This window comes from Schistocerca piceifrons, chromosome 11 (genome assembly GCF_021461385.2).
Source record: "Schistocerca piceifrons isolate TAMUIC-IGC-003096 chromosome 11, iqSchPice1.1, whole genome shotgun sequence".
Lineage (NCBI taxonomy): Eukaryota > Metazoa > Arthropoda > Insecta > Orthoptera > Acrididae > Schistocerca > Schistocerca piceifrons.
In genome coordinates, this window is record NC_060148.1 from 54,990,883 (window position 1) to 55,135,061 (window position 144,179).

Genomic DNA, 144,179 nt, shown 5'->3' on the forward strand with positions numbered 1-144,179 from the left:
CACGAGATAGAATAAACTGATCCTACTTTATTAAGCAATATCTTGTCAAAAGCCGAGAAGCGATTCTTCTTAGTGTTGTAGCTCCCTTCAGTAGCTGATAAGTGTTTTTTGGCTTTTAAAAAAAAATCTCACGAGATAGAATAAAGTGATCCTACTTTATTAAGCAATCAGTATAAAAACGAAACTGAAACATAACAGCAAAAGCTGTTATTTTTTAGTTTAGTTTTTTTATTGATTGCTTAATAAAGTAGGACCACTTTATTGTATCTCGTGAGATTTTTTTTAAAGCCAAAAAACACTTATCAGCTACTCTGCCTTGGACGCTAATAGTATCCCATTCGTCACTTGAGCTGTATAGCTATACGCAACATTTTTATCTTGCTCGCGAATTGACATATATAGTGTCAGTGTGAAGGTGAAGTGAAGTACGGGATACAAATTATAGTTGTGTCGTCAGTGTAAAGGCGAAGTGAAGGATGTTGTTGTGATGGGGGTTTCGAAAGTACACATTCGAAAATGTCATGCTGATACTAGAGCTGGAAAACGAAAAATGATCGCCAGCTCCCACCCACCTCCCCAGGAGTCGGAACTCCCGCACCCATTAGAAGATACAGATGCTTCAGTAGCTGATAAGTGTTTTTTGGCTTTTTAAAAAAAAATCTCACGAGATAGAGTAAACTGATCCTAAGATACAGATGCTTCAGTAGCTGATAAGTGTTTTTTGGCTTTTTAAAAAAAAATCTCACGAGATAGAGTAAACTGATCCTAAGATACAGATGCTTCAGTAGCTGATAATTGTTTTTTGGCTTTTAAAAAAAAAATCTCATGAGATAGAATGAACTGATCCTACTTACGAATAGGTGGAAATACACGTACGTTACATTTGCAACCTGTTTCATTTTATATGTTTTGATTCTTTATTTAACCTTTGTCTTTCACTTGTCTTTTGCTGTTATGTTTTAGTTTTTTTATTGATTGCTTAATAAAGTAGGATCAGTTTATTCTATCTCGTGAGATTTTTTTTTAAAAAAAGCCAAAAAACATTTATCAGCTACTGAATCATCTGTATCTAATATCAAGCGATCGCTTTTAGATTCACATTCAATTATTTTAATGATAGCGCTTATTAGAACACAGAACTGCTTTATTATCTATGCCTCGAAGTGAAGACATTACTATCTATGACTAAGGAATGACGTCATTGTTCAATGCTGACGGGTTGTATCCCCTGCTGCACTAGACCCAGAGAAATAGGCTACCGGAACTTATAACAAAAATAAAATCTTTTTTTCCAATCACGTGACTCTTCAAATACAAATTTGATTATTTTCGTTTCGATTCACTGAAAGTGTCTTGTAATAACAAACTATGTTGCTATACACCAAATGGATATTACTTACGTCTTACGATATATTAACACTTGATGAAATACCTAACGAGTGATTATCAGTCACATAAATACTAGTGTAATCAGTTGTGGTGGATGTGATATATTAATAGTATTACCTGCATAAAAATTTCGTATCTCTCATACTGAATCTTAAATACATAAGGAAAATCGAGTGAACATATGAAACGTGGGCAAATTTCACAAATCGGGTGGTATTCATTTCACGCTAGGTGAGGGGAGTGACGTAGGTTCGCGTCATCGTGACGTAAATAACCTAAATCGACTACATGGGTACGTGTATCGATCTTTGCAATTGTATCGATAACGTCAAAGGTAAATCGAAATACATGTGTGAAGTTACAGGAGTTGTGTGATATGCTCTTCGACCATAGATATTGGCGAAGGATATGCTTATTCTAGTTGAATGAATGTCTGAACGAAGGAACCTAAACGAAAGTATAAAAATCGTGTGTACAGAAACTTGTGTGTTTCATGAAAATAACGAATGTTTGAAGGAAGGAACCATAACGTACAATTTTTTTTTTTAAATCCGATGAATCGTGCATAAATCGTGTGGTCAGAAACGTGTAATAATTAATTATTAAGCTGAAATCCAAAGAAACTGGAATTTTATTGTGTTTCATGAACACAACGAATACCTGAATGAAGGAATCATAACCGTAACGAAAGTTAGGAAAAGTGTCTAGTCATTTTTAAAAATCCGGTTAATCGTGCGTAAATCATGTGGATAATAACGTGAAATAGGGAGACATTAAAGTGTTTCGTATTTTTAGAAAAGCCAATGAATTGTACACAATTCATGTGGGCAGAACCGTTAAACTGAAAAATTGTGGTGGTTCCGATGTTGGTGGAAATATTATACCATCTAGTTCCATTTAATTTTGCCTTCATGTTGTAAATCAACTAAAAAAATTTTGCTCTCCAGAAACAAATGTTTGCTGCTGATCATAATGTACTGACCTTTTACAACATGCATCATTATTTTTCTTTATAAGCTGTATATTGTGAAAAAACGACAAATAAGTCACATTTACCAGCATTTTAAGCATCTGAAAGCAGTGAGTACTGTGTCATTTTAGCTACTTTTTGTATGACTTTCACTCAGTATGGAAATAACTTCAGTAATCATGCCATACACCCACAAAATGTAAGCCATGTGTATTGAGAGAATAAACACAATATGCCACCATCACATATGAAACATCACATAGTACAAGAATCATTCACAAGTACTCTTTCTTTAAAAGGAACGTCATCCTTTGTGTACTGATAAACAAAATGTGCAGTTACTCATAAATTTTCCTTTTAGGTGTGTGGCTGACATTCATATGCTTCTAAGAAAATTCTTAATGCCTCGGAACATTATCACATTCGTCCATATTACAAACAATCGTAAATTTTTTAATGGGAAAAGTGTGACTGAAGCTGAGAAGGTTCAAGGAAACTTTGGGCGTCGTGCCAGTTACTTGGTTAAAGATGCAGTGGGTATCTGGTGCTTAAAGGTGACAGACATCTCAGTATTTGGATCTAGCAAGTGGATCTATCCTCTAGGTGATTCTCAGGCAAATCAACAATGGTACTTTGATACTTTTGTTTTTGGCTTGCAGATACTTTGATAAAAATGGCATTTCAACAGAAACTTAACCTTATCTCTGATTTCCTGGGGGAGTTTGTAATAAAATGATAATATATGTGCTTGCTCTGAGTACTTGAGGAAATGCCATATACCTGTACATCGAACAAACTTCCATAACAAGAATTGTAAGTGGTGTAGAGCCAAATCTGCCATGATATAGATATCACAACGGCATTACACCGTGGGAATTGCTTTAAACTTTAGTCTGGATTTTATACTTCGGGGAAATATACCGAAAACAATGAAAAATTTAACAGTGATAAGAAAAGTGTGAGTGGCACACTCATGAATGTAAATTCAGAGCCTCGCTTCCCAAAATGCTATCTCAATAAATTTTATCCTATGATATACCTTTTCAAGAGCACATACAGATCACCATTCATAAAACCTATCAAAATTAGGCACTAGAATACAGGGAAACTTGTGTGGCAAAATCTGTTATGTCAAACATACAAACTGTGACCTCAGCCAATTGGGAAATATGAAAGTAACATGACACAAAAACAGCCCATTTGTTGCAGGAAATACGGAACTACCAAGACACCTAAGTGAAATTTTCATACTTTCTGCGTTATGATTGGCGCTCTCGCACCTCATTTGTGTTTATGAGACAATATTTATACAATAGACACCCAATATGATATAACGTGTAGGCCTATACAATTACGAAACACAAACTGTTTCACAGTTTCGAAACAGCTTTTCGAAACATTATATCGTACTGTCTCATTTGTTTCGAAACAGTTGTGTGTTTCAGTTTGCCCATGTCTAACACAAACAAATAGCAATGCATATCGAAGAGGCACAAAGCAGTCGATGAATACAGCATACACACAACAGTCGATTGGACATGTGAAACATCATGACGCATGCCTACGTCACTATGACATGGGGCTCTCCTCAGCGTGAAATGAATGCTACCCATATAAACCGCACAAAGATGACATTTGACGTGCTGGTTGATGGGGAATAAGAAATGCCTTTGCGGTACCTCCCATCAGCCACCCCACGGAGTGGTTGCGCATACAATATCTCTCACTATAGTGATCAGTGGTCTTCTGCAATTCTATCTCATGAAAAGAAGCTAAGTAATGTTATGGAATTATGGATATTTCCCGAAGTGATATTCATATTTCCCAATTAGCTCAATATTGAAGACTGAACCCATTCGACTTTCCCCCGATGAGCTTGATTATTTCATATTTTTACCTGTTTTATGGTTTATTAATTTCCCTTATTTTCGTGCGAATACAAGAACGCTATGCAGAAACTAGTCCTTGTCATTATAGGCATACATATTTCAAAACAATATTTCTACTCAGAAAACAAATAACAAGAATAAAGGAGCAGTTCATGCGCAATTAAATCTGGGTGCACATAACTGTGCATGTAATAAATAGCGACAACATCGTGCGGGCATGACACGTTTCCAAACTATTTCTGGCCCACATTTTTCGATCTAGACAATAAATTTTAGTGAGAATCTTCTACGCTTTCACAGACATTTCAGTTCATAATATCAGCTCTTAATTAAGGAAATTCCTCCCTTATCAATGTCCTCAATTTCTATTGCAAAGGAATTGCAAATAAAGCGTTAGAGATGGAAACAACAATTTGAAAGGTATATTTAGTGAACCCGTAGGCGATGGCAGGATTCACATTCTTTAATTTAGTTCACCAGTGACAGAACGAACCCGATGACTGGCGTCATTACTTGCGTACCGATACGATGCTCGCCCAGCACTAAGGTTTCCTTACTTTTAAACAAAAAACGTAGTTACATCATCAATTTTATTCCTGCCATCGCCTAAGGGGCCACTATATTTACCATTCAGGTCGTTCTTTCCACCTCGGACACTTTATTTGTGGCACCTTTGCAAGACATGTCGCGAAGACAGATCAGAAAGAAATATCCTTCATTAAGAGTTGATACTGTGAAATGAAATATCGTTTGCGAAAGCATAACCGCCTGTCATGAAAATTTTTCATGTCATGGGAACGACTTTTGTGTGCTGTATCGCAGAAGTCTGCCAACAAGGAACAGAACCAGCATGACACTGTTCTCTTCAGCTCTTCATCATTGCCAAAATACTGCCTGGAGGACAGAGATTTCTTGAGGTACAAGAAAAGATGGAAATCCTTAAGAGCAAGATCAGAACTGTACAGTGGGTGATCAAACAGCTCCCGGCCAAAGCCCTTCAGAATAGCTGTTGGGCGCCAAAACATATGTGGGCGAGCATTGTCATGAACAAGCACAACGCCTGCATCGAACATTCAATGCCTTTAGTTTTGTAGAACCCATCGTGTTTTACAATGGGTTTACACTAATGGTCAGCGTTCTCTGTTCCACCTCTGGTCAGGAAGGCAATGAGTAGAACATTCTTCCTGTTCCATAACACTGTGCACATCACTTTCCACACTGACTGGTGAACTGTTGAACTACAGTGCAACTGAAGATCCACTGTGATGCCAATGAATTGACTGTTGCTCAATTACTGAGGTAAAGTGGGCATTCTGTGCCTCATGGCTTGTGATGACCCTGTGAGAAAGTCATTCCATCATCATGGTACCACCGCAGAAATGTCAGTGATGCCCCAACTGATTCAGTCTGTGTCCAGACATCAGATCTTATGGCACCCACCTGGCACATACTTTCTTGAAAAACTGATGTTTCGCGACTATTTCATGCAGCAGGGATCACAATATCTGTGGAAGCTGACTGTTGACATCTATGATCATGGAGTGACATTTCTCCATAGTGCACTGCTCTATCAGTTTCACAATGTTGTCATTGATTTAAGAAAACTAGGTACATTAGCTACTGTTTCTTAATATATTTAATCCTTACTGAGACTTATCATTAAAAGTTGTTTAGAGTAATATGGACACAAACAACTGCTTTTAGATGTATCTGTTCCTTAATTAAAATTGTCATTAAAAATATATTTCTTTTTCAAATGAACAGCTCAGTTCATGATATCAGTACTAGAAATAAGAATAATCTTCACAGAGATTTAAATTAACTTACTCTTTTGTACCAGAAAGGAGTCCATTATTCAGGAAAACACATTTTCAATAACTTGCCAGCAGCCATAAAATGTTGAACTACTAATAAAAGTCGGTTTAAGAGGAGGCTAAAGAATTTATTGGTGACCAACCCCTTCAACTCTATTGATAAATTTCTTGGTAGATGCAGCTGATGTGCTCACATTACTAATAATATCAAATAACGCAAATATAACCTATAATGTGACTGCTGTGCAATTTCAGTGCAGTAGTGTGATCATTATAAGTACATATTGTAAAATGGTTTTTTCTCACTGCAGATAGTATAAGGTATTTGTTGCATGTCTGGTATATAGGATGATGTACAGCCCTATTAATAAAAGTGGCTCATGTATTGTTGTAGAATGACCCGCATACATCTGCTTTCATGCTAGCAGTAGATTTCACTGAAATATTGTAGTTTACCTGTCATCCTGCAGTCGAATTATCCAAGCTTTGGCATGCGATTTGAACCACCAAGTAACACAGTTTGAAGTATAATAATAATAACAGTACTAAATTTGTGGATTTCAAAAAGGCATATGACTCGATTGATCGTAAAACCCTGATCAAAATTCTAGAAGAACTTGCCCTAGACAAGAAGATCAAAGCGACAATCCAGCAAGAACTAACCAACACAACCTCAAAAGTGAAATTTAGGGGAGAAACATCAGAAGCTTTTGAAATAAAGACTGGAGTGAGGCAAGGAGATGGGCTCTCAACTCTGCTCTTCAACTGTACCCTCAAGAATGTGATTCGTGAGTGGTGCACAAACTGGAAAACCAAGGAATTAAAAATGGTCTCAGGCTGGGTTACAAGAAACAAAATCTTGAAATCGATTGTCTCGCTTTTGCAGATGATCTTACAATTTTTTCCGATTCTATGGAAACAGCTGAGAGACAGATTAATGAGCTTAGCATACAAGCACAGAAGACTGGCCTCCAAATTTCATTTGAGAAAACCGAGTTTATAATGAACATAAATTCACCACCAAGGGAGCTTGTAGTGGGTCAAGGCAAAATTAAGCAAGTTGAAAAGTTTAAATATCTCAGAGAATGGATAACAGCCACCTTATCAGAGAAAGAAGCCTTCATATCACACGTGAACAAACTGGAAATGGTTTGCCATTTAACCAAGAACATCTACAATGAAAGATCAGTATCGTTCAATTCAAAGTTAAGGCGTTACTGCAGTGTTATCCATCCGGAGGTCTTTTACGCTTCTGAATGCCTAGTAATGAACAAAAAAGGCCTAACTGAAAACTGGAGGCCAGGAAAAGGAAGATTTTGAGAAAGATCTTAGGTCCCATCAAAGAGAATGGGTAATACAGAAGACATCATAATCATGAACTGTATTCCCACATAGAGAAGGTAAGCAGAAAAGAAGGATTATGTTTTATGGACATATGACCCAAATGAGCCCTGGAAGACTCACCAATCATATGATCACCTACTTTCAAGAGAAGAAAACAAAATGGGCCTGGTTCACAGAGGTGGAGAAAGATCTTAAAGATGTGGGGATCACCCATCATGACATCTTGTAGCGTGTCCCACTCAAGGAGAAACTTATGGCATTGTGGGTTTTCCAAGAAAAGCCAGAACTAAAAACTGGAAAGGCTTGGACCCAGGAGAGGAAGCAGCAACACCGAGAACGAATGCGGGAGCACTGGGTAAATATCAAAACATGTAAAGCACGACAGTTGAAATAACGTGGTCCAAAGATGGTCTATATGAAATGAATGAATGAATGAATAGTAACAGCAATAAATGAAAATAAGTTGAATCAGAATGAACATTTTATGCAGGCAATGACAAAATATATAAGCTGTATGTATTGATTTATTTAATCAAACAACACACCGAAACTGATATGAATGGTGGTACTACAGGGTTTCGTTTAAATATACAACAAAACTAATAATGTTTATCGATTGCAGTAAAGTTGCGATAAATGTGTAAACTGAGTCTCTGAGACTAAGTCCCACATTACTTGGAAAATTCATAAGTATGTGCAAATTATCTGGCCAGTCATCACAGAATATCATCAAACTGCTTCACGAATCCATCCTAGCTCCCCAGAATCTATCAGAATGCTTGAGTATCAAACCACTCATTCCACTGACAACATGCATACCTCCTCTGTAACTAAACAATTTTACTTAAAATCTAAGAAATGGGCTACCACTTGATCATTAACAAACATGCAAAATAGACATATGTTTTAAGTGACAACTCATTGCCCTACAATTCTGTATGTGCCAGACACTACATACATTTATAATAACTTACACATAGGTAATTTGTCAGGTAACTAGCACATACTGGCTTAGAACAAATGATATTGATCAAACATTTAGACAATATGAAATAAATGATCTTGGCCAGCTCTATAGAAACATAATCGTACACTCAGTCTACTAATAGCATCACACTGTATGGACAATTAGCAGTTTATTAATTACAATTGTTTTTAATGCTGGCCAAACTGGCTAGTCATTAAATAAATTAGTTGTTAATTATCAGTATTGTGGTGGATTTCATTATATGACATATTTACATAATAAAGATATGAAATGGTAATAGGTCAAATATAGAAATAGTTATAAGTGTGAGGCATCGAGGAATGATAGCTGTAGAGCTAGACAGTCATCCTATATCTTGTTTATTAAGATATCGTGTGGCATTCAGCAGTTATTAGTTTTTATTGCATAGTGTGATAATTCACTCAATCAAAAATAAAAAAAAAGATGCACCACTAAGGAATTATCCAAATGGGATGGAAACCAGCAGATGTGATGTACATGGACAGACAATTTCAGAAAAATTGGATGATTTATTCAAAAGGAGGCTTCATAAATTGAGCAAGTCAATAACGTGTTGGTCCACCTCTGGTCCTTATGCAAGCCGTTATTTGGCTTGGCTTGGCACTGATAAGAGTTGTTGGATGTCCTCCAGAGGAATGCCATGCCAAATACTGTCAAATTGACTTGTTAGATCGTCAAGAATCCGAGTTGGTGGAAGAGCCCTGCCCATAATTTTCTAAAGGTTCTCAGCTGGAGAGATCTGGCGATTTCGCTGGCCAAGGTAGGGTTTGGCAAGTACGAAGACAAGCAGCAGAAACTCGCCCCATGTGTGGGTGAGCACTATTGTGCAGAAATGCAAGCCCAGGATTGTTTGCCATGAAGGGCAACAAAATAGCGTATATAGTATTGTCGATGTACCGCTGTACTACAGATGACAACCAAAAGGTTCTGCTATAAAATGAAAAGGCACCCCATACCATCCCTCATGGAGGAAGACAGTCGAGTTGGTACCCCACCTCTTGCCTGGGCATCTCCAGACACATCTTTGCTGGTCACTGGGGCTTAATTCGAGTCTGGCCTCATCACTCCAGCCATTTCCACTCCAGTTAATGGGATTCCACACCGAAGATGTATCTGGAGACATCCTGGACAGTCATTCGCCATATGGCCCAATAACCAGAAGCGATGATATGGGGTACCATTTCTTTTCACAGTAGGTTGTCATCTCTGGCATCCGTACAGCACAGAAGTATGTTGAGAATATTCTATGCCGCGTTTTGTTGCCCTTCGTAGTAAGCCATCCTTGGCTTACATTTCAGCAAAATAATTCCCACCTGCACATGGCGAGAGTTTCTACTGCGTGTGTTTGCCCTTTCCAAACGCTACACTGCCTAGCACTGGACTCTCCCCAAATGAGAAAGTTTGGAGCATTATGGACAGGACCTTTCAACTGTCTCACAATATTGATGATCTCATGCACCAATTGAAAAGAATTTGGCACGATATCCCTCAGGACAGCCGACAAGGGTATCAATCAAAGCCAAGCTGAAGAACTGCTTCCTTAAGGGTAAAAAAATGGTCGAATGTGTTACTGATTTTCTCAATTTGTGAAGCTCTTTCTCTTTGATAAATCATCAATTTTTTTCTGAAACACTAATCATTTGTCTATACATGCATATAACATCTACAAATTCCCATCTTATTCGGATAACTCCTTCATTGTTCACCTTTCTTTTTCTAATCTTAAAGTTTATTCGTTTGCTGTTGACATGAAACTCCAACAATTTTCGAGATGTACATATTACATTAATATTCGAATAGCTGTATCTCAGTGCTGTGAGTATGTTAGTATGTTTGTGTTTGTGCTACAATGAACCATTGAATTATTACTGATTTGTTTGTAGACATCTTTGATTCTGTAGCTGTTAAGACGTAAAGTCAGCGTCGGCACACCAGTCAGGAACAACAGAGAAGGGATGGCTGTAAAAGAGGTCAGCCAATCACACACTGACTGACCTCCTTCCAACATGACAACGTGACAGCAGTGGCCCCTAAGTGAAGGGAACATAAGCGCCGCGCCCGACTGGTAGCAACCGACTTTGATAGCAGCGTCAACATCAGCCACTTCATTAGGAATCCCTATGTAGCACAGACTTGCGTTTGTGTATTCTGAAGAAGACTGATTATTTTGTGTGTTGCCCTTTGCTTGCGACACATCTATAAAACTCGAGTAGTTGTACCTTGTCTTCCTGTAATAAAACTCATTAATACGAGTTGTTAGATTGTTTATCTGGTGAACCCAGTATGCAGGATTCCTAGACACAACATTCATGACAAGATGAACAAAAACCATAGCGACAACCTGCTAACAGAGCAACCAGCTGTTTTATCGTGCGCTTTTGTGTTTTGCTGGCGCCTTAATTCTACCTTGTCTTTTCTTTGCAGCGGTGTGTTTACGTATTTTAATAGCGTCTCTTACAGTGTTTTTTCTATTGAGTGTCTACAGGTGAGCGCTGTAGAAATTTTCTTCGCTTGTGTGCTGATTTTTATTGCTTGTCTTGTCTATTTATTGCATTTCCCTATTCCAAAATGAGCAACCCACCTCTCCCATTCCCTGCTCAGGCGCCTCAGCTGCAAACAATAGATGAAATGCAGCCAACACAGACGTGTCAGTTTCAGATGCAGCAGATTGCAACCCTTCTAAACATGGTACAGCAGTTACTGGCAAACAATGCAACAAACACAGTACAACATCCCGCAACTGTAGCTCCAAACGCCATACCGCTTTTTCGCGTGTTTAATTAAAAAGAAGAGTAATGGATCAAGTGTTTGCAACTGTATGAAGCCCACATCATTGCTCCCAAAGTATCAGGTACAATGAAACTACACTAATTTTTGTCAACAGTAGGAAGAGCAGTCTTTCCCCTCATTCAGAAATTGTTTCCTGACGCCACTCCTAGTGAACTTTCCTATGATCAGGTTGCAGATTCTATAACTATTGTGACTGACAAGTGAGTGTGGTGGCAGGCAGCTAGGTTAGGGTGTCCATTTCATTTTCATTGAAAAAGGGGACATTTAAAGTAAATTAGAGAAACACCTGGGACAATGAAGAAAAAAAAGGGACATAAATATTATATTGACTAAATTTAATACACATACAAGCGTGCACTCAGATGATCCCAAATCACTTGTTACAATTATTCTGCCACACTATCACCGTACTTTTCACTTTTATGTACTTTATCAAGAAGTGCATCTTCGTTTGAAATTGTACCATAAAAGTCAGTACACGATACACCCTTAAAGTGTGTTTTGACAATGAACAAGGCCCTCATTGTTTCAACTTTCATTCTGTTTTTTTCATCTGACCACAAAGAGTTCACTAACGAAAACACACGTTCCACAGCAGCATTTGACCCAGGAATTGCCAGACAAAACTCCACCAAATGAGTCATGTTTTTCATGTTAATGTTTTTACTTTTGAAATAAGCAAATATTTTACACCACTTTGTACTAACACTTTCTTTGTCTCCTTCTTCACTTTTTATGAAGTTCTGTGCACATGAAAATTCATCGAACAGTTTGTCTTCCTCAACAGGAAAATTTGGTACTATACTTTTAACAAAAACACAACAGTCCTGAATATCCTTCCACTGTAGCTGCTCCTTTTCAGTATTAACCCAGCCAAATGCTTTAAAAGGTGTGGGAAATGGTTAACACTATTCTATAATATACTCAATGCAAGAGTCATAGAAGATGTCAGCATAAATATGAAATTGTTCTATAGCAATTTTACCCTCTTCTTCCAGCTTTCTTAGAGTCTCATGTACAAAGGATGTGAGAAATCATTCAGATTTTCTACATTGTAATTTGCCCAATAATTTATTTCTTGATAAACTTCCACTATTGTGATATCTTGTATCTCAATTCATTTAATTGTTGTGGAGAAAGGTTTTAGCAGGCTAACAAGAAAATGTAGAAGAACAATAGACACAGGATTATCAAAGAATTGTTTAAGGATAACAGGACACTTATCAAGGGAAATGAAATATGGATTTCAAAGCAGAAAATATCTCTACAATTCTTTCCAATGCTGGTAGCAGAGATGGCCACATTGTCTTGTACAGTTTTGTATTCAGTTTCAGTAAACTTACAGAATGACTTCAGAGATTCAACCCTTACTGTCTATATGTGGAAATGCTGGAAGATTTTGTTTACAATTACTTGGTAGTCGGTGGGTAGGCAATCTGAGCCAATTTGTAAGGAATTGTGCACCACATGTGCTGGACAGCCAACACCTACTATATTATCACTGTGTTCTGTTGCAGTTTATAGAACAAATTGTTTTTTCCTTTCCTCTGCTTACCACCAAAATTGGTGTTAGTGTTGTCTGCAGAAACTGCAATCACCTTTCCCTCAAGATCATATTTCTTTAAAACCTCCAGCACGTAATTATGAAGTAAATCTGAAGTTTCTCCAGCTAAATTAACCAATTCGAGCACTTTCACCGTGATGCCATTTTCAGGGTGAAAATACCTGATAAGGAGAGGAACCAACTTCAAATCCAGATGATTCGATGTATCAATCATTGCAAAAATGCATACAGCGCAATAACATTTGAAATGATTGCTTTACATTTTGTGTGTCAACATGTGAATTTAGGATTGAAAAGTTTTTTAACAACTGCTGTAGTACAGTCCATTGCCTTAAAGCTATGGTTATGCATTGGACTGTGGAATGCAAACGTAGCTTCTTGTGCTGCAAACTGCCTATCCATTTCTGTTACTGATTTTAAGTTTACATAGTAGTCACTCATGCATTTATTTGCTCTTTTCGTTTGATCACTCATGTGATGTTTCTTCATCTTAATGTGATTCACAATGTCAGATCTTCCACCATGACCAATAGCAAATTTTGATCTGCACAACGTACATTCTACAGTTTCTCCACTACCAGTGTTAAAAAGAAACTCGTTTTTTATATTGCTGTTAAAAGTACACTTTCGTTTTGGCATAATGAAACAGTGATTGCACAGTGCAAAACATCAGTAGTGTGGTGACGAAAGCCAGAGAGCAAGTATCAGTGGTGTAGAGTGTCTCTGGACCAAAAGGACAGATTCAGTGGATCGATTTAGAAGAGAAGAATCTTTGTTGTTATTCGTAACCTATAGTGCGTTTAAAATTACTTGCGGTTTTTGACAGTTCAGTGCATGTTTGGGGTATGCTGAAAGTCATCACACGCTTCATAGCGTAAATAATTGCGCAGTTAATAACAAGTCAAACAACCAGTAGCGTAAAATACTCTAGCCAAGCGGAATCATAAAAAAAACGGGACATTTGAGCGTCCCCAAAAAAACTTTCGGGACAGCGGGACATTTTGGTGAAAAACGGCACTGTCCCGGGAAAAACGGGACGAATGGACACCCTAAGCTAGGTAACAATTATTTCATTACAAGAAAAGGTCAGAACAAACTTATCGCGCGTGGGTAACAGATTTGCAGAGTATGACCCCATATCACGTAAGAAACGACGTGATCTGGGGTATGCTGAGGAAATGCAAATTCAAATGTGCTTGTGGTGCTTTATATTCAGCGTGATGTGATCGCATACAGTGTAACTGATGTCAAACTTAGAGAACAGATTTCATTGCATAGTGCAAATCCTAGATCAGTATGACTCAGGTTCTATAGCGGCCGATAAATTTGAGCAGCCACCAATTTTTCCGGTTTAGTCATACCTTGCTCACGACTGGCCCAGAAGGCAGTAACAGCATGCGTGTGCCAAGCCACGTAAACGGCTTATAATGGACAAGACATTCCTGTTCTCGGAAAATGTACTTTGCCCGCCATGTATCGCTCGCATACACAAACTGCGCCTTTCACTGTGCTACAATCTCGCGATTGCCCGCATCTCGTGGTCGTGCGGTAGCGTTCTCGCTTCCCACGCCCGGGTTCCCGGGTTCGATTCCCGGCGGGGTCAGGGATTTTCTCTGCCTCGTGATGGCTGGGTGTTGTGTGCTGTCCTTAGGTTAGTTAGGTTTAAGTAGTTCTAAGTTCTAGGGGACTTATGACCACAGCAGTTGAGTCCCATAGTGCTCAGAGCCATTTGAGCCAATCTCGCGATTGTCAGAACATATTTGGCCTTGATTCGTTTGATTTGTTTTGCTTTCAAATCCAAATGGCTCTGAGCACTATGGGACTTAACTGCTGAGGTCATCAGTCCCCTAGAACTTAGAACTACTTAAACCTAACTAACCTAAGGACATCACACATATCCATGCCCGAGGCAGGAGTCGAACCTGCGACCGTAGCGGTCACGCGGTTCCAAACTGAAGCGCTTAGAACCGCACGGCCACACCGGCCGGCTTTTGCTTTCAAATTCAGGACAATGTGTTGTCAGTGACTGCATTCAACGCCAAAGACAGTGTAGCTAATTTGTTGAAAGAATTTCCTGAACTTTCTGAAGCTTTAGGCAAGGCTTAAAATTTTGTTACACCCATTACTGTAAAAGAAAATGCTCAGCCGAAATTTTGCCAGGCCAGAACTGTTCCTATTGCATTATGGGACACAGTGACTGCTAAACTTAAAGAACTGCAATGTAGCGGAGCTATTGAGTCCATACAAGTTACTCAGTGGGCAAATCCACTGGTTTTGCTTTCCAAACCTTCAAGCTGTATTCGCCTCTGTGTTGACTATAACTCTGCAATCAATCCAAAAACTGTGATTGATACTTATCCATTGTCTGTGGATCTCATGGACAGATTAAGCGCTGGTCGCCACTTTTCAAAAATTGATTTGTGCAATGCATATTGTCAAATGCCACTACATGAAGAATCTCAAACCATGTGTTTTGTGTACACTCATTTGGACTTGTTTAAATATTGCATTTGCCTTTTGACAGTGCTTCTGCACCCGCCATTTTCCAATGGTCCAACAGCTGACTGCTCAAATACCAAGCTGTCCAAGCTATTTGGATGATATTCTTATGGTGTGTCATACATCTGAAGAACACATTGCAAATTTGCTTGTTTTTTTTTTCGTGTGTTATCTCAAGATGTATATCCTCTTCAGTCACATTTGTTAGCCATATGTGACCTGCCAGTTCCTCACAATGTCACAGAATTACTGTCAGTCTTAGGGAAAATCAAGTGTTATATTCGGTTCATACCGAATAATACACAAATCGTAGCTCCATTGCATCGCTTGCGTCGCAGAAACATCATCTTTGTTTGGACAGATGAGTGCCAAGAAGCTTTTTAAAAACTTAAAGATGCATTGCTCAGTGACTGATGCTTGGTTCACTTTGATCCTGTCAAACCAGTTGTGTTGCAAGTTGACTCTTCCTCTTACGCAATCAGTGCAGAGTTTTCGCATGGATTTGGTGATAAAGGCAGGTCTATTGATTTCGCATCAAAACTGTTGTCCAAAGCTCAGTGTAACTATCTACAAATATAGAAAGAGGCATTGGCTATTGTGTATGGTGTCACCAAATTCCACCACTATTTGTAAGGCAGAAAATTCTACTTAGTAACGGATCATAAGCCACTGCAGTCCTTTTTTCATCCGGTGAATCCAGTTCCTGTCCGAACTGCCTAAAAATTCAAAAAATGTGCTTTGTTGTTCTCTCAATACCAGTACAAGATTGTATATCGTCCGACAACTCAACGTGGTAATGCGGACACTCTTTCACGTCTTCTGATTGTTCCTGATACAGACTTTGACGATTCTCCTGCATCTTGTTGTCACATAGATGCTCACAATTCTGATTTGTTTCAGTCCTTTCCTCTGAACTATAGGAAAATTGCATAGACAGCAGAAGCTGATGCAGATTTGAACATTTTCCTAAAATACCTTTGTACATCTTGGCCTCACTCATTGCATAGCACAACGAACCTGAAGTTCACCGATACTTTGCACATTGGCTTAGCCTCGCTATACAGCAAGGTGTGATTCTTCTTCAAAATGACAGTGGACAGTCACATGTGTTGGTCTCTAAAGCTTTGCAAAAAGAAGTGCTGTAATTATTTCACGAAGGACATGAGGGGATCGTTTACATGAAACAGTTAGCACATTGACGCTGTACTTGGCAGAGTGTGAACACCCAAATACACTCATGCTCATAAATGAAGGATAATGCTGATACATTGTGAAACAACGCTCTGGTGCTCGGTTTGCGGGTTTAAATCACCTTGGGGTAAGACCATGCGGTGCATTTCACCTGCGGTCGTCACACAGTGGCGCTGGCAGCAGTCCACATACACAAAGGTGTGTTGGTGTATATCAGAGTACAGTGCAGCGAGTAAGAGTGCAGATGTTTCCAGACGTGCTAATGATGACTGTGTGTTGAAAATGGCTCAAAGAAAACATATTGATGACGTTATGAGGGGTATAATACTAGGGCAACTGGAGGCTGGTGAAGCACAGCAGGTTGTAGCCCTCTGTGTGGTCTCAAGATTATGGCAACGATTACAGCAGACAGTAAACGTATCCAGGCGCTACAGTACAGGACGTCCACAGTGTACAACACCATACGAAGACCAATATCTTACCATCAGTGCCCGCAGACGGCATGGAGTGCTGCAGGTAGCCTTGCTCGGGATCTTACTGCAGCCACTGGAACATTTGTCTCCAGACACACAGTCTACAGACGACTGAAATGACACAGTTTATTCGCCCGGACACCTTCAAGTTGCATTCCACTGACCCCTGAGACTCCGTAAAGCCCGGTGTTAAGAACACAGTACATCGTCATTGGATCATTGGTCCGAGGTTATATTAACGGACGAGTCCAGGTATAGTCTGAACAGTGATTGTCGCCAGGTTTTCATCTGGTGTGAACTAGGAACCAGATACCAACCCCTTAATGTCCTTGAAAGGGCCCTGTATGGAGGTCGTGGTTTGATGGTGTGTGGTGGTATTATGACTGGTGCATGTACACCCCTGTATCTCTTTGCCAAAGGTACCGTAACAGGTCAGCTGTATCTGGGCGTCGTTTTGCACCAGTGTGTGTTCCTTTTCAGAGGTGCAATGAGTCCCACCTTCCTCCTGATGGATGATACTGCATGGCCCCACTGAGCTGCCATTGTGGAGGATAACCTTGAAACAGAAGATATCAGGCAAATAGAGTGTCCTGCTTGTTCTCCAGACCTAAACCCCATCAAGCACGTCTGGAAAGCTCTCGGACGACGTATCGCTGCACGTTCTAACAATACCACCACTTGCAAAGTAGATTAGAAATCAGATTAATAATGTTGCTCACGCAGCATATGTTCACTTTATCAGGCAACAACAAAGTTATTGACTGTGGATGCTATCGTCAGAATGGATATAATGAAGTCACTGTAAAAAGTCATTAATTTTGGCACTTATCTTGAATGGATTCCAACGTAGATTTCGTCGAAGTTGTTATGGCTCATCTTGTTGATTCTAGGGTGATTCCACTTTGACTGCTAGAAGGTCCAGATCTGTATTTTAGCAATATTTGAAGACCTAACAAATGCGTTTTTCAGGAAATTCTTAATGATCAAACAATCCCAGATCAGAACAATGGTATGGTAGAAATAATTTTTGACTTGGTGTTCACGATCCACATTTTTATTAAACTTCTTGTAAATTCACATATACTTCTTCTTAATTGTCATATCATCAAGAAATCAGTTTTGTATCAATCTTCATACATTTAATTTCCATTTTAACTAAACACAGGACTCGACTGTTCTTTTACAAAGCGAAATAACAACTTAACTTCTGCAAAGTGAAACAAAGACTGCTCTGTGCGCATTCGCGCCAAAACGGTTGCAAGTAAGTCCAAGATTATGACAGTCTCACAGAAATGAATACACACAAGAACCATATTACTGTAATATATCGATACATCGGAGTACCTATACATTAATAAAACCAAATGTAAATATTGCTACAGAAATATTACTTTGCAGAAAAGTAGTACGATATTACTGGTATCGAGAAATGGGGTTGGAGTGCCGTAATGGTCACGTAAATAAAGTACCATTACAACGTCTTCAAACCCCTACGACACTTCAGGAACTACTACAGGAACAGGGTATGCCAACACGTTGTACGGCCTGTGTACGTGTGCATGGTGATCATATCCCATATTGATGTCGGGGTACGTGGGCAGGAACAGTGGCGTTTTGTAGCACATGTGTTTTGTTACGGTTTTCTCAACTTATCACCAATAGCGTGGACTTACAGATCTGTTTCGTGTGTGTTCCCTTTGTGCCTATGCTATGAGCACCAATTTTGTGTAGTGCCACGTTGGCACCACAGTCTGCAATTATCCTTAATTAATGAGCATGGGTGTAGAACAGATGACGACACAGTGTCTCACATCTGCGGAAAATCATTCCGCTCCGCCACAAAAATTCTCTGCTTGGACTAAGTCGCAATCACCATGGCAATTCCATGGGGGCTTAATTAAAATAAAAATGCAAATAAATTTTACTGTCTGTGCGGTTACGCTGTCTCGTAAACGGTTGGCCCTGACTAGTAATTGCACGCAATCTGACTGCATGGAACAACAACAAGGAATGAAATGAAATTTCCGTTAACACAATTAATTAATTAAGTCCCCAGCAACTATAAAATCTACAAAGCCAACAAAGCACAAGTGTATCTGTTCTGTATGTGGTAGTATGACTCAACGCACATCTGGCACGGTTATTCTTCAACAAGACAAGAATTTTTAAATACCATTTATAGTGACGTGATAAAAAAAACAGAAATACTATCATTGCGTATGAAAACCAGAATTACACTCTAATACAAGAACACAAGCCAGATGCTTTGTTGACTGAACCTGTAATGATGCATTATTTAAGACACAAAAATAATAAAAAGAAAAAAAACAGGGAATTTGTTACCTTCATATATATTGACGAAATGCACTCTGATCATTACAATATCTCCATTAGAATAACATCTGCTATCTCTCCCATCAAATAGCTGCATAAAACATGGAACAAACACTCACTACTACCAGATCTCAACAACTCTCCACTCATCTGAACAAGAACCGCCTACCACGACTTCACAAGAATCACTGCCTGCCGCTACTTCTCAATAATCACTGCCAGTGGAGGCGGCGGAACAAAACTCTCTGGCGCGATCTCTGGCACTGTGGCTCAGTGTAGCCACCTTTCACAATATGTGGACGTAGACTTTGAGGGAGCTTATTGGAGCATTCGTTGGTTTATTGTGGTCGACTCTTACAGCAAGTTTCGTTTTGCTGTTCCATTGAACTCGACAACTTAACGTACCACATTTCAGGCATTGTCCTCTATTTCTTGCCTCGAAGATTTGCCTGAAATCATAGTGTCGGACAACGGCCCTCAGTTCACGTCAAATGAGTTTGAAACATTCTGTGATTTCAATGCCATACAGCATCTAACTAGTGCACCGTTTCATCCACAGACCGAAAGCGATGCGGAACATTTTGTCAGAACCTTCAACCAGCAAATGGCCAAATTTCCCACCGCGCACACCAGGGATGAAGCATTGCAACTGTTTCTCGCCTCCTATAGTCGCATCCACGAGATGGACCATCGTCACTGCTCCACTGTCGTCAGCATCCAGTGTCGAAGGAAGGTCAGAAGTACTGCTTTGCGCCGCATGATATTGTGTTTTTCAGGATCTTATAATGTTACTTAAAATCCGTCTTGATTGCAAAAAATTTTTTATTATTCATATGACCGGTTTCGGTTCATTCAGAACCATCTTCAGATCTGTAAAAATAATTATACTAATTTACTATTTCACGGAAGCAAATGTTTTTCATCCTATCTAATCAACATCAAATGTACCAGAACGTACCTGATGTTTCAGTTACAAGAGTAACCTGTCCAAATCCAGCAACTTTCACATGCTACGTCACATAAAATTGGTTGGCAGAGTGCACGTCATTTATATTAATTATAACACTATTACCGACAGGTGGCGTCTGGTACATTTGTTACATTCCATTTGTACATACTGTATTCAGTAGATCTTTTTTATATTAAAAATATTTGGTTAAAATATGTAGATGTCAAAGTTAAAATCTGTACTTGTCAGAATTAAAAACAGTAAAATTATCATTTTTATACGATCTAAAAGCATAGGGCGATTTATATACACTCCTGGAAATGGAAAAAAGAACACATTGACACCGGTGTGTCAGACCCACCATACTTGCTCCAGAGACTGCGAGAGGGCTGTACAGGCAATGATCACACGCACGGCACAGCGGACACACCAGGAACTGCGGTGTTCGCCATCGAATGGCGCTAGCTGCGCAGCATTTGTGCACCGCCGCCGTCAGTGTCAGCCAGTTTGCCGTGGCATACGGAGCTCCATCGTAGTCTTTAACAGTGGTAGCATGCCGCGACAGCATGGACGTGAACCGTATGTGCAGTTGACGGATTTTGAGCGAGGGCATATAGTGGGCATGCGGGAGGCCGGGTGGACGTACCGCCGAATTGCTCAACATGTGGGGCGTGAGGTCTCCACAGTACATCGATGTTGTCGCCAGTGGTCGGCGGAAGGTGCACGTGCCCGTCGACCTGGGACCGGACCGCAGCGACGCACGGATGCACGCCAAGACCGTAGGATCCTACGCAGTGCCGTAGGGGACCGCACCGCCACTTCCCAGCAAATTAGGGACACTGTTGCTCCTGGGGTATCGGCGAGGACCATTCGCAACCGTCTCCATGAAGCTGGGCTACGGTCCCGCACACCGTTAGGCCGTCTTCCGCTCACGCCCCAACATCGTGCAGCCCGCCTCCAGTGGTGTCGCGACAGGCGTGAATGGAGGGACGAATGGAGACGTGTCGTCTTCAGCGATGAGAGTCGCTTCTGCCTTGGTGCCAATGATGGTCGTATGCGTGTTTGGCGCCGTGCAGGTGAGCGCCACAATCAGGACTGCATACGACCGAGGCACACAGGGCCAACACCCGGCATCATGGTGTGGGGAGCGATCTCCTACACTGGCCGTACACCACTGGTGATCGTCGAGGGGACACTGAATAGTGCACGGTACATCCAAACCGTCATCGAACCCATCGTTCTACCATTCCTAGACCGGCAAGGGAACTTGCTGTTCCAACAGGACAATGCACGTCCGCATGTATCCCGTGCCACCCAACGTGCTCTAGAAGGTTAAGTCAACTACCCTGGCCAGCAAGATCTCCGGATCTGTCCCCCATTGAGCATGTTTGGGACTGGATGAAGCGTCGTCTCACGCGGTCTGCACGTCCAGCACGAACGCTGGTCCAACTGAGGCGCCAGGTGGAAATGGCATGGCAAGCCGTTCCACAGGACTACATCCAGCATCTCTACGATCGTCTCCATGGGAGAATAGCAGCCTGCATTGCTGCGAAAGGTGGATATACACTGTACTAGTACCGACTTTGTGCATGCTCTGTTGCCTGTGTCTATGTGCCTGTGGTTCTGTCAGTGTGATCATGTGATGTATCTCACCCCAGGAATGTGTCAATAAAGTTTCCCCTTCCTGGGACAATGAATTCACGGTGTTCTTATTTCAATTTCCAGGAGTGTATCTATGGTGCTGGTGTGAACTTGTTTTCCTCTATGGTCTGCTTCCGTGGTTCCCACTATTTTGGTGTTGTGCCGCGGTGTGCTCAGTCGTCTGATGTCCATCGCCGCGGGCAAGAGGGCCGCACAGGAGGGCCCCGTCAACGACGCCAGGCGCTGCACGCGTCTTCCGGCTTCTCCACAGCGCACCATCTCTCATCCCTCGGCCTGGATCTCCACACGCAACAGTTGTCATCTAAGTAGGTCGTTATAAATGCTAAAATAGGCGTTATGATTGAATTCGTTTTGTTCGTTGAGGATTAAATCCGGATCTTAATTTTTGTGGGTGTATATTTCGATCTCTTCCAAGATGTTAAGAAACCGCCCCTTATGAGCTCTATGCAGGATTTCTAAATTGTTTTCAATATTCGTGACTGAGTGCTTTGTCGCAGCCATATGCGCCCCAAAAGCTGTCACGATGTCTAATGAGTGCTGAGGTCGATGATATGGATTACCTGGCAGTAGGTGGCAGCACAATGGTTCTGAATGAACCGAAACCGGTCATATGAATAATAAAAAATTTTTTGCAATCAAGACGGATTTTAAGTAACATTATAAAATCAGTGATTGCTGTTATCCCACAAGACATTATGTCTGTTTTTGCAAAATTTTTCAGGATCCTTAGCAACAGCAGCCGTCGGGCGCGAGGTGATGGATTACAGGGATGTTACTGTCGTGTAACCACTCCGCCATAGGCCGTCCATTATGAACAGGTGGTAGATCGTGCTGAAAGATGCAATAGCCTTCCCCGAATTGCTCTTCAACAGTAGGAAGCAAGAAGGTAGTTAAAACATCAATGTAGGCCTGTACTGTGATAGTGCTACGGAAAACAACAAGGCCTGCAAGTCCCCTCCACGAAAAACACGACCACACCATAACACCACCGCCTCCGGATTCTACTGTTGGAACTTCAAGTCTAGAAGATGACGTTCACCAGATATTCTCCATACCTACACCCTGCGGCGCATGATATTGTGTTTTTCAGGATCCTTAGCAACAGCAGGCGTCGGGCGCGAGGTGTTGGATTACAGGGATGTTACTGTCGTGTAACCACTCCGCCATAGGCCGTCCATTATGAACAGGTGGTAGATCGTGCTGAAAGATGCAATAGCCTTCCCCGAATTGCTCTTCAACAGTAGGAAGCAAGAAGGTAGTTAAAACATCAATGTAGGCCTGTACTGTGATAGTCCTACGGAAAATAACAAGGGCTGCAAGTTCCCTCCACGATAAACACGACCACACCATAACACCACCGCCTCCGGATTCTACTGTTGGAACTTCAAGTCTAGAAGATGACGTTCACCAGATATTCTCCATACCTACACCCTGCGGCGCATGATATTGTGTTTTTCAGGATCCTTAGCAACAGCAGGCGTCGGGCGCGAGGTGATGGATTACAGGGCTGTTACTGTCGTGTAACCACTCCGCCATAGGCCGTCCATTATGAACAGGTGGTAGATCGTGCTGAAAGATGCAATAGCCTTCCCCGAATTGCTCTTCAACAGTAGGAAGCAAGAAGGTAGTTAAAACATCAATGTAGGCCTGTACTGTGATAGTCCTACGGAAAATAACAAGGGCTGCAAGTTCCCTCCACGATAAACACGACCACACCATAACACCACCGCCTCCGGATTCTACTGTTGGAACTTCAAGTGTAGAAGATGACGTTGACCAGATATTCTCGATACCTACACCCTGCGGCGCATGATATTGTGTTTTTCAGGATCCTTAGCAACAGCAGGCGTCGGGCGCGAGGTGATGGATTACAGGGCTGTTACTGTCGTGTAACCACTCCGCCATAGGCCGTCCATTATGAACAGGTGGTAGATCGTGCTGAAAGATGCAATAGCCTTCCCCGAATTGCTCTTCAACAGTAGGAAGCAAGAAGGTAGTTAAAACATCAATGTAGGCCTGTACTGTGATAGTGCTACGGAAAACAACAAGGCCTGCAAGTTCCCTCCACGAAAAACACGACCACACCATAACACCACCGCCTCCGGATTCTACTGTAGGAACTTCAAGTATAGAAGATGACGTTCACCAGATATTCTCCATACCTACACCCTGCCATCGGATCGTCACATTGTGTACCGTGATTCGTCACTCCGTACAACGTTTTTCCACTGTTCAGTCGTCCAATGTTTACGTTCCTCACACCAAGCGAGGCGTCGATTGGTATTTACCAGCATGATGTGTGGCTTACGGGCAGCTGCTCGACCATGAAATCCAAGTTCTCTCATCTCCCGCCTAACTGTCATAGCACTTGCAATGGATCCTGATGCAGTTTGGAATTCCTGTGTGATGGTCTGGATAGATGTCTGCCCATTACACATTACGACCCTCTTCAACTGTCGGCAGTCTCTGTCAATCAACAGACAAGTGCGGCTGTACGCTTTTGTGCTGTATGTGTCCCTTCGTGTTTACACTTCACTATCATATTGGAAACAGTGGACCTAGAGATGTTTATGAGTATGGAAATCTCGCGTACAGTCGTATGACACAAGTGACACCCAATCACCTGACCACATTCGAAGTCCGTGAGTTCTGTAGAGCACCCCATTCTGCTCTGTCACGATGACTAATGAGTACTGAGGTCGGTGATGTGGATTACCTGGCAGTAGGTGACAGCACAATGCACCTAATATGAAAAATGTAAGTTTTGGGGGGTGTCCGGATACTTTTAATTACATAGTGTACATTGGCGCTAGTCTTACCCCTTGAAAGCTCATCCAGTAATACACTGACGCTAAGAGAAAGTAGACACATGGTTAAATTTGAAGTTTAAAATAGGGAGCTAGTACCGTACCTTACGTGTATCCATTATTTAGTTGTAAAGGATATACAAGGAATTACTAAGGCACGTTTACACTGAGTTCAAAACATGTCCTGCAACAAAGTTTGGAACATTGTTCAAGGCTTGTACTGGACTAGTGACATTCACATCGTTCTGGCTGAACACAAAAACGATCGTCCACGGCTGTGTCGGTGGAGATCAAAAGAATACTTTACTGGTCTACTCTCACTGTGCAGAGATAGTGTTTCTTTATGCTCTGTTGTATTTCACAAACTGGATAAACTATTTAAAATATGACTGGCTTTGAAGTTTGGAATAAATGTGCAAGACTTTGATAGGAACCTTGTTTTGGTGGTGGTGGTGGTTAGTGTTTAACGTCCCCTCGACAACGAGGTCATTAGAGACGGAGCTCATGCTCGGGTTAGGGAAGGATTGGGAAGGAAATCGGCCGTGCCCTTTCAAAGGAACCATCCCTGCATTTGCCTGAAGCGATTTAGGGAAACCACGGAAAACCTAAATCAGGATGGCTGGAGACGGGATTGAACCGAAGTCCTCCCGAATGCGAGTCCAGTAACCTCGTTTTGGCAAAAACCAAAGAGTAACAACGTCTTTCCTTCACAGGAACTACTTTTCTGAAATCTGTGTTTTTCTTTGGAACAGCTGACCTTATCATATTGATTAGAATTTTGAAATCAGTTGGCGACATCTTACTCACCTAACAGCCATCAGAACCACTTCCAAATTCAGCTCACACAGCTAAGTCGTTTCCGCCACATCTTCTACAGTACCAGTACTAATTATGTATTCGTATCGTTCAGAACAGTATCGTTATAGCGTTGCCCTATTGCAAATACACAACGCGAAATGTTTGCTGCCAGTTCAGTGCAGACGATACGAATACATAATTAGAAATGTTTATCGCCAGTGTAAAAGGGGGGGGGGGGCAACAATGAACATTTTTGGCAATATGTTACTGACTTTGGTGGAAATGATGTGATCAAAAATATGTTTACAAATGTTTCATGCATTACTATTCTACAACCATAACAAACCTATCATCTCTGTTTTAAGAGATAACACCACTTTGGAAACAAGGGTTGTCTCGACAATTTTTTGTGGAACGAAAGGTGACCGAGGAATAATACACTACTGGCCATTAAAATTGCTACACCACGAAGGTGACGTGCTACAAACGCGAAATTTAACCGACAGGAAGGAGATGCTGTGATATGCAAATGATTAGCTTTCAGAGCGTTCACACAAGGTTGGCGCCGGTGGCGACACCTAAAAGTGCTGACATGAGGAAAGTTTCCAACAGATTTCTCATACACAAACAGCAGTTGACCTGCGTTGCCTGGTGAAACGTTGTTGTGATGCCTCGTGTAAGGAGGAGAAATGCGTAACATCACGTTTCCGACTTTGATAAAGGTCGGTTTGTAGCATATAGCGATTACGGTTTATCGTATCGCGACATTGCTGCTCGCGTTGTCGAGATCCAATGACTGTTAGCAGAATATGGAATCGGTGGGTTCAGGAGGGTAATACGGAACACCGTGCTGGATCCCAACGGCCTGGTATCAATAGCAGTCGAGATGTCAGGCATCTTATCTGCATGGCTGTAACGGATCGTGCAGCCACGTCTCGATCCCTGAGTCAACAGATAGGGACGTATGCAAGACAACAACCATCTGCACGAACAATTTGACGACGTTTGTAGCAGCACGGACTATCAGCTCGGAGACCGTGGCTGCGGTTATCCTTGACGCTGCATGACAGACAAGAGCGCCGTTGACGGTGTACTCGACGACGAACCTGGGTGCACAAATGGCAAAACGTCATTTTTTCGGATCAATCCAGGTTCTATTTACTTGCATACTTGCATACGTGTTTGGCGACATCGCGGTGAACGCACATTGGAAGTGTATATTCATCAACCCCGTACTGGGGTGATGGTATAGGGTGCCATCAGTTACACGTCTTGGTCACCTCTTGTTCCCATTGACGGCACTCCGAACAGTGGACGTTACATTTGAGATGTGTTACGACCCATGGCTCTACCCTTCATTCGATCTCTGGGGATCCCTACATTTCAGCAGGATAATGCACGACCTCATGTTGCAGGTCCTGTACGGGCCTTTCTGGATACAGAAAATGTTCGACTGATGTCCTAGCCAGCATATTCTCCAGATCTCTCACCAATTAAAAACATGTGGTCAATGGTGGCCGAGCAGCTGGCTTGTCACAATATGCCAGTCACGACTCTTAACGAACTGTGGCATCGTGTTGAAGCTGCATGGGCAGCTGTACCTGTACATACCATCCAAGCTCTGTTTGACTCAATGCCCAGGCGTATCAAGGCCGTTATTAAGGCCAGAGGTGGCTGTTCTGGGTACTGATTTCGCAGGATCTATGCACCCAAATTGAGTGAAAATGTAATCACATGTCAGTTCTAGTATAATATATTTGTGCAATGAATACCCGTATATCATCATTTCTTCTTTGTGTAGCAATTTTGATGGCCAGTAGTGTACTTGGGATGGTTATTGGGCACATATTTAAGTACATTACAAAATGGCGACATTGCAGAGGTTCTCCCAAGGCGTGCTGAATGTGAGTTGATCTATGGCATGCAAGCGGTGTCAATTTGAATCTGGAAAAAAGAAAAAAATCTATGTAATTTACACGAGTTTAGCTAGTAAGCCACGTAGGAGATTTTAGAAGTAATGATTTTTGTGTAACTGGCGCGGGTCTGAATAATTTTTACGAGTAACAGAACAGTCATTTTGTTAAACCCACCCTGGTCGCAAATATGGGGTGTCTACAAAACCTGCTTTCACGGATCGCTAGACAACACTCTAACAATTCATTTTAATGAGTTTTATTGTAATTTGAAAAGATTAAAATACTTAGCTTTGGCTATTACACAGAATTGTCACAAGCAAAGGGCGACAGACAAAATAAGAAAGATCTTCAGTATAACAATTCCGAAGTTCGTGTTACATAAACAGTACAAACAAGTGATTAGCGTTGACGCTTCTATCAAAGTGTCTAGTATTGAAGATGCTGTAGAACTGGGCCGCGACTAGTCGGGCTCGGCGGTTATTTCCTCTTCGCAAAGGGGTTGCTACTGTCACATTGTCGTCTTGGAGAGGGGTCGGTCAGTGTAGGATTGGCTGGCGTCTTCTCACAGCCCTCTTCTCTAGTGTTCCTGACAGGCGTGCCGGCGTTTGACTTTACGCCCTAGCACATTTGTTCATAAATTTTATTTAAATTGACTAATCGAAAATCATCTACATTGTTTGCTTTGAAATATAAATTTTCAAATATCAAGACGGAAAATTAAGGAGTTATGCTGTGTGCCGTTTTGCAAAATCATATTCCGAGAAAAACGCATTTGAAGTTTTGAAATACCGTATGCTATAGACGTGACCAAATGAAAAAATCTGCTTTTAGAAAACTCTTACTTCAATCTGCTATCCCATGACTGACCTGTCGTACTGCTGCCGCTGCACCTCATCATAGAACGATTGAAATATCGGTCGTTGCAATTCCATGAAAACAAAAAACTTTGCAATTCCATCTAGCCCTACTGCGAGCAGGCGCTTTGCTAGGACTTTTCGATGGTCGATTTCATATGAGTTCCTTGTATAGTTACTTCTTGGTATAACAATTTCTGGGCAGTGTGGACAAGCAATCATTATGCTTCTAAAATATCTATAGCGACATATCTGCTGAACGTTCTTGCAACGTGATGTCTGTATTGCGCGTTCAAGTGTCGAGAAATAACAGAGAAAAAGATAACAAAATTTATAATACAATAACACATCAGAATTCTGGTCACTGCCTTTCAATTTCTTAGCAGAGACACTGACTCCTGATGAATTTCTCTCAGCGTCATATCTAGTCTTTGCACACTTTGATGACATATTGTTTCCGCGCCGCGTTGGCTACGATGTTTTTGTGCCTTTTCTGCCCGAGTACAGTTTCTTATCACTCATTCTTATTTGAATGATAAAACTGTGTACTATAAGATCATAAGTAGTCTATCAAAAGTCAATGCTGCACTCAAACATCAAGATTCGAAGCGAAGGAATTGTCATTTTAGTACTGACGCCATGCTAACGTATTATTGCTTTGAAATGCTTTTATCTATACCAAAACGCTACAGATGGTATCGAGTTGGCGATGAGAGGCTGTTTCGATTCATAGAGGCACTAGAGGGACAGCTCTGACTTCACTAGAACAGATTTCTCTGGGGTTAAGCCGGGTTCGCACACGCAACGAAAGTATCGCTACAAGTCCAGTCATTCTGGAGTGGCGCTGTGAGCTACCGTTCACAGGACGCCACAAATTCTTCGTAATTGCGCAGTTTGCAAGATGGCGTCACCTGTCTCAGCTGATTAAACGGCTGTACATATTACTAAATAACATGTTTAGGAAACATAATAAATGTAAAATATTACTTAACAAACTGTTTCTCGTCTCTCTTGTCTCGACTACATGTTTTAAGAACCAGATTGCAGCTTCAAACCAAGCAAGGCTGGGTTTATAAATACCATCTGTAGACGCACGACTCTTAAGTGATTTTAGTACTTTTTTTATGTTCATTCATGTAAGCATTTCGAATGTTTCGAATTTTTGATTTTGTTGTAGCTACATCAATTTCAGGTACATATTGACGCATACTGTTTACTATTTCAATTAATGCAGCATCTCTCAAATTTCTGTCTTTGCATGATTTACTTTTGTGGATCCCAAGGCATTCTCGTTCTTGATACACCTCCAAGAATCTCATAATTGTCGCTGTTGACCACTTTTTCGACATATTAATAGCAAACGCACAAACAAAAGCACTATCTGTGAACGAAATGCGCAGTAGAAAGGTTTGAATCCAGCTGCGAGGTAGCAATCGAATGACGTTATTCGATTGTGGACAAGGCAAAATGGCGCAACAAAGTAGAACCAAGTTCAACCTTTTGTGGCGTGACAAAAGTTGCGCTACTTAAATGGCGCCACCGAAAACTAGGAGTTTACTCCCTCTTCCCAGATGTCCGTGATCGAACTGATACCTCCGTCCCGCCGCTCGCACCTGGTTTCCAGTACTTGGACAACATTGCACACACAGAACTCAATGCCCCCTATCACTACACAGGATCTCATTGCTACAGTCCGCACAAAACGCAATACCGCTCCTGGTCACAATCGTGTCCCCTACTGTCACCTTCGTGAAGCTCCTGTCTCTTTCCTCTCCACCCTGACCAGGCTCTACAATGTAGTCCTGTCCACCGGTTACTACCTCGACCTGTGGAAAACTTACCGTATCCTCATGTTCCTTAAACCTGGCAAACCGCCATCCGCTGTCTCCTCCTACCGTCCCATCAGCCTTACCTCAGTCTTCAGCAAGGTCCTGGAATCTATCCTCACCCGACGCATCCACTAGCATCTCCGCCAGCACCGCCTCCTTCCCGTTACCCAGTGTGGCTTTCGTCCGTCCTTCTCTTCCGATGACCTACTCCTCCACCTCACTCATCTCCTTTCCGAACAGCTTAATTCCCGTCGCTCCGCATTCTTCCTCTCCCTGGACCTCGAACATGCTTATGACCGCGTATGGCATTCCGGCTCCAAACCTTCGCCCTTCCCATTAACTACGTCCGTCTGATCGGCTCCTTTCTCTCCCACCGTCCTTCCTATGTCACCATCCATAACACAGATTCCTACACCTTTTTTCCCTTTGCCAGTGTACCCCAAGGCTCCGTCCTCTCCCCCCTTCTATACCTTTTGTATACGGCGGACATGCCGCCGCCGTCACCCCCGTCCACCTTCTCCAATTTGCCGATGACGCTGCGTTCCTTGCCCTTCCCCCACCTTGCAGCACTCCCAACACCTTCTCCAATCCCATCTTGACCAGTTCACCGCTTGATGCAACCAGTGGTTGCTCAAGGTCAATCCCTCCAAAACCCAGGCGATCATTGTAGGCAAAACCACCCCTTCCTTCCTCCTCCTTGATTTCTATCTCACCGTCTATGGCCGTCCTATCGCCCTCACCCCCACCTTCAAGTACCTTGGCGTCACCCTCAACTGTCGCCTCTCCTGCACCCCCCATCTCCGGAAAATCCAAGCCAAGGCACACTCCCGACTCCGTCTCCTCAAGCTCCTTTCCGGCTATACGTGGGGTCTGGACCCCTCCACCATCCTCCACAGCTGTAAATCCCTCATCTGCCCTATCCTTTGTTACGCCCATCCAGCCTGGATCTGCGCTCCCCCCTATCTTTTATAAATCCCTTCAAATCCTTGAACGCCATGCTCTCCGCCTCGCCTATCACATCCGCCTCCCCTCCCCCAAGCGGATCCTGTATGATCTCATTCCATTCCCCCACCTCCTCCTTTTCCTTGAAAGGATACAGATCCTGTATACCTCCCGCAAACTCGATCCTCCTCACCCTCTTGTCTCGCCCATCCTCTCCCACCCCCGCCCACTGCTGCGCCTGTATTCCCACGTGCCACCCGGTCTCCATCTCTCCACCCTCCTTACCTCTGCCAAGGTGGCTTCCACCAGCTCCCCCTCCCTGATGATGTCCTCCTCCCTGCCATCTACCCCTCCTATCAACTTTGATCCTCCCCACCCCCACTTCCTGTGTCCTTTCCTTTAGGCACCCTCCTTCCCTTCTCTTTCCTTTTCCCCCGTCCCTCCCTCCACCCCTCTTCCCCCGGGCCTCCCCTCCCCCTTCCTCCTATCTCCCCTGCCCTTGGCATCTGCTCTCCCCTCTCCCTCTCCCCCCCCCCCTCCTCCTCTCTTGGCAGCTCCCCGGACTCGTACACGGTTAGTGAACATTCGCGCGGCGGAGATCAATGCCTCGTGTTTCTGTGTGCCGTCGTTTTGTGCTTAAGTGGTTCAGTGTTATTTGTTTTGTGACCTACGTTCACGTGTGACAGTTTTCGTCTATGTATGTGTCCAAGTGTCTGAACAAATTTTATCTTGGACTCTACGTCCGTGAACGGCTCCATGTATTTTAAAAAGTGTTTGTCTCCGTTTATATGTCCACCATATTTTTTTTTCTCTAATAGTCTCCATTTGTATCTTTTGTGTTTCTCTGCGGCCAAAGAGCGGCATAATGTGCTACTGCAGGCCTGCCTGTAAACTGGTTTAAAAATAACAATAAAGAAAAAAAAATTAGGAGTTCACACATGCAACTACAAAGCAACTGCAGTTCGCCATTAGCAGTGGCGATACTTTTGTTGCCTGTGTGAACCCGGCCTTAAAGTTTTGGCATTGTATTTTAGAAGGTTCAAAGCATCTTTCAAGCCAATAAAAAACTATTTTTTTGAAAATTCCATAGTGGTGTTACCCCTTAACCAACGAGGCTGAAGATAACTGCCGTAAGAAATTTGGGTCTTCTCAGTGCTTCGCTCTAGCTTTGCCGAGGTTAGGTATCAAATAATTATCTAGCATTTATTCTGTTAACTGTCGAGAAAGGCATCTGTTCGTACATTGAGACTTACAAATCTTATCATTACTATATTAACAAGAATGTATATTGTAAATATTGGATTCGGTGTTAACATTTTCTTTTGCCAGGCCCCAAAACTTCAATATACTGAGTCAACGGCGATAACGTTAGCATCAATCTTTCGTTTGTGACGTGCTAAATGTTCTCTCAAGGTACCAAGACGTTATTAAGACACCTAGGTTTCCTTGGTCTTCCGGTGCACTAGTGTGCAACGCTTGGTGGCTTTTAGTGGTGGAAATGTATTTGGATTTTGTAAAAAAGTGTTTATGTTGGCAGGCTTTTTTATGTTGAAGGCATTGTAGAAATGGTTCATAGGTCACCACTCATGTACAGGGAACGCCAAGGCTAAGTTATCTTTTCACGTTTTCTTGCACAAATAGGTTTAGTATATCTCGTAAACTATTTCTGAAGATCATATCACTAAGTATTAGACATTACACTCAATTTCTGTTTCTGATGCCTATAGCTAAACATTTTACTCTGGTATCAGAACAGACGATTCTTTGAAAAATTTTACTGTTTTTCTAATCGTAGCGTATAGACGCACTTTTATTTCTAATTCCACACGTAATGTTTACGTGTGGGAACATATATCTATCATCACTGAAATAGACTTGTTAAATGCATCCATAAAAGATCTGCGTGATATTTCGTCAAATATCCAGTGGATATAAGGCGCTACCGCTCATGAAAATGAATTTATAAATTCTTAAATTTCAAGGTGTATTACGTATATCTATTTGAAAGATGCACGTCATATTCAACCAGAAAACAGCCGATATGGGATGAATGGATGCCAACTGCCCGGTATAATTTAAAAGAAAAAAACTGAATAGAAACGAGGTTTGTGCTCACACGGAATAAATTTAAGTTTTCCCTCATCAAAATAACTGAATAAGAGAAGTTTTTGGAACCTTTATGCTGTTGAAAATATCATGTAACTTTCAAAAATCTACTTCTTCTTACTTTTGCAGTTTGCTAACTTGTGTTGTTCAATATGGTGGTATGTGAATTCGTGTAGCTCGCGAATATGTTGTTTGGTCGTATTAGTTGCATTTGACTTTGCTAGACGACAACTGTTAATTCAGTTACACTAAGGATCGTATCTTCGGATAATGTAAATTGGACTGTTCTTCGTACTCGTAGCGATTTGCTCTTTGGGAAACCCTTGATTGTATTTGTTTCTTTTTTATTTTCGTGTTCTAAGTCTTCGTGACAGTTTGACGTGTGTATAAAATTTACGGATAATGGATGAGGCAGTTCTAACTACTCTGAAGATACTGATAATAGGCGAGAGTGGTGTTGGAAAATCCAGGTATTTTTCCCGGTGACAGATTGTTTTTATGTTAGTGATACCTGTTGTTCTTGCATAATACAATAAGTGAAAAAGTACCATTTTTTAATGTTTCTCCACAGTTTATTATTGCGTTTTACGGACGATAATTTCGATCCTGATCAACCATTAACAATTGGCGTGGATTTCAGACATAAGAAACTAAAAGTCAACGGAAATTGGGTAAAGTTAGCAATATGGGTGAGTAAATCTGACTGGTATTTCACTCTTTTACATTGCAAATAGTAAACTCTCATACGCGGTTTAATGTGTAATTATGTAGATTTCGTACAGATGGACCCTGATATAATCGGTATGAATATGAAAGTGCAGTGAGTAGTCATTTCGAATAAAATTGCCTTGTCATTTGGCATTTTTTTAATCACAAACAATTTTTTTCTGGGATTAGCCCCACTTCTTTTTATCAAACTTTGTATTAGATTAAAACTGCATGGCAAGTTAGGGAACCTAACCCTTCACTCATTCCAGCATAAGTTTGTGTAGGATTTAGATGATGTTTGTGTGTGCATTCTAAATAGGAATAGATACTACTGAATTAAGAATCTTTAGTGACCATTGTTCATACAACATGAATTAGGCTTCGTCTTTAGGCACATATCATTTTGAAAACTGGATAATGTGTTCAATGAATAGATACATTTAATGTACAAGCAATTTGTAAATACTATACATATTAATATAGTGATTATAATTTTAAACACAAACTAAAGTCACTAAGTTGAAGACTTACCACATAAAGCTACTATATAAGATGTAAATGGAAATATTGAGTACAAAATTATTCCATGTCAAATCAACACACCTATTTTACCTCACCCTGTTAGATTTTGCTGAAAGTTGGTATTCTTATAGTGGGCACTGAGACTAAGAAAAATTCCAAATTTCAATTTTTTATCTCAAACCATTCCTGAAATATGGCTATGTAAACTTTTCAAAAACCAGCCAAAAATGTGTGAACGGACTTTTTTAAAATTGTCCTAGGAGCTGCCCTAATTGAGCTAGAGAACTGGGAAAGGTGCCATTTTGCACGCTCTTTCCAGGGATATAGGCCTACAACAAAACATAGCTTCTAATTAATAACCTTTTCCAAAATACTAATTAATATTTTGATTTAATTTTAATTCTTTTTACAAAAAGTACATAATTGAAAATTTTCAAAATATTTCCATAACTACTTCACACTATTGTAAATCACATGACAAAATATAAATCTGGGATGATGATGGGTTCATTGTTAAAAAAAAATTATTCCTGACTCATGTTTTTTCACTAACGCCCCTAGTTTGACCAAATTGACCTTTAACAAACAGGAATTTCTTTAAAATATACTGTAAGGTAAGTAAAAAAGTATTTGAAATATCAAAACATCACCTTATTAAACCAAAGCTAATCGGCATATTTTATAATTAAGTTGATTGCTTATTTTAATTTCATACAACTTCACTAACAGTATGTTAACAGATATAACAGAAACAAGAAATTGAGCATTTAATAACAATCTGAAATAAAGTATGAATAAATACAAGTATTTACATAATAGTTCTGGTCCATGATGTTTGAAATGGAACTATTAAACAAATTAAATACGTATTGCTTGTTTTTGAGTAACAAGTATCTGTACATAGTTAAATTTAACACAATAGGTACTAACAATAATTTTGAAACAACTTTATATAAAATATACATTAACACTAACCTGAGACAAAAATTAGGTTTAGAGTTCAAAGCAGTTTCCCAATAAATTGTATTGAAACTTCACATATTACATTTTAATAAAGCTGACTGGGTGTGGTTTACATCACTTTCATTTAGAATGTGCATTCTCCTTGTCGGAGTAAATGGATTCACTTTTGTGAGAACATCCACAACTGACACCCACAGGACATCTGCATGTGCAGGATAAAAGAATGACTTAGCTGGTCCACATGGATGAAGAAAAGTTATTTTCACTTCATCAAGTCTTAGTTTTTTCTAAAACGTACCCAAGCCACCAATTTCTGCCATATACAGTGGTGACATAGCCTGATACATCTTGTAACTTCAGTTTGTCTGGTGATGTAGTTACTTCCCTCTCCTAACTCTGCATATCACCTGAGAATTATTTGACTATTAATTTTGATGTAATGTTGGGAATGAAAGCATGAAATTGCTATGTTCCTTTGATTGTCAATGCCTCTGGCTTCTTAAGAATATTTCTGACGTAGTGTAGTCTTCTTGAGTGGAATATGCAAAATCAACATTTGTGATATTATCTACTGCCCACTGAAATAGATCTCATGCGGTTTGGATCTGATTTTGGTATGGCCTTTGCAAACTTGCACGAGCTGCCAGTCTCTTTACAGAGCCCCCTACTCTATCACAAGGCCCTTTCCAATGTGCTGTGGCTGAAAAGTGCCACTCAGCTTTTATGTTGAAGTCTTCCTCATGAAGGCAAAGGTTCAGAAAGTTTTTCTTATTTTTTTACTGAGCGGCAGAACTGTCAGAACAATAGCTTTTTTGGAATCTTTTGAAATTTGTTAGATATGAAATTAGCTGCTTTTGAAAGATGTAAACCGCAGTTGTATTGTGCTCCAGGCAGTCAGAAACAATGACAAAGCTCATATGCTCAATTTTGTCTTCCTATTTGTAATATATAACAAAAGGATGAATGGTGATCTGTTGTCTTGTCCAGTGGAAACTCTGAGCTTCATCCTGTAGAACTATACTATAATTTTCTGAAAAATCTCACATGACAACAAATTCAGATTCCATAAGGTTTTCTCTTGTGGAGTTAAGGAATGTTCGTTGTTGCTTGGCAATGAAGTCATGCCGAATCAAAGTCAACATCTTACTACAAAATAAATCTATGAATTCTTCAGAAGTTTTCCGAACAATTTCCAGATTACATCGGTCAACTGACATCCACTGTCGGAACTGAACTTGTTCAATTAAGTTTTCATGAAGAATATTTCAAAATTTTACGTATGACATTTTCTCCTGGGCAGTATTCAGTTTCCCAAGTTGCAATCAACTGATGATGGGTTGAAAAACATTTTTGCAAGGCCCTGCTTGTAATTGTTTAAGCTGCTGTTTGTTACTGTATTTAGTTTGGCATTTTCTATCATTAATTTTATGTTTTGGGGAGTTGTGCACACGCAGACAGTGTGTGTGCCACTCCGGCCAGCTAATAAACAATGTTTTGGTCTCAACTCGGCAAATTTAGAGAAACCTATTTTTATGTTAGGAAACTTGTCTTTAGAATGCTTGTAAGCTTCTTTAAGGTTACAAAAAATAAGTCTTTTTGATATTTTTGTTTTATTTCCACTTGTTTCTGTAATTGTCACAAATATTTAATACCTGGCATTGCCCTGCTAACTTCATCATTTTCATAAAATGAATGTACAGTTTTGACAGTTCCTGTTGGTAAATACTTCCCTGGTTTTGGGTTTGGGCCTTCCATGAATCCTCTCTCTTTCAAAATTTTTTTGGACTGCTGAACAATGTAATTAGGAGCATTAAATTCCCTCATTTTCCTGACACTCCACTTTTCAGGTAAACTTGTAAGAATCATTAGTTTTTTTTTGCTCTACTTATAGGATTTTTAAAGTTTCTTTTAAGATTTTCAAGAATGGATTCACCAGTATCAGTATCTGAGGAAGAAGTTTCAGGAGCAACAAAAAGTTTGAGATTTTCTTCACTTTTGATTTGGCGTAATGCCTAGATGTTAGTTTTCTCTTGTCAGTTGGGGACTCACATAGTTCTTGAAGTGTTGTGTTAAATGTTTCAACAGCTACGGAAGTTGGAGTGAAGTCAGGGTCGTGGTCTTGGGTGATTATCACTGATCCAGAAGATCCTTCTTTGACACTTTCATCACTGATGGGCTCTGGTGTTTTTTCCAAGTTGGTTACATCTTTCCTACATTTATCACAAATCTTGGCACCACTTGGTATTTGAGGAAATAATTTGGGCATCCATGTTGTGACATTTCTCAGTTTTTTGTCTCTAATAAAATGATTTGACTTCTTCGATGGATTACTACACTGCACTCTTACAGCACTGCACTTTTTACTTGGTTCCATATTTATACAAAAACCACTTATAAACTGTCCTTCAATGTATAGATTTACTTGAAAATAAACTATTAAATATAATAGATGCAGACTGGTCAACACAAGTAACAATTGATTTGCACTAAAACCACAGTGCACAATAATGCTGTAGGCACACAAAGCCTTAGAAGGTAACAATGCAGACTATCTCAACAATGGCTCCAGTCTCTGACTTATTGTATACGGTCCTCTACTGACGTACTACCTTAAAGGTCGGTTTGGTCAAACTAGGGCCGTTAATGAAAAACAAGAGTCCGGAATAATTATTGTTAACAATGAACCCATCATCATCCCACATTTGTTTTACCATGTGATTCACAACAGTATGAAGTAGTTATGGAAATATTTTGAAAATTTTGAATTATGTACTTTTTGTAAAAAAAATAAATCAAAATATTAATTACCAGTTTGAAAAGGGTTATTAATTAGAAGCTGAAAAATGCTGCAAAATGATACCTTTCCCAGTTTTCTAGCTCAATTAGGGCAGCTCCTAGGGCAATTTATAAAAAGTCCGTTCACACATTTTTGGCCACTTTTTGAAAAGTTTACATGACCATATTTCAGGATTGGTTTGAGGTAAAAAACTGAAATTTGGTATTTTTCTTAGTTTCAGCACCCACTGTAAGTATACCAACTTTCAGAAAAATCTAAGAGGGTGAGGTAAAATTTTTATTTAAATTGTGTTGATTTGACATGGAATGACTCTACAGTGATTAAATTCAACTTACAGATTAATATAAGTGGTGCACAAGAAGCATTGTTAAGATAGTGGACAAACATTTTATTTTATATGCCAAAGACAAATTATATATGCATTAGTTGACAGACCTATCTATTAGTGGAATAAACAGTTTTAAGAATTGATCTGAACAGTTTTCAGTAGTGTACTGAACATCTTGAAAGTATTCACTTTGTGTGTGTTACTGGTTTCTGTTAGCTTGTATCTTGGTATGTCATAATCTGCATTCATTCTAGTGCTGTAGCAGTGAATTTCTTCACTGACTACACCTTTCATACCATTATTTTTTTACAAACTGTACACAGGTTTCCTATGGTCAGTTGTCTGATCTTGTTAGAGAGATGGTGCTCCCTAGGACCGATTCTAAACATTATGCATAATGTTATTTCCAGTATTTTCGAAACTTAGGTAGTATGAAACATGGAATGATCCTTCAGTGAGGTGTATGGACAATTGTGAGAATTGATCTGCACAGAGAATGCAGTGATATTCTTTCTGCTCTCCCCCCCCCCCCCCCCCTTCCACCCACCCTCTTCTAATATGCTACAGCCACTCTTTTGAGGATTGCCAGTGTTCTGGTACCCAAAATGAAAATTATTATACTAATACACACAGATATTTAAATTTTTAAATGGCCGAAACCTACTTCCACATGGGCACAACAGGAGAAGATGCAGAGGATAGTGTTTCTTTTTCATAGAAAAATTCACACAATTATAGCTTTTGTCCATTAAGGCCTTTGTCAGCAAAACACCACACACACACCTTTCACTCACACGTAACTTGCACGCACGTCTGCAGTCTCAAACAACTGAGACTGCAGACGTGTGTGCACGTGCATACCTGTGTGTCTATTGCTGACAAAGGCGTTAATGGCCGAAAGCTATAATTGTGTGAATCTTTTTATTGTGCCTGTTGCGACTCAGCTTCTCTGCTATCTGGTGAGTAGCAACTTTCCTTCTCTAATATTGTTACATTCCATAATGGATTTTCTGTTGTTTATTTATCACTGATGTGTTTAAAAAGTGTACCATTAATTTCTTTGTCATAAGGTCAGAGCTTGTGTTCAGCATCTGATAACACTTTTTGACTGAATGTTAAGTATAGTATTTCTTCCTTCTCTCAGCACATAATTCATTGTCTTTATGAATGTTCACATCCCTCTAATTTATCACCACCTGAACCATTATTGCCAGTGTTTTCGTGTTTCTCATTTAGTGCTACTGGAACTTCGTAATGGAAGTCAGTTTCGTTCTGAAATTTGTTTACGGTCTCAATTCATAATGTGTAATAAAGTTGTTAAATTGTGGGACTCGCCAGTATGAAGTGGACATGGATGACTCCTACACTTAACAGGTTAATGTTGTTAAGTGACATAAACATTTCTGTTCATGTATTTATCAGCCCTTTATTTTTTCGTAGGTACAAGAAAACAGACCAAATCTGTTTTTCATGACAAACAGTATGATGGCTGGGAGAGGCACAATTCAGTGAATTTTGTATTATCATTTTTTGCTGCTAAATGTGGTTTTTTCTTTTGTGTAATTGGTACTATAAATATGATTGGATTGACAGAGAACATCAAATTCCAGAGGAGGATAGCTTGGAATAGGGGGAGTGTGCTACACTAATTGGGGCAGCAGTCATTAAAACAAAGGTGTTTTTCGTTGCAGCAGGATCTTCTCATGAAACTTGAATCAGCAAATTTCTCCTCAGTGTGAAAATATTTTGCTGGGACCCGCCTACATTATGAGAAATCAGAGCTCGTAAATTTTGATATTACAATTAACATAAGTTCTTCAGTGTGTGTGTGTGTGTGTGTGTGTGTGTGTGTGTGTGTGTGTGTAATGCTTTCTGAATTAATGTTTATTGTAGAGACTGTGATAATTTAACACCCATTTTGTGCTGGTTCTGAAACTGGATAAGGTGCCTTATGATTGCTAGGGACACTGCCCTGTAAATTGTTTAACTGTCCCTTGTGGAGGCTAGTTTTTTTACCCAGATTGTGTTTTTTAGTTGTAATTGTGCAAAAATCTTTCTTTTTGAGCAACCAAACTTGGCTTTTCAATTGCAAGTTCTGATGTGGGAGGAGAATAATTTGGATCTGGTGAATAATGTGATCAATCTGTATATTTTTAGAATATAATGAGGGAAACATTCCACGTGGGAAAAATATATCATAAAAAGAAAGATTATGAGACTTACCAAACAAAAGCGCTGGCAGGTCGATAGACACACAAACACAAACATACACACAAAATTCAAGCTTTCGCAACCAACGGTTGCCTCATCAGGAAAGAGGGAAGGAGAGGGAAAGACGAAAGGATTTGGGTTTTAAGGGAGAGGGTAAGGAGTCATTCCAATCCCGGGAGCGGAAAGACTTACCTTAGGGGGGAAAAAAGGACAGGTATACACTCTCGCGCTCGCGCGCGCGCGCGCGCACACACACACATCCGCATATACACAGACACAAGCAGACATTTTTCAGAAAAATGTCTGCTTGTGTCTGTGTGTTCTTTTTAGATGTATATTTTTAGAAGTATTTATGTTTGTGTTTGTTGGATTTGTGTGTAGTGGCATCAAAAACTGTCGGTTCTGTTGTGGAGCCTGTTCATAGCACATGTGATTATGATCATTCCATCAAAAAAGTGTGCGTGCGCGTGCGTGTGTGTGCGTGTGCGGGTTGAGTTTTCGGTTATATTGATTACGAGGCGTAGTCTGATGCTTAATGTAGGCTATATGTAAATAACTTGTCGAACTTTGTTCTTCATACAAAACCTGCTATTCCTGTAGAAGCCCTCTTAATTTATTGGTATTTAATTTGGTAATGCATTTGTGTTGTTAATGACATGAATATCCAAGTTGAAGATATTTTCCTCTTTTCACTCACAAATGTGTTATGGTGTCAATTCTAGGGTAAATCTTCACTGAGGAAAGAAGTGTTTGTTGCAGTGAAGCTTGTAATAATGATAATGTGTAGTGTCCACACTGCAACCTCTTCTTGCTTTCTGAGCCATCTGGCTGGAGGCAGCAGTTGCGTTTGAGGTGCTTGCTTGGGTGGATGTGTGCATGTTTTTATTTTCTGAGAGGGAGACAGTGAAATATTTGTGATGGCCACAATTGCAACATTGAGAGATTCTCATTGGCTGTAGAACACCATAAACACACTTCAGCCAGGGCTTGCACACAGAATGATAGCATGTGGCATTTTTTCTTGAGGACTACTAACAGAAAAAATTTCCTTATACAGAATAGGAAAAATAAAAATACCAGTTCAGTCAGCCATCAAACCTATTTTCAAGAAACTTTATATATCAGCTGTCACTTATATTTATATTCTAGAAACAGATTCTATTAGGAAGGAAAAAAATGAAAATTTGTTTACTCTTGAATGGAGAAATTTAGAAACAGGACACACAAACAAAGGCAAATATTCGTCTGTTGAGCCAAATAACAAGCAGAAGATAAGGTGGGATGACAAATATGGGTAGCCCACACTTCAGTAGATTACCCTTTTCGATTAGAAATAACAATACCTATGGGATGAATGTTGCATACTACTTATGATTTTGATGAGTATCTGAACAAAAGTGTGCGTTAATCATAAGGTATCATCCTGTCCCACATATAATTTAGTTTCTAAGAAAACTATTCCCTAAATATATTATATATGTAGTGCACATGATTCTTTTTTAAATCTTGCTCTAGGCATGATATTCTAGTTGTGCTAAATCCTGTTTAGTTACATTACTATATGATGCATAGACCAAACAAAGGTGTGTGACTGGGGTTTATATGTATCGTAGTCCCTGAGCATATTAGCATTTATTGTTCATATTTTTATATATTAACATACACTGTGTGTTTTAAACATCATTGTGCAAAGGATAGATTGTTACTCATCATAAAGATTACATGTTGAACTGTAGACAGGCACACAAAAAGACTTCCATGTAAGCTTTTCAGCAGTCTGGATGGAGTGACTGGAGGTAGCAGTTGTGAGAGAGGTACATGTTAGTGAATGTGTGCGTGTTTCTTTTCTGATGGAAGCTCTGATATGAAGTCTTTTCATCATGCCTATCTGCAGCTCATTGTATAATATTTCCAGCAGAGTTGCAATCTGTCCTATTCATAATATTATTTATATTCTGACTTGGACACTCTGCTGTGTATTTTGTCATATCTAAAGCTCACGGAACCTGATATATTTGATGCAGTTCACGTGCAGAATTTTGATGCTTATTTTTGTTAGCTGTTTGAGGTAAATGGTATTTTGTTCAAAACACTGAACATTTTCTGATGTTGCAAATGTCCTGTCTTTAGTGGAAAAAATTAGTGTGTTCATGTGCTGTCATGATTTCCATATCTTTATGGAAAAACAATTTTGATACTAAGTGAATGAAAATCAACCAATATTGTAGGGAAAGTCATTGAAGGGTACCAGTAAAGAAGTTGCCTTGAGGTACTCGGTGTGAAATTGTTCTGTTATTTTCATTTCACTGTCATTACACTTCTAATTCATCTTACGAATTTCATTTCAGATGATTGTGTCTGTGTGTGCTAGCATTATTCTTAAATATTTTGTACCCTGACACGTTCATTCTGTACTTAAGTCACTGGTAGTCAACCAGTCAACATACTTAACACACTCTTTTCTATCTCTGTTAGTAGTAAAATTTTCCAACAGACAGTTGGTTCCATAGGACTGGTGATGTATAAGGTAGGGAAATAACTTCACTGTATAAAATTTATAAAGCAGAGATACAGCAAGCTAAATCACATATTAATAATTACTTAAACAAATACTTTGTCAAAATTTTATGAAAACCTAATGAAGTTGTTTTTAAACCACTGCTGCCCACCATGAAAGCTGGAAGGCCCGCTAGTGGGCTGTAGGAAGCAGGTTGTCGCTGACCTGCATGATGATGATCCTCAGAAATTACTGTGATGTGCTCCATTTTCAGGATACGGCAGGCCAGGAGCGGTTCCGAACCCTCACGCCGAGTTACTACAGAGACGCACAAGGTGCCATTCTAGTCTATGACATCAGCAACAGGACATCATTTGATCGGTTGGAGACGTGGTTGAATGAGCTGGATTTGTACTCAAACAGACAAAACATTGTTAAAATGGTTGTCGGAAATAAGATAGATGTGGTGAGTGAACTGCTTTAGTGACTTTCTCCCAAGGAATTGGATGTTTTGAAAGAGTGGCACCCAGAAAAATCTGAACATACCTTCCTGATAATTTAGCATAGTATAAGGCACTTGAAATTGTTGACATCTGTTGTTTTTGTAGTAGACTTCAGTAGTAGAAGAAGAAGTAGTAGTAGTAGTAGTAGTAGTAGTAGTAGTAGTAGTAGTAGTAGTTGGCATTATTTGTCCATGGAAAAAATGTTAGCTAAACCATGTTTATACAGGGTGACCTATTTTTTTTGCCCCCCCCCCCCCCCCACAAGTGTTTACACACTCTAGGGATTGATCGATGAGAGTATAAGGAGCAAAAAGGTCTAATGAGCTTTTGCCTGGAAGTGCATAGTTTCCATGCTACAGAACATTTATTCAATAATACATTGTTAGAGAGACTGCAGTGTAATATGTGCTGTACCATGCAGCCAGTTTCAGTATGTGGTGAAAATGGTTTCCATGTGCCTCAATACATACTTGTAGGTGCTGTAGCATGTTCTGTCTCACACGTTCACATCAGCCAGGCTGCATCTGAAGAGTGTCAAAGGCTGTACGAATATGCTGCTCCAGTGTCTCCACATCTGGGATAGGCTCTGCATACACATGCCTTTGTAATGGCCCCATAACCAGAAATTGCATGGGTCCAGATCTGGTGACAAGCAGGCCATGCAACTCTACCCCTTCATCCAGTCCATTGACTAGGAAAGAAAAGGTTGAAACACATCCGGATGTTAACAGTGAAGTGGGCTGGAGCATCATCATGTAGCAGCCATATAGCCCTTCAAATCATCAGTGCCCCTTTTTCCAGCAGGGGAGGCAAAGTCACCAACAAGAAATGTAGATAGCTCTGGCCTGTTAGGAGACATGGAAGGGAGAGTGGTCCCAAAATACAGTCACCAGTTATCCTGACCCACACATTCCCACTGCACTGATGCTGGTGATTTGCTGTCACCATACTGTGGGGTTCTGCATACTATCCCACAAATGACTTACAAAAGTTTAAAATACCACTCCGTGTAAATGTGGCCTCATCTTTGAATAGGATGGGTGACATAAATCCTGGTTGCCTGGTGAAGAAACCAGTGACGAAACTGCTCCCGATGTGGAAAGTCTGTTTCTAGTTAGCCCTGCACAAACTGTAAGTGATAAGGTTAGTAACAAATGTCATGGAGAATGTTCTGCGGGGTCATCTTTGGCTTACCTTGGACTGGCCTGGTACTGACATGGTGGTCGCCTTCCACAGTGATAACCACATTTTCCTCCAAGACTGGTGTCCGAATATTTCAGCCATATTCTTCACGATTTCCTGCTTCCTGAAATGATGCTGTCTCAGACAAATGGCAAAACACTGTTACATCCTGAGGTCATTGTCAGCAGGGATGTGTCTCCTGACACAACCTTGCTACCTGCTGCCCATTGCCATTTGCCTTTCTGTAAGTAAAAACCATGTTACCAAGCTCTCAATTTGAATACAGAACCATTGCATACAATGCTGTATCACAATCACTACAAGGTGAGTCAGCAAGAGAAGTGAATCGGACACATTACCAGTTACTGTGGCAGGAGAGGAAGCTAGGGCATGCCGTATGGGAAACAGTGCCACCCACTAGGAGGAAACCATGCGTACTTTAGTTATGGTTGCATGATATGGCATGTATTAGACTGCAATCTCTGTAACGAATTATTATTGAATAAATGGTCTCTAGCACGGAAGCTGTGCGTTTCCAGACAGAAGTTCATTAGATCTTTCTTGTTCTGTATCCTTTCATTGATCAATCCTTGGAGTTTGTACATGGTGTAAAAAAATTACCCTGTATACTTTCAAAATTAAATGTGCAAATTGTTTATTGTAGATAAACTCGTAAAATATTTTTAAGTAATGCAAAGACTATTTTTACACTGATATACTAAAAACCAGCATCAAAGGCATGATGCTAAAGACTTACTCAGTCCAAAAAGTTTATAGACTGGATTAATAAAAAAATAGAGAATTTAAGGTGGTAGTTTTAATGCTTCAGGTGTTCTACATAGCCTTCCACTTGAGTCGAGCACACAGAACGTTCATACAACCACAAGAAACTGTCAGAAATGTCCTTTTTTGGGATGTTGTTTAACTTGCATGTCACACAGGCTTGGATCTAGTTATCAGAGCATTGATGCTTCATTGAGTTTGTCACTTGTCATTTTGTGGTAGGTTTGAATTGCTAACACAAAATCTGGTTGCTCATGATTATTGTTTTCCCAGAAAATTATTCTTTGTTTCGTATTCCAATTGAGTCATGTGAGGCCTCCATGTTTTGTTGTTTTTTGTTTGGGGGTCGAGGTGTGTAGGCAAAAACTGCGCACACGCTGTTTTTCCTCTTCAAAATATTCTATAAAATGTCATGAGCAATTGATTTAGAAATGTTGCTCCATTGTAACTTGACATGACGACATTGAATCACAATAGCTGTACATCTGTTGTACATCACTATTAAACACTGCTTACTCACAAGGGACTGGGCGAATGTGCATAGTTGTTACTGCAAGCTGCCCCTGTAGTTACTGTGCCGATGTCACTTGCACACTAGTAATTAAGTCATTCTTGGAACTTTTTGGATGGATAGTGTAAGCAAAGTAAACAAAGTTGTACAGATATGTTTGTAATTGAACTAGCTCTAATACACAGCACCAGAAACAGTTCTCCAATCAAACTGTACATTTTTTCCTTGTACCGGGTGTTAAAAATGTATTGCACATTTTGAGATGTAGTGAGGTCCAAATAATAAAAAAATTTCCAGTAAACATTATCTCCAAAATGCATACTTAGAGGCAGTTTCACAACTGCGAAGATGAAAAAATACTCGTAGCTCATAAAGTATGCATTTTAAAGCCCCCGTTAACTGGACGTGATCATTCCCACACACGTATTCGGGGGTGGGTCAGGCAGAAATATCCTCATACAGAAAGAGGATCATTAAATAAACATACTGATAGCTCTGCAATGAAAAATGTATTTTTTATATAATCTCCAACTTCTGTGTTCTTCTTCCAACTTACTAAAGCCTTCTTATACTCTTTGCAAAGAATTCTTAATTGTGGTCTGAAAGCCAGTTTCATAATTTTTTGTTCACATCTTTGTAGCTGTTTATCTTCATGCCACACAAATGTTCTTTCATAAAATAAAAAAGATAAAAATTTCGTGGGTCATGGTCAGGGCTGTAAAAAGGATGATGTAGGGACTCCCAAACCTTTTGTCAGCAGTATACAGCAGCAGTTGTGCTATGCCAAGTAGAGCGTCATCTTGAAGAAACTTGTCACTCCTCTGCCAACCGAGGCATTGCCTCTTCAGTGCAGGTTTGACTTTGTCCAATCATGCCCGAGTAGTGCGTGCTGCTTATGGTGTGGTGGTCCTCCGAAAAGAATTACAGATAATTGGACTACTGGCTCTCCAAAAGATGGTCAATATGATCTGTCCATCCAGTGGCTGTGTTTGCAATTTCTTATGCACATATGATCCAGCCTGCTTTCACTGAACGCATTAACACTTGGCCTCGGGCTCAAAAGGATGTATACAAATTTCATCACAGGTTAAAATATTGTCCAAAAATTATCACCTCACTATTCAAATGATTTTTGAGCTCAGTACAAATGCGAAAGCTATTCTTTGTGATGAACGGTAAGCTCTCTAAGAGCCCACCTTGCACAAGTCTTAGGGTTGGTTTGTTTTGGTTGCTTAAACTAGTGGTGCCAACACTTACTCAACATTCCCGCCAATTTATTTAAACTAAAAGTTTTTTATCTTTTCAGATAAATGAATTATTATGGTCTTTGAATACTGAGGTCTATACTACTAGTGGATGCCAGGAACAGTGATAGTCAGCTACACTTTATTGTAAAATTTTTCCATCTCTGTATAAAAACTTTCAGGGTCTGTGCAACAATCATCACATTGTTGTTGGAGAGAATGTTGTGGATACTTGTCCATTTGACAAAAGTAAGTCAGAATGCTTAACTCTGTTCTTAAAAATTACTTCCTCTGAGCGCACACACATCATTGGATGCTACGTTGATGTAAATATTAATTGAACAAATGACTGATTCTCTTCACAAGTTTGGGTTCAGGTTGGGCTCAGGGCAGGCCAGTCCATATCAGAAATGTGACAATAATGCTGACTTGTATATTTTACTCACCAACCGGTTCGAGTCCAGGACCATGCTCACAGCAGTCGAAATGTTATTACAAATCCAACACTACATGTCGTACATGTTACGAAAATACAGTAAAAGCACCAGAATTAAATTCAAACAGTACAGTGCCAATACACAGTGACTGTGTGCGAAGCAGGCAAAGATCAATTTGACTGAAGATTTACTATACACACATCACTGAACTTGACTTTGGTAGCTTTGGAAGGCAGCTTGTCTCAGATGGAGTTGTTACTCAGGTGACATCAAATGACTACCGTATTTACTCGAATCTAAGCTGCACCTGAAAATATAGACTCGAAATTCATGGGGAGAGAAAAGTTTTAGCCCACACCTCCAAATCGAAACAAATTTGGTCCATTGTAATAAGAGACACAATTTAGGTCGAATGAATGACTATACAGCTACAGTAGTTTGGTTCGAGTCGTAAGCTTAGCAGTTAAGCTTTACCAGGTAGCCATGTTATGCGTCAGGCGCTCTGTCTGTATTTATACGGGTACCCTTCCTTTTTCACGTGCTTCGTCTTGTTTGAATAGATTGCTTATTTTTCTTTGATCTGATAAGTGCCGTTCTCTTTGTTATAAGTGTTTACGTCACTCTAAGCTGAAAATGCATTATTGTACTGGTTCATGCATTATCGCATTCTGATACTGTGTGTTTACGAACTGCCGCCGCTCGCGGCATGACTTGCTTTTGTGTGCACTACCACCGCTTACAATAAAAAAAAGAGGGGAATCATCTCATCAGCGAAACAATGGCAAGAGACTGTTTGTTGTTACTTACACTGCTGCTTTCGTTGATAATGATAAACAAGAACCAAATAATAGACTGCGTATGGTAGGTGTTCTGAACGAGAGTTTAGCTAAAATTTTTCTCCGTTCGAAAATCTTTGCAGACACCTCTTTCATACATTACATTCTGCACAGAAATGAGTCATCTTAGATTTAAAAATCTAGTCAATTGCCGTGCTTAATTTGACTGTATCACTATGAGGCATAAGAATAATACGAATATAAACATGACATTATATGTATATTCCTCCGTGTTTGCTGTTGTCTCACTCTAGTTTCGTAGTTTATTAGGCAGACAGGATTTAACTGAGATAGCAGCAGACATGAAAGAATACATGGCAAAATGTTTGTTCGTATTATTCTCATAGTGAAGAGAATACTGCATGTGATTCAGTTCATAAAAGTTCCTATTAGCAACAATCTCTTGTCACAGGTAGGAAAAATTCAGAACATAGAGTTGGCCATATTGACAAACATCCCAAATGGTCTTTCCACTCGGTTTTTCGTAGTACATTGAAATGCTGCTACATTCGAAGATAAACAATGCGGAATTTGTATTTACTTCATTGGATAATGTATGAAATTGCAGTGGTAGAAAGTCGGGGCGGAGAAAAAAGCCCGTCGTCCACCTTTCTTTTAATTTATTTACTGACACAGAGGTTTTGTCGCCAGTATTTATGTTTGTGCCTGCAAAGCATGCCTGTGTAGCGCTACATATATTCGACCCTTTCGACGGCAGACGTTAGTTGTGGCGGCACCTACCAACATTTTTCAGAACTTCCACTTCCTTCGCACTAGATTCTAAACCGCAGGCGGTGTTTTTGGATTACAAAAACCGGAAGAAGAGTGCGGCTTAGATTCGAGTAAATACGGTAGTCAAATTACAAAATCACTGAACTCTCCTGACTGACCCATTCTACTGTTAGTCCACTTGGTGGGTCCATCTCTAGACACATTGTGTGGGTAATTCCACATTATATCGGGGGTGTCCAGAGACTTTTGATAGGGTATTTTGTGCATTTATTTAACTATTGAATGGCCTCATTGCTGGCTTTGATCTATGTACTTTGTTTTATTTTGAAGATTTGTCTAGCTTCTATACAAACTTCAGTACTGTATCCTAAATAAACTGAAATGTTATTTAATAATATTGATGTTCTCTTCTGTTTGGGAATTCATTGTGCAGAAAGTGTCCAATATTTATAGGAATCTGGAAGCAGTGTTCCTCTTCTGTGATAATTTGTTTAGCTTACTACGGCCAGTGAACAAGTTTGTCGATTCCAGGAGCAAGAGCGGCGTGAAGTGACGAAAGAGGAAGGCCTGAGCTTCGCCCGGAGGCACGCAACACTGTTCATAGAATCCAGTGCCAAGACGCGCGAAGGGGTGCAGATGGCTTTTGAAGACCTTGTGCAGAAGGTACAGATCCTGCCGTATGAAATGACATGTAGGGTCATTCCATCTCAGTTTAATAGAAAAAGGCATTATCTCACCTAGCATCTGAGATTTTGATCAAACATGTCTTATTTGTTCTCCCTGCAGTGATAAGTTAACAGAACAAATTTCAGCATTTCATCTCCTGCTGGTTTTACTTTGTAGCATCAAGTGCGTACAGTTTCAAAGCTGAGAACCCTACTCCTGTGAAAGTTGTATCTAGAGTTGTTGTACCAGGAAATGTGGTTACCAAGATGCATTTTTTTGAACACTACATAACTGTTGTTACCATTACTACCATTGCTTTTAAACAAAATATTAGTATATATAAATATGGTTAGCTGTTCTTTTGGACACTTTTGAAGAACACACCACTTTGATTCAGCAGTCACTGTGAATTAAGACACACAGGAATTAAGACATTGGCTATGAACAGGCATTGATCTAAATCAATGGGGAAATTTGAAAATTTGTGCCGGACTGGGAGTCGAACCCGGGTCTCCTGCTTACTAGGCGGATGTGCTGACTGCTGGGCCACCTGGACACAGAGGTCATCACAACTGCGTGGACTGTAGTAGCTTGCCTCCAGTCACACCAAAAATTCTCAGCTTATTGTATAATTCAGGTGAGGATGACCAATGAATCACTTCATTATGAACACACACCTACTCGAACTCATATGGAAACTGGGCAAATGGAACTACATTCATAGTGTGTGGATAAGTTAGGAATTAAGGTCTGATGGGCACATGCTAAGCTAGTCCATGCAGTTGCAATGACAACTGTGTCCGAATGGCACGGTGGTCAGTGCTTTTGCCTAGTAAGTAGGAGACATGGGTTACTCTTATTCCGGCACAAATTCCCCAGTGATTTAAATCAATGCCCACTCACAGCCAATGTTTGTAATTCCTTTGTGTCAAAATTTTAGTTACTAAAAACATAAAGACAAAATTCCATATAATTATTTGTATATAAGTATTTGAACAATAACAGATCTTGAGACAAACTAATACAAAACCAGACCCAAAATTTCCAACACAGTGGAAAAGAAACCACACAGAAATAATAACTTCAGGAATTTTATTTTGCCCTGCGATAGCCCAGGCTTTTGCCGTTATTTTGAAAATAGATTTTGGAGATTATCCCGTGCCTTTCCTGTGATAATCAGTGTAATGGTGAAAAATAGTTTTTCTACAAAGTGAAACAGAAAAATGGGAGTTAACAATTTCTCCCCATGTTCAGTTCATTTAATGGTATTAGGTAATTTTGTTTGCAATCCTTGTCTTATTGTTAGAATATATAACCACCAAATTTCAATACATATTTGGATAAAATATAAAAAAAAAGTGTGATTTAATTTCAAAATGGTAGCAAGTTAGAAACCTCCAAAATTTGAAATGCTATAAAATGAAAATGAAGGAAGATAAAATTCTTAAATCTGGTATGCTGACTTAACTCTGTAGGGAGGAAGAGTTTAAGTTCCATTATAATATGAGATAGTGTGTAATATGCCCAGGTTGAATTTACACAGAATTATGCTGATCTGTCAGTACATGAGTATTGCTTTTATTACAGTTTATTTATTACCACCATAGATATGTTATTTGTGAGTTGCGACTGGTCATTATTGCAAAGTTAAGATTACACAAACATTTAGTTATGATAAGATTACAGCAAATTAGCAATATTTAACAACACTTTTTTTTACAAGTACGTGTTCACAAAACATTTCTTTTTGTGCAGTAGTGCATTGTTTAGGCAGTCTAGTTTGCTGTTTCGTGTCAAAGAATACATTCAAACCATATAGTGCTTTTGGTTAGTTTGAGAAAACTTTCCTTCTGGTTTCAACAATTCCGTCTACTGCATTACAGTTTGTGAATGACTGAATATTTTAATAGCCACCGATGGAAAATTATCCTGTCATGGAGAGCTTGGCATGTTTGTTTTCCTTATTGTTTGTGTAATAATTTCTTAAAACACTCTTGTTGCTGATTGTTCCATGATTTTCCTTCACTTACATGAAACAGTGGAAGTAGTACTGACTGGAAAGTGTCATTGCTCCTAGACATTGTTTATTTTTATTTTATTTTTTTTTAAATAAAGAAATAGTACATCCTGCAACTTGCAATGGGACCTGGGCAACACCTACTTTAACCCCCCCCTGCAGGTCCGGGGATTAGAATAGGCCCGAGGTATTCCTGCCTGTCGTAAGAGGCGACTAAAAGGAGTCCATCCCCCTCACGGGGGTAGTTAGCGCCTGCGTCCAGAGACGGACGGTACCTCGACCTATTATTGTGGTCTTTTTGGTTTTTCGCTTCTCGTTTCTTCCTTCCTTTTGTTGGTTCCTTTCTTTGCTCTTCTCCACCTCACTGTCTTCCTTACTCTTTCCCTTGACTTCTCCTTGCCTTCTCATTGCCTTCTTCTCCTTGCCTTCTCATTGCCTTCTTCTCCTTGCCTTCTCATTGCCTTCTTCTCCTTGCCTTCTCATTGCCTTCTTCTCCTTGCCTTCTCATTGCCTTCTTCTCCTTGCCTTCTCATTGCCTTCTTCTCCTTGCCTTCTCATTGCCTTCTTCTCCTTGCCTTCTCCGGTCTCCGCCTCGGCGTTTGAGACAGTCTGTCCTCTTTCTCCCTCTCTCTTCTTTTTCCTCTTCTTCCTTCCTCCCTGTGCGTGCCTGAAGGCCGACCCACGTGTTCGCACACGTAGCCGGTGACGGGGTAACGCGTAAGTCCCCGCCCTGGGTAGACATGTAAGGCACGCGCGTACCCCCTGGTAAAGGCCAGGCCCGGGGAGGGGTGATTGCCTGAGCTGATACCTTCTGACCATGCCGATTGGTCCCTCCGTCTGTTTCTCGGGAGGTGTGACCTGAGGTGTAAACATTCACCTAAGGCGGGAGTGCCCTCCGAGAGGGTCCCCACAAGGAAGGAGCGCGCCATAGGAGACGCTGGCAATCATGGGGGATTCCTCCGCAATGGATTCTACTCCATCTCTCTCGACTTCTGCCCAAAAACGGAAACGTGACCAGCCAACAGTGACAAAAGTACTACCGCCTGCCCCACAGTTCCTCGTCGTTTCTCGATCTGAGGACGGAAAGGATTTTTCCTCTGTCAACCCTTTCGTTATCCAGAAGGGCGTAGATGCCATAGCCGGATCTGTCAAATCTTGTACCAGGTTGCGTAACGGTACCTTATTACTAGAAACTGAGAGTGCCTTTCAGGCACAAAAACTGCTTCGGGCCACACTCCTGTACACGTTCCCTGTCCGGGTGGAGGCCCACCGAACTTTGGATTCGTCTCGTGGTGTAGTCTATACTAGCTCCCTCGACGGATTGACTGACGAGGAGCTTCAATCTTTCCTCGCTGAGCAGGGCGTGACGGCTGTCCATAGGGTCATGAAAAAGGTCAACAATGACCTTGTACCGACCCGGACACTTTTCTTGACCTTCGATAGTGTTAAGCTGCCATCGCGCATCAAGGCGGGCTACGAGGTTACCGTATTTACTCGAATCTAAGCCGCACTTTTTTTCCGGTTTTTGTAATCCAAAAAACCGCCTGCGGCTTAGAATCGAGTACAAAGCAAGCGGAAGTTCTGAAAAATGTTGGTAGGTGCCGCCACAACTAACTTCTGCCGTCGAATATATGTAGCGCTAAACAAGCATGCTTTGTGGGCACAAAGATAAATACTGGCGCCAAAACCTTTTTTTTCTCTGCCGCGAGTTTCGACCACTGCATTTTCATACATTGTCCAACGAAAATCCGACTGGCAAGACTGTTAGGGATGTTTGTCAATATGGCCAACTCTACGTTCCGAGTTTTTTCCTACCCGTGAGAAGAGATGGTTGCTAATAGGAACCTGATGAAATGTGAATCACATGCAGTATTCTCTTCACCATAAGAATAATACGAAAATAAACATTTTGCCATGTATTCTTTCATGTTTGCTGCTCTCATTTAAATCCTGTCTGCCTAATAAACTACTAAACTAGAGTGAAACAACAGCAAACGCGGAAGAATATACGTATCGTGTCATGTTTATATTCGTATTATTCTTATGCCTAATAGTGATATAGTCAGAAATGAAGCACGGCAACTGACTAGATTTTAAATGTAAGATGACTAATTTCTGTGCAGAATTTGATGTAATAAAGAAGTGGCCGCAAAGATTTTCAAACGGAGAAAAATTTTCGCCTAACTCTCGTTCAGAACATGTTCTATCATACGCAGTCTATTATTTGGTTCTTGTTGATCATTATCAAAGAAAGCAGCAGTGTAAGTAACAACAAATAGCAGTTTCTTGCCATCGTTTCACTAATGAGGCGATTCCTCTCTTTTTTTATTGTAAGCGGCGGTAGCGCGCACAAAAGCAAGTCATGCCGCGAGCGGCGACAGGCCGTACACACGCACTATCAGAATGCGACAAACAATGCATGACACAGTACAGTAATGCATTTTCAGCTTAGAGTGACGTAAACACCTATAACAAAGAAAACGCACTTATCAGATCAAAGCAAAATAAGCAATCGATTCAAATCAGACGAAGCACGTGAAAAAGGAAGGGTACCCGTATAAATACGGACGGAGCTCCTGACGCATAGCAATGGCTACCTGGTAAAGCTTAACTGCTAAGCTTACGACTCGAACCAAACTACTGTAGCTGTATTGTCTTTCATTCGACCTAAATTGTGTCTCGTATTACAATGGACCAACTTTGTTTCGATTTGGAGGTGCGGCCTAAAACTTTTCTCTCCCCTTGAATTTCGAGTCTCAAATTTCAGGTGCGGCTTAGATTCGGGAAATATTTTTTTCCTTTATTTCGAGTCTCATTTTTCAGGTGCGGCTTAGATTCGAGTGCGGCTTAGATTCGAGTAAATACGGTATTTCTGTTCGCCCCTATGTCCCGACACCTACGCGCTGCTACCAGTGTCAGCGTTTCAATCACACTCGACAGTCTTGTTCCAATGCGGCTAAATGTGTCACTTGTGGCAGGGATGCCCATGAGGGTGACTGTCCACCTCCGTCTCCTCGTTGTGTGAACTGTCAGGGTGACCATGCCGCATCCTCCCGCGACTGTCCTGTCTATAAGGAAGAACGCTGTATCCAAGAAATTCGGGTCAAATAAAAAGTGTCCACCTCAGCTGCTCGCAAGCTATTGGCTAGTAGGAAGCCCACGCTGCTCCCAGCGGGGAAATACAGTACTGTCCTCGCCTCTCCTCGGACTACCAGGGAGGTAGCAACCCAGACATGCGATCTGACCTTCAGCACCACGGTCGTCCGTTCGGCCAGTGCTAAGATCGCGCGGTCGACGTCTTCTCTTCCTCCCATCACCCCACAGACACCAGCCCCTTCATCAGCTTCTGCTAAGACGAAGACCCCGAAGTCAGATGCACGGGCCTTCAAGAAGGAACCATCCCGTGCAGACTTCCTACGTACCTCGACCTCCCAGCCTTCGACCGGTACTTCCACCAAACGTCCTTCCAAAAAGGCTCATAGGAAGCACAGTTCTCCTTCTCCGCCACGGCGCATTTCTTCTCCTGCGCCACCCAGTGGTTGCCGCCCCAGGCCGTCATCCGTTTCGCCTGGCCGCACCGCTGGTAGCCGTACATCTGGCCGTTCACCGGCGGAGGAAGCTCCCCCTCCCGGCCATCCTCCCGAGATGGCCGATGAACCTATAAACCCAATGGACGATGACTGTCCGCCTACTGATAGCGGCGGCAGTGCTCGCTCGAAGCCAGGCCCTAAGCGGCCTTTGAGGTGACCCCTTCTATCATCTTCCTTTTCTTACGATGGCACTTATTCACTGGAATATTCGCAGCATTCGCTCCAACCGAGAGGACTTGAAGTTGCTGCTCCGCTTGCACCGTCCGCTCGTCGTAGCCCTCCAGGAAACGAAGCTATGCCCATGCGATCAAATTGCCTTGGCACACTACACCTCTGTGCGTTTTGACCTACCCCCTGTGGTAGGTATCACAGCTCATGGAGGGGTTATGTTGCTAGTCCGGGATGATATTTACTACGATCCCATCATGTTGCACACCGGCCTGCAGGCAGTTGCCATCCGCATTACTCTCCCCACTTTTACGTTTTCCTTTTGTACCGTTTACACTCCATCGTCATCTGCCGTTACCAGGGCAGACATGATGCAACTTATTGCTCAGCTACCTGCACCAGTTTTTGATAACTGGAGACTTCAATGCCCACCATCCCCTTTGGGGCTCTCCAGCATCCTGCCCGAGGGGCTCCTTGTTAGCAGACCTTTTCAACCAGCTCAATCTTGTCTGCCTCAATACTGGCGCCCCTACTTTTCTTTCGGACACATCTCACACCTATTCCCATTTAGACCTCTCTATATGTACTCCCCAACTTGCACGCCGGTTTGAGTGGTATGCACTTGCTGATACATATTCGAGCGACCACTTCCCGTGTGTTATCCATCTCCTGCAGCATACTCCCTCTCCGTGCTCCTCTAGTTGGACCATCTCCAAGGCAGACTGGGGGCTCTTCTCGTCCAGGGCGACCTTTCAGGATCAAACCTTCACAAGCTGCGATCGTCAGGTCGCACACCTCACGGAAGTCATTCTCGCTGCTGCTGAATATTCCATCCCTCACCCTACTTCTTCTCCACGTCGCATACCGGTCCCCTGGTGGACCGCAGCATGTAGAGACGCTTTACGTGCTCGTTGACGTGCTTTACGCACCTTTAAACGCCACCCTACAATGGCGAATTGTATTAATTATAAAAGATTACGTGCTCAGTGTCGTCGTATTATTAAAGAAAGCAAGAAAGCCAGCTGGGCTGCTTTCACAAGCACCTTCAACAGTTTTACTCCTTCTTCTGTTGTCTGGGGTAGCCTGCGCCGGCTATCTGGCACTAAGGTCCACTCACCAGTTTCTGGCTTGATGGTCGCGAATGACGTCCTTGTGGCCCCTGAGGCTGTCTCCAATGCCTTCGGCCGCTTTTTCGCAGAGGTTTCGAGCTCCGCTCATTACCACCCTGCCTTCCTCCCCCGCAAACAGGCAGAGGAGGCTAGGCCACCTGACTTCCGCTCCTCGAATTGTGAAAGTTATAATGCCCCATTCACCATGCGGGAACTCGAAACCGCACTTGGCCGATCACGGTCCTCCGCTCCAGGGCCTGATTCTATTCATATTCAGATGCTGAAGAACCTTTCTCCTGCGGGTAAAGGTTTTCTTCTTCGTACATACAATCGCATCTGGATTGAGGGACATGTTCCCGCATGCTGGCGCGAGTCTATTGTTGTCCCGATTCCTAAGCCGGGGAAGGACAAGCACTTGCCTTCCAGTTATCGACCTATCTCTTACCAGCTGTGTCTGTAAAGTGATGGAGTGAATGGTTAACTCTGGATTGGTTTGGCTACTCGAGTCTCGACGCCTACTTACCAATGTACAATGTGGATTTCGTAGGCGCCGCTCTGGTGTTGACCATCTGGTTACCTTGTCGACCTTCATTATGAATAACTTCTTGCGGAAGCGCCCAACCGCGGCTGTGTTCTTTGATTTGGAGAAGGCTTACGACACCTGTTGGAGGGCGGGCATTCTCGGCACCATGCATACATGGGGCCTTCGCGGTCGCCTCCCTCTTTTTATTCGTTCCTTTTTAATGGATCGACAGTTCAGGGTACGTGTGGGTTCTGTCCTGTCCGACACCTTTCGCCAGGAGAATGGGGTGCCACAGGGCTCAGTTTTGAGCGTCGCTCTCTTCGCCATCGCGATCAATCCAATAATGGATTGCCTCCCAGCTGATGTATCAGGCTCCCTTTTCGTGGACGATTTTACCATCTATTGCAGCGCGCAGTGTACACGTGTCCTGGAGCGCTGTCTTCAGCGTTCTCTTGACCGTCTTTCCTCCTGGAGTGTCGCCAATGGCTTCCGTTTTTCTGCCGAGAAGACGGTCTGTATTAACTTCTGGCGCTTCAAAGAGTTTCTCCCACCGTCCTTACGACTCGGTCCCGTTGCTCTCCCAATCGTGGAGACAACCAAATTTTTAGGCCTTACCTTTGACAGGAAACTTAGCTGGTCTCCACATGTGTCATATTTGGCCGCCCGTTGTACCCGTTCTTTAAATGTCCTCCGTGTTCTCAGTGGTATGTCGTGGGGAGCGGATCGAACCGTCCTACTTCGTCTATATTGGTCGATCGTCCGCTCCAAGCTGGATTATGGGAGCTTCGTATACTCCTCTGCACGGCCATCCATCTTACGCCGCCTCAACTCCATACAACATCGGGGTTTACGACTTGCGATCGGAGCATTTTATACTAGTCCCGTAGAGAGTCTTCATGCTGACGCTGGCGAATTGCCACTCACCTACCGGCGCGATATACTGCTTTGTCGGTATGCCTGTCGGCTACTGTCAATGCCCGACCATCCGTCTTATCGTTCCTTTTTTGACGACTCTCTTGACCTTCAATACGGGTTGTATGTCTCTGCCCTGCTACCCCCTGGAGTTCGCTTTCGTCGCCTCCTTCAACACCTTAATTTTTCACTCCCTGCAACCTTTCGAGTGGGCGAGAGCCGCACGCCACCTTGGCTCCAGGCTCAGGTCCGCGTTCACCTTGACCTCAGCTCGCTCCCAAGAGAGGTCACCCCCGGTTCGGTCTACCACTCCCGTTTTTTGGAACTTCGTTCGAAGTTCATCAACATGACTTTCATTTATACAGATGGCTCTAAGACCAATGACGGGGTTGGGTGTTCCTTTATTGTCGGGGCACAAAGTTTCAAATACCGGCTCCATGGCCATTGTTCGGTCTTCACAGCTGAGCTCTTTGCCCTCTACCAGGCTGTTCTTTACATCTGCCGCCACCGACATTCTGCTTATGTCATCTGCTCAGATTCCCTGAGCGCCATCCAGAGCCTCAGTGATCCGTACCCGGTTCACCCTTTCGTACACCGGATCCAACGCTCTCTTCAGCAGCTGGTGGACGTCGGTTCTCCGGTTAGCTTTATGTGGGTTCCTGGCCATGTCGGTATCCCTGGGAACGAAGCTGCAGATGCCGCGGCCAAGGCTGCGGTCCTCCAGCCTCGGACAGTTTCTTCTTGTGTCCCTTCGTCCGATTTTAGCAGGGTCATTTGTCGGCGCATCTTATCGCTGTGGCATGCCGATTGGGCTGCACTTACCGACAACAAGCTTCGGGCCTTAAAACCTCTTCCCGTGGCTTGGACGTCCTCCTCACGCCCTTCTCGGCGGGAGGAGGTCGTTTTAGCCTGGTTAAGAATTGGACACTGCCGGTTCAGCCATCGCCATCTGCTGACGGCTGGGCCGGCGCCGTTCTGCCCATGTGGGCACTTGCTGACGGTTAGACACATTTTAATGTCCTGTCCAGATCTTAACACACTGCGCCTCGATCTTAACCTGCCTAATACTTTCGATGCCATTTTAGCAGATGACCCACGAGCAGCTGCTCGTGTTCTTTGTTTTATCAATTTGACAAACCTCGCTAAGGACATTTGATGATGTTGTTTTTTAATCCTATGCCTGTCAGTCTGTCTTTTATCGTGTTTTCCCTTTTAGTTGTTGTTGTCAACTTGTGCCTCGCGGTGCATTCTTAGAGTAGTCAGGGCGCTAATGACCATTGAAGTTGTGCGCCCTAAAACAACAAAAAAAAAAAAAAAAAGCTACCTGGTGAAGCTTTACTGCTAAGCTTAAAACTCGAACCAAAGTACTGTAGCTGTATAGTCAGTCATTTGACCTGAATTGTGTCTCGTATTACAATGGGCAGACTTTGTTTGGAATTGGAGGCGAGGCCTAAAACTTTTCCCTCTCCTTGAATTTAGTCTCTCAAATTACAGGTGCGGCTTAGAATCAGGAAAATTTTTTTTCCTTGATTTCAAGTCTCATTTTTCAGTGCGGCTTAGATTCCAGTAAATATGGTATTCTGTGTGTGGAGCAAAAACACCAGGGCAGTCAGTATGTCATCCCCACTTCCCTGCTGTGTTTGTGTGTGCTTTCAGTCATTGTAATCTATATTGTCAAAGATCCTTTATCTCTACTTTCATGCGGTATACCTCTCCTGAAACACGTTTATAGGTGTATGTCGTTATAATCTTTTCGTGTTCCTTGACCCCATTTAACAAAATCACACTGTTATAGCTCAAGGTTTGTGCCTCATGTAAATAAGTGAAACATGTTTGGTTACTAGCAAAATAAACATGCAGTTGCACAATACCAAATTTTTCTTATCTATGTGATAAATAACAAAAATATGATAAATAATAAAAATATAATACTCTACTTGAAAAGTAGTCACTTTCTATACAAATCTGGTATCAAGTATTTCATTATGCAGCTCTCTCAAGTCATTTATGTCTCCAGTGTGAAAAGCTTTACACAAAAGTTCTTAGGTTGTGATCAAATACTTGCCAGCCGTTGTGACAGAGTGGTTCCAGGCGCTTCAGTCCAGAACCACGCCGCTGCTACGGTCGGAGGTTCGAATCCTGCCTCGGGTGTTGATGTGTGTGCTGTCCTTTGGTAGTTCTATGTCTAAGGGACTGATGACCTCAGATGTTACGTCCCATAGTGCTCAGAGACATTTGAACCATTTGATCAAATACTCAACCTGTCATCTGGATGCAAGAGCTGATCTTGCTGCTGTTGCTGTAGGAAGCAGCAACAAACAGAAGTCCTGGTGTTAAAACATTGACCAAGTGGGAAGTAATTCTCGCATTAATTTATGCCACATGTAGTTAAGAGTTTGTCTTGGTTATTTCAAGATACAACTGTGCAAAGTTGACACTGTGTGCCTCTTACAATCGATTACATGTTTACGAAACTGATCAGCACAGGTGGCGCTTGATACTTAGAGCAAAATTTGGCAAACAGCGGTTCCACATGAGCCTTATGTACATTTTGTTACAATGACAGAAAGTTTAAGAATTGCAGTGAACTTTGACAGTTGACAGGACATTAAATAACATTGAATAAACCATAAAATAAAATGGCATTACATATATATTACTTTCATTACAAAGCAGTCTCATTCAAGGTGAAGATAATCAGATAAATAAATATAACTATAAGGATTACATTTTAGTGGGTTATTTTTAAAATATAGAATATAAATTCTTTTAGTATGTTACCTAGATTTAATAAAAATGTTTCGTTTCACTAAAACAGTCCTTGCAAAATTGAGTGTGGCAGACAGGATAATGCTTTTTATTTGCATATTTTAATTGGATTCTGTTCTTTGTCTTTTATTTATATTAGATATAAACTATATATCATTGATAATGACTATAACTGAATTCTACCAACTTTAAAAATGTGGGGAAAAGATAGATTGCTACTTACCATGTTAAGTTGCATACAAGTATAATTAAGACACTTACATAAAGCTTTTGGCCACGGCCTTAGTCAGCAAAAGAGAACCCAACACTGTTCATACTCACAAGCAAGTATACCTCACAGACACATGACTGCCACCTCTGGTAGCTCGGGCCAGAGTGCAACTATCACTTGGGATGGAAGCAGCAGTCTGTAGGGGAAGGGGAAGGGATAGTAGTGTACAGGTGGGGGGAGGGAGGAGGGGGGAGGAATGCTGTCTGGTGTAGTGTGCAAGGACTAGACTGCTGACAGCTGTGGCACCAGGAGGTTGCGGGGCAGGGAGGTGGGGAAAAGGTAGAGGAGGGGGGAAGGGGAATGATGGGCGAGCTTGTTGGCAAAGGGTGGAAAACAATGAGGGTGGGTGAAGAGAATGTTAATAGCTCAGAGGGGTTGGAAACTGTTTACTGTAGGGTGTGGGGGCAGCTGAACATAATATGCTGAGTGTCACTGTTTGCTTCACAACCCGAGTGTTCTGCTGTTTTCCCCACCTCCCTGACCCACAACCTCCTGACTCTGGTCCTTTTGGCATTGTAATTCCTGCACGTTCAATCAGACTGCACTCCTCTCCCTCTCCGACCTGAAGTCTATCCCTTTTTCTTCCCCCTCCCTTCCATATTGCTGCTTTGCATTCTTGCCCGAGATGGAAAAGTTTGTGATCGTGTTTGCGTGAGGTGTGCTTGCTTGTGTACAAATTGTGTGTGTTTCTCTTTTGCTGCTGAATTTTGTGGCTGAAAGCTTTGTGTAAGTGTCTTTCAATTGCACTTGTCTGTAACTTAATGTCATCTTTTTGGAAAGTAGCAATCTTTGTTTTTCTACATGTCGATAGTCCTACCTGGAGTTTACATTGTTTTTAATGATTTTAATTACTTTCAAATTACTTGTTTTCAATGTGTTATCAACAGTGATAATGGTAATGATAGCAGAATTTTAGCAGCATTAAGAGGCTGGAATGGGTTTAAACATTCCTATTAGTTAGTGTCTACATGAAGCATAAGGAATAAATTGTGAAAATTTATTTCATGATCAGTTTCCAAAGTATAATATTACTAATATTGCCCATATTTGGCTATGTGTAAGATTGTTTTTGGTGTGCTGTTATCTTACCAAAAAATTAGGGAACTGCTGGTAATAAGCTTCAAAGAAGTGATAAGGTCCTAGCTGTTAAGTTTGAAGTATAACCACAAAACTACTCATTCACAGATAATTGAACAGCCTGGCCTGTGGGAGACAGGAGGTCCGGGTTCGATCCACGTGCGAGAAGAGGACAGTGGTGAAGGTGCTCCGGCTTGTGCTGGGTGGAAGTGCCAGCTCGTCTGAGGTCTGCAGCCGGCGCATCCGCCATCTGGGAGGGGTGTGCCAGGACGCACGCGCTTGTGTAAATGGAGGCGTATCTGGAGACTCCTACTGATATGGCGTCACGTCCTATCAGTTCTCATTTTGTTACACTGACTAACAAGTTGTGTTGCAATGGAGTCGTATTGTCATTGGGAAGAGCGGGCAGGAGGGGGCTAAGAGAGATGTAACAACTGTATCATATGGTTGATTTTTAAACTGTCATTTTTATCAGTACTGTCTTGTGCAGTCTTGTTTGCAAATGGATGCTTTTTAGAAGTTTAAATGCATGTTGGATATTAATTTTGTATAATTGTGTAGTCCACAGCACTTGGTAAATTATATGTATATAGCATAATGCATTTTTGTATGTTTCAATATGTAGAAATCTGAAATAAAGTTTGTGAAGCTCGTACCTGTTACACTTTGGCCTAACAGCTGTCTTGTGAATGCAGAGAAAGAGCAATGTTGTAGTGGGCATTCCCCGTATTGGGCCTGTTCGTCATCTTTGTAATGTTGTTGTTAATATTATTATTATTATTATTATTATTATTATTATTATTACTATTATTTCTCCTACTAATATTACTATTAATAATAGTAAAGGATATTTAAAAGCACTGAGTGTGGGACCATGATGAGAAAGAACTGTTTTATGTTGAGAAATGTGATGGTATTTATAACTGTTTATTACAGTCAGGTTGTCATTAGAGGCCAACTTCAAATCTCTGCAGCTCTGTTACAGCATAACGTGTTAGCTTCAGTGCTATTTATGGGTTGGCTCAACATAAGATACTTATTCCACTGCAAAATTAAGAAATTACAACTGTGACTATAACTAAAAGGTTTAAAATTTACATGAATGCTGAGTATTTTAATTTGATTTATCATACACTTTTTATAGTACATAACCACACCTGATGTGTGCTGGGTTTTGGTCTTAAAACATGTGGTTGTGCAGACAATACTAGATCACTCCTGGTGATGTAGTCCCACTGCAAACTTGGAATTGAGGTTTTGGAGTGCAGACAACCACTAGAATTATAGAATTACTTATGTAAGTCTTTTGCACATATCCTTGTTTGCGTACTCATCAACTCTTACACCAGTTCAGTTTTCACACACTTACGCTCGCATCTTAATAAATCGTTAAACTGCTGGGAGTTTGACAGTCCTGATATTATCTTCACACAATAAATCTCAGGGATTTACTGAAAAATCAGATTGACACTCGCAGAAATTATAACTCGGAGCAATCTGTTCTTTCCACCTTTCAACTACTCCAAAAAAAGATGTCATTTTCGTGTGTCCTCAGACATTCGTGTCAATCTTAGTACAGCAGGGTGCATGCCTAATATTCTGTGAAGTGGACTGCATTACATGATAGTGAAACATCTGGAAAACTAGAAATTTTCAGGGAAAAATGAATTTACTGTTGCATGTTATGAATAGGTGTTGTCAGTCAGGTAGAAACATTTTCAAAGTTTACCTCTTCTGCCTGTCTGCTATTATACATTATTAAGTGATCAAAAACATTGGCAGCTGCTTTCTGCCCAACTTTTTGTACTAGACGAGCTTAGTGTGGAATAATGAATGTAAATTTTTGTCATGGTATTGTAGTGATGTACATCATTAATCCTTTTGAACTATAGTATTGTCCAAAATACCACCGCCTTCAAATTTTACTTCATGTGCATCAAAACAGTGGGGCTATATTTCATTACTGATTTTGTTTAAAGTGGAATTAAGTTGTATAGAGCACATTACATCAAGATTAATATTTTGAGTGTGTACCTTGTGCCTTTTTAAAAGGCTTGAAGTCAGTGTATCATTGAAGCTACAAGTTTCTCATGTGTACTAAATTCAGTTCTATGGTTTCAAATGTGAACAATTTTCTCAGTTAATTTTCTTCTACTAGTACAACAGTATTTAGTTAGTTTTTTAATCATAAGTATTCTGTGGGAGCTAAGATTGTCCCCAATGGTGGCTGTCTTCCCATCCTGGTTTTCAGAATCGGGAGAATTGTATTCATAAACCTATCCTCAAATGCACTGTGTTTGGATCCTCCAGACTGTGTGTGGTTGTCTGATATTTGGGTTACATCCTTTCCCCGAGGTATTCCATGTATGTTTGACTTGTAGCTACATGTACTGAAGTAAACTGTCCATCAGCACTGCCACAAAACATGAAATGCACTTGTTTTTGTGGAGTTTTGAGTTCTTTCCAGTTTACTTAAATTATTAAAGTATTAGTTAATTTTGTTCTTGTCAATTGACGACCAGTGGACAGAAAAATTTTGAGCAATTCTTATTAAGATATTGGGTGTCGTGTCAAAAATGACTGAAGCTAGTAGAAACCAGGGAAATTGTTTTTAAAGCAGGAGACTTTTCCACCAAGATAAGAGTTTGCCACCTATCACAGACCAAATCCTGTTACTCAAAATCCATAATTTGATAAAGAAATGCAGTGGGTTATTATGTTCTGTTTTTAGACTTCTGGTGCATCCCCAACATTTTCCTTCATTTCAGCCAGAACGTGTTCCAAAGTATCATATCCCTAAGAAAAGTTAAGTTTTTGGTAAATATAGTTTATTAGTTTTAGTTTTTAAACTTTTACACACACCAAGAAGAAGAAAGACTTAATTTTTCAGCAGCATTTGATGTCAAAATTTTGTCATTTTTATTTCACTCAAGGGCTCAGTTACTTTTATCTATATAGTTTCTATGTGGATATGAGCCAATATATCTCCTTAGTCATTTACAGACATATTTTCTGAAACATTGATTTGTGACAAATGCACAGGATAAATGATGTCTCGAACAGTATTTTCCCAAACTTACTAAAGTACAACTTTCCAATGGCTGGAGAAAATGTTACTCATTTCATTTTTTTTATTTTAGGGAATGATTGGCTCAAACAATTTCTTTATATCAACATCCCTCAGTCAGCTTTCAAAGCTCCATGAGTTAGATGAGTTTTCAGGTGTAGTGTGTGTATTTGTAACATCCACCACTGATATGAGCACAATGCAAGAATGCACACAAGAATAAAAAGCTATGTGCTCATGTTGCAAAGTGAAATAGTCACAAGGTTGCCCATTTTTGTGTATGTTTAGTATTTGCAACAGTAAAGTACCATTTACCTTCAAAGCCAAGAAATGAAACTATTAATCAAAATTCTGCGCAAGTATTGTACCAAAGGGGACTGCTATTAGACCTAGAAATGACAATATGCAGTGGCTGCATAAGTGTACAAAAAGAAACAGTACAGGCAAATACATTCATAGGCTATGATACATATAATACGAACACATTTCTTTGTTTTTTTTCTAGGCATCTTGTAGTGAAACAGCTGTACAGGCTATTGTATTCAGTTCTGCTCAGTCTTTCACTCACCAGAGGGATGTTTACCTTGGTTCGTGTGTCAGGTAGTGAAATTGTTCAGTTGTTTCAAATGGACCAGTCTCTCTCTCTCTCTCTCTCTCTCTCTCTCTCTCTCTCTCTCTCTCTCTCTCTCTCTCTGATAGGGAACACAAACACGGGCAACAGTGACTGGAAATAGCTTTGGTAGTTAGTTGGGCTGGTACTGTCTTCATCATTTTTATTATTCTTTTCTGCATAAAGGTAATGTTTTTAGGAGAGCTCCTTAAAAAGGGATGCCAAATGCCACCTTGCCAAAATGGCCCAGCTTCGCCAACTTTAAATTTATTTTTTCATTTTTTTAAATTCTATTATTTTTTGTTAGGTACTAAAGAAGGGTTAACAGGACTATTTGGGAAGTTGGAACAGACAACTGTGTAAACCATTAAGGGGGGATGTATACCGCAGTACAAAACTGACTGGCAGAAAATTCATGTGTGTACTTTGCTGACATGATTTTGAATTTGTCCAATTGTGTGCATGTGTGTTATTTTTACCTGTGTGAATTCCTCAATACAGAACTTGTTTTGTATTAATGATGTAATAGTAATAATGAGATACCACTAATAAATGGGAAAACCCCATAGATGCAAGGCAACAGGGAGAAGGCAACAAGCTGTTTGTAAATGATAATATATGTTGCAATTTAATACCTAGGTATTTGCTCATATGAAAACTGGAAGTTGTTCTAAAGTTAGCGTGTGAAAATTTGTAACTTTGAGGAACAACTTGTCTTGATTCTTCACCTTGTCTGTTTTGGCGTAGTTGGTGAAAGAACTGTGTGATCTGACACAAATGGAATAAGTCGCTCCAAAACGTTTCACAGTGTGGCATTCGTCACTTGGAACAACTCTGAGCATTGTCGGATGTCAGTGAGGGACCTCTGGAAAAAAAATTAAAAAAAAAATGCTTAGAATTTCTTGCCTGTGGTCTTGCGCGCGCGCACACGCGCGCGCGCACACACACACACACACACACACACACACACACGATATAGTTTTCTACTTTTCTGTCTGAAATAAACTGACATGAAAAAGTACAGTAATAGAGCAGCATATCCTGCTTCCTAAAACCAGTTCGCTATGTTTTTATATATTTTCTGAAGCGCACAAACGTCATTTTGAATTTTAAAATATTTGCGTAGCACATTTTTCATTCTTTCAGTTTTCTACAATATGTAGAATTTACTGTTCCACCTGTAAGAATGTCCATAGTTTTACTCTCTCTTGTACTAAGTTCTGCCATTGCCAGTTCATCGCTGCTGAGAGTGTTTACATTTTGGAGGGGATTCACTGTACAGTACTGGACTTAACAGTGTGCTGTGGTATTTCTGTATATTGCAAAGTGATACAACCACAATTGAATTGGATGCTGCTTTCCATGATGTGATATCCAGTATTAATTGACCTTAAATTGAATATCATGATTGGTTTGTTTTCTACAGCTGTGATAAAGTATTTATCCTCTCTTAAAGTCTGTTAGAGGAGAAACAGGACAATCTCTCGAAACATACTGTATTAATCATAAAAACATGATCTGTATGCAGAAGAAATGTATTCTAAGAGAGAAACAAAATATGAGCACCATATATAGACAGTTAGGTTTTTCAACTTTTTGCAAAGATTGAATGAATGAATGAATGACTGCACTTCAACATGTTTAACACTTTCGCTGCGGCATCGGTGCAGGCGTGCAACTCTCCAGTGGGGCCCGGCAATTGCGAGTGCGGGCCGGTAACACACTGAAACGGCAGGTACTGCTCGGAGCCGACGCTCCTAACCACACCTGAGCTGCAGGCTGATGTCAAGACCTTGTAAGATCTGTAGGATCATGTTCTATACTGACTTAATGATGACACCTTAGATGCATTACTTCAAATAAGCTTCGATTGTATTGTGGTCGTGTTTTAAAGTCTGTTTGCTATCTGACACCTGTAGGGGTCACAGGCGTCATTCAAATGTTTGTGATTTGTTGATAATGTAACAAAAAATACAATTTGGATTCCAAAATGCATATTCTTAAGGAAGAAAAGAAAAAATTAACCTGGATTCATTTGAAATCAAATTTACTTCAAATGCGCATTTTTAAGATTCACTGTGATAGAGGTTGTCAATTTAATAGCATGTGATGTGAGAGAATTAACCGTCTACATTTATCAAAAACGCCCAGGGGATGCCCAGATGTGTAGAAATTAGTAAGCGAAACTCTTTGCCTGCTCGTCATCACATTGGAAGGTCCATTAACCGCATTTGATAACTGACCACACAAAACAAAAGTTTACACGCTTTGATACTAGCTTAGACGCTGCAACTAGACTGAGTAATCCGACAGTGAGCGTTGATGCTTACAAGCGTCAGCTGCACTGGCTCGTGGCTTGTTGTGACACTTATAAGTGTCAGCTGCAGTGAAAGTGTTAATTTGAGACTGAAAATGAGAATATCTGGTTACATGAATACCAAAGCAGTGTACAACTAGAAGACAACACAGAACTGAACCATCTGCAGGATGGCCATAGTAACATTTTGCATTTTTAAGAAAAATTGCTCCCAAATGGTCAAACAATGCACTAGACACAGTGAACCAATGGAAAAACATCTGGTTTAAATGGAAAAAATGTTTGTGAAATATGCATTTGTTATAAAGGTTTAAACCAATCATGCTCCTTACATGTCAGAATATACTACTACTACAATGATAATAATAATAATAATATTTATTGAGCATCAAATGGCTTAGCATTGGCCCAGAAGCAGCAATTTTTAGACATATTGAGAAGCAATTTTTCTGAATGTATTACATATACACTTATGATTTTAACATCATCATATATAAAATGTTTTAATGTAGTAATACTTGGTTCATAATTTCAGCTCAACTACCAAGAAACTGTGATTCAGAGAAAAACAGTACCTTAAAAGAATTTGCACAAAAAGTTAAGAAGTACATGTCGTGCAATTAATTTAAGCACTATAACAACATACTTTGACAGTGTAAGGTGTACTCGCCATTACCAGTGCTTCACCCAGCACTGCACTTGTGAAGACTGTTCTGTGTCTCCAGCTTTACAATTGTAAGAGTATAAATTGGGGAGGAGGAGGAGGAGATGTGATGTTTCTTTCTGCCTACATTTGGGCAGTCAGTCATCCTGTTGTTTGTTTATTTATTTGGTGGACGGTATTTCCTTTTCAGTCTTGTCTTTCTAAACTTCCTGTGGTTTGTGATTCCACCTGTGGAGACTCGCTGACCGGTTCGGGTTTGCTGTTGACAGGTGGCAGGTGGCAGGTGGCAGGGCCAGCCTGTGAATGTGCACCTGTGTACCTGGCTATAATATTTTCTGTGGGCAGTCCTGCACAGGCAAGCAGCTGTATAAAGCATGCTGGGTTACATGCGGCTTGTAATTTTCTTGGATTCCTTGCAGATTTTCTGTGTATTAGTTTCCATGCTACTTTATTCTCCAAAAGTTAACTGAATAGTAGTCTGAAAACTGATATACATGTACATATATAAATATTTTTATTGGTCTTTTTTTCTTCTTTTCGTGGGGTGGCGGGCTGTAATGTGTACCTCCACCATGACAACCCCCCCCCCACCTCCTTTATCCTATGGATTGATATGTATTGTGGATAGCATTGTGCAACTTTAAATGACTTCTGACAGTTTTCTGTGCTTGTGGACTACATCATGAGTAAATATATGTTGCAAATAATCATCATCTATAGTCCCTTAATTTGCGGTACAGGATAAGCTTGCTTAATTCTGCAGATATATCTTTTCCTAGCCATTTAAGTTTTAATTAGGAAAAAGTGTTTAACATTTGAGTAGATCTCTTTGTGGACAATGAAGTGATGTTTGTATTTCCAGTGAGCTTGAATATGTGTAATGCTTGCTGCGGGAGACACGATACAGGGTTCAGTCTGTGAGAACTGTTGCTTGTGTAATAAGTTTATAGACTACACCATGTAGAATAACCCTCTGTGAGCTATGGCAGAGCAGTCAGTTCAGAAGGCAAACTGTTATTGACAGTACAGAACTGTGCATTTCGAGACGCACTCTGATTATCATGGAGGACAACTATTGTTGCCAGGTGGGAATTTTATTATTGTTTTTAGTATAGAATTATGTTTCACTAAGCGTTTTGCCACTTTTAATGCATTACTGTGGCCTATAAAACATGTAATTGTTGTACAACATATCTGTTTTTAATAAATAAGTGCTAAACAGAAAAACAATCTGTATATCTCAATAAATGTTTCAGCTGGTGTGTGCATATTGTCTTTTTCTTGCTCTACTTTGTCTTGCCTTGAAACTGTGAGGGTGTTACAAACGAAGACCTTAAAAGTGGAAAAAGTCCTAAAATGTAAAAATGCTCTTTATTTAAAAAAGAAAACCACTGATATTTGATTGAATGAGAGTTGCTGATTTATAAAAACTTTTGTATTAAAGGAGACCACTCACCAAAAAGCAGACCTGTTGACTTGTTGATAGGCATGCACAACAGAGAGAAAATTTGCTAGCTTTCGGAGTTATCCTTTGACGAACTGGAGTACTGCTTGTTACTGATGGAGTAGATGTGGAAGGTTTATATTCAGGAATAACAGTCACATTGTTCTAGCATGAAGATCAGTTCCCCTGTCCAGACCCACTACTAATGATTTCAGGAAGTTTCCTCCATTTTGGTTGTGTATGGACAATAAATTCAGAAATGTATTCTTTTCTCCAGTTACTATCACTTTTAATTTTTTGAAAATAACCTGTTTGTGAGCCGTATCAGCATGGCAGCAGAAGAGAAAAGACTCACTCTTCAATTTAGGTCATAGAATTTTCTTACCAGAAAGAAATAAGGAGGGTGGTGGGGAGAGAGAGAGAGAGAGAACAATGTAATTATAAACATGGCATATGGATTGGATTGATTAATATATAAATAAAGTGCAAGTAAAAATATATTTACCTTCAAATTACACAGAAGAAATTATGCTCTAGGAAAAGGAAGTTAACTAATTTCTGGCCTAATTTCAATGTTCCCAGTACTAAGAAGAACAAAACCGGAATAAATAGGCTCCCTGTTAACTTATCAGTTGATTGGCACAATTCAGAAAACTTTGTAATTAGTGTGTTGCTCCCAGTTGCTGCCAACCTTAATAGCTGTGGCACCTCTGTGTTTTTGTCTTGCTGTGCTGCATTTCATAGTGATTTGATAACTAATACACAACAAAGTACTAGTATGTATCTTTGCTGAAGCTGGTAGCATATAAGCCATTTCTGCTGTCCGAGAAACTTCCAGTATGCATACTGCACTACCCGATCTTTCAAATCTACAACAAATGGATCAATATTTCATTTGTAGTGTTTCAGTGTATACAATAATTAATAGTTACACAGCTATTGCAACAGTACAAAAGATGTGCGTAATGAATGCAGACTTTGTAATAGCAATGATTGGCTACAATCAAACATTGTGGCTTCGGTTAATTGCTCTTGGGACTGGAACTGGTGCCATCTTCCGCCCACCAAGTACCGATAGTTAAATGCTCGCTACTGTCCAACACGCTCGCTATCGACTGTTCTCTGTTTCAGCTCGCTGCCTCCTTCAGTGACCCCATAGTTGCGACTGCATAGTTGCGACTGCATAGTTGCCTGATGAAGAGTTGTGTTATCTGTGTGAGTGATGATTAACTGATTAAAAACAGTAACTGTACATGTACTTAAATGTGTGGTCAATATGAGATGTGATCACAAATGTTTTGAACATTGCTTTTCGTCTGTTCATTGTGTTGCATTACAGCAACCTTAATTTAATTTCATATTCCTTGCTGCAAATAAGTACTACATTTCGAAGGTGACCATTCTGTAATGTGCATTCCGTGTTACTTCTGTTTGAAATTTATACCGTAGCAGCTGATCGATACAAGTTGCACATGCCCATGAATTGTCAGTACTGGAAGACATCTTCTAACCCCACAACAGGTGGCCAACTTAGTTCATGGCCAGACTCACTGTCAATTAAAATTAAGCACATCTTAAAACTATCACTGTCTGTGTAATTCAGTTTGTTGTGGCACAGAAAAAGCAGATCTTAACATTAGTTATCATTTTTGGATTCATCTGTTAGTTGCTAGGTGCTTTTTGTAAAATACGACCGAGAACCACAGGCCACACGGAATAATTGATTTGCTCCAGTTTGATGATCACTGAACCAGCAAGTTGAAGACAGTTCATAGTTCAGTACTTGTATTGGTTGAAGTGATATGTAGAATAGTCAAGAGATACTGGGTTTCAGATAGAAATATTGATAAGAAATATTATTAGAATTTACATTGATACATTGATCTTATGTATTGTTTCATTAGTGTCTTTTTTATGAATACATTGATGTCTGTACCATTTAAATCCCTGTCTTTGACCAATCCTTACATTTTGAATACTTGTTCCATTTAACCTATTAAGTCCTAAATTAATTTTTTTTTTTAAATTGAAGTTTTTATTCCTGAATTATAATGTACATAGTGTACATTATTATACAATATGTTTTTGGTTTCCCATTCCACTTAGCTCTTACACATCTTCTTTGCATGTTTCTTATGTCAATCAAATGACTAATTCCATCAAACCTGATGACTGGTATCACTCTCAACTGACTTGGTGGGTATTCCATTGGACATCCAACATTTGGTCTTCCAGTGTCCAATTTCAGGTATGTAACTGTAACAGCACGTCTTAAATCCAGTAAATCCAGTGCATTTTTCCCACGTAGAAGAGCCAGACATTTACGAGGGCCATTCTTCGATTTACTTCTGGAAACTTGGGATGTACTTGGCAGTGAAGTTTTACATACAGTTTCTTCGTTATTCTCTGAGGCAACATAATATTATTCAATAGCCCCTGGCACATCTGAGACTTCCCAGTTCCAGTAACATCGTCTGGACCTTCTTCTTTGCTGGTCATATAGTCTACTTCAGGAGGACTTATGGTGATATCAGTATGGTCCTGATCATCTGACACCACTTTATAGAATGCGTCACTGTTTATTATTTCTTCTATTTCTTGGTTAGTGAGGTATCTATCTCATCTGAAGGCCATTATAATCTATATAAAATGAAATGAAATAAAATGTAATAAAATAAAGTGAAATGAAAGAATAATACATTATCACAAACTACAGAAAAGGGTATGTGTAAATACCTCTGTCCATCTGGAACTGTATTATTTACTACTGGGTAACGTATTCATAAATATACTTACATAATACACTGTAAGTTTCAAAGTAACTTCATATCCTGTAATATATATTTATAAAAGAGGGGTCGTTCCTTACCTCAGCAACAAAATCTGATAAAATTACCATGTTCTAAAAAGAAAATACATCTGCAGTAGCAGAGTTTCATATTCGAACGTGCAGCAATACAAATAACTGAAATGATAACACCAAGTCCCAGTGCCCTATTTTGAGTACACCAAATTTTATATCAATGGAAAACAATGAATTTAACTCAAACTGAGCTAATAATGCAAGTAGTTTAAAAGACACAGTGTTGACTATAAATAATTACAAAAAGATCTTTGCCAGATACTTCAAATATTACTAAATTGTTGATAAAGTAAATACCTGTAATAACGAAAAGTGTGCCTTGGTATTCAATAATCAATTAATGGTAGGATTTATTGCTTTTAATTTCCTGTAAGCATACATTTGTTATAAAAAGCATCAACAAATGACATAGAACAGCAATAGTTGCAAATCAATAATTTATTGTGTATTTATAAATAAATATGTGCTCTGTCCTCAAAATAGGACATTGGTACTTAATGGGTTAAAATCCACCACATATCTCATTCCTAGAAGTAAAAATGTAATGACAATATTTTGAAACTTCCCTTTTGAGACATATCAGCAGCTTAGTTTTGGAAACCCTGTTTAGTGTACCAAAAGACATCCCAAGCCTTTGGCACTCTTCTTCTCTATTTCTTTATCTGTTCCTCCAGTCATCATCCTCAATTATCAGGAATATGATGATTCTTCCAGACATTCTATGTTTTAATTCTTAATTTGCAGTGTCCTTTTTTCTGTATGTTACTTATATGATACGTTACTTTAAGCCAGTTGTAACTGAATTTCAACCCACTTTCAAACTCACTATATTGGGATCTTACCTTCGTTGTTTAGGCTGATCTTAGTTAGAAGCAAACAATGTAATGCTGTCAACAAAAGGAAGGTGATTTAGATATGTTCTATTAACACTTCTTCATTTTTCCAAATATAATATGTGGAAAGTTCTTCTAGAAGTCCCGAGAGTAGTTTTGGCTGATATGGAATCCCCTTGCCATACTCCAGGTTCAGAACTGAATCTCTCACTTCACATAATAAGTGGAGACTGTTGAAATGAGTTTCTTGGATTATAGGGCTACTGTTTTTGTTGTGGTTCCTGAAGAGGGACAGTAGTCTTTACAGTAAGTGCAGGGGCAACAGTCCTTATGGTCAACTGTTGTGGCCTAGTAGCATTAGCCAGTGCGCCCTTGCTGTGCAAAGACTACAAATGGCAGAAAGCAAGGGGAAACTACAGCTGTTATTTTTCCAGGTGGCACAGTATGGTTTCATGTGATTGCATTCACTTGGATGAAATATTCTGGAGGTCAAATAGTCCCTCATTTGCATCTCCAGGTGGGGACTCAAAACTGACTTGGGTTAAGGAGTGGAATGTGAAATCATTCAATAAGGTAGGTAGGTAGTGTAGAGAATTTAAAAAAAGCAATGGATAGGTTGAAAATAGATGTGACGGGAATTAGTAAAGTGCGGTGGCAGGAAGAAAAGGGTTTCTGCTTGAGTGAGAATAGGATTACAAATACAAAATCAAATAGGAGTAATGCAGAAGTAGGTCTAACGAATAATAGAATAGCAAGTACTGAGCAGTTATAATTAAAGTGCAGTTACTCATTAGTTATCATATGGCAGTGAAACTTGGTAAATATGCCAATATGAACTGCACTAATTTGCACTGGAAAAAAATTGCTTCCAATTTTGGCTATCAGGAGCAAGTCCATTGCTGTACTGCATTTCATCATCTCCAGTGCTCATATTGAACGAGTTGTGTAAGCGGCAGGTAATAATAAAACCAACATTACAACTTTCTCATTTGTTAGACCTTATCTGCCCACATCCTATTGCTAATCAATTGCATTCAGAAACATTTCTATATATATCTTTCTTGTGTTCACAACACCAGACTTGCACCTGGTGGTTAAAATTGGAACAAATTTTTTGCAGTGAAAATCAGTTTCGCCATAGCTGATCCTGAGCTCAGTTGGAAAGGAGTAGGGGGAGGAGTAGCACCTCATTAAGAAACCTCAGTTCACCTGGTCCGGGTGACAGTAGCTCGTGAGGTCCTCTCGTCAGGGTATGGTGAAGACTTCGACAGCAGTGAAGGTGACAGTAAGGAAAAGTCCCCTTGTCCTCCAAATTGGGGGTCCTGCTACAGGTTGGCTCCCTGTTATTGGTATGTATCTAAGGAAGAAAGACCCAGTGGAACAACAGTGGCTGCAGTGTTAGCTCAGCTGGTCTCTGCCAGGAGTCAAGGGAGGCTGAGGAGAATGTAGGGGACAACTGTAGCCAAAAACATGGAAAGACAGGTCTGTTGAAAGAAGACTGTCAGTACACAGGTTTATGGCATCTGAGAACAGGCATCCGATGATAAGTGGAAGTGCCTACTAAAGTAAAGTAAGCATTAATGCATTAGAATATCTACTAAGATTTGAGGCCATATTTAATTACAGCCTACACCGGACCTCTGTGATTAATTGCACTTTAATTATAAGCACCCAGTCCAAACACCATAGAGAATGCATTATAGTAGTCACAGTTGTCCCAAAATCAACGACCACCACAGAACCGCAAGTTTATATGCACATTCGATCTGCAGATTTTGATGTAGAATTTTGCATGGAGCCTAATTTAATCATTGCAAACACTTTGTTCAAGAATCATTAGAAGAGGTTGAATACTTGGAAGAGACCTAGAGGCTCGTGGAGGTTTCAGGTAGATAATTAATCACAAGACAGAGATTTTTAAAATGGATATTAAAGTCCAAAACATTTTCAGTGATCACTGTGGACTCTGATCACAATTTATTGGTTATGAATTGCATATAAAAACTGAAGAAATTGCAGAAAAGTAGGAATTTAATGTGATAGGATGTGGATGTGTTGATATAACAGATGTTTAAGAGTTTCAAAGGGAGCTTTGGGAATGATTGACAAACACAAGAAAAGAAATACAGTAGGTAATGATTGGGCAGTAGATGATAAAGTAGGCATAAAGATCAGGTTCAGAAAAAATCCTTGGATAACGCACAAGAGATACTAAATTCAACTGATGAAAAGAGAAAAAATAAAAATTTAGTACAGGAAGGTGAAAATGGCTGAGCAGCTATGGTTATATAAAAAACCCGAGGCTGTAGAAGCAAGCATAGCAGAATAAGAGATGTTAGCTGTAGCAAAATTAGAGGGACCTTATGAGAAAACAGAAGCAGCATTATGAAATAGTAAGAGCTCAGATGGAAAGCCAGTAACAAGCAATAAGGAAAAAGTGGAAGGAATACATAGAAGGGTAACACAGTGGAAATGAATTTCATAGAAAAAGAAGATGAAGTGGCTGAAGATGAGCTGTGACATAGGATACTGCAAGAAGAATTTGACAGAGCAGTGGAAGATCTAAGTCAAAACAGAGCCCCTGGAGCTAACGGCTCTCTTTCAGAATTATTGAGAGCTTTGGAAGAGTCAGCCATGACAAAACTTTTGCTCCTGGTATGCATGATACATGAGGCAGGTGAAATATCCTCAAGACTTCAAGAAGAATATTATAATCCCAGTTCCAAAAAAGGTGGGTACTGACAGGTATGAATATTACCAAACCATAAGTTCAATAAGTCATAGTTGCAAAACCCTGTTATGAATTATTTACATAAGAATGTAAAAGGTTGTAGGGGTCAATTTTGGGGAAGATCAGTTTGGTTTCTGGAGAATGTAGGAAGCAATACTAGCCCTATGATATCTTAAAAGGTAAGTTGGCAAAACAGCACTCTTGAGATCATTTTGAATTCTACTATTGTAAATAATTAAATAAATAAGAAACTAGGAGTGATTATTGAACATTTCTTCTTGTTATATATATGAGAGTACTTATAGTAACATACATGTTAATGGGATGATAAATAAGGTGATGCAGTGCGGAAAGTGTATTTTTGTTCTTGTGCCAACAGTCATAATTTTACATGCAAGAATAGTAAGACAAGAGTTACATTTCTTGTTCACAACTATTGTTTTTCTTTCTTTGTATGTAGTGTTTTAGCTTGATAAAACAGATCGGCCACATGTGACAAATGTCAATTTTGACCCAGGTTAGCTAAATGAGGAGTTTTTTTTGTGCAAATTGTAATTTATTTTCACTTGTAGATCGTAATGGGGAAGAGAATGGATTGCTTAGTGAGGCTTTTACATTGAATTGTCAATTATGCTTGGAATACTGGAAAATTTAGAAACTGGAAGCAAAGATTTGTACTCTTCAGATAGAGGCAGAAAATGCAAAATTTGAATTATGACAGTTGAAAAGGAAAAAGAGGGAAGGTGCCAGGAAAAGGTGGCAAGCAAAGAGCAGACAGCGAAAATTTTCATAGCAAATTCAAAATTTATTTAACCTACATGCAGGTAGGGTGAAAAACAGAACAACAGAAAAAGAGTTCTGCTGTTCTGTTTTTCACCCTACTTGCATGTAGGTTAAGTAAACCAAGTGCTAGTCTGAGCCAGATAACAGAAGACTTGGGGCAAATGATTAAGGATTCTAGCTAAGAAGATCAGATATTGATAGTTGGGCAGTGATGGAGGGTGGGGAAGGGGTGCTGGAAACAGCCTGGCTGAGAATGAAGAAAACTGTAAATGGGGTGCATAGCAGTAGCTACTCAGCAGTGTGTGTGTGTGTGTGTGTGTGTGTGTGTGTGTGTGTGTGTGTGTGTGTTTTGTGGCAACATTAGTTAACTCTGGTCTAAAGTGAGTAAACATGTAGCTAAGAGGTCTCATTCAGGTGAATGAAAAAATCTTGTATTTTGCTATTCCAACAGTTGCTATAGGAAAATGGGGAATACTTCTGATGGCCTGCACCTGAGTAGGAGGGGCAATGAAAAGCTGGCAAATCTATTAGCAGAAAATGTAGGGACGTCCAACAGCGATCCCTGTGGTTCTTAGGGGAGGTGGGACTGTTGATTTAGGTCAAATTCAGATTGACAGTATTTAAAGGATATTAAATTGACAGAGACTCCTATTTGATCTTCTAAGAACAGAAGGAAAGGGGAAATCAGTTTGCTTCGTCAATGTATTATGTTGTCGTTGTAAAATAAAGTAAATGAGTTGTTAATTTGTAGGGAAGATCTTAGTAGTTGTAAAGAAATTCATGTCATTTGTGTGTCTGAGCTCCAAATAAGTAAAGAGATACGACATCTTAATGTATATGGTTAAAAATCAGCTGCATATTTATGTAGACACAAAGTGAATCGAGAAGGAATTGTCACACTCATAGAAAAGGTAACATAAATAAAAAATGCAGAAATAAGTAAATTCTGTACAGATCATGATATACACTGAACCACCAAAGAAACTTGTATAGGCATACGTATTCAAACACAGAGATATGTAAACAGGCAGAATATGCCGCTGTGGTTGGCAACACCTATATAAGAGAGCAAGTCTCTGGTGCAGTTGTTAGCTCGATTACTGCTACTACATTGACAGATTATTAAGATTTAAATGAGTGTGAACATGGTGTTATAATTGGCACAGAAGCGAGAGGACACAGCATCTCCGAGGTAGCGGTAAAGTGGAGATTTACCCGTGTGCCCATTTCAAGACTGTACCGTGAATATCAGGAATCTGTTAAAACATCAAATATTTGACACTGTTGCAGCTGGCAAATATCCTGCAAGAATGGGACCAACGACAAGAGAGAGAGAGAGAGTTGAAGAGAAACGTTTAATGTGACAAGTGCAACTCTTCTCCAAATTGGTTCAGATTTCAATGCTGGGCCCTGAAGTGTCACTGTGTGAACCATTCAATGAAACATCATTGTTATGGACTTTTGGAGATGAAGGCCCACTCATGTAAGCTTGATGATAGCACAACATAAAGCTTTACACCTTGCCTGGGCCCGTCAACACCAGCATTGTTGATGACTGGAAACATGTTGCCTGGTCGGATGAGTCTCATTTCAAATTGTATCGAGCGGATGGACATGTACGGGTATTGAGACAACCTCGTGAATCCATGGACTCTGCATGTCAGCAGAGGACTGTTCTAGCTGCTGGAGGCTCTGTAATGGTGCAGGGCGTGTACAGCTGGAGTGATATAGGACCCCTGATATGTCTAAACATGATTCTGACAGGTGACATGTACGTAAGCATCCTGTCTGATCACCTGCATCCATTCAGAACCATTGTGCATTCCGACAGACCTGGGCAATTCCAGCAGGACAATGTGACATCCCACATGCCAAGAATTGCTGCACCGTGGCTCCAGGAACACTCTTCTGAGTTTAAAACACTTCCACTGGCCACCGTACTTCACAGACATGAACATTATTGAGCATATCTGGGATGCCTTTGCAGGGTTCATGGTATCAATTCCCTCCAACACTAATTCAGACATTAGTCAAGTCCATGTCATGTCATGCTGCAGCACTTTTGAATGCTCGTGGAGACCCTATCTGATATTAGGCAGGTGCACGAGTTTCTTTGGCTCTTCAGTTTATAAGTATGTGCAGGAGTTAATACTGGGAAATGTAATGCTTGGATTTTGTATAGTATACAGGTCACCACTGGGTAATTTTTATGAAAAATTTTGTTAATTTGTTGTGCTGTTTGTCAGACAGAATGTAAGGATTATTAATTTGTAATCGTTTTAACCTTTGAGCAGGTTCACAGTGCACTTTGAACACATGTAAAGAAATAGCTGTCTTTCTGTTACCAAGCTAAACATGTATGAACAAACTTTCAGTTTAATCTTAGTTCAATTAAACAATAGTAAAATAAGCAGAATCACTGGTTAATTGAACAGTAATAAAATAAACCTTTCACTGTCTAACTCTGTTGCTGCACACGTGTTACCCCATGGTAACGACCCACTCAAAGCATTGAACAATGCAATTGCATCAGATTCCTGCCAACAACTTATTTGTTTTCCAATTATCTTGTAGATAAGTGCCTCATTGTGGGAGTGTGCTGCTAGTTCAAAATTTGGGCCATTCCCTTGCATGGATCGTAAATTTTTTCTCACCTAAGTTGTTTATTTTTATATTTCTGCTGCCCACTTGACAACAAAACTTATTAATGTGTTAGGTGAAGCAATAATGAAGCAGTAGTTACAGGTCTGCAGTTGTAAAACTGTCCCAGTAGATGATATCTTCGAGAAAGAGAACAAAGTAGAGATTAAAACTACCGACAGCCAACTTGAAGAACATACAGATTTCTCTGTTCCGTTCACAGATTTGGAAATGAATAATGCGATAAAACCTCTTAAACTGAGGAAAGCCACCGGTCTAGATGGAATATTACCTGAATTCATCAGACACCTGGGCTCCTCTGCCCGTGCATGGCTTAGACAATTCTACTGTGACATCATGACCACCAGCTGGGTTCCTTATCAGTTCAAGATAGCCAAAATCCTCACAATCTTAAAACTAGGAAAGCCACAGGATAACCCAGCTAGCTATCAGTTAATAGCCCTATTGAGCATTTGCTACAAACTATTAGAAAGACTGCTGTACAACGAAATATATGACTCCATAGATAGACTAATTCCCGCAGACCAGGCAAGATTTAGGAACAAATGGAGCTGCTGTGAACAACTCCTTGCCTTAACCTCATACACTGAGTCAGGCTTTCAAAGGGCCCATAAAACCAGTGTGGCTTTTGTGGACCTCTCAGCTGCTATGTGAGAGTGGAAGACAATTAATGACCCCTCTGTCTCTGAAGATATACCTATCCGAAAAATATTGGACCAGCTACCCACCTAAAATCCAAGAAACCTATATGGGAAGACGAAGTCCTCAAATCCCCAGAAAGGTACGACATAGCAAGGCAATAATGGTCGCTGAATAATCACCATCCTCTCATCACTGATTTTCATCCTTCGATACCGGTGGATGTAATGCAAATGCCCAAAAGAACTTCATGCAGACTTAATCATGTGAGGATTAACCACGGCAGGTGTAAGGCCATTCTCCACAAATAGAAACTCACTGATGATCCACGATGAGACGGGTGTGGTGCAGAAGAACAAATGGTCCTTCACTTGATCTTCAAATGTCCTGCGAGGAGATTCGAAGGAGAATGGAGGGATATCATGAATGCTACTCTACGTGCTGTTCAGTGGGTGACCTACTTAGATGTGGACTTGTAATAGCTGCAGTGGCTGTCTCCCTAATCTTTTCCATATTATTGTTTGCAATCAATCATTTAGTAATATATTTGTAATTCTTTTATTGCATTAATTAATAGTACGTGTGCAATTTTACTCTGTGGATGCAATACGCAAAAATAAATAAAGTTGTGAAACAGCAGTGGAATGGTACAAAACAGTGTTATTTGAGATTCCAGAATGAAATTTTCAAGCTACACAGGAGTTTATGCCGATATGAAACTTCCTGGAAGATTTGTAGAGCACAAAAGACAAAGGTCCTAAGTTTGAGTCTCGGTCTGGCACACAGATTTAATCTGCCAGGATGTTTCTTATTTGTGGTTGGTGCACTTTATACACAGGTGGACCCACTGAAGGGTTTATATACACTACTGGCCATTAAAATTGCTACACCACGAAGATGACGTGCTACAGACATGAAATTTAACCGACAGGAAGAAGATGCTGTGATATGCAAATGATTAGCTTTTCAGAGCATTCACACAAAGTTGGCGGCGGTGGCAACACTTACAATGTACTGGCATGGGAAAAGTTTCCAACAGATTTCTCATACACAAACAACAGTTGACTGGTGTTGCCTGGTGAAACGTCGTTGTGATGCCTCATGTAAGGAGGAGAAATGCGTACCATCACGTTTCCGACTTTGATAAAGGTCGGATTGTAGCCTATTGCAATTGCGGTTTATCGTATCGTGACATTGCTGCTCGTGTTGATCGTGATCCGATGACTGTTAGCAGAATATGGAATCGGTGGGTTCAGGAGGGTAATACAGAACACCGTGCTGGATCCCAACGGCCTCGTATCACTAGCAGTCGAGATGACAGGCATCTTATCCACATGGATGTAACGGATCGTGCAGCCACATCTTGATCCCTGAGTCAACAGATGGGGACGCTTGCAAGACAACAACCATCTGCGCGAACAGTTCGATGACGTTTGCAGCAGCACGGACTAGCAGCTCGGAGACCGTGACTGCGGTTACCCTTGATGCTGCATCACAGACAGGAGCACCAGTGATGATGTACTCGACAATGAACCTGGGTGCACGAATGGCAAAACGTCATTTTTTCGGATGAATCCAAGTTCTGTTTACAGCATCATGATGGTCGGATCCGTGTTTGGCGACATTGCGGTGAACGCACATTGGAAATGTGTATTCGTCATCACCATACTGGCATATCACCCAACATGGTGGTATGGGTTGTCATTGGTTACACGTCTTGGTCACCTATTGTTCGCATTGATGTCACTTTGAACAGTGGACGTTACATTTCACATGTGTTATGACCCGCGGCTCTACCCTTCATTCGATCCCTGCGAAACCCCACATTTCAGCAGGATAATGCACGACCACATGTTGCAGGTCCTGTACGGGCCTTTCTGGATGCAGAAAATGTTCGACTGCTGCCCTGACCGGCACATTCTCCAGATCTCTCACCAACTGAAAACGTCTGGTCAATGGTGGCCGAGAAACTGGCTCGTTGCAATACGCCAGTGACTACTTTTGATGAACTGTGGTATCGTGTTGAAGCTGCATGGGCAGCTGTACCTGAACACGCCATCCAAGCTCTGTTTGACTCAATGCTCAAGTGTATCAAGGCCGTTATTACGGCCAGAGGTGTTTGTTCTGGGTACTGATTTCTCAGGATCTATGCACCCAAATTGTGTGAAAATGTAATCACATGTCAGTTCTAGTATAATATATTTGTCTAATGAATAGCTGTTTATCATCTGCATTTCTTCTTGGTGTAGCAATTTTAATGGCCAGTAGTGTAAATTTCTCGAAGTAGTCTCTAGGCAAGTGCTCTAGTGATGCTCTTAGCCAATTGTACACTGAGGTGACAAAACTCATGGGATAGTGATATACTCATACGCAGATGTCACTAGTATCATGTACATAAAGTATAAAAGAAGAGTACATTGGTCGCTCTGTCATTTGTACTCACATGACTTACACAAAAATGATTCCATCACAGTTATGGCTGCACCATGGGAATCGACAGATCTTGAACACAGAATGGCAATTGAAGCTAAACACATGGTGTTATTCCGTCTTGGAAATTGTCGGGAATTAAATATTCTGAGAGCCACAGTGGCAAGAATTTGCCGAGTATAGCAAATTTTAGGAATTACTTCTCACCATGGACAACACTGTGGCCTACAGCCTTCACTTAATGACCGAGAGCAGCGGTATTTGTGTGAAGTTGTCAGTGCTGACAGACATGCTACAATCCTCGAAGTAACTACAGAAATAAATCTGGGGACAGCAACGAACATATCTGTTAGAATAATGTGGGGAAATCTGGTGTTAATGGGCTACAGCAGCATATGGTCAACATGACTGCATTTGCTACCAGCACAACATCAATTGCAACGCCTCTCCCGGGCTCGGACCGTACCGGTTGGACCCTAGTTGACTGAAAAACTATGGCCCAGTCAGGTGAGTCCCATTTTCAGTTCGTCAGAGCTGACGGTAGCATTCCAGTATGGTGCAAACCCCATGAGGCCGTGGACCAGAGTTGTCCACAAGGCTTGCAATACTTTGGCAATTATGGATGGCTCTGTGGCAGCACGGCTGCAGTGGACTTCCGACGACTTGTTGAGTCCGTGCCGTGTCAAGCTGCTAAACTATGCTGGGCAGCAGGAGGTCCAACACAATATTAGTAGGTATCCCACGACTTCTGTCACCTCACTGTAGTTTAATATGGCATAAATTTCCTTATCTGGGTTGTTCAAGATATGATGATGGTGTTTGGTTTGTGGGGCTCTTAACTGCGTGGTTGTTAGCGCCCGTACAAAGTCCCAATTTTTAAGCAGTCCAGTTTTTAGCACAGTCCAATCTAGTCACTGCACCACATGATGATGATGAGGAGGAGGAGGAGGAGGAGGAGGACAACACACATCCCCAATCCCCGGATAGAGAAAATCCGCAACTCGGCTGGGGATCGAACCTGCGACCCCGTGATCCAGAGGCAGCAATGCTAGCCACTAGACCACGAGCGGCAGACTTGTTTGAGATAATAGTACCATTACCTTCTATTAACCTAGCATAATAACATGAAATAAAAAATACAATAGAAAGTTGTAAGTACTTATATGTGAATATTAACGACAACTGAAAGTGGAAAAGCATACAGCCGACTTGGTAACACATTATGTTCACCTACTTTTGCCATAATGGAAGAAAGTAAGTTGACATGTTTTTATTCACTGATGTTTTATGAGATGATATTCAGGTGCTTTCCTCACTTAGAGAAAAAGAATTCATCGCACAAAAGACAGTAATTAAAACTGTGTTTGGGGTTTACACAGTTATCTCTTAGGCAACTCTTTAAGCAGCTGGGCATATTAACTATAGCCCCATGATTTACTGAATTTTTATGAAATTTTATCAACAATCCTTCTGAATTTGAGTGTAACAAAGATATTCACAAATACAACACTAGAAGGAAAATGACTGACATTACCATATAATGAGTCTACATGTGGTGCACAAAGAGTTGATATATGCAGTTGTAAACTTTTTGACAACTTCACATGGGAACAAAATGCCTGACAGATAGCAAAAAAGTTTTCAGTTTTAGATTAAAGATGTTTTTCCTAAACACCATCTCCTATACGGCAGAGAAATTTATGAATATAAATAATTAATCAGTTATAAGAAAAAAATAAACAGCATGAAGCCTTATAAAGTATTTCTTCACCATTTTTTTATTTCTTAAATATGTGCTTCATGTCTGTACAGTTGAAATGTTCCACATAATAGTTTTATTGTGTATATGATCTGTGGAACACTTAAGTATTGAATCAACTCTTATGTCATAAGTCATACTGTTTTATTTCCAATTAGTTAAAATACACATACAGCATTTTTAAATATTAACTGCTACAACTAAAAGTTTATTAATCATATTTATGTTGCATTTCTAATGAAATATTCAGCAGAAGAATTTGTGGCTGTTTTTGAACACGAAGTTATTTCTGCACGGTTTGTCACATCCATCTAGGTGAATACCTTGTTGGTACCCACATCTCACTTCAGATACATGCTATGGAAACATTTATCAAATGTCCTAACATTTGAGCATGAGGTTTTCTCTAGATGTAGAGAGATGTTGTACAAACAGATTCTGTCCCTGGGAGAGTGGCAGCTCAGGAAGGGCTCTCGGCCACTAAATGTCACTGACAATGTGAACTATAACAGTGCTGATCCTGTAGAGAAGTGGAAGAAGAAGAAGAAGAAGAAGAAGAAGAAGAAGAAATGCAGCTTACTATAAGGTCAGCTATTGTGATGGATGTTTCTTTTTTTCTATTCTCAGCAGTCTCCATTTATTCATTACCATAAATATGTACACAGGGTGGAGCAAATAAAAGTGAACCAGATGAGTGTATATGATTGGACATGAATTTGTGCCAGCAGTAATGGAAAAGCAAAAGACCTCCACTTACTTCCTACAGCAAGGAGGATCTGCCCATACAGCCGACTGAGCCTTTAGCACATTTACACAGTCTTCACACATGACAGAACTGTTGGCACAAGTCAGTCTGGTCAAGGCCCTTGCTGGCCACCCAGGTCACCTGATCTGTCAGTGTGTGAATAATTTTTGTGGGGAGCCCTCAAGCCTAAGGTGTATGACGACAACCCTCACAGAACACTTTGGATGAGACTGCAGCAATTCCAGCAGTCCAGCTTTGATCAGCCTTCAGCAGCTTGCTCACCAAAAACCAAAAGTGCCAAGAGATGAATGGCGGTCACTTTCAACATCTGTCGGTTGGTTGTTTCGGGGAAGGAGACCAGACAGCAAGGTCATCAGTCTCATCGGATTAGGGAAGGATGGGGAAGGAAGTCGGCCATGCCCTTTGAAAGGAACCATCCCGGCATTTGCCTGGAGCGATTTAGGGAAATCGCAGAAAGCCTAAATCAGGATGGCCGGATGCGTGATTGAACCGTCGTCCTCCCGAATGCGAGTCCAGTGTCTAACCACTGCGCCACCTCGTTCGGTTCTAACATCTGTGATAGTGGGTGTTTGTACTGTATATCCCTTCCTCTCCTGTGTTTCTTTATACTGTGGAGCTGTTCTCTCAGCCACTTTTATTTGCCCCACATTGTACAATATGTTTTCTTACTCTGCAGTGCATATGAGTGTAGTGACTCTTGCCATACCCCAAAAATTTGCTAATGAAATTGTTCCTAAAAATATCCAAGTAGAGGTAAGCTTCATTCCCAAAAATGAGTTAGGACAGTTTATTACACAGATCTTGAAATTTTCTCAATATAAGTGGTATCAGTTCTGCATCCATTTTTTTTTTTACAGTGTAGTTTATCTGAACACACTTCCATGAATTGTTTACCATAGGCACTAATATCTATGATCACAAATTCTTGTAGCTGGCACCACCAACTGTTTGTAGCCCAACAGAACAATACCACTTGTTATTCTACAGTTCATTCCAACTGTACAATCTACTCAATTTGAGGAATCACATTTCATATGCATTTCACTGCAATTTCTTTAAACTGAGAAATGCTGATGTGCTTTAATGAACTGGAGTAATTGATTCCCACATCAATAATGATACTGTCACACTTCTAGTGGAAAAGATGATTTTAATGCATAGTAGGACACTTCAGTAGACAGATACCTCCAAAAAAATATTGATTAGATTTACTATTCAAACATGGCACTGTGGAAACATTCAGTGAAGTATTGTTAGTGCAAAGACATTTACTTAACCCAACTACTTGCATTGGTCTGTAGCAAGAGGCAATTAAAGAGCAATATTTTTTTCTAGAGTTTGAGTTAATGTAGTAAGATCAAAGTGGAACACCTTAGAGAAAAACTAAAGAAAATTGGTAAGGTGAGATCAGATGATAAAGGAAATACTCCATTAACATGCTATTGCCCTTGGTTTCTTATCTTAAGAAAAATATATTTCCAAGAGCTACACACAGTTCTTAGAAAGTGAAGCTAGGGTCGACCTAAAGTATATAATTATTTACATCCTTCCCTGCAAGAACTAGGATAGAGGAAATTTCAAAAAAAGATGTTTAGGTAGATTACTTGAACTGCCTTAGTGAACGTTTAGAGTATTACTCACTTTGGATGTAGAAATATATATAAATATGTTGTAAATAGTCTTCACAGGTTTGCTGACGGATCACATGAAAATTCCCCAAAATTTCCTCGGAGCAACTGTCCGACATCTTCAGGTGATTTAACCTTGCCCATAGCTAGGTATGACTGACAGTATCCGCACATTGACACCCCATTTCTAGAAGACACGTGCAAAGTATGCGCAGGCACAGAAGTCGTGCATGTGCAATGATTTGCAGTTAGATGGTGCCACGTTCAAATGCCCTCTGCCAAAAATCGCAGAGCGGCTCTCCTGTGCGTGCACTGTATGCTGCATTTGCTAACAGTGTGACCAGTCGTTTCTCACCAAAGACCATACTAGACCAATGTTATGACGAGTCTGTTATTGAAGAATCTTGATTTTTGTGCCGTGATTTAATAGCAGTCAATGCAGGGTTCCAGGCTCTGCTCAGTTGAAATCCCACTTCCCTGTTGATGAGATTATCAGCTGTACGGATATGTATTACTTTCTTAATGACACAATCCCAGAGAGATGGTGCCAGTGATAAAACTTTCATCTTTTCATATCTCATGCGATGTCCTGTATTCAGTCAGTGTTCTGTAATTGCCAACTTTTCTGGTTGGCATAGGCGTGTACGACGCTCATGTTCATCTCAGCATTTTTGTACCGTGCGGCATGTCTGGCCTATATACGCTGCCCCACATTGACAAGGAATCTTGTACACACCACATATCCTCAGGCCAAGATCATCCTTAACTGAACCCAACAGAGTGGTGGGTGTCTTCGTATCCTCATTCTGCTCCATAGATTGAACTCGCCTGGCACTGAGTGAATTACGTATCTGTCTCTCAGAATAACCGTTTTTTCGGGACACTGTCTTCAAATGTTGTATTTAATTCTAATGTTAGAGAGTCCTTTGTTGGACACACTGTATTACTACTGTTGCTACACAAACTCTCCACATAATTTGCTACAGATTACACTTCCAGTGTAGAATAGGTTGGCACTTCATCCCTATCTTCTACCTGAAACACAAAACAAAGGTTCTGACAAACCATACAGGTCTGACTTTGGGAGGTGTATACTCAAAGTATTCACTTAAAATTGCAATGGACAGAAAATAAAACCTTACAACAGTAAACTTCAGTTAGTCGAAGCAGACTATCTTGTTAATCACAACTGTCATTTCTTTCGCACTCTATAATTCAGCACATTACAACAATAGTACCACAACCAATAAGTGGAAAACAGGCATTGACATATCTATGCTATCTGAAATGTCCCAACACAATTAAAGAAAACTGAAATAATGTCCCTACATAAACACCTGTTCACTGTATTTAGTGCAGCAGGACCTAGCAGCAGCTTTACTACCTAGTTGCTGATGCAGAATATGACAAACACTGCAAATCTAGTTGTAAAAAATTGTTATGCAGAAACATCAAGTTTTCCTGGACTAGACAAAGATGGTTTCAACAAATATGAACAGGAACGATCTGTGCAGATGCACTTCAGAACTTGCTGCGTAAAACTACTTGAATAGTTTGTATTCCCATTCACATCTTTACACTCATAGGCCTAATGCTTAACTCCTGAATAATAGCCATACAAAATTTTAATGATAGATTGAATGTGAAGGAATTGTACTGTACAAAAACAAACACAAACACAAACACAAACACAAACACAAACACAAACACAAACACAAACACAAACACACACACACACAGTCTCTCTCTCTCTCTCTCTCTCTCTCTCTCTCTCTCTCTCTCTCTCTCTGCAGTTTTTCTCAGCTTCAGTCCATATAGAAAGCAAGCAGATATCAAACCTGAAAATTGTGGCCAACAGCCATGAATTTCAAAGGAGTTGTTTTAGTTTTTTTGTGTAATATAGTGCTCAACCAAAAATTCCATTTTATGAAAAATTTCACAATTTTGGTGTGTATATCTGAAAAACAGTTTGCAGCGATTTAACTGTTTTGCCCTAAATACTAAATAATTAACAGACAAATCTAAGACTTTGCATGCTTTCTCTTTTCTTGTTGATATGAATGTTGAACACATTCTGCTCACTTGCAAATTCTGCATGACACTCCTTTGGACAGCAGAGCTGTGGTTGAAAGATTTTCACTTTTCGAAACACTCCAGTTACAATCATAGTGGGAGTATTTATTATAATAGCTTTCAAGTTGTACAAACATTGCTTTCCTTTCATCACATCTGTCAAAACTTGTAATTCATCTCATGTTCTAAGTGGCCTTGATGCTCTTTCTGACAGTACAAAAAGAAAAGTGTCAGTGTCGTCGTAACTGCCATCTGTGTCACATCTGCTGTGCAGTGAGCTACATTAATTTAAGTATTAACTGTATTTTTCTTACTTGTCACTTCTTATTCCGTGTGTTTTGCTTTTAGGAAGCTTTAATTATTAAGTGCTATTAATAGTGGTCCATAGATTTCATGTTAGTTTTGAATGCAGTCAGAGAGAGTCCCTTCAGTCAGCTGTAGTGCCAGTAGTGCTAGTGTTTGTTTTGAATACAGTTCAGAGACAGGTATTGCTATTTTCATTGTTTTCAACAAGAAGTGTCTAGTAACCACAGTTCAGTCAGCTATCAGCCTCCCTTAGTGAATCAGCAGTCTAGTTAAAAGTTGATTAACTTTCTACACTAAATTGATTTCTTAGGATGGATAGGATGTGTGACTGCTGTGTACGGATGCAGGAGGAGCCGACCACTGTCCGCGAACAGCTGAACGTGTTGATGTCCGTGGTCAGCTGTCTTCAGGCTGCTGCGTCAGAGTGTAGCGGCAGTGGGGAGTCTGGTGTGTCGCATGGTACACCCCAGGTGTTACACATGCTTCACCCACGGTCCCTGCTGTCGATACATGCCCGCGGGTAACGGGCGCGGTTGGGCCACCCTCTCCCCATGGGAAGAGCTGGGTTCAATGGCGTTCGTGGCGCACAAGGTGGAGGGTCAATGTGGAGGCTGGCTGTGTGGCATCACCTGCACTGCCTGTGAGTGGACATATGGCTGCTCCTTCAGCAAGGTCCGAGCAGGCACACGGGGGGAGGGGTTTATTAGTGACTGGGAGCTCCAACATTAGGTGGATGATGGAGACCCTTAAGGAAATAACGGAAAGCTCGGGGAACAATGCCAGTGTTCACTCTGTCTGCTTGCCGGGGTTCTCATCCGAGATGTGGAGGAGGCCTTGCTGGCGGCGATAGAGAGCACAGCGCACTGGGTGCACCCGACTGCAAATTGTTGCTCATGTCGGCACCAATGACTCCTGCCGGCTGGTTTCAGAGGTCATCCTCAGTTCATACAGGCAGTTGGCTGAGTTGGTGAAGGTGAAAAGGCTCACTCGCGGGTGGAATTTGAGCTAACTATTTGTAGTATCGTTCCCAGAACCGATCGCAGTCCTCTGGTTTGGAGCCGAGTGGAAGGCTTAAACCAGAAGCTCAGATGATTCTGCGGAGATCTGAGGTGCAAATTTCTCGACCTCCACTATCAGGTGGAGAAATATAGGGTCCTCCTGAATAGGTCAGGCATGCACGACACGCAGGAAGCGGCTACAAGGGTAGCGGAGTACGCGTGGAGTGCACATGTGGGCTTTTTAGGTTAGAGAATTCCCTCCCTAGGCCTGACAAGATGACTCCTGAGATGTGGCGAGGTAGTAGTAGGCAAAATGCAACAGGGAATAACAATATTAATGTGGTAATAGTAAATTGCAGCAGCATCTATAAAAAGGTCCCAGAACTGCTCTCATTAATAAACGGTCACAATGCCCACATAGTACTAGGGACAGAAAGATGGTTGAAACCAGGTGTAAACAGTAATGAAATTCTAAACTAAGATTGGAATGTATACCGCAGAGACAGGCTGGACAGTGAAGGGAGAGCCATGTTTATAGCGATAAAAAGTGCAATAGTATTGAAGGAAATTGACGGAGATCCAAAATGTGAAATAATTTGGGTGAAGGTCACAAAGGCTCAAACGTGGTAATTGGATGTCTCTATAGGCCCCCTGGATCGGCAGCTGTTGTGGCAGAGCACCTGAAGGAAAATTTGTAAAATATTTTGAGTTGATTTCCCCATCATGTTATAGTTCTGAGTGGAGATTTTAATTTGCCGGATATAGACTGGGAGATTCAAATGTTTATAACGGGTGGTGGGGACAAAGAATCCAGCGAAATTTTTTTAAGTGCTTTATCTGAAAACTACCTGAAGCAGGTAAACAGAGAACCGACTCGTGGCGATAACATATTAGACCTTCTGGTGACAAACAGACCCGAACTATTTGAAACAGTTAATGCAGAACAAGGAATCAGTGATCATAAAGCGGTTACTGCATCGATGATTTCAGCCGTAAATAGAAATATTAAAAAGGGTAGGAAGATTTTTCTGTTTAGCAAAAGTGACAAAAAGCAGATTTCAGAGTACTTGATGGCTCAACACAAAAGTTTTGTCTCAAGTACAGATAGTGTTGAGGATCAGTGAACAAAGATCAAAACCATCGTATAATATGCATTAGATGAGTTTGTGCCAAGCAAGATCATAAGAGATGGAAAAGAGCCACCGTGGTACAACAACCAAGTTAGAAAACTGCTGCAGAAGCAAAGGGAACTTCACAGCAAACATAAATATAGCCAAAGCCTTGCAGACAAACAAAAATTACGCGGAGCGAAATGTAGTGTGAGGATGGCTATGCGAGAGGCGTTCAATGAATTCAAAAGTAAAGCTCTATGTTCTCACATGGCAGAAAATCCTAAGAAATTTTGGTCTTATGTCAAAGCGGTAGGTGGATCAAAATAAAATGTCCAGACACTCTGCGACCAATATGGTACTGAAACAGAGGATGACAGACTAAAGGCCGAAATACTAAATGTCTTTTTCCAAAGCTGTCCTTCTCTAGATTGTCGCACAGATGACAAATGGTAGATATTGAAATAGACGACAGAGGGATAGAGAAACAATTAAAATCTCTCAAAAGAGGAAAGGCCGCTGGACCTGATGGGATACCATTTCGATTTTACATAGAATACATGAAGTAACTTGCCCCCCTTCTTGCAGCGGTGTACCGTAGGTCTCTAGAAGAGCGTAGCATTCCAAAGGATTGGAAAAGGGCACAGGTCATCCCCATTTTCAAAAAGGTACATTGAACAGATATGCACAACTATAGACCTATATCCCTAACATCGATCAGTTGTAGAATTTCGGAGCACAATTATGTTAGAGTATAATGACTTTTCTGGAGACTAGAAATCTACACTGTGGGAATCAGCACGGGTTTCGAAAAAGACGATCGTGTGAAACCCAGCTTGCGCTATTCATCCACGAGACTCAGAGGGCCATAGACATGGGTTCCCAGGTAGATGCCGTGTTTTTGACTTCCGCAAGGCATTTTATACAGTTCCCCCCAGTCGCTTAATGATCGAAGTAAGAGCATATGGACTATCAGACCAATTTTGTAATTGGGTTGAAGAGTCCCTAGATAAAAGAACACAGCATGTCGTTCTCAAAGGAGAGAAGTCTTCTGAAGTAAGAGTGATTTGAGGTGTGCTGCAGGGGAGTGTCGTAGGATCCTTGCTATTCACAATATACATAAATGACCTTGTGAATAACACCAGAAGTTCACTGAGGCTTTTTGCGGATGATGCTGTGGTATATCGAGAGGTTGTAACAATGGAAAGTTGTACTGAAATGCAGGGGGATCTGCAACGAATTGACGTGTGGTGCAGGGAATGGCAATTGAATCTCAAAGTAGACAAGTGTAATGTGTTGCGAATTCATAGAAAGACAGATCCCTTATCATTTAGCTACAATATAGCAGGTCAGCAACTGTAAGCAGTTAATTCCATAAATTATCTGGGAGTAGGCATTAGGTGTGATTTAAAATGGAATGATCATATAAAGTTGATCGTTGGTAAAGCAGATGCCAGACAGAGATTCATTGGAAGAATCCTAAGGCAATGCAATCCAAAAACAAAGGAAGTCGGTTACAGTACACTTGTTTGCCCACTGCTTGAATACTGCTCACCAGTGTGGGATCCATACCAGATAGGGTTGATAGAAGAGATAGAGAAGATCCAATGGAGAGCAGCATGCTTCATTACAGGATCGTTTAGTAATCGCAAAAGCGTTACGGAGATTATAGATAAACTCCAGTGGAAGACTCTGCAGGAGAGACGCTCAGTAGCTCAGTACGGGCTTTTGTTGAAGTTTCAAGAACATACCTTGAGGATAAAATCAGAGACCACACTGAGGCATACCGACAGTCTTTCTTTCCACAAACAATACGAGACTGGAATATAAGCGAGAACTGATAGAGGTACTTAAGGTGCCTTCCGCCACACACCGTCAGGTGGCTTGCAGAGTGTGGATGTAGATGTAGATGAAGATGAAGAGATGACCTGCCAGTAACTTAGGTGGTGTCCTTCCATCTCATTTGTCCAGATTCAGATGTGTGTTTAGAACATCTGACATGCTCAATATTGGTCTGCACATTTGGAAGGAGTCCTTGATGTGCATTTTCTCACTCTTATATCAGAAACTGGACACAGCCAATATTGACATTTGAATGCCTAATCTGTGTGACAATAGTTTAAGTATGTGTTTTCTCCTAATCAAATTTTCAGATTGTCCTTCACGAAATCTTCACCTGAATAACAACTATGCTGCACCTGTTTCTCATACAAATGTTTATCAAGCATTATTAATTAGTAGTGAGGAAATCTTTTCCCTTTACTTTGTTATAAATTTTCACACCCATATGCTGTACATGTATAACAGATAAATACACCACTATTACAGAAAGGCATATTATGTCATGGCACTGAATTTTATAAAGAATTACATAAAACAAGTGAATAAATGGAAGTAAACAGTTTCAAATTGATTGTGAAGGATTACCCGTCAAGCACAGCTTCTATGGAGTGACAGAGTATATAGAAACACAGAACTATAGTGCCAGCTTGGATTGCATTAGTAGAGTGTACAAATAAACAAAATATTGCACAGTGTTTCTTCTTACTAAGAATGACATGTAAAAGTTCAAGACATGTGTATAGTACTTAGGAATGGACCAATATCTTTCCGTCTCTGTTCCATATTAACAACTATCATTCAACTGCTCAATGCTATTCCACCTTATGTCATCTAAATCCTTAGTTATATTGCATGACTGCTATTTATCCGCTATTAGTAGCTTAGTATTCACTTAATTACTGTTGTATTTTTCAAAGAAAATATTTTTACATCTATAAATACTGAGCCCTGTTTAAAGTACATTGTTACTTGTTCTGGAGTTTCATAAGAAACACTATGATCTGCCATGTACATAACAGAAGTTTAGATCCCCTAGTTATGGAAACTCAAATAATTTGTAGAAAGAGTGAGTAACGAGATGTGTTTTTAATTATTTTTTGAATTGGTAGTGATCCCCAATTTTTGGCTTTATGTTAGATGGGAGCCTGCTGAGTATATTATCACCAGCATACATAGCTCTACTCTCCACCCTGGACAACAAAGCAATGTCTGCGTGAGAACTATTTTTGCATTTTTTATTCTCACGGTGAATATCACAGCTCAATTGAAACTGAGTATCATTATCAACAACAAAAAATGTTAAGAAGTTAGGAAAGGTATTCAGGGTAATAGTTGTAAATAGAGGTTTCACAAAAACTGCTGCAGAACAAATATGATATTGGTAACGATGGCCTACTCATAACTGTATACTACTTGTGTAACAAAAACATGTAAAAAAAAAAAAGGACACTGCTATTATCAGAGACAAGGCCTCAATAATTCTAGCATTGCAAAAATGATGAAGTGTCACAAATAAAAATGCAAAATAGTTTAAAAGTGGGCAAAAGTAATAGTTTTGAAACATTTAGCTCATGTGTAACAGAGAAATCGCACCCTCCCACCAGTCCTGTAGTCCGCAGCCCGTGGCCTCGCGGTCGCGTTCTCGCTTCCCGAGCACGGGGTCCCGGGTTCGATTCCCAGCGGGGTCAGGGATTTTCACCTGCCTCGAGATGACTGGGTGTTTGTGCTGTCCTCATCATTTCATCATCATTCATGAAAGTGGCGAGATTGGACTGAGCAAAGGTTGGGAATTTGTACGGGCGCTGATAACCGCGCAGTTGAGCGCCCCACAAACCAAAACCCATCATCATCATCATCATCATCATCATCATCATCACATCCAGTCCTGTAACCCGGAAGGTGTACATGATCAAAGGCAGAGCCACGTGTGAAAGCACCCACGTGATTTACCAACTGACCTGCCTACACTGTGAAGCTTTCTATGTGGGAATGACCAGCAACAAACTGTCCATTCGCATGAATGGACACAGGCAGTCAGTGTTTGTTGGTAATAAGGATCACCCTGTGGCTAAACATGCCTTGGTGCACGGCCAGCACATCTTGGCACAATGTTACACCGTCCGGGTTATCTGGATACTTCCCACTAACACCAACATGTCAGAACTCCGGAGATGGGAACTTGCCCTTCAGTATATCCTCTCTTCTCGTTATCCGCCAGGCCTCAACCTCCGCTAATTTCAAGTTGCCACCACGCATACCTCACCTGTCTTTCAACAACATCTTTGCCTCTTCCGCCTCAACTGACATCTCTGCCGAAACTCTTTGCCTTTACAAATGTCTGCTTGTGTCTGTGTATGTCCGGATGGATATGTGTGTGTGTGCGTGAGTGTATACCTGTCCTTTTTTCCCCTTAAGGTAAGTCTTCCCGCTCCCGGGATTGGAATGACTCCTTACCCTCTCCCTTAAAACCCACATCCTTTCGTCTTTCCCTCTCCTTCCCTCTTTCCTGATGAGGCAACAGTTTGTTGCGAAAGCTTGATTTTTGTGTGTATGTTTGTGTTTGTTTGTGTGTCTATCGACCTGCCAGTGCTTTTGTTTGGTAAGTCTCATCATCTTTGTTTTTAGATATAGAGAAATACTCTAAATTGAAAAAAAATAAAAAAGTACAATTTAGAAAAAACTTGCCTAACAATAGCAGATGAACGATATTTTATACATATCCTAAATGAATCAAAAAAAAGTTTTTATTTGGAAATGTAGAAGATAGCACCAACTTGTTAAGACTCATGTGTAAAAGTGGGCCTTCAAAAACAAATACACAATCTGCAAAGAACAATTCTACAGTCACCCAAAAATGAATACATCAAGTCAAAATATTCAAGTCAAAATATTCAGACACAAGAACGCAATGTTTCAAACTTTGTATCAAAGTATGCTAAAGAGACGTCAGGTGTTGTTAAGCCTGGGGTAAAATTCAGAAATGTGATAAGCACTGTAGAAAAAGTATGTGTCAATTCTGTTGTAAACCTTCTTGATCACAACAGTTATGAAAAGGCCAGTTTTGCAATGCACGGGCAATAACTGATTGGATCTAGTAAGAAGAGAATCACATCAGATATAAAAAAAGCTGTTGATGAAATAGTGTGCTAGAGCAGCTGGAAAAACAAACAAGCCATTACCTTAAATGCTCACATGCAGAGAAAATAGAGAAATGGGCTAATTTTCCAAACTTCATCTGGCCCAATATTAACACACAGAGCAAGTATTCGACACACCTTTACCTTGCAACAAACTACAGGATCTCCCATTTATCTGATCATTGCACACGTGGTGCAGTAGTTGGTGAGCAACAGCAAGGAGGAGATGTGCAACATAAACGAAAGTAGGTAGGCTTGTTGCTACATCTGAAAGATGATGTCTGTTCAGATTTTGGGACAGTCACATAGGAATGATGCCAGTAGAACCAGCTTGCTTTAAATACACGCTATAATGGTCCTGAGCATTAATTACCTTTGAGATTGAACATGGTGGAATGATGTTAGTCAAGAATTCCTTGAAGGTGACAAAGATGCCACCATCAACAGCTCACTGTGTCTGAACAAGGTCATTTAATAGGGCTATGGGAAGCTAGATGGTAGTTCTACATTGTTGCAGAAAGACGTGACAGGAATATAGCCACTGTACATAATTGCTGGCAGCAGTGGCCACGAGAACGTACAGTCGCAAGAAGACGGGCTCCTGATGGCCACACAGCACTACCGAGAGGGAAGACCGTCACGTTAGGCGTACGGCTCTAGAGCATTGTATTGCATTTACAATAGCAATATGAGCAGCAGTTGGCACCACAGTGACACAGTTAATTGCAACAAATTAGTTACTTTGAGGACAGCTCCGAACCAGACGTCCTGTAGCACGGATTCCACTGATCCCAAACTGACACCATTTGTGACTGCAGTGGTGTCAAGTGAGAGGTCATTGGAGGGCAGGGTTGAGGTATGTTGTGTCTTCTGATGAAAGCTGCCTCTGCCTCAGTGCCGTGATGGCTGTGTGTCGGTTAGGAGGAGGGCAGTCGAGGGCCTGCAACCGGCCTGTCTGTGTATTAGACACACTGGACCTACACTTGGAGTTACGGCCTGGGGTGTGATTTTCTATGACAGCAGGAGCACTCTCCTGGTTATCCCATTCACCCTAACTGCAAATCTGTAAGTCAGTTTGGTGATTCGACCTGTTATGCTGCCATTTGTGAACAGAATTCCAGGTTTTTTTCCCAACAGCGTAATGCTCACCCACATATCGCTGTTGTAAGCGAACGTGCTCTACGCAGTGTCAATGTGTTACCTGAGTCAGCCTGATAACCAGATCTGCCTCCAATTGAGCACAAGTGGGACATCACTGGATGACAACTCGAGCCTCATCCACAAACAGTATTAACCATCCCTGTATCGACCAGGTGTGTCAGGCATAGAACTCCGTCCCACAACTTGGCATCCACCACCAGTAAAACACAGTGCATACACGTTTGCATGCTTACATTCAAAGTTATTAATTCACCAGCATTTCATATTTGCAATGGTATCTTGCACTTACGTAACCTATAACCTTGCAATGTTACCTACTTAAAAATATTATCGAGCCAAATCTATTACTACAATTTTTAATTACTCTACATAAATTATTTTTGGTGTTGTGATTTTTTTCTAGCCAGTGTATATGTAAATAAATTTTGTACTCACCTATGTCATGCATTGAGGTGCTGGAACTACCTGCCAATTTTTTCCACACATTCCTCACATCTACTGAAGAAATTATTTGTCACACAATGTTCTCCTCTTTGAGAAAGTGAATGAACTGACCCATGGATATTGTCCTCGAGTTCCTGTAATGTGTGTGGATTTGTTGTGCTACTTTGCCCTTTAGTGGTCACTACAAATAAAAATGTCATAGGGTTAAATTGGGACTTCAACTGTGCCAGATATTGTTGTTTAAATACTTTGTGAATTGTATGCAAAGAAAAATTTCCCAGATGAGCCTCTACTGGAACTTGTTGAAAAAATACAATGCTTCATTCTCTTTAACTCCATTCATTAAAATTGGTTACAACTGTCTTGCACATTCCTTACACTGTTAACTGTGTCATTAAAATCATTGGGCCCATTATTCTGTCACCTCTAACTATGCACCACACTATTTTCTGGCCATGAATGGGTTACTCATGAAGCAGAATAGCTCTGACAGTGTTCCAACATTGACAGTTTTGAGAATTAACATACTCACAAAAATTGAATCGTGCCTCATCTGAAAACAGAATGAGATGTCAACCCAATTCACTGTCAGGCATGTTTCAAAACCCACTTGGAAATATTAACACAGACAGCCCGACCACCATGTTTAAATTCTTCCACTACTGTTTCTTTTGTATGACTTTAGCCCATATAACTTAGTAGTTCTTTGTACAGAGGTACATGACATGCGTGTTCAATGTGAACGATGTCCAAAAAACTTTTTAAGGATATTGTCCAAGTGATATGCAATGTCATCAAGATGAGCCTCTGCACTTCTTGTCATGAGCACTTCCCATATCCAAAATTTTTTCACTAACTTTTGAGTTGCATCATAACTTGGAATTCAAGCATTTAAAAACTTCTGAACAACACGAGTGGGCTCTGGACGCACATACAAATTATAAATGACCACTCATTGTGCACTGGAGTATTTCGGCATAGTCATTGTTGCATTTGCAGATTCACTGTTAGACTCGTGATGTTTGTCTTACTGTTCAAATGGCACTGGCTGGAACGACACTTACTGTGGCACTAACAGGGAGAGACAGGACGCGTTCGACAGGCCTGCATGGCTCCTGTCAAGCCATGTGTGTGCAGTCATTAGATAAATGGAACTCCTTGTTGTTTTAAAAATGCTTTACCTGATAGTGTATGGAGTGGTAATTTTATTATGTATTTGACGATTGAATGTAGGTCTGAAGTAATGACTAGCAAGCTTTATGATATGCAAATTCATTTAGAAACTATGAAACTATCAGTAAAGGTAATATGCCTAAATGAACAGTGGCTTAAAATTAAAAATATCCACTTCCTCAATAAACTTACAGGCTATGAACTGGCTACCAGTTTATATAGAGCTGCTGGGTATGGAAGCTCTTGCGTACTAGTTCAGTCCTTGGTAGACTATGAAATCAGAGAGAGTTTGAGCCATCTAAGTGGAGGAATAACATTGAAAGTAGTTGCACGGAAGTTACAAACATACAATATATTAATTGTCAGTATGCATCACATCCCTGGGTAACAGACAAGCTTGGTATTCTTAGAGAAATTTGAATCATTGTTATATAAAATAAAAACTGGAAAAATGTGTGACAAACTAGTTGTATTTGCTGACTTCAACACAGATGCAAGTACTGATGGCAAATTTATTTCACATTAATTTATTAAACATAAAAAAGCAGATAGACACTAATGGGCTAAATCTAAATTTTCACCAGTACGCAAGTGTTAGAGTAACTGCTTCAACATTTACTGATAATGCTCTAAGCAGTTATAATTGCAATGTGAAAGGAAAGAATTTCTACATGTAGGAGTATCACTATCAAAACTAAATTCAGAGTGCACAAGAAAAATATGTAGGAACTTCAGCCAAGAAAATGTGGAGGTAATTACAAAACTAAGATCACCATGTGGTCAATTAGGAAACACATTTCTACAGATAACAATTACAATAACTTCTCAACTGAATAAATGAGGATATTCAATTATAAAAGTATAGTTGACCAAGTACTGGATAAATATGTACCCAGTAGAAATATTCCTAATGGGAGGGACCCATGGTATACAGGTACAGTAGAGAAACAGAGATTGGTGCATAACAGGTGTACAACAAAGCAAATGATCATTGACAAACAGGAGCCAAATTAAACACATTTGGCCTCCAAGAGAGCAATGTGTGAAGCCTTAAGTAACTGCTACAGCAGAACATTGTCAAACTATATTTCAGAAAACCCAAAGAAATTCTGGTCATATGTAAATAATGTTAGTCACCATACTTGGGGTACAGAAACTAGCAAATGAGACAGAAAGCAAAACTGAGGGTAAAAAGCGAAAACTAAAATGCTTAACTCTGTTTTCAAATGTTCCTTTACAAAGGAAAACCCAGGAGAATTGCACCAGTTTAATACTCATACTGTTGAAAAGATGAATGAGGTATGTATTAGCGTCCTCTCTGGGGGACACCACCATGATGAAACACTGTCTGTGCAGATGGAGAGGCTTGCATATCTGCGTGAAGATGAGGGCTACGCCGAAGGTAGAGGACCTACTCCTGCTGGAAAGTCCTCAGCCGACGCATCAGACTAAGAGTGACCCACAACTTCCCATCTGCCCTATCCACTCCTAGTTCTACCCAACTCCCTGACCCGACCCGAGGTGTGATGTGGTCCATGCCGAGGGGTGCAAGCACACGGGAAGATGTGTCGCAAACGGAGACTCAGGGATACTGGGCGACTGCCCTGAGTAAGTAGCCGGGGTATATGTGGTGTGAATATTGTAGATCCCCAAATCTCATGGGACCAATATGGACACGATTAAAGAAAATGTAGAGAAACAAACTGAGGGGCAAACTGAGACCACAGATACCCAAACATCAGGGTCAGTACCGATGGAAGGCATTCCCATTACTGAATCACGGTCTAGACCTGAGCCAGAAGTGGGAACTGTAACCGAGGAGCTAGATCAGATCAAAGGCTTGTCTGGGGCTCAGAGGAGGAAACTACTCAGGGAACAGTGGAAAAAGGAAGGGAAAGAATGGCTTCCTAAAGAGAAGTGGAGGGAATTAAAGGGACTTGTACCCAAGACCTACAGGAAAAAACTGTCTCAGGTTGAAGGTGATAAGCAGACCCTCACTACATCAAAGACAGGTAGCCAGCGGATATGGAGGTATCAAACTCCCTCCTCCTTGGATAAGAGAGTCCAGAAAAAACCGAGGCAAGAAATAGGGAAAAAGACCTATAGCACTGCACTCTCGCTTTTTAGGGTAGCAGTTATCCAGGAAGGCTATTCACTGGTGGCCATCACATCACGGGAGGAGGAATTTGTGCAGATGGCCCTCTTTGAAAAGATTGGGTGGGGGGGCTGGCCCAAGATCCAACTTCAGGAGGATCTATCTAGATCGTGGTGCCTCATTTTTGTCTGTGAGGGGGTACACACGGTGGAATGGCTTAAGGGCAAGGTGCTCATGATATCCCCACGGAAAGATGCGAAGCTGCTGGTTAAGATGGCAGTGGAGCCTCTTAATACTGCAAAGATACCAATATGGGAACCAAAGATCCTTAAGGAAGTCTCTCCTTAGGCATAGTTTGGGAAAATAGAGGCCCGGAATGCAAAAGTATCGACAGAAGACTGGTCAACCAGAAGGCTGCACTGGAAGAGCGAACCCTGGTAGAGGAGGTCAGAGAGAAGTCCCTGAAGGTGATGCAGGAGCAGGACCTGAAATTGCTTTTAGTGTTCTCGTAGGTCACTGTCAGGCTTCTCAAAGACCTCAAAGATGGAAGCATGACGGAGCCTGGAGTTGCTGCAGATTAATCTGCAGCACAGCAAAAGGGGCCTCTGCAGCCCTGAGTCACTGCCTGAGAAGGCAGGAAGTGGATGTGGCCCTGATACGAGAACCCTATTTATATAATGGTGATGTATCGGGCCTCAGTGGCACTGAAGGTAAGCTGATCTATGATAGAAATCTAAGAAACTCCAGAACAAGCATCTATGTAAGGAATGGAATTTCTTTCATGCCAGTGATGGATTTGTGCACTTGGGATTTACTGACCATTAAAATGCTTCAGTATGAGGAAGGTATCACGAGGGAAATTGTTTTGGCATCAGCATACCTCCCTTAAGAAGACAGCTCTCCTCTCTCTTGCAGGTGAGGAGACTGGTAGAGACTTACCATCAGCAAGATGACCAACTGCCGGTGGGATGTGACACCAATCCCCACAACCTAGTGTGGGGCAGCAAGGACACCAACTGTAGAGGTGAGTACCTTCTTGAACTCCTTTCAGCTAACAACTTAGAGGTCCTGAATAGGGGCAATGAACCCACATTCAGGAATAGCAGAAGGGAAGAAGTAATTGACACAACCTTTACTTCCATTATGATGGGCGGCTATGTCAAACAATGGCATGTGGTGCTGGAGTCATCCTCATCAGATCACATACACATTAAACTCAAGGATGAAATGGGAATCAGACAGACCATGACCTATAGGAATCCCAGGAAAACAGACTGGGATACATATAGAAGGGGCCTCGATTTAGAATTATGGGAAATTAAAACCTCGATAAGGAATCCAGTAGAAATGGAGGAAGTAGCAGACGCTGTTACCTCTGCCGTAGTGACCTCATATCGGGACAACTTCACAATCACCAAGAAGTGCACAAATAGGAGTGTGCCTTGGTGGAATAACAACTTAGAAATGCAAAGAAAACAGATACTTATACTATTTAATATTGTAAGAAGTAAAGGACAATGGGCTTAATATCATGAGGCCCTTGTCAACTACAATCTTGCAATCAGACAAACAAAGGAGGCATCTTGGAAGGCATTCTGTGAGGAAGTGTAGAGCATGGCTGCACAAGCCAGACTGCACAAGATTGTCACTAGAGTACCAACCAATCCAGGAGTTACATTGAGGATGGAGGATGGGGAATATACAAAGACAACACATGAGATGCTGGAACTGCTCCTCAAAACTCACTTCCCTTAATATGCTCTGCCAGACAACACAGTCCACAATGTGATCCTGGAGAGACAACGGTCCTCAGGCACTCAAAGAGAGGACTGCGAATTTGCCAAGGAGTGTGTGTGTGAACTTTAATAAAATCAATTGGGTGGTGGGAACATTCCAACCATCCAAGTCACATGACCCAGATGGAATTTTTCCAGCTCATATGAGTCCTATGCAGGCTATTCAGGGTTAGCCTGGCAGTAGGAATCATTCCCAGTGCTTGGAGGGCAGTGAAGGTGGTCTTCATTCCAAAGTCAGGGGGAATTGATCATACCAAGGCTAAGGATATGAGACCAATCAGTCTGTCCTCCTCCATTCTCAAAACATCGGAAAAACTGGTTAATGTATGTGCTGGGGAGAGGAGGTTAAGTAGGACCCTGCTCCATTCAAACCAGTGCGCATATCAACCAGGTAAATAATGTGAGACAGCTCTCCACCAACTCATTGGGAAGGTGGAGACAGCACATCAGTTCCAAGAAATAGCTCTCTGAATCTTCCTTGATATCGTAGGGGCCTTCAGTAAGATGACCTTTAATTCCACGGTAAGGGCAGCAGAGGTGCATGACCTGGGGACTACTATATGCGGGTGGAAGGAAGGTAGAGGCTACCATGATGAATGAAAAGATGGTAATTAACAACGCTATAGGCTGCCCACGAGGAGGAGTTTTGTCCCCTCTATTGTGGAATCTAGTGGTGAACGAACTCATTATGGATTTAAATTCAAGACTGCTTCTGGCAAGGATATGCAGATGACCTTGTCATAGTAATACTTGGTAAATTTACTGACACAGTTAGAAATATGGCACAAGAAAGTTTGGGCACTGTTAAAAATTAGTGCATTAAACAAGATCTGCGGATTAATGCTAAGACTGTTGAGGTGCCATTTACAAAGAGACATATTCAACACTCAAGTTGGAATCTAACGCTCTACCTGTGAAGGGGATAGTGAATTATCTAGGAGTAACCTTAGATGAGAAGTTAACATGGACTCCTCACATTAACAGTATCTGCTCCAAGGCAAAAAGTACTCTAGTGAGTACTGCAAGGGCTTTGTGGCAAAAACTGGGGCTAAGCCCCAGGGGTATGCACTGGATATACACCACAGTGGTCAGACCTAGTATTTCCTACAGGGCTGTAGTGTGGTGGAAGAAGGTACAACAAGGGGTTGCAGCTAAGGGGCTTGCTAAGGTGCAGACAACTATATAATAACTCCCATCTGCTTTGACAAGCCTTAATATATAATAATTGCAAGCAGGGAGCAGTGGGAAAAAACAGTTCGACATCGTACGGGTGACATCATTTGGTTAACTGATGGGTCAAAAACAGACAAAGGCATTGGGGCAGGGGTGTAGGGTTCAGCCAAGACTGGAGGGCATCATCTCTCTAGGAAAACTGGCCTCTGTATTCCATACTGAAATTACTGCAATATGGGCATGTGTGGAGGAGAATATGCTTAGGTGCTACAAGGACTGTAGCATCTACATCTATTCGGACAGACAGGCAGTCCTGAAATCATTGGCAGCTCCTGCAACAAGATCTAAGATTGTTGCAGATTGCCACAGGGCTCTGGTGGAGCTAGTGGGAAGCAAAAGGGTAAACCTAGTGAGGGTTCCTGGCCACTCAGGGATCTGTGTCAACGAACAAGCCGACAGACTGGCTAGGATGGGGGCAACATAACCATTTACTGGACTGGAAACTGTCCCGACAATCACCAAGGCTATGATTAAATTAGAACTACGGAACTGGCTTAGGAAACAACACATAAGATATTGGACCAAGGTCCATAAATAAAAACATGGTGATTTAATAATGCCCATGCCATGTTTTATTAGAAGCTCGGTAATCGTGGGATTGAACAGGAAAGAGATAAAACTCATGACTGGACTGATAACTGGCCATGGGACTAAAAAAAAACACCTACACACACAATGAGTAGAATGAAAGAGGACAATAAAAGTAGGATCTGTGATGAGGGTGATGAAACTGCATCACACCTAATCTATGGATGCATGGCACTGGAGAGTAAAAGATACAGAATCTTCAACACAACTACACCTCAAGAAATTGTGTCTAACAAAAAACTGGTAGAGGGTCTCCTTGCACTATTTAAGGGCACTAGTTGGCTTTACTAGATAGATAGGGTGTGATACCACACAATAAACTTATTTTCGATGTAGGTAGTGGTGGGTTAGACCTAAAGTATTTTAGCTTCCCTGTTAAAATGAAAACAAATCAAATCAATGTATTAGCATCAGTGGTCTTGAGAAACAGATGAAATCATTAAAATTGAAAAAAGCTCCAGGGTTTGATGGAGTCTCTGTCAGATTCAATTCTAAATTTGCAGCTAACTTAGCTCTGCTTCTAACTATAATCTATCATAGATCCCGCAGACAAAAAAAGTGTGCCCAGTTATTGGAAAAAGGCACATGTCACAGCTGTCTACAACAAGGATAGTAGAAACGATCCACAAAACTGCCATAAAATATCCTTGACATTGATTTGTTGTAGAATCTTGGAACATATCTCAGGTCACAGATATTAGGTATCTCGAACATAATAACTTTCTCGTTGCAAACCAGCATCGCTCCAAAAACATCAATCGAGTGGCACAAAAAAAACCTGTGTGAAACAGGCTGCATAAATATTCAGTCAGATCTCGATAAGATTTTGAAGTGGTACAAAAATTGGCATCTTGTTTCAAATGTTCAGAAATGGAAAACTGTTCAATTCACCTGATGAAAAAATGTAGTATCTTGTGATTAGAGTATCAATGAGTCACAGTTGGAATCAGTCAACTCATACAAATACCTGGGTGGTATTCTTTGTAAAGGTATGATCAACAAAATGGTCAGACAGGCTCAATTATGGGAAAAGCAGGTGGCAGCTTTCAGTTTAGTGGTAGAATACTGGGAAAGTGCAATCAGTCTACACACGAGATAGGGTAAAAACCACTTGTGCAACCTAATCTATGTAGAATATTGCCCAACTGTGTGGGACCCATACCAGACGGGACTGACAGGGGATATTGGACATATACAGAGAAGGGCAGCATGAATGGTCACAAGTTTGTTTGACCTGTGAGAGCAACACGGATATTCTGAAGAAACTGAACTGGCAGACTCTTGAACATGTAAGTATTTTAACTATCCTGAGAAAGCCTACTAACAAAGATTCAAGAACGAGCTTTAAATGATGATCTAGGAATATACTACAATGTCACTCACGTCGGATCATGAGGACAAGATTACAGTACTTACTGCACGCACAGAGGCATTCAAACAATAATTCTCCCCGCACTCCTTATATGGAACGAACAGGAAGAAATCCTAATAACTGGTACAATGGGATGCACCCTCTGCCATGTACTTGACTGTGGTTTACAGAGTATGGGTCTATATGCAGTAAAATGCTTCCATTTTGTGCCAGTATTGACTGATTTTCATAAAAGTAGATCATGGGTTGCAAAAGGAATTAAGATGACGAAACTGCATATGGAGGCAAAAGGTTATCCAATATTGGAATTTCTTATATGTGTAATGAAATTTTAAAAAAATGGGTAAATTGAAAAATTGTGCTGCAAATGAAACTAATGATAAGTAAGAATCCAGTGCCGTATTCGAATCCCTCACTGACCTTTTCATAAATCTCAATAAAACCAGTGGCTATTCACCAGCCAGTAAATATCCTATAATGGCAGAGAAATTACTCAGGCTTTAAATTTTCCCACATTTCCATCTCTGATGTTACGAAAAATCATAATGTCACTAAACTTTTTAACTTAGTGGGTTGGGATAAGGTTCCCCACAATTAAAATTGTCAATCATGGTACTCCACATCCAATGTTTTTCATAATCAACAGTCTTTTGATGAACATTTTCCAGACAGATTAAAACATACTGTTCATAAAATAGGAAAGAGAGATGGAATGCGAAACTATAGACCTATCTCATTGTAAACAACTTTTTTCCCCAAAAGGACCTACATGTGATCAGATAGAAAATTATAATTCATCCCACAGTATTATTTTACACTACTGTGTATCAGCCATCTTGTGTGACCTTACCAAAGCTTTCAATCCTGCAAACTGTGAGTCCCTTCTCCAAAAACTGACAAGCTATGAAACTTCCGGGCAGATTAAAACTGTGTGCCGGACCGAGAGGAGTGTTAGTTCTGCAAGGTTCACAGGAGAGCTTCTGTAAAGTTTGGAAGGTAGGAGACGAGGTACTGGCAGAAGTGAAGCTGTGAGGATGGGGCGTGAGTCGTGCTTGGGTAGCTCAGATGGTAGAGCACTTGCCCGCAAAAGGCAAAGGTCCCCAGTTCGAGTTTCGGTCCGGCACACAGTTTTAATGTACCCGGAAGTTTCGTATCAGTGCACACTCTGCTGCAGAGTGAAAATCTCATTCTGGTGACAAGCTATGGTTTTCAAGGAAAATCTCTTACCTGGGTGTCATATTACATGGCAAAGAGACAGCAATGAGTACCTGTTAATAACAATGAGGAGAAATTCATCTGTGGCTGGAAACACACATAATATGGCCTTCCATAAGGATCCATATTAGGGCTACCAGTATTTTTGTATTATATTAATATGCCATGCAAGGTTCAGTTTGATGTCATCCCCTAAGCAAATGACTCAACAGCAATAGTCTGCTGTCAAACAGGTAAAGACTGTATCCTATGCACACCTTGTTTCAGTCATTAGGTACAGTATAATTTTCTTTGGATTTGAAAAACTAGCCTACTCAAAGCTTTTAGGCTACAAAAAAGATCATCTGAGTCATAATGGAAGCTAAAAAGAAATAACAGTGCAAACTTATTTTGAAGACTAGATCTGGTATCCATTCCAAGTACATATAAACTCACAACCTTCTAAGGGAAACTGCTTCTTGCATCAGTATGAGAAAGCTACACATTAGTTAACCACAGACTAAAACAATACGTAAAACTGTACGCTGCATGGGCATGAAATTTATAAATAAAATCTAGAAGTGTAGCACAAATCCAACACATACTGAAGAAGACCTGGAAAAATATCTGAAGAGTAAATGCTTTTATTGTGTAGAAGATTTTTCTCGTTCAGCTCTTTCAATACTTCATTTGTGAGCTTTAGTATGCTTTCTGTTTTGAGGTTCCTTTACAAAAGACAAACTGAAAGGTGGTTAATGAGTTCTGATTAGTGAAGAGCATCAGTACTGTATCAGAGATTGCTTTCTCAAATACTTTTGAAAGAACTGGAAGGTGTGATACAGATCTGTAATTAGAGGTGGTTATCCTTATCTCGTTTTTTTAGATGGGAGTCAATAAGTACATATAAGAAAACCAGGAAATATGCCCCAAGAGACTGATTCATTGCAAAGATAACTTGAGGGTAGTTATGTCAAGTCAGCACAAGATTTTAATATCCTGCTGGAACATAGTCAGCAGAACTGCTGCTTTTTAATGAGCTAACGACTTATGTAATAACCTTTGGTATTGTATTTTTGAAACTAATGTCTGCTGGTGTAGCATGACGCTTCGGCACAAGTGAATCCAACACGTCTGTATTGCATTATTATTTGTTACTTGGTGCAGCCACTGTGAGGAAATGGGCCCTAATGATTGAAATTGGTGGCCAATGATTTGAGTGTCCCCATTTCTGTGACAACTATTTCTTGGGGCTCAGTTTCACTGGATTACTAGTTTTCTTTGTTAAATAATGTTCTGAATAGTTTTTGCCTTATTCTTGGACTGTCTTATTTTTTAATTTATCATGCCATGTGAGTCTTGCTTTTCTAGTAATGGAGTAGCGGACTAGGCAATAATGACGGCACTGTAGTTTCAAATTTTGACTACCGCTTGTTCTCTGAATTACAGTATTCTATGATTATAATACTGATGAGTCACTGCTGGAATCTGCCACTTCATACAAAAACCTGAGTGAAACACTTTGTAGGAATGTGAAATGGAATGATCACATAGACTCAGTCATGGATAAAGCAGGTGGTAGAATGCTGGGGAAGTGCAATCAGTCAACAAAGTAGAATGCTTACAAATCACTCATGTGGCCGGTTGTAGAATATTGGTCAAGTCTCTGTGGCCTGTACCAAATAGACTAACAGCACATAATGAATGTGCAGAGAAGGGCAACACTAAAGGTTACAGGTTTGTTTAATCCATGGGAGAGTGTCACAGAGATAATGAAGGAAGTGAACTGAAAGACTCATGAAGATAGATGTAAACTATCTCAAGAAAGTCTATTAACAAAATGGTGATTCTAGAAATATACTACAGCCCCCTACATAGTGCTCACATAGGGATTGTGAGGATAAGATGAGAATAATTGCAGCACACACAGAGGAATTCAAACAGTCATTCTTCCCATGCTCGATATGTAAATGGAATGGGAAGAAAACCTAAGAACTGGCAGAATTGGGCATAAACTCTGCCGTGCATCTCACTGTGGTTTGCAGAGTATAGATGTAGATATAGGAATGGACCAAGAGCTACACATAAAATGGCATTTTAAAAATATGAATAGCACAGTATAGACTTAGGTCGAGAACTGCCCGATGAGACAAATGCAGCACGGCGATGACCGACCCAGATATCTGACCTCTGTTTTTTTTTAGCGTGTACTGTCAATGAATCATTCTGCAAAACATTATGCCATTACGTAGATGTTGCATGCCCATTAGTACATAGAGAAATAAATAAGACGAAGAATAAAAATTAGGTCACAGTAGAGGTAAAAAGAGAGAGGGAAGAGGTGAAAATCATGTATGAAAAGTGTCAGTTAAGGCCAATCCAAGAAAATAGGGTTGCATATAGGTAAAAGAAGAAAACTAAGAGAAAAGAGACTAAATCAAAAAATTATGAAAACAAGATAGCAACATCAACAAATATCACTAAGAACATATGGTCTCTCATAAAAGAACTCTCATAAAAGAAAAGAGGAAATGTGTAGGTGTGGGAAACACTGATAACATAACACTTGAGGTAAATGGGAGGCAACTGAGGGATGCACAAAACATCAGCAATATTTTAAAGAAATACTATATTGAAGTTGAGAACAAATTAATAACTCCAAATAATATTACCAAAATAAACACAATAAAAATTCTAGTTGCAACAAAATGCTTATTTCTGACCCCAACTAATGAATCAGAAATAGTAAAAATAATACATAGTCTAAAAACAGGAAAACACTAAGGGACTTGATGGTATATCCACTAAACTAATTAAATGCTGTTTACAATGGGTAGTAAACCCATTGGCCAGTCTGATAAACCTATCTATATAAAAAGGAATATTTCCAATGTGCCTGAAAAAGAGTAAAGTAATCCCTATACATCAACGAAGCTGCAAAAAAGACCCAGGAAACAACAGACCGATACCTATTACATCTGTACTCTCTAAAATAATGGAAACCGTAATGAAAGACAGATTATTAAATTTTATACAAACTTGCAATATTCTGAATGATGAACAACATGATTCAGAAAGGGCAAATCTACCAAAACAGCAATAACTGAATTTGTAGCACTGGTAACTAAGGCACTTGATGAACAGAAGAAAGTCTGTGGTATGTTCCAGGACCTATCTAAAGCATTTGATTGTGTATGCCATGACATTCTATTAGAAAAGCTTCTTCATTATAGCATAAGGGGGACATCGTATATATATAAAAATTCAAGCTTTCGCACATATATATGTGCGGATGGATATGTATGTGTGCGCGCATGCGCGTGTATACCTGTCCCTTTTTCCCCCTAAGGTAAGTCTTTCCGCTCCTGGGATTGAAATGACTACTTACCCTCTCCCTTAAAACCCACATCCTTTCGTCTTTCCATCTCCTTCCCTCTTTTCTGATGAAGCAACGATGGGTTGCGAAAGCTTGAATTTTGTGTGTGTGTTCGTGTCTGTTAGTGTCTCTATCAACATACCACTATTGTGTCTATCTACCAGCGCTTTCTCGATTGGTAAGTCACAGCATCTTTGTTTTTTATATATATTTTTCCCACGTGGAATGTTTCCCTCTATTATTTTATTGCTAAATGGAGAAAATGACGAACATTATACAAGGATATAAAATGTCTATTATATAAAAGAAAGCAGCCTAAAATTAACAGACAACAACCTGCAAATGCTGGGTGCATACTCTACAACACTTGACCACAATGTTTAAAGACATCTGATCGATATTTGCCCTTACAGTGTTAAAGACTATCTTGAAATAAAAAATTAAATAATGTGCATGTATAATTTTTTTTATAATGTACTTTAATGATATTTTCTGTGAATATTTTATAAAATATATGTATATGTACTACCTTTTTGTAACTAACTATGTATATGCAAGATTTATGTAAAAATGAAAGTGTCCAATATCATTATAATAAATGATCCACAGACAAATAAAGAATAAAGGATATGAGGCATACAAAATACAAGTTAACTGTTTATTTTGAAATATGTGTTCGAGAAGTCAGTCACTTTCAAAGTAAATATCGGTCGCTAATGTTTACTTGGATCTCTTGCTTCACTTCATGCCAGGACAGCCTGTTTTCATTTGTCAGGTATGTAAAATCTCAGAACTTACAGCCCTATGTACAACATTTTAATTCAATAAAATATCCCATATAATATCCAAGCACATTGCTTTAAGTGTCTTCTTTCTGGCTTATTTTATGAGATGAAGAACAGCAGGAAACTGCTGCACAAAGGAAAAAAGGAAAGCCTAGTGAATCAGTGCCCACGAGAACTTAGGTAAGAAGAAAAATGACGTCTCAACATTTGGGTGATGATTTTTTATGGTACAGCCAAGGGAAGCAAAAAGTAAGAAGGAAAATGACGTCTCAACATTTGGGAGATGATTTTTTTATGGTACAGCCAAGGAAAGCAAAAAACTGGAAGTTAAATATTAATGGCAAGAACATGAACATGATAATGAAATAGAGACTGAAAATTTTATTAGTTAGCAAAAAGAAATTACGCTCAGAATTCTGCATCAAAATCTGCAATACATGAGTTTTAAAATACTAGAAGTAGAACTACTGGCAAATGAAATATGCCCAGACACATTGTGTATCAGTGAACATGGCTTAAAAGAAAATGAAATTTGAAGTCTTGCAAACTATTTCTGCAGATCAGAATATAGAGGTGGAGGGTTAGCAATATTGGTCCAAACAGCAAATAATTAGTACAACATGAAGGCAAGTGTTGTGTAACTAACAAGAGTGACTTTGGAAACTGAGTAAATTATTGACAATATTATCACAAATATAGATAGCAATGCATATACAACAAAGGTTCTGCAAACAGGAATTTCTGATCATTTTGGTCAGCTTTGTGAAGTATATGGAAATCTGAACTCACAAAAGGAAGATAAAAGTGTAGAAAGAGATGTTAGGCTTATCAGCCAACAAAATATCAACATCTTCAAAATTATGTTAAGAAAAGAACAGTGGATGGACACGTTTCAAGCCCAGGGAACAGATGAAAAATACAATGCTTTCTAAGACACCATAACCCATTACTTCAAATTAGCATTTACAAAAACCAAGAGGAAAAGAAAAAATTTTCAAAAATAAGCAGTGGATCGCGAAGGAAATAATTGAACAGAGAGCTACCTTAAGAGAAATGAAACAGGGAGAAAATATTGAAACCTACAGGCAACATGAGAAGAAATACAGGCAGTTGATAATACAAGAAAAAGCAAAACCAATTAATGAGACTATTTCAAAATCAACAAATAAAATGAGAGCAGCTTGGAATATCATTAACTCTGATACGGGCAAGAAATAAATACTCACAGAAAACAAATTAAATGGAAACTATGACAGTAAATAACAAAATAATCACAGATAAAATTACAAGTGCCAACATCCTCAATAATTACTATGCAGATGCAATAGAAAAACTAAAGCATGGATATAACAGCCAAAGAACTCACCAAACTGTCATGACAGATAAGCAATAGCACTCAATGTTCCAGAAATCAGTGTCTGAAAAAGAACTGACAAATGTTTTGAAAAAGCTAAAAGCATAAAAGTCTGTTGGACATGATGAAGTGTCAAACTACCTAATCAAGTAGGAAGCAGCAGAAGTAATTATGCCACTATAGGATATTACCAACTGCTCTTTCCAAGAAGTACTATTCACAGATAAACTCAAATTAGTTAAACTTGTACCTGTATACAAAAAGGGAAAGCAAGATGACCCTAACAACTACAGGCCAGTATCAGGCTTCTCTAAAATATTACAAATTCTCATGCTAAACAGACTAACTGCTTATTTGGATATCCATAATGTAATAACTCCAGCACAGCATGGACAACAGAAAGGGAAATCAATGGAAACAGCAACTGAATCATTAACAGAATCAATTGTACAGGCCTTGGACAGCAAGATGGTAGTGTCTGGAGTTTTTCTTCATTTATCCAAGGCATTCGACACAGTTCAACATACAGTCCTAGTAAAGAAACTAGAGAATGCTGGTATTCGTAGACATGCAGCACACTGGATAACATCATACCTAAGAAACAGGAGGCAATATGTAACCATTAATAACTTATAAAGATCAGATGTTAGAAGCATTATGTATGTTGTACCTCAAGGTTCTGTAATGGGACCTGCTCTCTTCAATTTATTTGTGAAAAATATACAAACATGTGAAACTGAAATCAAAATACTTTATGCAGTTAATATGACTGTGCTCAATGTTTCCAATAATTTGGAGGCAATTGAGCAAAATATATTCATATCATTCAGCAGTATGTCACAATGGCTCTCTGAAAACGAGTTAATTACTAATATTAAAAAAAAACTATGTACATGATCTTCTAAAATAAACAAAAAGAAGAACATATGGATGTTTTCTTAGATGAAAAAGTACTGGAAGAAGTAGCTTCAGTTAAGTTTTTGGGCATTACAATGGACAGTGCGCTACTTTGGAAACAGCAGATAAATACTGTTTCCAGTGAGCTAAGCTCAGTGATAGTTATAATGAAACAACTGATTCAGTATACTCACCAAGACCTCTTGTGTACTGCCTATCATGGACTTTTTGAACCGTATGTGTGATATGGAATCACAGTATGGAGGAACTCAACTATCACAGGGATGAAGAGAATATTCACTTTACAGAAGCAAGCCATTCGAATTATATTCAAAAAGAAGCAAAAATAATTGTGTAAAAGTTGTTTCAAAGAAATAAACATTCCAACGTTTCCATCACTGTATATATTCAAGACCATTGTGAGTGCCTTACACGCTCTCACAAAACTGGAGACTAATGAGACTGTTCATACACACAACACAACGAACAGAAAACAACTGCAGTGTATTTTTGAAAAAGGACCCTAATACTCTGGTAACAAGTTAATACAAGCAATGCCAAGGAAATAACAAGACCTCAAAACTGAGAAAACGTTCCCCACAACTCTAAAAAGCTTAAGATGCAAGGAGATTTTTATAGTGTAGCTGGCTACATTAGCAAACAATGATCAAAAGTTCATCCTGTGAATGATAAATCTCACACATCATAAAAAAACTAGCAACAGAAATCAGTGTTACACAAATTAACTATAATTAGGAACCACTGATGTATAATACACGCTAATTATATGTCACAAAATTATTATTATTTTTTTGTATGTATCATGTATAAGTCATTTTGTACCACGTAATATTATGAATATACTGCATCATAAGTCATTGAGTACGATGTAATACTGTGAAAGTTTTTTTTTTCTTTGTTGTTATTTTGAAAGCTGTTTCCTGGCGTCAGGCAGGCCTGCAGCAGCATACTATGCCGCTCTTTGACCTCAGAGAAACACAAACATACAAATGAAGACAATTAGAGAGAAAAAAAGATGGTGGACATAAATCGGAGAAAATCACGTTTTAAAATACACGGTGCCGTTCACTGGCGTAGAGTCCAAGATATAATTGTTCAGACACTTGGGCACATACAGAGACGAAAATTGTCACACGTGAACGTAGGCGCACAAAACGAATAACACTGAACCACTTAAGCACAAAACGACGACACACACAGAAGCACGAGGCGTTGATCTCCGGCGCGCGAAAGTTCACTAAACGTGTACGAGTTCGGGGACCTGCCAAGACTATGAAAGCTCGTATGTATATTTAATATGTAAGCAAGTATTAAAATTGGTGTCAGTTTCGGCTGTCAGAAATATTGTCACCTTACCTTTAGTCTACAAATGCTGGTTTGTAAATCTATTTTGATGTAATTGTCGCTGTTAAATCACATGAATGAACGGACAGAGCAAAGAGAGAAGAGCATCACGACTTCTGTATGCAAATGATTATGCCACAGTTAGTGCTGTTAACGTTTAACAAAGCTTTCTCGTACTGCTGACACAATTCAGACGGCGCTGCTACGCTGCCATCTGTTGGCCACACCGAGAAACTAATGTTTTGTCACACCGGTCAAGTTAACCAAATGCAGTACGTAATTTGTTTCCTATTTTTAAGATCTTTGTTGCTGTAAATGCAGTAAGACTCATATCACAACTACACCTGTTTTGGTCGTTTATGGAGTGGCTATAAACGAACGTGGATCTGAAATATTTATAGTGCTTATATCTTCTACTCGCTTCACGTATATGATGGTGGGTTGTATATATACTTTTTGATGCGATTACTCTGTGTTTATGGTGTTATAACGTTCTTTACAATCTGAATTTTTGGAGAAGTTTGGTTAACCTGTGGGTTATCTGAACTTTTACAAAGAGTAGGAAGTCTGGCAAGCGGTAGATGTGATTAACCTGGTAGTGTTGTGCGAGTTAAGTACGTGCTATCTGTAATATGTGTCTCGTAAATTGACGTGGTTATTCACAGCCAGATGCTGAAACGGCTGAAAAGGCTGAAAATTAGTTTACCGGTAATATAACTACGGCGGAAAAACGTAAAAATAACATTTAGAGCTTGTGCTGTATCAGTTAAAATATTTGATAGTTCAGTGTCAAACAGACAGTAAAACGCAAATGGTTAGAACATCGGCACTGGGTCAGAAAATGCCATTAAGGCAAAGACGAGGGCTAGTAGAAATCCTTGGGTAACAGATGAAATATTGAATTTAATTTATGAAAGGAGAAAATATAAAAATGCAGTAAATGAAGCAGACAAAAAGGAATAAAAACGTCTCAAAAATGAGATCGGCAGGAAGTGCAAAATGGCTAAGCAGGGATGGCTAGAGGACAAATGTAAGGATGTAGAGGCTTATCTCACTAGAGGTAAGATAGATACTGCCTACAGGAAAATTAAATAGACCTTTGGAGAAAAGAGAACCACTTGTATGAATATCAAGAGCTTTGATGGAAACCCAGTTCTAAGCCAAGAAGGGAAAGCTTAAAGGTGGAAGGAGTATATAGAGTGTCTATACTAGGGTGATGTACTTGAGGACAATATTATAGAAATGGAAGAGAATGTAGATGAAGATGAAATGGGAGATACGATACTGCGTGAAGAGTTTGACAGAGCACTGAAAGACCTGAGCCGAAACAAGACCCCAGGAGTAAACGACATTCCATTATAATTACTGACGGCCTTAGGAGAGCCTGTCCTGACAAAACTCTACCATCTGGTGAGGCAGATGTATGAGACGGGTGAAGTACCCTCAGACTTCAAGAATAATATAATAAATACAATCCCAAAGAAAGCAGGTGTTGACAGATGTGAAAATTACCGAACTATCAGTTTAATAAGTCACAGCTGCAAAATACTAACACAACTTCTTTACAAACGAATGGAAAAACTGGTAGAAGCTGACCTCAGAGAAAATCATTTTGGATTCCGTAGAAATATTGGAACACGTAAGGCAATACTGACCCTACGACTTTTCTTAGAAGAAAGATTAAGGAAGGGCAAACATACGTTTCTAGCATTTGTAGACATAGAGAAAGCTTTTGACAATGTTGACTGGAATACTCTCTTCCAAATTCTAAAGGTGGCAGGGGTAAAATACAGGGAGCGAAAGGCAATTTACAATTTGTACAGAAACCAGATGGCAGTTATAACAGTCGAAAGACGTGAAAGGGAAGCAGTGATTGGGAAGGGAGTGAGACAGGGTTGTAGCCTCTCCCTGGTGTTATTCAATCGGTATATTCAGCAAGCAGTAAAGCAAACAAATGAGAAATTTCGAGTAAGTATTAAAATCCATGGAGAAGAAATAAAAACTTTGAGGTTCGCCGATGAAATTGTAATTCTGTCAGAGACAGCAAAGGACTTGGAAGAGTAGTTGAATGGAATGGACATAGTCTTGAAAGGAGGATATAAGATGAACATCAACAAAAGCAAAACGAGGATAATGGAATGAAGTCGAATTAAGTCAGGTGTCGCTGAGGGAATTAGATTAGGAAATGAGACACTTACAGTAGTAAAGGAGTTTTGCTATTTGGGGAGCAAAATAACTGATGATGGTCGAAGTAGAGTAGATATAAAATGTAGACTGGCAATGGCAAAGAAAGCGTTTCTGAAGAAGAGAAATTTGTTAACATCGAGTATAGATTTAAGTGTCAGGAAGTCGTTTCTGAAAGTACACTCCTGGAAATGGAAAAAAGAACACATTGACAACGGTGTGTCAGAGCCACCATACTTGCTCCGGACACTGCGAGAGGGCTGTACAAGAAATGATCACACGCACGGCACAGCAAACACACCAGGAACCGCGGTGTTGGCCGTCGAATGGCGCTAGCTGCGCAGAATTTGTGCACCGCCGCCGTCAGTGTCAGCCAGTTTGCCATGGCATACGGGGCTCCATCGCAGTCTTTAACACTGGTAGCATGCTGCGACAGCATGGACGTGAACCGTATGTGCAGTTGACGGACTTTGAGCGAGGGCGTATAGTGGGCATGCGGGAGGTCGGGTGGACGTACCGCCGAATTGCTCAACACGTGGGGCATGAGGTCTCCACAGTACATCGATGTTGTCGCCAGTGGTCGGCGGAAGGTGCACGTGCCCGTCGACCTGGGACCGGACCGCAGCGATGCACGGATGCACGCCAAGACCGTAGGATCCTACGCAGTGCCGTAGGGGACCGCACCGCCACTTCCCAGCAAATTAGGGACACTGTTGCTCCTGGGGTATCGGCGAGGACCATTCGCAACCGTCTCCATGAAGCTGGGCTACGGTCCCGCACACCGTTAGGCCGTCTTCCGCTCACGCCCCAACATCGTGCAGCCCGCCTCCAGTGGTGTCGCGACAGGCGTGAATGGAGGGACGAATGGAGACGTGTCGTCTTCAGCGATGAGAGTCGCTTCTGCCTTGGTGCCAATGATGGTCGTATGCGTGTTTGGCGCCGTGCAGGTGAGCGCCACAATCAGGACTGCATACTACCGAGGCACACAGGGCCAACACCCAGCATCATGGTGTGGGGAGCGATCTCCTACACTGGCCGTACACCACTGGTGTTCGTCGAGGGGACACTGAATAGTGCACGGTACACCCAAACCGGCATCGAACCCATCGTTCTACCATTCCTAGACCGGCAAGGGAACTTGCTGTTCCAACAGGCCAATGCACGTCCGCATGTATCCCGTGCCACCCAACGTGCTCTAGAAGGTGTAAGTCAGCTACCCTGGCCAGCAAGATCTCCGGATCTGTCCCCCATTGAGCATGTTTGGGACTGGATGAAGCGTCGTCTCACGCGGTCTGCACGTCCAGCACGAACGCTGGTCCAACTGAGGCGCCAGGTGGAAATGGCATGGCAAGCCATTTCACAGGGCTACATCCAGCATCTCTACGATCGTCTCCATGGGAGAATAGCAGCCTGCATTGCTGCGAAAGGTGGATATACACTGTACTAGTGCCGACATTGTGCATGCTCTGTTGCCTGTGTCTATGTGCCTGTGGTTCTGTCAGTGTGATCATGTGATGTATCTGACCCCATGAATGTGTCAATAAAGTTTCCCCTTCCTGGGACAATGAATTCACAGTGTTCTTATTTCAATTTCCAGGAGTGTATTTGTATGGAGTGTAGCCATGTATGGAAGTGAAACATGGACAATAAATAGTTAGGACAGGAGAGAATAGAAGCTTTCAAAATGTGGTGCTACAGAAAAATGCTGAAGATTAGATGGGTAGATCACATAACTAATGAGGAGGTATTGAATAGAATTGAGGAGAAGAGGAGTTTATGGCACAACTTGACGAGAAAAAGGGACTGGTTGGTAGGACATGTTCTGAGGCATCAACAGATCACAAATTTAGCATTGGAGGGCAGTGTGATGGGTAAAAATAGTAGAGGGAGACCAAGAGATGAATACACTAAGCAGATTCAGAAGAATGTAGGTTGGAGTAGGTACTGGGAGATGAAGAAACTTGCACAGGATAGGGTAGCATGGAGAGCTGCAGCAAACCAGTCTCAGGACTGAAGACCACAACAACAACAATATTACGATTGGTGATATCCTACAAAGTCATACTTATATTAGTGTATAATTTCTGTTGCAAAAGAGTTATCGGTTTGTTATTACAGGATAATATTACAATTGATGAAATCCTTGATTTTGTAGAATGGGTGGGCAGGTAACCAGTCATATAGTGCTTGTTTGAATGGTTGCTCTGGTAAATCTTGCGTTTTATTTCCTTTATTGTGATTTCATTCCCCATATGGACAGGAGAGGGCTGTCAGTGGCACAGTCCGCCACTCTTCAGCCGAGTGACATGACAACTAAATCAAGAATAAAATGGTACATACATAAGGCGAAAAAAAGGGGAGAGTAAGGGGAGAAAATGCAGGTAAAAATACACTGACATGTAGACGCTCATGGAGGACAGCTAAAAAAGTCACCAGAAAGTTAAAAAACACAGAGAAGACACTGAATGCACATGCACAATTTAAAAGTCGGCCACTGTATTAAAAAGACAGAAAACACACTTAAAACCCACTTGGAGCACACACAACGAAAAATAAAACTGCCAGGTGGGACCTGCCGAGGGAAAGGTCATAGAGGATGGAAAAGGAGGGGAGAACAAGGGGCAGCTGGGGAAGCGGCAGGATGAAGAGAGTAGGGGCGCCATTGGGCACACTAACAGGCAGCAAACACGTGGGGAGGGAGATGAAGAGGGAAGACAAGGCAGGATGAAGTGCAGAGACACTGAAAGGGGCCACAAGAGAGGGAGGGGGAATAGGGGGGAAGCCGCTCAGGCGAAGGGGGGGGAGGAGAGGGAGCCCTAAGGAGGAGACAGGAAGATGGTGTTAGAGTTGGTAGGAAGGGTAGATATCAGGTCAAAGTTCATCATCTGGGAGGGGTGGAAGGTGGAAGTTCCGTTGGAAAAGGAGATGGAGAGAGGGTGGGCACAACGGTAAAAGCGTGGCAACTGGTTGGGGGTGGAGAGGAAGGGAGACACCAGGGGGTGAGGGGGATCAAGGTGGCGGACAATATATAGGGTGTGGATGTGTTTAAGGAACGTGGGGGAAGGGAGGAGGTTGTAGAGGATGCACGTGGGGGACGGAAGGCGGATGCGGAAAGCGAGGCAGAGCGCATGACGTTCAAGGATTTGGAGGGCTTCATAGAATCAGGGAGGGGCAGAAATCCAAGCTATGATGGCATAACAGAGGATGGGGCTGATCAAGGATTTGTAGGTTTGAATGATTGTGGAAGGATGCAGACCCCACATCCGGTTGGACAGGAGTTTCAGGAGGCAGAGGCGGTTGTTGGATGGTAAAGAGATGGGGAGGCGGCGGTCGAGTGTGAGGCCAAGGTATTTGAGGGTAGGAGTGACGTGGATAGGACGTCCATAAATGGTGAGGTAGAAATCATGGAGGCGGAAGGAGCGGGTCGTGCGGCCTATGATGATCACCTGGGTCTTGGAGGGATTGATATGGAGGAACCACTGGTTGCACCAAGCAGTGAATTGGTCAAGGTGAGTTTGGAGGGTACGTTGGGACCATTGAAGGGTAGGATAAAGGACTAGGAAGGCAGTGTCATCAGCAAACTGGAGAAGATGTACCGGTGGGGGAGGTAGAAAGCAACGAGATGGACAAAGTTGATGGGGAGAGCATAGGTGGCGGTTTCTGCCAGCGGTCACCTCCAGCCAGTGCCAGCAGTGTGGGACTTTGGCCCAGTGGTCATCCCACTGATCTTTGTCCGTCTTTGTCCGTCCCCTGTTTTTCTCTGTACTTTTCCTCCTGTCCTGTTTTTGTTCCTACTTGTCATCATGTCAAACCCCACCACCAATACCACTACCACCTACACCGCAATAGTCTATACTCTCCCTCCGCTGCCACCTCCACCATTACATGGTGTGACTGGCACATGGTGTGCCCAGTCACCCCTGCCTCACTCCATCCCTCCTCTTCTCACTCTCCCTTCGCCCTCACTCTTCGTGGCCCCCTCCCCAGTTTCTTCCTCCTGCACCTCCACCTCTGAACCTTTCCCTCCACTCCCTCAGCCTGTTACTGCAGCTCCAGGTAGGGTGGTGGCCCAGCTTTTACGCTCTCCTTCGCCATCGCTGTCATGTACATCATCACCGATGCCTTCACCATCGCCATCCCCATCTCTGGCACCGGCTCCAGCATCCACGCTGGGACCTGCCACTTCCCGCCACCTCCCTGTTGCTCCTGTCCCGCATGTCTTCTCTCACGCTTCCATTGCCATCAAACCCCCTAGTGGCTCCTCTGCCCCCTCTGCTTTCAAAAATTCCCTTTCCCATTCTCCTTCCCCCCCTCCCCCCAGGACGACATGCATGTCTCCCTGCCTGGCCCTGCTCCCTCCGCCTCCTTCTCCTCCTCTGCCTCCCTCCTCCTACAGATACCTCCCTCTCGTCGAGATCCTTCCCTTCTCGAGGCCCACAACCTCACCCTTTTCTTCCACCAACACCTTCCCGATTCCCCCATCTCCCTCCTCACTCCTCGCCGTGACTCCTCCTCATCACCTCCCCCAGCCCTACCCTTCTCGCTGACATCCTTTCCCATGTCCCCGCCACCTGCTTTGGCCCTAATGCCTCCCTCACCCCTGCACCTTCCCCGTCTCACTCCGCCAACCCCAACCCCTGCGTCACTCGTCGACCCTCACCGCTGTGATCACTCGGCTTAGTCCGACGATCACGGAGGAGGAGGTGTTGGCGGAGCTCAATGAGCATCCCTCGCTGGAAGTATGGGCGGTCTGCCACATTTTCGACTAGGCCGGCTGCACCTGCCTTATGTGGGTTTTTTCAGAACACGCCCCCTCCATTGACCGTATCCTGAAGGAGGGCACTCTCCTCTTCAACCAACGCTACAAAGTCGACCCCTCCCGTTCCCCTCCTCAATCCCTTCGCAGCCAGAAATGTTTGCACCACAACGCACATATAACATTTGAGTGCCACATGGCCCCCACCTACCCGCAGTGTAAACAGGCGCATTTCCTCCGGCAGTGCCCCACCCTTCAGTCCCCTTCCTCCTATAACACCTGTAATCTTGCACATCACGCATACTCACAAAAATGTAAAGCCTGACCCCCTCCCAGCGCACCTGATCTCACCATCCATGTCCGCCCTCTGGACGCTTCCACCAATCCTGACAATTCCCCATCTCTCCCCCCCCCCCCTCTGAGGACGTCATCTGGTTCCTCACCATTGTTCTCCAAAATGTCAACCCTTTCCAGCACCCTCACGCCCTCCAGCAGATATCCCTCGCTGCCGCCCGTTCTGTCTTCCACCTCAAGATGTATGCCACCTACTCCCACAACCAGGCCCATTTTACCTTCTCCCGTCTCAACACCCTCGTCTAAATCCCTGTCATGGTGCAACATCCATTCCCTTCCCACCAACGAGAACCTCTTCATGCACACCCTCGCCGCCCACCGCGTGGATGCCTTCCTCCTCAATGAAACCTTTCTTCAGCCCCACCACACCGTACACACCTCGCTACTACCTCCTTCACCGCTCCAACAATCCCTTCCTGATAGCGCGTGGCGGAGTTGCCATTGGTCACCACCACCAGATCCCAATTCAGTTCCAGCCTCTCCTTCCCGACCCCACCGAACACCTGATCCTAATTCTCTCCTTCCCTGGCCTTACCATCACCTGCACCACCATCTATGTCCGCCCTAACGCCCCAATTCCTTTTGACTTCCTTTCCCACATTGTCCGTATCTTCACCTCCTACGTGATCGCCGCCGATCTCAACATCCATAGTCATTCCGCCACCCAGTTACGGTGGTGGCATCAGTTCCTCCCCTCCCTCCACGATGACCTCATCCCCATTCCCCAGCACACCCACCCTGAATCCAACTCCACTCCTGATGTCAGCCTCTCCTCCCCTAACCTCCTTGGTCGCATAGTGGCGGATGTCCTGGACCCCATTGGTAGTGACCATCTCCCTGTCCTCCTCACCATTTCAGACAGTCGTCGCTCCTACTCCGACCCTCGTAATGAACCTCCCCCAAAGTACATCCATGATTATTCCCATGCTGACTGGAATGGCTACCGGCATACCCTATCTACCCAGGTCGATGGCCACCCCTTCACCTACCGCCACCCGATGATATTACCCATGCCGCCTCCTTTCTCCAGCAGACCTTGTTTGAGGCCGTGGAGGCCCACGTCCCTTCTGTCGCCATCCACCCCCACCGTCCTACCTTACCCCCACAGGCTGTCTTCCTTCTCCATGTATCCCGCTGTCTCTGCCATGCCTTCCTCCACACGTGTGACCCAGACACACTAAGACGCCACCGGCAACTCCAGACACACATCCGAAACTTGCTCGTGGCTAAGAAAAGCTGGGACTGGCAGCAGACATGCACCCGTTTAATTGCCACCCTTCCTATAAACTCGTCCAAGTTATGGTCAGCCTTCCACCGTATTACCGGATCTAACCCCTGCTCCCCTCCACCCCCCCAACTATCCTCTCCTTCATGATAATCAAACCTTCCCTGACAACCTTAGTAAGGCCAATCACTTTGCCACCTACCTCTCCAATGTCTTTACCATCCCTGACAATCCCCAGTTCGATTACTCTCTCTACCCGGATGTCCGCGATCGAACTGACTCCTCTGTCCCTCCCCTTGCACCTGGTTTCCAGTACTTAGGCCACATTGCACACACCAAACTCAATGCCCCTGTCACTACACAGGATCTCATCACTACACCCCGCACAAAACGCATCACTGCTCCTGCTCACAATCGTGTCACCTATCGCCATCTTCGTGAAGCTCCTGCCTCTTTCCTATCCAGCCTGGCCATGCTCTACAATGTAGTCCTGTCCACCAGCTACTACCCCGACCTGTGGAAAACCTCCCATATCCTGATGTTCCTTAAACCCAGTGAACCGCCGTCCACTGTCTCCTCCTACTGTCCCATCAACCTTACCTCGGTCTTCAGCAATTTCCTTGAACCCATCCTCAACCTCTGCATCCACCAGCATCTCCGCCAGCACCACCTCCTTCCCGTTACCCAGTGTGGCTTTCGGCTGTCCTTCTCTTCCGCTGACCTTCTCCTACACGTCACTCACCTCCTCACCGAACAGCTTAATTCCCGTCGCTCTGCTATCTTCCTCTACCTTGACCTTGAACGAGCCTATGACCACATGTGGCATTCTGGTCTCCTCTTCGAGCTCCAAACCTTCGCCCTTCATATCAACTACATCCGTCTGATCGGCTCCTTTCTTTCCCATCGTCCTTCCTACGTCCCCATCCCCTCCGCTGGTGTGCCCCAAGGTTCTGTCCTCTACCCTCTTCTGTACCTTTTGTACATGGCGGACATGCCACCACCTTCACCCCCATCCACCTTCTCCAGTACGCCAATGACACCACCTTCCTTGCCCTTGCCCCCACGCAGCAGCATTCTCAATACATTCTCCAGTCCCTTCTTGACCGGTTCACCGGTTGGTGCAATCAATGGTTGCTTAAGGTCAATCCTTCCAAAACCCAGGCGATCATTGTAGGCAAAACCACCCCTTCCTTCCACCTCCTCGATTTCTACATCAGCATCTATGGCCATCCTATCGCCCTCACCCACACCCTAAAGTACCTTGGTGTCACCCTTGACCGTTGCCTCTCCTGGACCCCCCACCTCCGGACGATCCAAGCCAAAGCACGTTCCCAACTCTGTCTCCTCAACCTCCTTTCCGGCCGTACTTGGGGTCTGGAACCCTCCACCATCCTCCATACCTATAAATCCCTCATTCATCCTATCCTTTGCTACGCCCACCCTGCCTGGATCTCCACTCTCCCTACCTTTTACAAATTCCTTCAGATCCTAGAACGCCATGCTCTTCGCCTCGCCTATCGCAATCGTCTCCCCTCCCCCACGTGCTGTCTCCCCTTCCCCACACGTATCCTGTATGACCTTACTTTGTTCCCCCACCTCCTCGTTTTCCTCAAATGGATACGGATCCTCTACAACTCCCGTAAACTTGATCCTCCTCACCCACTGGTCTCTCCCATCCTCTCCTGCCCCCGTCCGCTGCCACGCCTTTATTTCCATGTCCCACCTGCTCTCCATCTCTCCACTCTCCATACCTTCTTCCAAGGAGGCTTCCGCCAGCTCCCCCTCCCTGATGATGCCCTCCTCCCTTCCATCTACCCCTCCTACCAACTTTGATCCTCCCTCCCTCTTCCTGTGTTTGTTCCTCTGAGCACCCTCTCTCCCTTCTCTCCCCCTTCCCTTCCTCCTCCCTTTCTCACCACTAATCCCCTGGGCTTCCCCTACCCCCATACCTCCATTCCTCCTACCCTCTCCTCTGCCATTGGCATCTTTGCTCTCCCCTCTCCCTCCCCCATCCCCTTCTTCCCCTCTTTGCAGGTCCCCGGACTCACACACATTACGTGGACATTCGCGCGCCGGAGATCATCACCTAGTGCTTGTGTGTGGCGTCGTGTTCATGCTCAAGTGTTCCAGTGTTCATTCATTTAGTGCTCCAACGTTTACGTGTGCCATCTATCATCTCTGTGTGTGTCCATGTGCCTGAACATTCTTATCTTGGACACTGCACCTGTAAACGGCTCCGTGTGTTTTAATTTTGTCTGTCTACCTCTGCATATCCACCCTGTCTATTCTACGATTGTCTACATTTGTATCTTTAGTTTTTTATCTGTGGCTGAAGTGCGGCGTATTATGCCGCTGCTGGCCTACCTGTACCAAGTGTGAAATAACAATAAAGAAAAGAAAAGTGGGTCATTAATCTTTTGTATTTCACTTTCCCATTAATTTTTGGGGAAGTTAGGTTAACCAGTATGTTAACTGAACTTAAACTAGGAATAGGAAGTGTGATAAGTATTAATTGTTGTTATGTTATGGAAGTTAAGCACGTGCTACTTGTAATCTGCATCTCGTATGCAACCAGATGCTGAAATGGCTGAAAATTAAAGTTTACCGGTCATATAACTACAGCGGAAAAAAGTAAAATAACATCTACTGCTTGTGCTGTATCTGCTAAAATATTTGATAGTTCAGTGGCAAACAGACAGTAAAACCCAAATGGTTAGAACATCGGCACTGGGTCAGAAAATGGTGCACTGTCAATAGTCAGTTGCAGTAAGAACAGAGTAGTGAAGGAATAGAATAGAATAATTTTATTGTCATTACACCATTAAGGCAATAGACAAAGTCATACATGTAACACAATATAATTCATGTTGAATGGAGCAATAGGTTTGTTATTATCACATAGTATTACAATTGATGAAATCCTATGAAGTCATACTTATAACACAATATAATTCGTGTTGCAAAAGAGCAATACATTTGTTATTACAGTATAATATTACAATTGACAAGGTCATACATATAATACAATATAATTCATGTTGCAAAAGAACAATAGGTTTGTTATGACAGTGTAATATTACGATTGGTGAAATCCTACAAAGTCATCATTATATTACTGTATAATTTCTGTTGCAAAAGAGTTATCGGTTTGTTATTACAGGATAATATTACAATTGATGAAATCCTTTATTTCGTAGAATGGGTGGGCAACTAACCAGTCATATAGTGCTTGTTTGAATGGTTGCTCTCGTAAATCTTGCAGTTTTTTTTCCTTTATTGTGATTTCATTCCCCATATGGGCAGGAGAGGGCTGTCAGCGGCACAGTCTGCTGCTCTTCAGCCAAGTGACACGACAAGTAAAACAAGAATAAAATGATACATACATAAGGCGAAAAAAAAGGGGAACATAAAACAGAGTAAGCGGAGAAAATGGAGGTAAAAATACACTGACATGTAGATGCTGATGGGGGACAGTTAAAAAAGCCACCAGAAAGTTAAAAAACACAGAGAAGACACTGAATGCACATGCGCAGGTTAAAAGTCGCCCTCAGTATTAAAAACACTCCAGAACAACACACTTAAAACCCACTTGGAGCACACACAACAAAGAATAAAACTGCCAGGGGGGACCTGCCGAGGGAAAGGTCAGAGTGAATGGAAAAGGAGGGGAGAGCAAGGGGCAGCTGGGGAAGTGGCAGGATGAAGAGCGTAGGGGCGTCAGTGGGTACACTAAGAGGCAGGAGACACGTGGGGCAGGAGATGAAGAGGGAAGACAAGGCAGGAGGAAGTGCAGAGACACTGAAAGGGGGCACAAGAGAGGGAGGGGGAATAAGAGGGGGAAGCCGCTCAGGAGAAGGGAGGGGCAGGAAAGGGAGCCCTGAGGAGGAGGCAGGAAGATGGGGTTAGAGTTGGTAGGAAGGGTAGATATCAGGATAAAGCTCATCATCCGAGAGGGGTAGAAGGTGGAAGTAGCATTGGGAAAGCAGATGGAGGCAGTGGAGATGGAGAGAGGGTGGGACACAACAGTAAAGGCGTGGCAACTGGTTCTACATCTACATCTACATCTACATCCATACTCCGCAAGCCACCTGACGGCGTGTGGTGGAGGGTACCCTGAGTACCTCTATCGGTTCTCCCTTCTATTCCAGTCTCGTATTGTTTGTGGAAAGAAAGATTGTCAGTATGCCTCTGTGTGGGCTCTAATCTCTCTTCTTTTATCCTCATGGTCTCTTTGCGAGATATACGTAGGAGGGAGCAATATACTGCTTGACTCTTTGGTGAAGGTATGTTCTCGAAACTTCAACAAAAATCCATACCGAGCTACTGAGCATCTCTCCTGCAGAGTCTTCCACTGAAGTTTATCTATCATCTCCATAATGCTTTGGCGCTGCTCTCTGTTGGATCTTCTCTATCTCTTCTATTAACCCTATCTGGTACGGATCCCACACTGCTGAGCAGTATTCAAGCAGTGGGCAAACAAGCGTACTGTAACCTACTTCCTTAGTTTATGGATTGCATTCCCTTAGGATTCTTCCAATGAATCTCAGTCTGTCATCTGCTTTACCAATGATCAACTTTATATGATCATTCCATTTCAAATCACTCCTAATGTGTACTCCCAGATAATTTATGGAATTAATTGCTTCCAGTTGCTGACCTGCTATTTTGTAGCTAAATGACAAGGGATCTATCTTTCTATGTATTTGCAGCACATTACACTTGTCTACATTGAGATTCAATTGCCATTCCCTGCACCATGCGCCAGTTCGCTGCAGATCCTCCTGCATTTCAGTACAATTTTCCATTGTTATAACCTATCGATATACCACAGCATCATCCACAAAAAGCCTCAGTGAACTTCCGATGTTATCCACAACGTCATTTATGTATATTGTGAATAGCAACGGTTTTACGACACTCCCCTGCGGCACACCTGAAATCACCCTTTCTTCAGAAGACTTCCCTCCATTGAGAATGACATGCTGCGTTCTGTTATCTAGGAACTCTTCAATCCAATCACACAATTGGTCTGATAGTCCATATGCTCTTACTTTGTTCATTAAACGACTGTGAGGAACTGTATCAAATGCCTTGCAGAAGTCAAGAAACACGGCATCTACCTGTGAACCTGTGTCTATGGCCCTCTGAGTCTCGTGGATGAATAGCGCGAGCTGGGTTTCACATGACCGTCTTTTTCGAAACCCATGCTGATTCCTACAGAGTAGATCTCTAGTCTCCAGAAAAGTCATTATACTCGAACATAATATGTGTTCCAAAATTCTAAAACTGATCGAAGTTAAGAGATATAGGTCTATAGTTCTGCACATCTGTTCGTTGTCCCTTCGTGAAAACGGGGATGACCTGTGCCCTTTTCCAATGCTTTGGAACGCTACGCTCTTCTAGATACCTACGGTACACCGCTGCAAGAAGGGGGGAAAGTTGGGGATGAAGAGGAAGGGAGACACCAGGGGGTGAGGGGGATCGAGGTGGCGGGCAATATATAGTGTGCGGATGTGTTCAAGGAAAAGCAGAAGGTGGGGGAAGGAAAGGAGGTCATAGTGGATGCGCATGAGTTGTGGAAGGCGGGTGCAGAAGGCGAGGCGGTGAGCATGGCGTTCGAGGATTTGGAGGGCATTATAGAACTGGGTAGGGGTGGAAATCCAAGCTACGCTGGCATAACAGAGGATGGGGTGGATCAAGGATTTGTAAGTGTGAAAGATTGTGGAAGGATGCAGACCCCACGTCCGGCCAGACAGGAGTTTCAGGAGGCAGAGGCAGTTGTGAGCTTTGTGTTGGATAGTAAGGAGATGAGGAGTCCAGGTGAGGTGGCGGTCGAGTGTGAGGCCAAGGTATTTGAGGATAGGAGTGAGGTGGATAGGATGTCCATAAATGGTGAGGTAGAAATCATGGAGGCTGAAGGAGCAGGTGGTGCGGCCTATGATGATCACATGGGTCTTGGAGGGATTGATACGGAGGAACCACTGGTTGCACCAAGTGGTGAATTGGTCAAGGTGGGTTTGGAGGGTATGTTGGGACCGTTGAAGAGTAGAATAAAGGACTAGGAAGGCAGTATCATCAGCAAACTGGAGAAGATGAACCGGTGGGGGAGGTTTGGGCATATCAGCAGTGTATAGGAGATAGGGGAGAGGGGAAAGGGGAAAGGATGGAACCTTGGGGCACGCCGGCAGAGGGATATAAAGTACGGGAGTTGGAATTGTGGATAGTCACATAGGAGAGACGATGGGAGAGGAAGGAAGCAACGAGTCGGACGAAGTTGATGGGGAGAGCATAGGTCTGGAGTTTGAAGAGGAGCCCGGGATGCCAGACACTGTCATAGGCATTCTGGAGATTAAGGGAAACAAAGATAGCGGAGCAACAGGAGTTAAGTTGGAGGGAAATAAGATTGGTAAGGTGAAGGAGCTGGTCATCGGTGGAGAAGGAAGGCCAGAAACCATATGGCGTAAGGGGGAGAAGGTGGTGCTGGTTAAGGTGGCGGTGAATACGGTGAGAGAGGATGGCCTCGAAGACAGAGGTGAGGCTGATGGGACGATAGGAGGAGGTATCAGAGGGGGGTTTGTTAGGTTTATGGAACAGCAGGACACGGTATGTCTTCCACAGGTCAGGGTAAAATCCAGTGGAGAGGAGGACATCATACAGGGTAGCAAAGACAGACAGAAAGGATGGGGGGGATTCCTTGAGGTGGTGGTAGGTGACTCCATCATGACCAGGGCAGTGTTGTGTTTGGAGCAGAGGATGAGTGTGATGTCTTGTGTGGTGATGGGAGTGTTGATGTCTGAGGGGGGTAACCAATCCAAGTAAAGGAAGCAAGCAGCAAAAGGGGGACAGAGGTGTCAGTGCAGTCAAGGATGGTGGGGAAGAGGGAGTAATCAAAATGGGGATCGTCAGGAATGGAGAAGACCTCAGATAGGTGGGAAGCAAAATGGTTAGCCTTACTGAGGTTGTCAGGAAAGGGTCGATCGTCATTGTGGATGGGGTAATGCGGGGTGGGATGGCTACCAGTAAGGCAGTGGAAGGCTGACCAGTACTTGGAGGAGTTGACAAGGAGGGTGGAGTTGAGGTGTGTGCATATCTGGCGCCAGTCCCAGCGTTTCTTCACTGTAAGAAGGTTCCGGATGTTATTGCCAGTGGTGGGTGAGAGTATCCCGGTCACGAGTGTGGAGGAAGGAGCGGTAGAGCCTGTGGGATTCACGCAGAAGAAGGGAGGCCTGTGGTGGAAGCGTAGGGCGGTGAGGGTGGATGAGTTTGGTAGGCATATGAGCCTGCACAGCGTCGGTGATGGTCTTCTGAAGGAAGGAAGAGATATGGGTGATGTCAGCAGGGTGGTGAAAGGTGAGGGGGTGGCTTTCGACCTGTAAGGCAATGGATTCCCGGTAAGCATCCCAATAGGCACGGCGGTAGTCATGGACAGACTTTGGAGGGGCAGCTGGGTGGGTGGCTGCAGTAGTGGGACGGGTAGAGGAGAAGGTGAGAAGGACAGCGAGACGGTCACTCCCAACGGGATCGAGGATGTCAATGGCGATGCGACCAAGGAGGTTGGGGGAAGTGAGGATAACGTCAGGGGTGGCGTTATTTTCAGGATGGGTGTGCTGTGGGACAGGAACAAGGTCAACATGGATGGTGGCAAGGAACTGATGCCACCGCTGAAGGGTGACAGCATCACAGCTGTGGATGTTGAGGTCAGCAGCGATCACATAGGTGGAGAAGGTACGGTCAACATGGGAAATGAAATCGAAGGGGAGAGGAGCTATGGGGCAGATATAGATAGTGGCACAGGTGATGGTGAGGGAGGGAAAAAATAGGCTGAGGAGAAGGTGTTCGGTCGGGTCATTGAGGAGGGGTTGTGGCCAGACAGGGAGATGCTTGAGGTGGCCTATAGCGACCCCACCTCGGGCTAGGGGAAGGGGATGGTCAGTGCAGTGAAGGAGATAGGGGGAGGTGCGGACAACATGGTGAGGTTGGGGGAAGGTTTCATTAAGAATGAGGAGTCAACCTGGTGCTCGGAGAGGATATGCATGAAGAGGTATTTGTTTGCAAGGAAAGAGCAAATATTGAGGTAGAGGAGACGATCCTGTTGATGTGCCAGGAGGTTGGAGGTGGAAGGATGCGGGAAGGATAGAGAGGGGCTTAAATGATGGTGTCAAGGTGGTTGAAGGTAAGGTGGGCCTGGTTGTGGGAGTAGGTGCCGTAGGTGTTTAAGTGGAAGACAGAGCGGGTGGTAAGGGAAATCTGCTGGAGTGTATCTTGCGTAGCTAGTGGTAGTTATTAAATAATTTGTGCCCCATTAGTTCATAACTGTTCAGTGACTTTGAGAGTCAATGAAATGGAGTATAAATACATCTATTCATCCTAGTGTTGTAGCAATTTATATTTTCTCTGCATTTAGCTTCAGGTAGCTTCCTTTTCGTACAGATTAAGACATAGTATATAGGATGCTCCATTGATCGTGACCAGGCCAAATATCTCACGAAATAATTGTCAAGCGAAAACACTACTCAGAACTAAACTTGTCTAACTTCAAGGACGAAACCAGGTGGCGCTATGGTTGGCCCACTAGATGGCGATGCCATAGGTCAAACGGATGTCAACTGCGTTTTTTCTTTTCTTTAATAGGAACCCACATTTTTCTTACATATTCGTGTAGTAGGTAAAGAAACATGAATGTTTTAGTTGGACCACTTTTTTCACTTTGTGATATATGGCGCTGTAATAGTCACAAACATATGGCTCATAATTTTAGACAAACGGTTGGTAACAGGTAGGTTTTTTTAAATTAAAATACAGAATGTAGGTACGTTTGAACATCTCCCGCGGTACCTTGAAAGAGTACAAGAGTCACAAACATATGGCTCATAATTTTAGACAAACAGTTGGAAACAGATAGGTTTTTTTAAATTAAAATAGAGAATGTAGGTACGTTTGAACATCTCCCACAGTACCTTGAAAGAGTACCGCCCTTCTATGAGTGCATAGGCATCTATCAAAGTTTTAAGTGTTCCAGGACTGGCCAGCCAGCCACCCACCCAGCCAGCCAGCCGGCCAGCCAGCCTGCCAGACAGCACGAGCAGTAGCAGCTGTCCCTGGCAGCAGCAGCTGCAGCCCAGCCGTCCCTACAGCCCAGCTGTCCCTGCTGCAGCCCAGCCGCCCGGCAGTCCTCATGGTCACCCTCCCGCCGGCGACAATGGAGTGGGGCTTTGCCCCCAGTCAGCGTCTTCGTCCATCTGTCCTCATCTGTCCATCTTCGTCCGTCTGTCTTCGTCTGTCTGTCTAGATTGGTCCGTCCGTCTATGTGAGTTCCTTTTCTTCTTTCATTTCGTCCAGTCCTGTCCTTTTCTTATTCCCTTCAAATCATGACTATGCCCACCACCACTGCCACCACCACTGCTATCATCTTTACTTCGCCGTCCACCACTGCCACCACTATTACATGGTGTGTCCAGTTGCTGCCCCCCCCCCCCCGTTGCATCACCCCACTTATCACCCTCCCCTCTCCTGCACTCTTTGTCGCCCTGTCCCCGGCTCCTTCAACCCCTTCCCTCCTCCTCTGATCCCTTCCCTCCCCTCCCTCACACTGTTGCCACCAGTCCTGTGACCTCAGCCAGGGTGGTGTCCTGCAGGGCCACGGCCCATGCACAACTGTCGCCGTAGCCATCACCATCACCATCACCATCGCCTTCTCCGACATTGCCACCCACACCAGCTCCGGCTCCCACACTGGGACCTGCCACCTCCCGCCATCTTCCGGTTGCTCCTGTCCTCCACACACATTCTCACCATTCCGTCATGGTTAAGTGTCCCAGCGGCACCCCCGCCTCCTCTGCTCCCTAAAAATCCCAGCTTCTTCCTCCTCCCGACCACCGTGATCACTCAGCTTAGTCCGAAGATCACTGAGGAGGAGGTGTTGGTGGAGTTTAAGGCGCACATGTACTCAGAAATACGTGCGGTATGCCGGATTTTTCATCCCAGCCAGTGCCACCCGACTTATGCGGGTCTTCTCCGAACACACCCCTTCCATAAACCTTCTGCTGAACGTGGGTGCCCTCCTATACTCCCAGAAGTGCAATGCCCAACCCCCCCCACCCCCCCGCCACTCCTGATCTCACTGTCCCCGACTGCCCTCTGGACGCCCCCACCCCTCCTGGCAGTTCCCTTAACCCTAACCCCCCCCCCACTGCTGAGGTTATCATCACGTTCATCACCATTGTCCCCCAGAACGTCCACACATACCAGCAACCCCATACCCTCCAGCAGATATCCCTCACTGCCCGATCTGTCTTCCACCTTAAAAATTATACCACCTATTCCCTTAACCAAGATCACTTCACCTTCTCCCGTCTCGACGTCCTTGTCTAAATCCCTGACATAGCGCGACAGCACCGTATCTTGTTCAGTAGTATCCATTCCCTTCCCACCAATAAGAACATCCTGCTGCATACCCTCACAACCCACCGCATGGATCGGTCCTCCTCAATGATACCTTTCTTCAGCCCACACACTCCAAGGCAGCCTCATTCCCATTCTCCAGTACACCTGCCATGAATCCAATACTATTCCATATGTCATCCTCTCCTCCTCTAACCCTTGGCCATAGAATGGTGGATGTCCTTAACCCTATTGGTAGTGACCATCTCTCTATCCTCCTCACCATTTCAGACAATTGTCACCCCAGTATCGTTCCTCGCATCAACCCTCCCCCAAAATGTGTCTACGATTATTCCCGTGTTGACTGTAATGGCTACCAGGACAACCTCTCTACCAAGTTTGATAGCTACCCCCTCACCTACCACCACCCAGATGATGTTACCCATGCTGCCTCCTTTCTCCAGCAGACCTTGTCTGAGGCCGTGGAGGCCCACATCCCTTCCGTTGCCATCCCTCCGCACCGTCCCACTTTACCCCCACAGGCCATCCTCCTTCTCTGTGAATCCCGCCGTCTCTACCGTGCCTTAGTTCACATGCGTGACCTGGACACACTACGACACCACTGGCAACTACCACAACACATCAGAAACTTCCTCGCGGCTAAGAAACCCTGGGATTGGCGACAGACATGCACCCGTCTTAATGCTACATTTCCTATCAACTCATCCAAGTACGGGTCAGTTTTCCGCCACCTTACCAGATATGAACCCCCCCCCCCCTCCCTACTACCCTCTCTTTCATGATGACCAACCCTTCCCTGACAACCTTAGTAAGGCCAACCACTTTGCCTCCTACCTCTCCGATATCTTAACCCTCCCTGACGATCCCCAGTTCGATTACTCCCTCTTTCCAGATGTCCTCAATCAAACTGACGCCTCTGTCCCTCCTGTCCCTCTGTCCCTTAGACAACATTACATACAATGAACTCTATGCCCCCATCACTACTCAGGACATCATCACTACACACCGCACGAAACGCAACACCGCTACCGGTCATGATAGTGTTACCTATCGTCACCTCCGCAAAGCTCCTGCCTCCTTCCTCTCCACCCTGGCCAGGCTATAGGATGTGGGCTTGTCCACCGGCTACTACCGTGACCTGTGGAAAACCTCCCATATCCTGATGTTCCTTAAACCCAACAAACCGCCATCTGCTTCATCCTACTGTCCCATCAGCCTTACCTCAGTCTTCAGCAAGTTCCTGGAATCCCTCCTTACCCGACGCTTCTACCAGCATCTCTACCAGCACTGCCTCCTTCCCATTACCCAGTTTGGCTTTCGACCATCCTTCTCTGCCGATGACCTTCTCCTTCACCTTACTCATCTCCTCTCTGAACAGCTCAACTACCGTCAATCTGCCATCTTCCTCTACCTCGACCTTGAGTGTGCTCACGACAGTATATGGCATTCTGGTCACCTCTTCAAGCTCCAAACCTTCGCCCTTCCTATCAACTACATCCATCTGATCGGGTCCTTTCTTTCCCAACATCCTTCCTACGTCATCATCCATAACACGGATTCCTGCACCTTCTACCCCTCCGCCAGAGTGCCCCAAGGTTCTGTCCTCTCTCCTCTTCTCTACCTTCTGTATACGGCAGACATGCCGCCGCCTTCACTTCCTGTCCATTTTCTCCAGTGCGCTGATGACACCACCTTCCTTGCACTCGCCCCCACCCTGCAATGCTCCCAAAACCTTCTCCAATCCCATCTTGACCGGTTCACCACTTGGTGCAACCAGTGGTTCCTCAAGGTCAACCCTTCTAAGACCCAGGCGATCGTTGTAGGGAAAACCACCCCTTCCTTCTGTCTCCTCGATTTCTGTATCACCATTTATGGCCGTCCTATGTCCCACACCCCCACCCTCAAGTACCTTGGTGTCACCCTTGACTGTCGCCTCTCCTGGACCCCCCCTCTCCAGACAGTCCAAGACAAGGCATGGTCCTGACTGTGTCTCCTCAAGCTCCTTTCTGGCCGCACTTGGGGTCTGGACCCCTCCACCATCATCCACACCTATAAATCCCTCATCTGCCCTATCCTCTGCTACGTCCACCCTGCCTGGATCTCCGCCCCTCCTACCTTTTACAAATCCCTCCAAATCCTAGAATTCCATGCTCCCCGCCTCGCCTATTGCATAGATCTCCTCTCCCCCACACGGATCCTGTATAACCTTATTCCGTTACCGCACCTCCTCCTTTTCCTCACACGGATACAGCTAATCTACACCTCCAGTAAACTTGATCCCCCTAACCCGCTTGTCTCTCCCATCCTCTCCCACCCCCATCTGCTGCCGCACCTGTTTTCCCACGTCCCACCTGCTCTCCATCTCTCCACTCTCCCTACCCTCACCCAAGGTGACTTCCACCAGCTCCCCCTCCCTGATGATGCCCTCATCGACTCCATGTACTCCTCCTACCAACTTTGGTCCTCCCCTCCCACACCCTATTTTTTTCCTTAGGGCCCCCCCTCTCCTTCCTTCCTTCCTCCTCCCTCCTCCCCCTGTGCATCCCCTACCACCCGTACCTTCTTTCCTGTCCCTGCCATCTCCTCTGCGACTGGCATCTACGCTCTCCCACCGCCCTCCTCCCCCACCCTTTTCCCTTTTTGGCAGGTCCCTGGACTCACACACGCCAAGTGTACATTCGCGCGCCGGAGTCATCAGTGTTCGTGTACAGTGCTGACGGTTTTTTATATTTTACTATACCTGTGAACGGCTCCGTGTTATTTACTCATGTGTCTACTGTTATTTTTCCACCATTCTGTCTTGTTTTTCTGTGTCTTCCTTGTTTCTATTTGTACTGTCTGTAGCTGAAGAGCACCGTAATATTGCCACTGCCAGCCCACCTTTTGAATAAGGTGTCAAAATTACAATAAAGAAAAAAAAAACATTTATTTCAGTTGTTCCAATGTGATACATGTACCTTTGTCAACTTCTCATTTCTGAGAACGAATGCTGTTACAGCATAATTACCTGTAAATACCACATTAATGCAGTAAATGCTCAAAATGATGTCCGTCAACCTCAATGCATTTGGCAAGCCGTGTAACGACATTCGTTTCAACAGTGAATACTTCGCCTTCTGTAATGTGTGCACATGCGTTGACAATGCACTGACGCATGTTGTCAGGCATTGTCGGTGGATCATGTTAGCAAATATTCTTCAACTTTCCCCACAGAAAGAAATCCGGGGACATCAGATCTGGTGAACTTGTGGGCTATGGTATGATGCTTCAACCACCGATCCACCTGTCATGAAATATGCTATTCAATACCACTTCAAACGGACGCGTGCTAGGTGCCGGATATCCATCATGTTGGAAGTACATTGCCATTCAGCCATGCAGTGAAATATCTTGTAGTAACATCGGTAGAACATGACATAGGAAATAAGCATACATTGCACCATTTAGATTGCCATCGATAAAACAGGGGCCAATTATTCTTCTTCCCATAATGCCACACAATACACTAACCCACCAAGGTCACTGATGTTCCACTTGTCGCAGCCATCGTGGATTTTCTATTGCCCAGTAGTGCATATTATTCCTGTTTACGTTACCACTGTTGGTGAATGACGTTTTGCCGCTAAATAGAACACGTGCAGGAAATCTGTCATCATCCTGTAATTTCTCTTGTGCCCAGAAACAGAACTGCACACAACGTTCAAAGTTGTCACCATGCCGTTCCTGGTGCATAGAAATATGGTACAGGTGCAATCGATGTTGATGTAGCATTCTCAACACTGATGTTTTTGAGATTCCCAATTCTCGCACAATTTGTCTGGTACTGATGTGCGGATTAGCTGTGACAGCAGCTAAAACACCTACTTGGGCATCATCATTTGTTGCAGGTCGTGGTTGACATTTCACATGGTGCTGAACACTTCCTGTTCCCTTAAATAACGTAACTATCTGGCGAACAGACCGGACACCTGCATGATGTCATCCACGATACGGAGCAGCATACATAGCACATACGCATTGGGCATTTTGGTCACACCAGCCATACATCAACACGATATTGACCTTTTCTGCAATTGGTAAATTGTCCATTATAACGTGGGTAATGTATCATGAAACAAATACCGTCCACACTGGAATATATATATTAAAATCAAAGATTCCATGACTTACCAAACGGGAAAGCGCTGGTAGATAGGCACAATAAAAAAACACTTTGCCTTTAAATATGTCTGCTTGTGTCTCTATATGTGTGGATGGATATGTGTGTGTGCGAGTGATGTAACTTACCAAACGAAAGCATTGGCATGTTGATAGATTGATAGACACACAAACAAACACAAACACACACACAAAATTGAAGCTTACATCATCTTTATATATCACACACAACAGGCCATTAAAATTGCTACACCAAGAAGAAATGCAGATGATAAACGGATATTCATTGGACAAATATATTATACTAGAACTGACTTGTGATTACATTTTACACAATTTAGGTGCATAGATCCTGAGAAATCAGTACCCATAACAACCACCTCTGGCCATAATAACGCCCTTGATACGCCTGGGCATTGAGTCAAACAGAGCTTGGGTGGTGTGTACAGGTACAGCTGGTCATGCAGCTTCAACACGGAACCACAGTTCATCAAGATTAGTGCACGAGCCAGTTGCTCGGCCTCCATTGACCAGACGCATTCAATTGGTGAGAGATCTGGAGAACTTGCTGGCCAGGGCAGCAGTTGAACGTTTACTGTATCCAGAAAGGCCTGTTCAGGACCTACAACATGCAGTCGTGTATTATCCTGCTGAAATGTAGGGTTTCACAGATCACTTTATTTATGGAAATACATAGTACAATCTCCAACAAATTTTACATATTCACATAGTCCTTTACCTTTAATCCAAATGAATACAGATTCGTTTACAGATACTTTTCTTTTATTACGAGTATACAATGACAATGCAGAGGTAGACATATATGCTGATTTACCAAAATCTCTATTTGCTAATTCTGCTTTGTGGTGGGTACGATAGGCAATAATGTCTCTATCAATGAAACTTTCAAGTCCTCCAACACTTGGTACTCCTATTCCTCCACGTACTAAGGCTACAGTGAGCCAACCATTACCATGAATAAAGGTATCGTTAATGTCAATACTAAAGTTAAGTCTACATCCACAGAAAACACAGGGTCCGTCGACAAGTGCGGTGGCTGCAATATTCTTCACAGCATTCTTCTTCTTGTCTGCAGCTGATGTGGAGAATTCTATGTTCTCAATGGTTTTGTAGACTGTTTGCTTAGTGCGATGACGTTGCCTGAAGATGTTACTGCTGAACAAATGAGTTGTTTTCTGCACAGGAGTGACAGGATTTGTCGTTCAATGTGAGGTATGACTACTTCATTTCCTAGTTCTGAGAGGAATTGTTTCCTCACATTTTTACTTCTCATATCATGTAATAAATTGGAATACAGACCGTAAGCATTGAGACAAGCTAAATCTAATATATAAAAAAAATACAGTTAGTGGTTACCTTATTGTTCCACGTTTCACTGAATAATGTCAAGTTATCTTATCAATTGTATGAACCCCTGACTTTCTTGAGTTGTAGAGCATTATTATTTCAGGTTTTTTGTACTCATGCTCACTTACATGAAATGTATGGTGCATAGTAGACAACAAAATGAGCAATTTATTTTGTGTAGGAACATATGAAGCTACAACAGTATTCTGTTGTGGTCGATAATGGATGCCTCTTATTTTAATGGCACCATTTCTTGTGGCATCTCTTTTTGGTTGACCCAAAGAGTTCCCACAAGCGTCAATTTTTTAGAAAGAAGTTCTTGTCCCAAATCAAAACTTGTGAAAAAGTTATCAGTGGTAATCTTCCTACCAGATCACTACAGGTCATCAACTAAATCATGTACCACTCATTTCCCTTAATTTATTTCCCTTCCTTCAGCAGATTTCTCCATATACACTTGTGCATTTATGACATAACTGGTCTCACAATCTACAACAGCCCACAGTTTTATCCCATACTTTCCAGGTTTCGAAGGAATGTACACTAAAATTCACCCAAAGGCTTCCCACGTGCCTTATGCAAGCCAGCTGTTATAAGCAGACCAAAGAATTCATGCAGCTCTGTAGAATCAAGTTCAATGCAGTGTTTAAGACTTGGGCACAGAATTTTACTATCTTTTGCATGATTATTGGTACACATTACTATTGCACTCTGCGTGTGATTGGTGATAAAAAGTTTGAAACTCTCTGTCCTTATCTGTAACTGTGGTCTAAGGTGACATGGAATATGCACAGTTTCACATATCCCATTCCTTGAAACCTAGCATGCGCACATCAAGTTATAGTATGTTATATGTTATCTGTCCACTTCTAGACACAAACGTTACCAGAATACCATCATCATCGTCTTCACAGTCACTCATATCCACTTCATCTCTGTCTCTATCATAACTCCATCAGCATCACTGTCAGCCTTGTTTCCAAAAATAGATTCACTGTCTCTATCGCTCTTCTGCAAAGTCTGCCAAATGCTGCTCGAGACTGCAGCCCCTTGCAAAAAGTATATCACCATGATGAATAAACTATAACACCACATCTTCCTTCCACCAAATTCAATTATAAACTGTGAATTTGTTGTAACAATGCACGTGAATGTGTTTTCTATTCATTGTTTGCAACAATGTACAAATGAATGTTGGTTGTTGAGGTGCACTGTTGCTAAGATTTAATTTCGTAACAAAACTAACATATAATGCTTAAAATCACATATTGTATATCTGGGGTATTTTCTGACCCCACTGCAAAAATTTGAAATTGTTGTACTACAAACTGTGATATAATCATAAATATTTTACCCAGTTATACTAAAAAGTCCGTGAACAGCATATCTGGAGGATGAGTAGTCTACACCCACACTGAAACTGTTTATTTGAGGTTAAAAGAGCCTCGGGGGTCTGAAAAGACTCCAGACATCATGCAAGGGTTAAGTGAGTGTTCATTGTTGTGCATCTTTTCCAAAGTTTAGCAAACAGAAACCACACTGTTACTATGTGTGACTTTTTTATCTCTAGCTAACAGGAATGACACTGTTTTTTAAGTGTCTGTCTACTACTGTACCTGTCTGCTTACTGTGTTTTTCAACTATCATTACCAACTCTTGTATTATATTTTAACTCCTACAAATTTCCACCATTTTTAAAAGTTAAAAGTCACTGCTTTCTCACCTGCTTTTATCATTATATTCTTCTTATTTTGTTTTTAAAATTCTGTAGGCTGAAGAGCGGCATACTAAGCTTCTGCCAGCCCACTCCCTTGGGGGGGGGGGGGGGGGGGGAACAGAAAACCAATAAAAAAAACAACCCACAAACAGTTGATAAACATCATTAAGTAACTACATTGCAAAGCGTGCGATTGGTATATGATTCTTGAGCGTTCTGTATAATGAAGTAATGTTGCAAATAAAGGAATGTTGAAATTTTAAAGGATTTGTCCTAGAGAAAATAAAGAAAACTTTGGAGAAATCAGAAGCAGCTGATGTTTGTCAAGAGCTCAGACAAAAAACTAGTCCTAAGCAACGCAGGTCAAGGTTAAAGAAGAATATAGAGAGTCTATACAATGGAGATGAAGTTATCAAGGTAATGTTATCAAAAGTGAAGATGTTGTAGATGAAGATGAGATGGGAGATATGCTATTGGGAGAGGAATTTGACAGAGGACTGAAAGACAGAAGAAACAAGGCCCCAGAGCTAGACCATATTCTGTCAGACTGAAAGCCTCGGGAGAGCCAGCCATGATGAAACTGTTCCATCTGATATGCAAGCATTATGAGAGTGGCGAAATATCCTCTGACTTCAAGAAGAATGTAATAACTTCAGTTTAAAAAAAAACAGTTGCAGATAGGTCTTAATATCACTCAACTATCAGTAATTAGTAAGTCATGATTATAGAAATACAAATTCTTTTCAGTGCAATATCTGCTCTTACTAAAATTGCTAGATATGTAATGGAACTGATACAGATCTTACCTTCCCTCTGTCCATCTCCTCTGCCTACTTCCCTGCCTCAATGTCCATTTCTTTCCTTCCTCCCTGAACAACATTTCATTCACTTCTGCCACCCGCACCCCCGTCACCCCAACCCCTTCTGTCTAATCTTGAACGTTGTGTATTACTGTTTCAAACGACTTCATCTCCTACCTCCAAAACTTCACAGAAGCTCACCAGCAACCTTGCAGAACTAGCACACCAGGAAGAAAGGATTTTGCTGACACATGGCTTAGCCACAGTCTGGAGGATGTTTCCAGAATTAAATTTTCACCCTGCAGCAGAGTGTGCACTGATATGAAACTTCCTGGAAGATTGAAACTGTGTGTCAGACTGAGACACACTATGTGATCAAAAATTTGTGGTCACCTTTCAGAAAATGACTTGTAATGTGCGCATGGGGCACACAATACTCCTTAAAGCCTGTACTATGGTAAGTGAGTGGGGTTCACCTTACAAGATAGGATTTTTGTATAGATATTGACTGCATGTACCTGAATGGTGGCTAATCAGACTTACACCCACTCTGTAATAACAATGATACGTCAAATAAGTCCGAAATGCAACTACACGTCAGGACGGACAAAAAGCAATACAGAAGATGCTACCAATTAGTTAATAATACGGTCGCCAGCCTAATTAGGCATTAACTGAGTTTCTTCCCTGTACAATTTGGCAGATATTCTTGCAATGCAACAAGTAGTAACACTACATTATATAGTAGAATTTTAGAACCAATAAATCTATTGAACTGATAATTTCACTTTCTGTACTGATATGGATAAACCATAAATACATAACACTACACTATAATGTTTACTTCAAAACTTCGTACTGTCTATTGATCTGATTAAAATCGGGCATAGGTTACCCTAGAAATAGCACTTTCGAATCACACACACAATGTCAATTTTGATAAAGGTAAAACACTGATAAATTTTGGCTTTTATATTGACTTTAACTTTTGCTAGTCAAACCAATTTAGAACACTTCAGAATTCAAATGAATAAAAAAAAGGGGGGGGGGGGTGGACCCTGAAACTGTTATGATCACTGTTTTAAAAAAATTGATTACTGAAATCATTATGCACTCAAGATTTCCAATATATGAGTTACTACTCTTTTTATCTTATTTCCTGCTCATTTAAAAACCTTTATATCTGTCTCGAAATAATTAAACTTCATTAATATATCAATATTAAAGTTATCTTTCAACTT

At 41.7% G+C, this 144,179-nt stretch overlaps 1 protein-coding gene and 1 long non-coding RNA gene across 2 annotated transcripts; one reads left to right on the plus strand and one right to left on the minus strand.

Annotated features, from left to right (window-relative positions):
• The first annotated feature begins 33,285 nt into the window (after positions 1-33,285).
• LOC124720200 (ras-related protein Rab-18-like) lies at positions 33,286-63,087 on the plus strand. The gene is made up of 5 exons (XM_047245523.1): positions 33,286-33,599; positions 33,701-33,818; positions 43,430-43,621; positions 49,915-50,046; positions 62,594-63,087. Exons 1-5 carry the CDS (start codon positions 33,532-33,534, stop codon positions 62,708-62,710), a joined length of 627 nt encoding a protein of 208 aa, XP_047101479.1. The 5' UTR covers positions 33,286-33,531; the 3' UTR covers positions 62,711-63,087.
• Positions 63,088-72,636: 9,549 nt separating this feature from the next.
• On the minus strand, positions 72,637-116,178 carry LOC124720187. The gene is made up of 3 exons (XR_007006086.1): positions 115,988-116,178; positions 98,742-98,931; positions 72,637-73,227 (listed from the first exon to the last, which is right to left on the minus strand). It is a non-coding gene; the product is annotated as an uncharacterized LOC124720187 (long non-coding RNA).
• Positions 116,179-144,179: the final 28,001 nt, after the last annotated feature.

Bases quoted from the DNA above. Each gene is read 5' to 3' on its own strand.
- LOC124720200 (XM_047245523.1), top strand. From the start codon at position 33,532: ATGGATGAGGCAGTTCTAACTACTCTGAAGATACTGATAATAGGCGAG. The intron at 43,622-49,914 runs GTGAGTGAACTG...TGTCGATTCCAG, and splicing joins TCGGAAATAAGATAGATGTG to GAGCAAGAGCGGCGTGAAGT. The intron at 50,047-62,593 runs GTACAGATCCTG...ACTCATTCACAG, and splicing joins TTGAAGACCTTGTGCAGAAG to ATAATTGAACAGCCTGGCCT.